At 35.8% G+C, this 143,915-nt stretch overlaps 1 protein-coding gene across 1 annotated transcript; it reads left to right on the top strand.

Moving 5' to 3' along the window:
• Positions 1-32,446: 32,446 nt before the first annotated feature.
• Arl8 (ADP-ribosylation factor-like protein 8) lies at positions 32,447-103,176 on the top strand. Its single transcript, XM_090411773.1, has 6 exons — positions 32,447-32,875; positions 62,687-62,767; positions 78,288-78,361; positions 81,934-82,095; positions 91,991-92,061; positions 102,036-103,176. The coding sequence occupies exons 1-6, from the start codon at positions 32,753-32,755 to the stop codon at positions 102,083-102,085; spliced, it is 561 nt and encodes a 186-aa protein (XP_090267899.1). The 5' UTR covers positions 32,447-32,752; the 3' UTR covers positions 102,086-103,176.
• Positions 103,177-143,915: the final 40,739 nt, after the last annotated feature.

Genomic DNA, 143,915 nt, shown 5'->3' with positions numbered 1-143,915 from the left:
TTTCTTTATTTAATTATACAATATCACCATAATATGTTATAAATACTCTGAAAACATGAAAATATACTATATACTAAAAACACCAATTTTCCAAGAAAAAACAGGGTTATTAGTAATAGTGCAGATGTGGCAGCCCTGCAAGAGGATTTGAATAAACTAGACAGATGGGCAAGTGAATGGGGGGAAATCGGTGTAATGCAGAAAATGTAAAGTCTTGAAGGTTGGGATACATCAATGTGAAGTTGCATACTCGATTGGAAGAGCTGTCCTGGAGGAAATAGGGGAGACAAGAGATCTGGGAGTGATGATTGATAGAAAAATGAAATTCAGGGAACATATTGCAAAGGTAGTGAAGAAAACCCAGAGGATTGCTGCAATACTGAGAAGACCTGCAGAGATAAAAGAGTTCGTTCCATTGTATAAGACTCTGATCAGACCAAACTTAGACTATTGTTCTCAAATTTGATCCTCAGGATTTGAAGGGGATAAATTAACTGTGGAGAGGGTGCAGAGGCAGATAGCCACCAGGTCATTTGTGGAAGTTGAGAATGAATGCTCTCAAGAAGGGAGTGAGGGATAGATTTTTGTCTCATAGAGTGGTGCATGATTTGAATGAATTGCTGTTGGATGTTGTGTTTGCAAGTAGCATATATGAATTTAAGAATTGATTTGATAGCTAGTGTGAATAGTCTGACGTTCTTCACTGTGCTCCTGACTCTCTGGAAGTCTCTTATAACACAAGGTTAGAAAAATAACAACACCACAAGAAGTGTACACAAGAAGTTAAAGATTCTGTCCTGGTAAAGAAGAAAGCATACCAAAAGTTCGTAGCAAATAAGTCAGCAGATTCCCTAAAAGAATACACCAAAAAATGTAAAAGCAGATATGCTATTAGTAAAAGTATCTAAATAGCAGTGATGGGAATACTTTGTAAGAATATAGAAGATAATAAATATCAGAAGGCAGCAACATATTCTGAATGCTATTGAAAAAGCTTAGAAATGGAGGAAAAAGTACTATAAAAGGAATCAAAGATGACATGAAAACGGAATATAAGGATATCTTAGATGTCTGGAATAATTACTTCGAAAGACCTTTAAATGAAACAAGCAGTGACAGAACAGTAGTAGAAAATTTTCCAGAGGAATGCAAACAGGATTACGTATCAATACTTGAGGTAGAAAAGCCATCAAAAACTTCAAATGTGGAAAGGCAATTGGAGTAGATGATATTTGACCAGAAATGTTGAAGTATGGGGGTATGAAAGTTCTCCAGTGGCTATGCTACATAATTCTAAAGGCCTTTGGAAGGTCAAATTCCTGATGATTGGAGCGATCTTGCTCTTTTGGGATACTATTCCTCCATATACACAACCTGCTGATATTTAGCATTGATACAAGCATACTTGAACAGAGCCTGAGAAAAATTGTGGAAGAGAAACTTGGAGATGAACAATATTGGTTCAGGTCAAGTAGAAGTTGGCATGATCAGATTTTTACTTTACTACATATAATTGAAAAATCATCAGAATATAACAAGGATCTGTACTTAAGTTTTATAAATCTGGAAAAGGCATACAACAAGGTGTCCTGAGAAAAGCTTTTCAAAACACTAGAATTATATGGAGTAAATGGATCATTATACAGAGCAATATTTCAGTTGCAAATCAGCAGTTAGAATTGAAAGAAATACAGGAAGATGGTTTGATATAAGATAGGATGTGAGATGGGTGCACATTATCCTTGTTCTTATTCAGCATCTATATGGATTGCATTATAAAGTAGCATTAAGCTTGATTTTAGAATTGGAGATATCAAACTTAGCTCTTTGCTTGCAGATAATGTTGTATCACTAACCATGTGCAAGTCTACAGGATTTTTTTACTAAATTGAATAGCAGCTGTGACAAATTTGGCATGAAAATCAGTAATAAAAAGACCAAGACTGTGGATATAGACTGCAACATAGCTTCAGCTACACTCTCTCAGTGGAAAACCTATAGAACAGGTAAATTATTTCACCCATTTAGGTGCATTTTATGGTTAAGATGGCAAATTAAATTGGAAAAAGATAACAGAATAATCAAAGCTGTTATGGTGGGAAGCCAGTTAAATAAATTTATATGGAATAAGAGAGAAATTAGTCAAAACCCTAAAGTGACAGTATTCAGGACAGTGTTCAAACTTGTTTTAAATTATTGATCTGAGAGTTAGGTTAGAAATAATATAAAATTAATCAGAATGGAAGAAAAAATGTCAGTAAAAGATTTTTGTTGCCAAGATGGCAGGAAAAAGATCCCAGAGGAAGACCACGGTCTAGGTGGAGTGAGTCAGAAGTGCCTTAAAAGAACAAAATTTAGATACAACAGTATCAGGATGCAGACAAAGTAATGGACTAATTTTGAAATAAAATTGTTGATAAGAGATTAATCTAAACTTAATTATGTAGTTCTGTCATAGTAGCCTGAACACCTCTTGAGGGTATATATATATATATCAGGAAGTTGATGATTACAAATTTATTTAATGCAGTTAAGGATAACAGTTTCCCATACTTTAGGAATGATAAGATAATCATTGTAATTTGAGATTAGGTCAATGAAGTAGATCTTCACTTTCTTTGAATAAATGCTCGTGTTTATACCTGGATCTGTCTAATAGTTCAATGTTTTCCAATTGGATCCCGTGGTTAGTGTTTTCAATCCCTTGTACTAGACCAGATATGTGAGGTATGATGAGCTGGATATAACCTTTCTATTTATCTGTAGCAAGATAAGTTGCATGAATGTAGTACTTGTATATTCTAAGCAGTAGCATCTTTGGTGAGAATTTGTCTTATAAGATAACAGATTATGAATTTGGTTGCGGGGTTTGTAGGTAGTGATGAGTTTATATTTTCTAATAATTTTTCCACATGTTTGGAAATGTTTTTAATAAATGTATGGTATAAGGCTACTTGTTTTCGTTACTGCATATGTTAATTATATTCTGTGTTATTCTTGGGTTGTATTGTCCATTTAGTAAAGCTGTTTATTTGACAGTAAGAGTTTCCAATTCTTGATTAAGAAATCCTTCGGAGGAACAAATTATTTCTGCTCTAGACACTAAGGATTTTGAAATATCGTATTTTTGAGATGGATGGTGGGCTGATGAATTGTGGATTTAGTGTCTTGTAAAAGTTGGTTTTCAGTAGACAGAAGTAGAAATTGATCCATCATGTTTCTTTTGTGGAATAAAATCAAAAGGATTTTATTCCTAGATGGAATGATTCTTTTTCTTTCTTTCTTTCATGATTCTTTTTCTAGCATGAATTTAATACAAGGATGTAGGTTGTTGATTTTATGGAAATATTGGAATTCTGGTACTATGTGGTATAATGAGATCTATGAAGTATCCATAATTAGAGAATCAAACATGTACCCCCAGTAAAAATTTCAGTATACAAGGAAGAATAAGGAATGCTGTTATGGTAGGAAGTCAACTGAATATATTTTTATGGAATATGTGAGAAATTAGTTTAAACCAAACTAGCAGCACTATACATGACAGTATTCAAACCAATTTTGATTTATAGATTTGAAGTTGAGATAGAAAAAAAGCATTTTATCCAAGACTGAAGACCACAGATATATATGGGTTTTGTGAAAAATTAGAGAAATGAATAATTCTATTAAAATTAAAGATTCTAGATGGATTGGTGCAGTTAAAAGTGCCTTAGAAAACTGAAATGTAAGGTCAAGCAGATAGCTTACTAATTGGGGGGGGGGGGGGGAATTGTCAATAGAAGTTAATAATGTAAACTTAATCATGTGATACTGACATAGGTCCCATACACCTTTTGAAGGTACATCTCAGTAATTTGATTTTGACGATTGTTTCCAACCCCAAAGGTTGCAAACTTATTGTACATCATTAGGTGCCTGAGGAATTTTTTTATCCTTTTATTTATTTATTTATACTTCTTATTTTTACATATTCCAGAAATCCTACTCTCAAGATCAAACATTGAATTTTTTCAGGCCTCCAATAAACGGGGCATTGAAATAATGAAAACAATACAGCTGTTGTTTTCATTAACCTTGGAGATTAGATGAGTAAATGCAAATGCCAAAAGTGGTCTCAGTATCCAAGGTTGTAGTCTTCCTTGAAAAGAACATGAACTTACTTTGTATTTTATAGGAAGTAAAGTACAAAGTAAGTTCATGTTCTTTTCAAGGAAGACTACAATTTAAGTTCCTCTGACTGGAGGAACTTTTTCTAAGCCTTTCTTCGACCATTTCCCGAGTTAGTCGATCTCTGGCACAGGCAAGTGGGTTTTTCATCCCGTAAACTCAAGAAAATCAACTGTAGAATCCATATTATTTCAGACAGTAATACATCCTGTTAGGGTTAGGTACCAAGAGATGCCAGCACTTGTTTGCCTGTCTCTTCATCAGTTGCCGCCAATAATTAGTGATAGTCGTGGGCCAACTATCTCTGATTGGTAGTGATTGAACTGTCCGCTCTGTCTCCAAAAGCAAGATAGGGGTAAAAGGTCTCGGCTTCTCCCTATAAGGGAATGAAAGGAGTTAGCTGATTAATAAAAAGCTAGCATCAGATCAAAAAGTACAATTTCTATCATATAATTTAGAATTTTGTTATAATAAAACTTAAGCTGTGATTATTTGGGATATACTGTATTGGCCAAGAAAGAAAAAAATAAAATTCAAAAATAGAATTTTTGTGTATAAAGAATAAACAAATTTCTGGTATATACTGAGCTATTGATTGGAGCTTTTTACTGTATCCTTCCGAGATTCTTTTGCTTCTCAGTAAAGGTTGAGTCATCTCAGTTAACTTTTAGACTGGCAGTTGCTAGGGTAGTAACGCTTGTTAGCTAGAATATCCAAGATGTAGTTGATTTCAGAATTAGAAACCATTAGCAGTTTCAATAATAATAATAATCAGCAGCAGCAGCCATTGTTTACATATATTTGTCAATCATAGGATTTAGGCCTAGAGTGGCCTTCCAGCCTTAGAAGTCATCATCAAATCTCTTAGGACGTCCTGGTTTTCTTTTCCCTAATGGTTTGTAATTTAAGGCTTGTTTTGGTAATGTTTCTGGTTACATTCTTTCAACATGTTCCTTCCATTTATGTTTATATATATATAGATTTTTTTTTTCTATCACTGATTCCTGGTTTAAATCTTTCGTAATTTCTTCGAAATATTTCCTTTGTGATCGAATAGAGTATACTTTGCGGTTTTCCTCATAAACTTCATTTCAGCTGTTATTAATCTTTGTCTTTTTGTTTCATTGTCCTGATTTCATTTCCATACAATAGGACTGGTAGGGCTAATTTATTGCATACTTTTAGTCTAGTTTATTTTTGAACTAGGTTAGGTTTAAATATAGAGTTGATTACACATGTTATTTTTAATTAGTTTGCAATTTTTAGGTTTATATCTTTTTCATTTTCAGATGTAATCATACATCCTAGGTAGTTAAATGAATTCACCTGTTTTAAAATCTTATCTATTTCTATTTTAGTTCTTATTGGATCTTGTCCTTTAAAGGCCATGATTTTTGATGTTTCTGTTGATATTATCATTCCATAATCCTTGGCTATTTCATTTAAATGTGAAATATCTTTCTGTAAGTTATCTTGAAGATTTCTAGTTATTATTTGATCGTCAGCAAAAATCAGAGGGTTTACGTTCACAGTAGGAGAAAGTTTAATACCTTGATGGAAATTTTTATTACATTTCATTATTATTATTATTATATTATAACGGTGTCTCCTATAACGGAGTCAAAAGACTCATCGCAGGAGACCCCACATTGACACACTAACCATTATTTACACAATACCTATTATACTTCTTAAATTCATTCACAGACGAAGCAGTCACAACCACCTCTGGCAATTCATTCCACCCCTTCACAATCCTATTTATTTCGTTTAGATAAATATTAAAAAGAGTTCCTGAAAAGGGACATCCCTGTCTCTCTTACTCCTTCGTTTATCTCTTGGATATGATAATTCATAATTTAATATTATTTGTATTTGATTATTTTCATATATATTTATGATAGCTTTTAGAATATTATTTGGAATTTGGTTATCTTTTAATATGTTGAATAAAATATTTATTTTATCATTTTTTTCAATAATATTCAGGAATATTTTAAGGAAAAAAAGTAACACACTCAATTGAACTTTTTATATAGGGAAATGTATTTGTAAAAATTATAATAATTTGAACTGTTCGCTATCTCTTAAACTAACTTCGCTAAGCCATGAAGGAAAATAAGGTAATGTCTGGAATAATCTAATTGCGAACAGATTATTCAGTTTTTGATGCACCAGCTTCAGCAGACATGGTAGTATTTATTGTTTCATTTCTTTTCAAGAAAGGGTGAAATGAAATAGATTTCAGGTACTGAAATATTACATATGCCCTGCGAAAAATTGTGTTAAACGAATAGAGAATTAGATCAAATATAAGTATAACTCAGTTCCTGCCGCAGAGAGAGGAATGAGAATGTAATAGATTTCAAAATAAAAATAAAAAATTTCAATTAATCCGAATGTGATGTGCTTCAGATGTTTTCATCACATATATTTGCGCAGTTAAGAATTGGATACTATCATTGAAAGGGACATTTTGTTGCATATGCCAAAAGCCAATAATACATTTAACATCTTTTGCTGAGCGCCCCCTGGCTATTTTATGGGTGCTTAAGGGTCAAAGCTGTATAACTGAGAGGAGACCACCACATAGCCTTTAAAGGAATGCGAAGAATCGACCAGAGCTTCTTACCTAATGTCCAATCCTCGCCTTCTCGTGGTGTACCCGGTTTGGTATCTTCCTGGATACTGAACGAACGAGGATGGACTGGCAATTTGGGATTTAGCTGACCAAATTGTATTCTTATTGGCTTAAACTGGTATAGAAAAATGATGGTACAACATCACAAAATTTCATGCCGGATGGAGCATCGCCCAGTTAAACAAGCCCCCCCCCCCCCGTTGTTTTTGCCAGGGAACTAGGGCGAACAGCGAAAAGTCAGCTACTTGAACAAATCTGAAATCACACCCCAACTCAACATCACCAGAGTTAAAGATCGGTACTCTCAACATAAGAAGTCTGAATGCAAAGAAATGGAACTAGCTGAGGAATTAGATAAGTACCAGATCGACATAATAGGGATGACTGAAACAAAAAAGACAAAAACTGGTGAGATCTTTCTGAGCAATAAATACAAAATGTTATATTCAGGAAATGACAATCAAGGAAAAGAAGGAGTAGCCATAATATTCAACACAAAATACGAGGCTAATCTGAATGGCAGGCAGTCTCAAGTAAAGTGATGTGGGCAAATATCAGAATGGGGAATTGGATGAGATTTATTTGTGCCTATGGTTTTACTAAGAAATGGAGGAATTTTTTGATGCTTTAGAAAAAGCAACTGACACAATGAAAAAAGAAAAAATTTACATCCTCAACAAGGATCTAAATAGCAGAGTAGTAAATGATTGTCAGACATACGAAAATATTTTGGGAAAATTTAGAGAAAAGAGCAAAGCTAATAATAATGGCAAATACCTGTTGGATTTCTGCTCAGGACATGGACTGGTTATTATTACTAACACCATGTTCCAACATAAAAATGTGCACAAATTCACATGGAGAGAACAGGCAAGGAATAAGAAAAGTCTCATTGACTATGTTATTATTGATAGTGATGTTTTCTCCCTGGTGCAGGACACCAGAGTGTACAGAGGATTTAAACTTGGAAGTGATCACAATTTAGTCTTGAGCAGGATAAAATTGAATTTCATATTGAAAAGAATAACATGTAAGAAAGCTTTGAAGTGAATAAAAGTTGAATAAAAAGTGCAGCTCTCAGATGTGAACTGTAGACTAAAATACACAAAATTATTGAAGAAAAAACGAAAGTGTTTCAGAACAGGAACCAAACTTTGGAGATTTAGTGGCAAGCCTTGAAGGAAATCTTGATTGATTCAGCCAGAGAGGCATATGGTGAGGTTGTCTGCAAGGATAGAAAAATCAGAACTCCATGGTGGACACAGGAAGTTAGAGACAGTGGATGGAAAGAAGAAAGCATATCAATTGTTCTGGCAAATAAGTCAGCTTGTGCTCTTAGAGAATACAGAGACAAATGTAAGAAGCTAAACACTGTAAAACTAGCTAAACAAAAGTCATGGGAGGACTTTGGCAAGTACATAGAAAATAAATATCAAGGTGACAAAATATTCTGGAGGTCGTTGAAGAAGCTTAGAAATGGAGGAATGAGTGCTGTAGAAGGAATTAGAGATGATAAAGGTGACATGAAAACAGAAGAAAAAGATATCCTTGAAGTATGGAGTAATTACTTCAAAAAATTGCTAAATTAAACATGCAGTGGTAAAAAAACACTCAAGAGTAAATATCCATACTTGAAGTAGAAAAAGTTCAACCAGAAATGCTGAAGCATGGTGGTATAAAAGTCTTACAGTGGCTGCACTGCATAGTTCAGAAACCTGGACAGAGGGACGAATTCCCAGTGATTGGAATAGAGCTCTCATAGTACCCATATGTAAAAAGGGAAATAAAACTGAATGTGAGAATTACAGAGGTATTTCCCTACTGAGTGTTCCTGGCAAGATCTATGCAAGTATACTTGAGAAACGGTTGAGAAGAATTGTGGAAGAAAAGCTTGGTGAAGAACAAGCTGGATTCAGACCAAATAGAGGCTGTCAGGATCAGATCTTCACTTTACGACAGATAGTTGAGAAAGCATGGGAATATAACAAAGATCTGTATTTAAGTTTTGTTGATCTGTAAACAGCATAAGACAAGGTGCCAAGAGAGAAGCTATTCAATACCCTACAGTTATATGGTGTCAATGAGGCATTATATCAAGCAAATATTTGAGTTGTAAGTCAGCAATTAGAATTGAAGGAAGATAGTTTAATGTTAAATCTGGTGTTAGACAAGGATGTACATTATCCCCTCTGTTATTCATTATCTATATGGATCACATTATGATGGAAAGTGGTATTAAACATGATATCAGAATTGGAGATGTTAATGTCAGCTCTTTGCTTTATGCGGACGATGTTATACTTCTGAATAAATCTGCTACAAGTCTGCAAGATTCCCTGATTAAATTGAATAACTGTTGTAATAGATATGGTATGAAGGTCAGCATTAAAAAGACAAAGACAATGAAAATAGGTAGAATTGTTGAAAATGTCAACTGTGTTGTGAACTGGGGAACATGTGGAACAAGTAAAACGTTTCAGCTACTTAGGCACGATTTTTACTGAAGATGGTAAATTAAATATGGAAATACACAACATAATCAACAAAGCTGGTATGGTGGGAAGTCAATTGAATAAATCCATATGGAATAAGAGAGAAATTAGTTGGAACACTAAATTAGCTGTATACAAGACAGTGTTCAAACCAGTTTTAACTTATGGATCTGAGAGCCGGTCAGAAGTAAAACACTTGACCAAAGACTAGAGGCTGCAGATATGATGCAGAATTTTTCATGTAGTACTATAATGAATCTAAAATATAATATTAAAGATATAACCATATTTCGAATTTTGGATGGAAACAAATAATAAAAAAAGATTTCTGCAACCGCATTTATTTCAATAAATCTTATTTTAAAACGTCGTTTTTTTTTTACAATATTTAACAAAATAACGTTAAATATTGTAAAAAAAAATAATAATAATGAAAATTCAGTGAAAAAAACTGCTGCAATATTTTCATAGAAAGAAAGAAACCTAAATAAAAGTAACGTTCCACTGCACTGATCTGAAAAATAAGATCGCATTTGCTATCGTATCTTGGAATCAAATAAAATATTATTTAAATAAATTACTAGATGTAATTTATTTAAATAATTTTGTTTACACACATATGAAATTCATTTTCTATGTCTGTTGCGAACAAACTAAATGAAAATGTAAAGAAACATCAAAATATTGAATTGAGAGGCAATTTAATAGTAGAAATTCCGAGTAGAACCGTTGACCTTAAATCAAGTGGTCTCAAAGGTCAAAAATCTTGCAGTTAATCTATTAATAGTTCTAACAATAAGGGATTAACGACCCAAGTAGAGTAATTACAAGATGAAAAAGAAAATCCCCCCCCCCCGTGTTTTCATTCTTGAAAATTCTTAAGGTGGTTCACGTGTGTGATCTACTTTGGCCAGTATGAAGTTTAAAGATATGCTGGCCTACACTTGATGGTGGTCATGTGATCAATGCTTGCCGAGATATTGATCTGCATCATATCGTGACAAGTTCTTAGTCACGCATTCAACCATGTGATGTGCTCTATTTATTATGCAATTATATATATATATATATATGCGTTCAGGAACATTGACTCGGTTGTTTTGATACATTATTATAAAGAGATTTAGTGACTAAAACCGAGAAAGGCTTTAATGATATAAAATACTACCAGTTTCGGCTTTTGACAGCCTTCTTCAGGTGGCTTCTAAAAATAGGAAACAGCAATAGCAACATGAAAAAAAAAACGTTTTTCATGTCGATTATGTACTGCAATTTTCCTGTGCTTCTCAGTTTTAATCTTCAGTGTTTTTATTGCTGTTTCCTAGAAGGCTGTCAAAAGCCGAAACTGGTAGTGTTTTATATCATTCAAGTCTTACAATTATTCTCGCTTTTAGTCATTAAATCTCTTTATAATAATAATAATTATATATATATATATATATATATATATATATATATATATACACACACACACACACACACACACACACAAGAAAGGAGTCAAATAAGGATCACTCGTTTTCGATGATAAAAAACTGAACACATAAATGTTCTGCATACAGAGAATTTAAATAATCCTTATGATAATTCTCGTCCGATGGAAGTGAAAACAGAAATGAATTTAATTCAGAAATTTCCAAGTCAGTTAGCTCAAAGAATTTGCATGGTTAAAATATGGCAGTGAATCTGGGTTCGCATCGTGTAATTTTTGTTCCGCGTTGTATCATTCGACTGAAAGCGTTCAGTATAAAAAAAAAAAAAAAGACAAAATTTAATTGCATCATTTAGAAATTAAAACATTGAAATTTCAAACAATTAGGAATGACATCACTAAAGTAAAAAGTAGTCCTTTCTTTAGTATACTACTTGGTGGTTGACGTGAACTGTAGGAGGGCGCTGGTGTGTAATGGCGGTTGCCAAGTGTTTATATATATGTGATCAGTGATTTAAATAGTTATGAATAATACGGAGTGTTGATTCAGATTTTTGATATAAGCGGAAAGCGAAGGTAAACAAGTAGCTGATGATTGTGTTGTTGTTGTGATTGCGGTCTCGCGATAGTCCTTTAGTATGTTATATTTTGTGTTTATACGCTATACGGAAATCCTTGAGATCCAGCTCAGGTAAGCATATATTTGAATATTTCAAACATGACCAATTTAAGTCCCGATGACTTTATCCAATCGTTGTATAAGAAGCTAGCGTTCGACCTCCTCAAAAAAACTTGAAGAAATATGAGGTAGAGTGGCCAGGGTTTCTAAACCTATATTCAGCGACAGACGACTCCACAGAAGGAGACAACTCAACATCAGGGGAAGAAAGGAAGATGAACCTGATAATCTCTGCTCCCATTTCAAAACATGATAGAGAAACCTATGCACGTAAAACAGCGGAGACTCAGATAAACGAGGGGATGGAAGAAGATACCCCCAGCACTGACCTCCCCACACCCAATAACGAAAAACCTCCCCCAATTGTTCTGCGGGGAAAAGAACATTGGACGGCCCTTAGGCCTATTATGCAAAACCACCAAATGCCTGTTCATGGGCAAAAAAACGTAGACGACGAATTAAAATCCAGCCTACCACAGTAGGCGACTACAGACTCCTCACAAAAACCATGGACGAGTCAAATATTAAATATACTTACTCACTGAAGTCGGAGAAAAACCTAAAAGTTGTACTCAGGGGAGTAACAGAAAACATCTGCACAGATGAAATTACTGAAGACCTCTGCCTCCACGATCTCCCACCTGTCAAAGTTAGAATGCTACCGGCTGACAAGAGTCCAATGCCCCTAGTACTCGTTGAGATACCTAACACACAACAACATATACAACTTAACAATGATCTGTGGTCTGAAAATCACAACAAACCACTAAGAAAATGCCTCGTCAGGCCAGTGCTACAGATGTCAGAAGCACGGACACGCACAGAAACTCTGCAGAGCAGACTACAAATGCCTCAAATGTGGGCAAAACCACCCCACAGCAACCTGCTCAAAACCCAGGACCTCACCAGCCAAATGCCCGAACTGCGGGGCCCCCACCCGGCAAACTACAGAGGCTGCAGTCACTACCCTAAGAATAAAACGGACAACAAAAGGAAACATCTCTGAACCCTGCCCGCAGGTACCTGAGTTGACGGCTCCCCAGTTGCCTGACACCCAACAAAATACCAGCTCTCACAAGTGGAAAATACCAACAGTCTGGAAAGCCACCGTCGAAGCAGGACATACGCCGAAGTAGCCCGCTCATCCAAATATATCCAGCAGGACCAAATTCTTCCAAACATGACAACAGTCATCACAGCCTCATTGGCAAACATGCTTCAAGACTTTAGTAAGTCAAACCCTTCACCAAACTCCACAAAAAGATTTCTAAAAGAAACTCAAACCATATTATCAATGCTTGTTAATGAATAAAACTAGATTACTGCCAGACTCACTACAGATCGCCGCTTGGAACGCCAATGGCCTGAAAAACAAGACTGGAACTTCAAGAATTCTCTCACAGATACAACCCTGACATCCTAATTAATCAAACTCATCTAAGACCTGCAGGCAATCCAAAACTGAGAGGCTACACACTATATAGAAACGACCGACTGGACTACAGAGGTGGTGGTACAGCCATATTTATCAGGAACTGCATCAGGCACAATGGAATACTCGCCCTCCAACCTAGAATTCACCGGTGTCGAAGCCCACACAAATTCAACTGGAAGACTTAAAATCTATGCCGCCTACAACTCCCCTGCTATTTTCTGACTTGGATGCTGTACTAGGCACAAATGAATCCATCATCGTCGCTGGGGACTTAAACTCCAAACATCCCTCCTGGAATAGCAGAACCAAAAATAAAAATGGCCGTATCCTCTTCAGCTACACAGGATTAAACAACGCTGTCGTAACAGGACCCACTGAACCAACCCACCACAGCCCAACTGGCACAGCCGACATCCTAGACATCGCCATTCTACACAATATCAAATACCAGCACAGCATTCAAGCACTGAACGAATTATCATCAGACCACAACCCAGTCCTACTTCACTTAGGGAACAAAGATCAGTCACCTCTTATATGGGGAACTGGACCAAGAACACATTGGTCCAGTTCCCCATATAAAAGCCAAGGAAGAAATAGACACGGCAATAAAGAACCTCACCAATCAAATCAATAAAGCCATAACAGCAGCCACAGTATCCACGATTACCCACAAACAAAATCGTCTCCCAGAAGAAATCATGGACTTAATAAGGGAAAAAAACAGACGAAGAAAAAGATATCACAACACTCGTGCTCCCCAGGACAAAACAGCCCTCAACAGATTAAACAAATCTGTCCGAGAAGCTCTCCAGAACCACAGGAACCAACAATGGGACAACAAGCTCACCTCCATCTCCACAGCAGATCATTCTATATGGAAATTCCTAAACAACCTCAGGATCAAGCACAAATCCCCCCCCCCTCTGCAAGCAGAACAGCACCTTGCATACACAGATGCTGACAAAGCCGAAGCCATAGCAAGAAACCTAGAGAAACAATGCAGTCCTGCATATGATACCCTAAACATCAGCCATGTATACAAGATCCATTGTAAAGTCAGGTTCACAGTAAATCGTCCCGATATCAATCCAAGTCCTATAATGCCTACCTCACCTACCGAAATAATCGGCATCATCAACCATCTCAAGATCAAAAAAGCCCCAGGTCCTGACAGCATCACTAACCAAGTCATCAAGGCACTACCACGCAAAGCCATAGCACATCTGGCAAACATCATAAACTCCATCCTCAAATGGCAGCACTTCCCCCAGTCATGGAAAATAGCTGACATCATCCCAATTCACAAACCAGGCAAAGACCCACGCCTACTTGAAAATTACCGTTCCATCAGCCTGCTATGCAATTTAGGGAAAATAGCTGAGAAAATCATCCTCATCTGACTCCAAGATCATGTCAACCAATTAAATATCATTCCAGAAGAACAATTCGGCTTCCATCAAAATCACAGCACCACCCATCAAATCCATAGACTGGTAGAATACATCACCACAGGATTCATTTGGAATCAACACACAGGATCTGTCTTCCTAGACATTTCAAAGGCCTTCGATAAGATCTAGCACCAAGGCCTCCTCTACAAACTTATCATCGCTAACCTTCCACTAAACATGATACACCTAATCAAATCATACCTCTCCAACAGGAGGATGCAAGTCAAAATCAGTGAAACGGTCTCAATCCAACGGAAAATCCTCGCTGGAGTTCCTCAAGGATCACTGCTAGCCCTGATCCTATTCAACATCTATATGGCAGACATCCCTCAAAATCCTCTCACATCCACCATCGCCCTTTATGCTGATGACACGGCTATTCTAGCCAGATCTCGTCAACCACTTTTCGTCACCAAAAAACTACAAGACACCATCCTGAATCTAGAAAAATGGTTTAAAGACTGGCGACTACAATTAAACCCCCAGAAAAAGTACAACGATACTCTTCACAAGAAGACGAGCATTCCCCAAAGGAGACATCACCCTGTTCAACTCTAAAATTCCCTGGAAAACTGAAGCAAAATACCTAGGAATACTTCTCGATAAGCGATTATGCTTCAACAGCCACATCAAGAGCATATGCACCAAAGCTTCAAAAGTTATCACCCAGCTATACCCCTTGATCAACAGACACAGCAAACTACGCTCAACAAATAAAATACTACTGTACAAGACAGTGATCCGTCCCAAAGTCATATACGCCTCCCTAGCCTGGAGCAATACCTCCAAGACAAACATCCTCAAGCTACAGAACAAATGCCTGCGAAGAACAAAAGACTACAGAACAAATGCCTGCGAATGATTCTGGACGCCCCGTGGTTCATCAGGAACGCCCAGATCCACTGGGACATAAATATCCCCTACATCTCTCCACTACTACGCTCCCTAGCAGAAAAATTCTTTATGAAGACATCTACGCATCCAAACCAACTGATACAACAAGCCGGAAACTATGACGGTAATGACTACTGGAAACATAAAAGACCGAAAGCCATCCTAACACCCAACGACGAATAACCACTTCTGCCCACTCAGGGTGAGCTAAAATAGCTCACAGATCTCTCCCATCACTGCTCACGAAATAGACAACAGGGAATATGAAAAGCGTCAAGCTTCACCCTCTGCGCCATATATGTCCTGCGTCCTACTTGGTGGTTCTGCTGACAAATCTACAACCGAGCAATTGGTAATGTATACAAAATATTGTAAGGGAACGTAAATAATACTTTGTTAACATACTTAAGTAATGCTTGCTACTGGATCGGGATATTTTGATGCAATTCAAGAAATTTACTTAAATTTGGATTTCACTGGAGAGACAGAGTCGATAGAACTGAACACAGATGAAGCTACAAATATGTTACAGTCTTAGTGGACTTGCAGCAAAAATCAAAATTGAAGTCAGGCATTTGATTTAACTACATTATGTAGCCCATAATTTACAACTATGTGTGCTCAGAGCCTGTGGATGTGGCGTTTGCATACCACGGCGCTTGGCCGCACGAAGGAAGACTTGGTTTCGAGTCTAGTCGGCGATTAGAGGAAATTTTTCTAAGCCTTTTTTCGACCGGTTCCCGAGTTAGTCGATCTCTGCCACGGGCAAGCAGGTTTTTCCTCCCGGAAACTCGGGTTTTTCGTCCTGTAAACTCAAGAAAATCGACCGTAGAACCCACATTATTTCAGACATTAAATATATTGTGTTAGGGTTAGGGACCACGAGATGGCGGCACATTTGAGCCGTCTCTCTTCACTGAGTACCGCTTAATTAGTGATAGCCTTGGGCCATCTATCTCTGATTGGTACCAGTGGAGATTGAACTGCCCACTCAGTCTCCAAAAGTTAGATAGGGCTAAATACTCCCCGTATACGGGAATAATAAAAAAAAAAAAAAGGCGTTAGCTGTGCCCAAATCCGTGAAAGATGTTCTTTACATTTCGAAAGTAGATCATATTCATATCGGCCTTTTCAAATGTATAGTTCTCCAAAGCAAGGCAACAGAACTTGAGTTTTTTTTTTTGTTCGTGAAAATTTTAAAAATCAATCGTACTCATTCAGTTCGATCGGTGCCAGTAAATCTGGAGCTCTATGTGTTCTTGTTGACTAGAAGTCATACTTGCAATCGATCTTGCAAACAGTTGATTCTAATCACTGAAGAAGATTTCTAAGATGCTTAAGAATTTCAGATTCTTACCGACAATATATTTCTTACTGGATTTCCTTCCAATTTTCAAAAAGTCGGCTCATTTTTCAGAGAGAAAATCTTATATTAAGGCATGTCAAATTGTATGCAGAAGATGTATTGTGTTCTTATAATACAAGGCAATTTTTGAAAAATTTCATTTATCTGGAATATCAACAGGATAGAATTAAATTATAGCACGTATAAAAATTTTAAATAAAAGATTTTTGCATAAACATAATACCGAAGTATCTGTTTCCTGCTCTTATATCTGATATTGTTTCTTGGCTGTCTGTTATTGACTTAAGAAATTATGATAATTCTGAAATGAGGAGGCTCATCAGCCATTTTCATAATGTAATATCTCGTTAAGATTTACTTGTGCGCATGTTACAGAAGCAATTTTATATATGAATAGTACGAAGTACCTATAACAATATCCTGCAATGGACCGTCATTTGATTTCTTTGAACCAGAATGTGCAATTGATAGGTTGGATTTTGCTGGAAATATGCGTCATATAAAGGGCCATTAAATAAAAAAAAAATAAAAGTAAAAAAAAATAATAATAATAATAACATAAACAACAATTAAAAAAAAAAGTTTTTTTATTGTTTTTCTTATTCTTGTTATTTCCTTTATATTTGCATATCATTAAAAATGGGGGAGGTCGGTCTTGAGCGAGTGCATTTTTGTTTTGCGATTAAGGTGTTATATTTTGTCGAGCACTGTCTAAATTTGTACATACATATTGAAAAATGAGAAACTAGCTATCAACTCTTACCGGATTAGAAAACCAGAAACAGGAAAGAAAAGAAAAAAAAAACCGGAGCATCTCCAGGAAACAGCGAACATATCAAGCACAAAAGAAGGACATCTGCCTACATCATCTTAAAGCAGTCTTAGAGAAAGAGAAGTAGGAAGCAGGCAGACGAACAACAAAATCGCATGAGGAAAATAACGTATAGGTGCAAGAAAAGAATACAACAAATGCAGGAAAAGAGCTACCCAAACAGCCAAATATGAACTACAGCATTGTCACTAGGGAATCCCTGCCTCCAAACATTCTGGTACTTTCTCAACAGTCTGCAGGGGTGGGGGAGCTTCCTGACTCCCCAGATAACGAAGAGGAAACAGAAAACGCAGTTCTTTCTCACACGGAAGTCCCAATAACAACTGGTCAGCTTTGGTGTTTCCTTAAGAAAGTTCGAAGTTCATAAAAGTTGCTCACAGGATACGCCTACGCTGTCGTCATCGGTTGTATAATTATTCAATTGAAAGAATTACGAAACCTTCAGACAGGAAAAAAATGGATTAATATATTACCTCATAAATGGGATTGAATTCCAGAGACAGCACACAAAGTATATCAAGCTAGCCAAATAACTCAGCCTATTATGACCCTCCAGGTAACATTTCTAACATTATTCGTCGACCACCGCCCAGATTTGTTATGCTACAGGAAACTAATTTCCACTCCACACAAAAGCCTTCAAACCAGTGTAATGTAATAACTGGCCACATACTGTCCGACTGCAGATGCGAGAACTCTGGTTGGCTCAGTGCCAAGAAGAGTCAATTCATGTTGAAGGGAAAGAAAAGAAATAAAGTGATGCACAAATTCGTCACTAACACGGAAACTACATGATTATACGTGTAATTTTCCAACTGTTGTACTAACAAAATAGTTACCACTTTAAATACTAAAATTTCCATAAAAAGAAAAGCTAATTTTCCGACGTATAATCTTCTTCTTCTTCTTCTACGCGTTATTCCCGCTTCCTATGCAGGGTCCGCGTGTTACTTTTAGATGCGACTTCTTGTTAGTACTACTCCCAACCGACCCGTCGCTTGGTCTGCCGCTGGGGGGATATATTTTGACTGTAGAGGCGTATGTTCAGGGGGGCCGGTTTGCCTGTTTGCGGGATGAAAAACGTCAGATAAACTGGCGGAAAAAACCCTACTGACCGCGCCCAAGACCGGCTAACTTGGCTATGCCTGAGGAAGATCCTCAAATTCCTCACGTCTACAACGGGAATCGAACCTGGGACACTTCTTCCCCAGGCATATGGTTGCGAAGCTCAAAGCCACTAGGCTAACCGCGCGGTAATTTTCCGACGTATAATAATAAACACAAATCCCACGAAACGCATTGATTACCCTATTATCAGAATGGATTCGACTTCTCCCAAGCACAGAAGTGTTGAGGAATCTTGCATCTGTGGTCGGACAGTACCACACACCACTCTCCTGTCTTAAGTTCATGGATGAGGAGTGACCATTCCCATCAACCTAACGAGCTCCCTAAACATATATATATATATATATATATATATATATATATATATATATATATATCTTCAGTATCGATTGTGCAATTTATGTATACTCATTAACTCCAACTGGGAAGAAGATACAGATAATTAATGTATACTTCCCACAGCAGCTTGCAGTGTATGTATGTTCACACAAAGTTACATCAGCAATGATAATGAGAACCGCCTCATGCTGACAGGTGATTTCAACTGAACTCTGAACCCTACAATGGAAAGATACTAATGCCAGGAACATCGTTTCGCCTTAGCTCAACTCCTCCAGGATGTAATTATGAGTTGCTTTCAGACACCTATATCACATCAAACCTTTTCTTCTACAGAGGCCCTTTAACAGACATGACTAGAGAGATAAGGTACTATACATCCAGACATACAATGAATGCATACAATGAATGAATACATAAAACCGCGATGCCCCTTCATAAGGGGCATCGCGGTTTTTCTATCTCACCTCAATTTATACAAATCATTCAAGAAACTACATAATCTGCAACTATCTATTCATCACTTCGAAAGCAGCGATATACAATTTTACCTTCGGCACACAAGAACAGATAACAACAGTTTCGCCGAACTGTAATCAAGTAATCGATTGGCTGAACAGAGCAGCAACACCAACGTTTCAATCTACCAGCAGCATTGTCCTCCCTCCAAAAAAAAGTGAGGGGAAGGAATTTCATAATAATATATGATGGATTAAAGTCATGTGAACAATCATCCACTATTGATCTTATCATTTTACTAAGTCTTGTGAATTTAATATTTTAACAATCATTGTGTACATAAACTCTGTCTGAATGCAGAGAAATCCAATATAATTAATTCCAAGTGGTTTTTGCACATAAGATTGTAATTTTACAATTAAGAAATCTTTATATCTCAAAGACCCAGTGATTTTGTTTGTTTTCCCTTCAGGTGTTTCAGTAGCTGTTCCATTTAACAGAGTTCCATCAGCTTACATTTTTTGGCTATGCTTATAATATAATAGCTAGTGAACATCCGATTGCTGTGTTCAACTCTTAACACATCTGAACTGCCTTTATTTCCTCCACCTCTCTTTCGTTCTACTCATCTCTGTTTGCCAGAACAGCCTTCCTCATCAAATGCACTTCAATGATTACAATTTCCATTTCTTTAAAAACGACACTGATTGATTTCTTTTGTCGTATTCTCTTTATTCAGCAACAATTTGCTATAGGTTTCACAAGTCTCGTATGATGTGAGTACTGAGTTACAAAGTTATAATATTTTTTTGTAACTCAGTACAGTCATCCCTCTACTTACGTCGAGGTTCCGTTCCATCAGGCATGACGTAAGTCCATTCATTAAATCAACTTACGTCCTGTTTGATGGAACGGAACTCTGGATTATATAGGGATTAGGACTTAACTGAAAGTCTGGTCGTTTCCTTCATTAGCAGAAATAGCTTGTGAAAAAGTTCTCCATAGATAATAAACCTTAAACACTACTAGAACTCCCTAATCCTTCGGTTGGATCAATGAAATAGAGTTTGGAGGAAGAAACATGACCTTGAACTTGGTGAAGATCACCGATATAAGACGGATGACCTAGAGCATTATCTAGAATTAATAAAATTTTAAATTCTACATTTTCTTTCACTCAATAGCTTTCCATTTCACTCGCATAACAGTTGATTAAGGCATCCTCAAACAATTTTTGAGTCATCTACGACTTTTTATTCCTTCGATAATGAACTAGAAGAGTATGCTTCCTAATGGTTTTGAAGGCTCGTGGATTCTCACTGTGCCATATCACAAATGGTTTCAGTTTATATCCAGCCACAACAGCATAGATTTTAACTTTTTGTGGATAAATTGTCCGCTCAGGTATTTTTTTTTTTTTTTCGAAACAAGGAGGTCTCATCCATATTAAATATTTTCGGCGGCAAATAATTTTCCTTCGTAATAATTTTATCCAATTTCTCCACAAACTCTTTGTCAGCATTCTCATCGGAATTTGCAGATTTACCATATATTTTCACATTATACAGTGCAAAACGCTGCTTGAATCTCATGAACCAACCAGAAGAAGCGTTGAATTTGTAGCCGTAATCGGGTCCTGCTTTCTCCTTCAACATGTTGAAGAGACTTCGTGCCTTAGCGGTTATGCTCATAGTGCTAAGAGGTATGCGCTTTTGGTTCAGGTCCTCTATGCATGATGGAAGTAGCTTCTCCAATCACTGATAGGACCTTGTCGTTGCTTCGTCACTATAGTTGAACTTGCAACTTCGTTTCAAGATCAATTGCTCCCCTCTTTCTGTGATTCTTCACTAAGTTTCTTAATTGGGCGTGTAGGGGGCCATGTTGCACAAAATATCACGAAATGTTTAACGATAAATACACAAATGACATATTTTTCAAACACAAGATCAACAGAGGAACTGTCGAAGCCATGTGCCGACTGCCGAGGGAGGTTGCCACTGAATGCGCTGTTGCCACTATATTGCTCCATGATGCATCATTGCTAAATAAAAACCTTTTTTACTTAACGCTAGCATGCGTCTTCTTCGAAAGTACAGTCGAAAATGTTATTTATTCCATTATGGGATCACGGACGTAAGTCGAGGGATGACTGTAATGTAATAGCCCAACACACGAATTTATAACGCCGTATGAAGAATGGTGCCACAAGTGCGCTTTCCTTGAAAAAAAAAACCTTTATAATCTTGACACAACCTCCATTTTTCCTATGGAGGCGATGTCAGGATTTTTCCTCATATAAAGCAGGCAACCCAGTCTGTGCTGCAAACATTTATCAGAATATTTTGCATTCTGATAGCATGACCGAATCTTAGGAGACTTTTATTAAACATACTGTGCAACGAGGTGACGACCATTCCTCCGACGTATTTCATCATTAACTATGAAGTCAAATCACACTTCCAAAATACGCTTTAAACACAATTGATCGAAAGTATCACCTCTCTAATTATCACTCTTAGACAATGTCTAAATTTCGGCTCCAAAACGCAAAACCACAAACGAAATCTAATAAGAAATAAGAAATAGAAGAACCACATGGGACAGTTCGCCATTTTATTTATTTTATTTTATTGATTATTCTACTACCTTCGTAAACATTCTTGTGTTTCACGTCTTCCGGAGAAACACGTGAATAAATTTAAAAAATAATAATAATAACAGGTAACTTACATAATGAAAATATTAAATATTTAAACTTGAATAACAATGAAAAAAAGAGCCTCTGAAGCTCAGTCAGTATAGATGAAGACCTGGGTTCGATTCCCTTCAGCAGTGGTGTCTCGTGGCTTGAAATCGTGGGGATGCTGCAACTTTCGAAATATTCATACGCATTGTAAGTACAGTACATGTTTGGATAAAATATCAAAATTATGGTAAAAATTAAACATGAAAAAATATTGTTTACTAGGGAGGCCTAGTCTCCCTGACGCCCCCCCCCCCCGAGTTTCGGACTGGTAGGCCGGTTCTCCTTGAATTCTGATGACTCGAATTTTGAAGACTCGACACTCAGGGGTAGCCCCTGAGTTTCAAAACGTTTCAAATAACTTGACAAAAAACGTGACACAAAAACGTTACAAAAAAAGCTTATCGTTTTATATTATAGGGTAGATTATCGATTAATTATACAGTTTAGTATAATTGAAAATTACTTAAAAATAAAATATATTCTTGTTTTGTTTCATTAAAACATATTGTTTATCATCGGTAAAATTAACAGTTTAGTTTATTCAAAATCACTTAAAAATAAAATCCATTCGTCTTGTTTTGTTTCGAGCGAAAAGGTCAATAACTTTTCCTTGATCTTTGTGTGACTGTTGAAGAATTTTTTTCTCCGTTGAAATCATCGCAAGTGCATTTAACCTATCCTAATTCATAGTGCTCCTCAGAAATGTTATTATTCTCTTTAATGTTGAAAAACAGCGTTTTTATGCTCTGATGTAGTCATAGGAATTGTCAAGAGAATTTTTATCGATACAGTAATTTCACTAAGAACACAATCTAAATTATTTTCTGTTATATTTTGACAAGTCAATTAATTTACAATAATCATGCATGTCGGGGCTATTGTAGAATACTCGAAGTTCAGTTTCAAGTTTTTCTTTGTTGATCACTGGCATATGCTTCAGGGGTCAATTTTATTTCTTCTGTACGCAATTTATTCTTAAAATTAGCTAATTTATCCTTGTTAAATAAGTAAATAAAAAATAAAATAAGTAAGACGGAGTAAACACGATAAGCACTACGAACACCCTGCTACTGGCGTAAACTGCATATAAACAACAGCGGAACTGCGCGACGGACAGTGCCGCATTACACTAATAGCTCGCATCTCACTATGACATGCATATGCTTGCGCGCGTAGCATATGCATGTCATAGTGAGATGCGAGCTATTAGTGTAATGCGGCACTGTCCGTCACAAGATGGATTTTTATAATATTTATACAAAATAAGAGAATTGTATAGGATTGTTGATGATAAAATTAAATATTACAAACAAATATAAATAAATATATTTATATATCGAGAAAAATTGGGGATGCTGCAGTTCCGCAGTGCCTAAGCACGAGCCGCCCCTGCCCGTCAGTGACGTGATGAACCTTTACCTGGTCTCTTTCGACTAAAGGTGAGTTAGCCGATCTCATACAGAGGTATAGGGATTGTTTCACCCGGAAGCTTGGGTTTTTCGACCCCCAGAACAGGCAAACCTGTCCCATGAACATACATGGATTACAGTCATGAATACGTCCCAGCCATATGCCAGTCCTGAGCCCGGATTAAATTGTGAAGTTGCGGAAAGCAATGGTGAACTACCTTGTAAAAATCTCACCAGGAATACTTTGTGGGCAATGCCTACAAAGTCACCTCCAGTCGGAAAAGACTGAAAGGAAAAATCAGATCAGATCAACAATGAAAAGCAAGCATTTAACTTATAGATTATTTTCAAGAGCATTCAAAGAATTAATTGAAATAATGAAACAGCCTCAGCTGTGCAACAAGAAAAAAACCAAGGGATCATTTTATATCAACTTTTGGTCTCAGCAGTCCAAGGAAGCTGAACAACATCATGACAAATACACGTTTCCATTTTTATTCGTATTCAAATATTTTCATTATATACTTTACCTGTTATTAGCTTCTTTTTTTTTTTTTTTTACTTTACATGTTCCTCCTAATAATATGAAACAAGAATTTTCACGGAACTAGTAGACTTATCAATAAAGAAAATAGCATTTCTTCCCATGTAGTTCTTACATGTGGAGTAATACCAAAAAAAAAAAAAAAAAACATTTCTACAGAATCACAAGGTTTTGTTCCTTTGCTGTTTCTCTGTCTTTCCAGAAATTTTTGAACACTCTAGAATCGATTTCTAATCTTCTACCCAGTTCATTCCTCATAAATATCAATTACAAGATAACTGAAGTGCTTGCTTCACTTGCTCTACAGTGTTCCTTTGACAGAAGACTTATCTTTATCATCCGTTTCCGTTACCATTGTTTTCTCCATAATGATGATCAAACTTTACGATTTTGATTTAAAAAAATGTTCTGGATGCCAGTCATCCAAGTCTCTATACTCGCACACATCCTTTTAGCATTTATTATTATTATTACGTGTACCTGCAAGGAGTCTAAGGAATCATCTGAAGTAATTTCTGAAGCAATACCACCACATTATGGTGATTTATGAAGGTTAACTTTACCTGGTGAAATAAAATAAATAAATAAATAAATAGAATTTCATTTATGTAATTTTAGATTATCAAAATGATCTGCCCACTTATCATGACGACATCTTGCCCTTCCGTTATTCTTATTTTCATCTTTCGCCTTCATTTCTCTCTCTCTCTCTCCTACATAATAAGAATTTCATATATTCTTTCGTGATTATTCTTTTTAGCTATATTTTGCGCATTTTTATGTAACCATGTTAAACTATATGTTTTTTAACTATTTTTATTTTGATCTGTGATTTTGCTTGTTCATTAATTTCCCTATTTCTCTGTGTATTTTCTTAATTTGGATACTGATTCAGCCTTCTTTTGCATTCTCTTCTTCTTCCAACAATTAACTGAATTATCTCACCACTCAAATGATTCTCTCTTTTTGCTTCGTTATAATCCTTAAAACTAATTGACTCCTTCCATTCACTACTTTTTTGAAGCCATCCAATACACTTTATATATTATGATCTTGTAGACGATGTTTTTCATAACGTATGAACAATCAATCCTGGAAAATTGCTCAATGAATCAGTGTTAATAGTAACAGTAGAAGACCTTGCAGTGCATGTTTTTAAGTTGCAATACTCTTCAGAAGATAATGGTCAAATTCTCTTTCTCTACACATATTTATATCGTAATGTTTTGCCCATTTACTCGTAATTAGGACAAAAGTATTCACGTTTTTTTTTTCTTTTTCTGGACACCATCAGGTAAAACCCAAGTATACTTGTAAATAATTTCATGACTGACATAGGTGTTTGGTTATTCCCAGGCCACTTAGCTTATTTTACTGGAGGAGTCTTCCACTAATGACACTGAAATTACTAATACAAAATTGAGCAATTAGTCCTGCTCAGTAATGGGAATCAGTGCTAACCTTGACATTCAAAAATCTAAAAGTACCTGTCATATCATCTTACGACCACCTGCTATATCATCAGTAGGAGCATGGCAACAAATCACATTCAGAGCTTTAATCATAATTTTAAATTTAGCCGTTATGAGATTTTCAGTATTGCACTTATATCCAAAAAAAGCATTAGTTATTTTTCAAAGTAACTGTCTTATATACCTTGCTAATGTTTGCCGTTCTCACATTAAGGTGCGTGAATCGAGCGCTAGCTTTCCAAATATCATTGCTTCCTGTAGTACAAGAATCTCTAAAATGAACAAGTGATATGCTTGAATGAGCATATTAAGCAAAATATTCTTGCTTCAGTGTCCCTATGTTTCAGATCGCTTAGGAGTAGAATCTGACGTCGATTGTAGGCACAGAGCATTCACTTATCTTGTAATTCCTTTCAGCGTTAGCCACTTAAACCAGTTCTCAATGATACGTCAGTTAAAGACTGACAATTCCCGAAGCAGTGCAGTGCAGTGAAAGTACCTGCAATGACGTCTGCAACTAATTAGCCACCAGTTGGTATTATTACTGCTATTAACTGTCCCTCAGTGCCCAAAAGTTAAATAAGGCTGAAACGACCTCTATATGGAATAAATGGCATTCTAATCATGCAGTGGAATTTTCATTTTCTCCTGCTACTAGTGATGTTATGTGTATAATAATTATACTCGGTCATTATGGTCCCGTTTGTGACAAGTCAATACTGGAAGGAAGAATTGACATTTGGCCGAGAGACTATATGATCGTCGATCCTTATGACCTTGAGTATATTCTGTTTAGCTTTTTGGAAATAGTTATCTATATGTGCTACCAGAAGCGAAACCGTTATTGATTCGATTCTCAAAAAAAAATTTTATTGTTCTATTTCTCGAATTAGCCAAGGAAGTAGGTTTTTCCCTTTCTGCAAACATGATTTTTAGTCCTGCAGCTGAAAAATCAACTGTGGAACTGAAACTTTTGCAGGCATAATGTATACCTGTTAGTACACAAATTGGAGTCATTTTCTCTCATAATCTCATCCCTGAAAGTCTAAATTCACGAGTAAACAGTAATTGATCGAAGAAGAGAAATCAGTTGCCCATCGATCTTCAAAAATAAGATAGAACTAAAGGATCTACACTAACTCACTAAACAAATAATCCTCCAATGCCTTATGTATTCCCAACAGGAAGTTACCGAAGCTGTTTCCGCTGTTTGGAGACTGGGGAAAAATTAGTCTGCATCGCAGTCAATTAAGGAGAGCTGGTCCAAGATTATCATTAATTTTAAACAGCATCTTGTGAAAGGAGGCAAACAAGTGCTGTAGACTCTCTCTCTCTCTCTGGGAATAAACACACACACACACACACACACACACACACACACACACCCACACACACACACACACACACACACACACATATATAACATTGCATCAGATTCGCGTTCATGCCCGGGTGTGCGTTCAAAATACATACACCTTTGAGCTCTTTGAAAAGATGTACAGATGGCAGCGAGTAAAATAGTTAGCATTTTAATAGTTTTAAGCCGCTCAGAAGGCGAGGCAGAGTGAACTATTGGCTGCGATTGCTATTGTGTCAACAAATCCAGTTGAACGTTGTCATGAGTTGCTGTTTTTGTTTTTTGAGTTTCAACTGCTTCATGAAGTGTGAACTGCCGTTGTAGACAAGTTTTCATATATAATATAGTCAAGTTTTTAATATATATAAATTTCTATAAATTTATAATTTTTTTTTTGCCCATATTTACAATGGCCAACAGTACGGTAGTCGAAGTAGGTAAGCCTTTTCCTCCTCTTCCAAATTTTACACCTTTCAGTAATTCAAATATACCAACCAAATATAGAATTCTCCTTCATTATTGTTTTCTAATATGTCATGAATTTTGTAGCGCCAGTTGCAAAAGCCAAGACAAAACACCCAACCGAAATGAACACGCGACGCCACTGATATATATAAAACTATTATCCATCACCACCACAAGCAGTATTTTTTGTCTGTAAATTTGTAGTGTTCTCATGGTCGATTTGCCTGTATGCTGGATGAAATACCCAAGTTTCAGGAAAGAGAACTGTACTACCTCTGTACGAGATCGGCTAACTAACCTTCAATTGAAAAAAAAACCGTATGAAGATTCCTCTTGTCAAGACGTGAATCAATCTCTGGTCTGATGGTGGAGTATACCTGTCCACTAGTCTTCAAAAGTTATTTAGGGATAAATGGCCTCACCTGTTTCCTTTGACTTATAGAAGACTAGCGGATGCCTTTTATTCCACCAAAGGTATAAAAAGATGCTGGAGAATTCATTTCTTGAAGACCTGCATTCTGGATTGGTATTAGGCCCATGCATTACGTGAATGTTTAAGATAATTATCAGTTCCTATAATCAAACTGATTAATAAATATCACTAATGGTAAGGTGCCAATGGAGTGGAAAGAGGGCAAAATAGTCGTATTGCATTAAGGAAACTCTAAGACAGAATTAGAAAAAACTATAGATTAATCAGTATTTCAGTAGTGGTAGTTAGGTTACTGGAGAAATTGGTGAAGGATTAGGCGGAGAGGAATATGCTGCTCTATAAGAAACAACATGATTTTGTGTGTCTTGCCTTAGTAATTTGCTTACTTTTTATATAATCAAGCGACAATGGATTTGGATAAGGGAAATGGATACTCAGTGATATTGCTAGAGTTGCAAAAAGCATTTGACAAGATTCGACTATCGCATGAATTGGAGCAAATAGGGATGGATATGAATCTAGTGGTTTGGATTATAGGGTAGCTAATGGAAAGATATCAAAGTGTGGTTTATGGAGGAGTTGGGTCCAGGAGAAGGCCATCGACCAGTGGTGCACCACAGGCCTCAGTACTTGGTCCTCTGCTGTTTAATTTGTGCATCAATGATATACGAAATGATTTGACAGAAAAACTTCAATTGTTTGCCAATGATACTAAACTGAGAAGATCTGTGGTAAATGAAGGTGATGCACTTATACCGTAGGAAGACTTAAACAGGCTAGCAATATGGGCAAAGGTAAATGGCTGCCATTTAAATGTGACCAAGTGTAAAGTGATGCACTTTGGGAAGAGATCACAAGCTGTGTACTATATTGATGGAAGAACTACTACTAACTGTACAGGTCAGGCACTTCTGTGAGATTGTGGACAGGGAGTTGAATCCTAAAGGACATTACCAAGGTTATCAGACTTCATGGTTGTTGAAGGACATGCTAACAAGCAGGGAGGGAGAGAGAGAGAGAGAGAGAGAGAGAGAGGAAAAGGTTAGTAATCCCCTACATAAGGCCATGTCGGGATTACTGCACACAGATCTGGACTCCCGATTTCCTTGGGCAGGAAGAAGTGGTGGAGAGGATTCAGAGGTGAGTGACAAAGATTGTGGCAGATTTATGGAATGCTTTCTATCTTATTAGATTGACGGTTTGTTGTCTTCAGAAATTAGCTGATAGGTGAAAAATAGGAGACACAATAGAAACATTTAAGTTATTAAATGGATTTTATAGAATTGACACTCATGACTTTTTCCATTACATGGCAGGAAGGGAGAGAACAAGGGATTACCCGTCAGAATACTCTAAGAGTGTAGTTAGCGAGAGGTGTTAAGGACTAGGTTTTTTCTCTCGGACAGTGGTAAATGGATTGCCAGAGGTAGCTGTGAGTGCTTCATTAGTGAATGAGTTTACAGAGAGGTTTAATAGGTATTGTGTGAATAATGGTTAGTGTTTGAATAATGGATCTCCTACGATGAGTCTTCTGACTCTATGGAGATACCTGTATAATAATAATAATAATAATAACAATAGTAATGTTTTCAACAGGATATCAAAAGAGAATTTGGTTTAGATGAATGTGCAACATATTAGACGATGAAAAATTAATGACACCAGTAATTTTAATTTTGATCAAGAGAAATATATAAAAGCAATTCCAACTAATGCACACTATAAATACCTAGGAATATTAGAACCTAGTGAGATTCTCCACTCGAAAGGTAAACAACATGCAGCAGCAGCAGAAAAAACCAAAAGAGATAGAAATATTCTGAAAAGATAACCAACTGAATTAAATACAATTAAAGCAATGAATTCTTGGGCTATACCAGTGATCTGATATGCAGCTGGCATAATAGATTCGACAAAAGAAGACCTGGACAAATTGGACTGCAAAACTAGGAAATTTATGACTTTGCATCATGCATTACATCCACGAAGTGATATTTACTGGTTGTACCTACCAAGGAGAATAGGTGGACAGGTGTGCTGCAAGTGAGAGAGACTGTGAAAAAAATAAGAAGAAATTAGTTTAAAAAGTTACATCGACAATAGCTCTGAGCAAATGCTTCACGTCGTTACACAAGTGGGCCTTATAAAAGTAACAGGAAACAAATCCGATTGCAAAAAGGAACAGCAAAATAACCGATATGTGCACTGGGTAAATAAACCCTTGCATGGCCAATTTATTCAAGATACTGAGGGAAAAATTAATGTGAACACGACCTGGCAATGGCTACAATATGGATATCTTAAAAAAGAAACAAAAGGATTTATTCTAACAGCTCAAGAACAGGCATTAGAAACTAATGCAATCAAAGCAAAAATTTTGAGCATCAATAATAAGAGCAAATGCAGATTATGTAATCAGAAAGATGAGACTTTGGAACATCAAATCAATGCCTGTGGCAAGATAGCCCAACTGATTATAGATACCATGGTGGTTCTATTATAGATACCACTTGATCATGGTGGTCCATGATCAAGTGGCCAAAATAATATGGCTTTCCTACTTATGATAACTGGTGGCAGCATAAATTTTAGAATACAAACTGATCGGCATTTGGAACACGATTGACCTAACATCAATTGTCGAACATCGAAAGGTTTGAATTGTTGATATCGCAGTACCACGTGATAATAACATTAACAACAAAGAATTGAGAACAACAAAGAAAAAATTACTTAATATCGGGATCTGGCAATCGAAGTTGGCCCCATATGATCTACAAAAAACGACAACAACAGCATTACTTGGATCAGGTTTGAATTATTGATCTCGCAGTACCCAGTGATAATAACATTAACAACAAAGAAAAAATTACTTAATATCGAGATCAGGCAATCGAAGTTGTCCCCATATGATCTACAAAAAAAAAAAAAAAAAAAAACATTACATGGAACAGTCCATGTTTTATGGTGCTACCCAACAGACTATTCTTAGATTCCTGGGCACAATCTGAATTGCTCTGTATCACCAGTCAAATTGTTGTTTAAATGATATCTTGTTTTGATTGTGTATCAGTTATGTGAATAAAGTAATAATAATAATAATAAGAGCCTGTGTAGCTCAGTGGATGTGGCGTTTGCACACCACCCCGCTAGGCCGCACGAAGGAAGTCTTGGTTTCGAGTCTAGTCGGCGACTAGAGGAAATTTTTCTAAGCCTTTTTTCGACCGGTTCCCGAGTTAGTCGATCTCTGGCACGGGCAAGCAGGTTTTTCCTCCCGGAAACTCGGGTTTTTCGTCCTGTAAACTCAAGAAAATCGACCGTAGAACCCACATTATTTCAGACATTAAATATATTGTGTTAGGGTTAGAGACCACGAGATGGCGGCACATTTGAGCCGTCTCTCTTCACTGCGTACCGCTTAATTAGTGATAGCCTTGGGCCATCTGTCTCTGATTGGGTACCAGTGGAGATTGAACTGTCCACTCAGTCTCCAAAAGTTAGATAGGGCTAAATGGCCTCGCCTACTCCCGTATATACGGGAATAAAAAGGCGTTAGCTGATTTTTTTTTGATTTTTATTTTAATAATAATAATAATAATAATAATAATATGGCCAATTAATCAAACAAGTGTTTACAAATAAAATTGTCCGATTGTTGAATGAGGTAATAAAAGAACTAAGACAGCGAGGTGAACGCTTTACTCCAGATACAGCATATAATAGAAACAGATAGAGAACCTGTTGATAGCAGCACTAGATGTAAATGGTCAATTAAACTCTTGAAGAAGAGAAAAGTGGGTAGCCAGTCTTCATCCTTAACACCAGGATTATTTTGTTCAGCATTGTGTGTGTTATGGTCGATTTTTTGGGGAATACAGAGTTAAATATTCGAGTTTTCTGAAGAGAGAATACCCCAACTGCCATGTTAAGTTTAAATATGGCTTTCCAACTCCTCATAACTAAACTAATCGGCATTTGGAACACAATAGATCTGACATCAATTATCGACCATCGAAAGGTTTGGATTATTGATATCGCAGTACTCAGTGATAACAACAAAGAACTGAAAAAAATTACTACATATCGAGATCTGGCAATCGAAGTTTGTAAAGTTCTTTTAGGCGTTCGGCGAATGGAACTAAATTTCTGAGGTCTTTCTTTGCATGGACTGACACTATCAATGCATATGTCATTTCTGCAGAGATACACAGCATCTCTCTCTCTCTGTGTGTGTGTGTGTGTGTGTGTGTGTGTGTGTGTGTGTGTGTGTGTGTGTGTGTGTGTGTGTGTGTGTGTGTGTGTGTGTGTGTGTGTGTGTGTGTGTGTGTGTGTGTGTGTGTGTGTGTGTGTGTGTGTGTATTTTCTGCTGTGGAGAGACACCATATACTCTTCAGTCATCTTCTTACATTTCATAATTATTCACCAAGAAGATAATCATACTTGAAATATAATTTCTGTTTTAGAAATGTCTATATATATTTTGATATAGATTTGGTTACTTCGTTAACATATTTCAAAGCTAAATTCAGAATATATCAGGGTATTCCGTTTCCTTCCCTTTCATTTCGTTTATTTATTTCATGGCCTTCCAAGATTCGGGGAAGAGAAACATTGTTATCTCTTCTTATACTAAGCTTGTCTTTATCTATGTCACTTTGTGTAGATCGCAAATCGTGTACTTTTGTTATTTGATTTCTGGGTTTGCTAACACGACTGTAGCACATGACTACCTGAGAGTGAGGTTATGCATACCCTCTGTTCAGTGGTTTTGGTTTGTCATTCGCTGGTGTTGTGCGGTTTCAGCTGTGGTCCAAAGTTATAAGATCAGACTGGTGTACTTGACATTGGTGATACAAAACTGTTGAATTTTTCTTCATTGTGAGGTGGATTAATTGTTCATTTTTGCTTAATGCACACACCAGTGTATAGTTAACAGATTTATTTTAAACATTATCAGTTGCAGAAATTAAAAATTCTATAGCTACTTTCAACATAGTAGTGCAAAATGTTAGCACTCATAAATAGGTTTCTAGATTGGATCAAAAGTCTATTTTGGAAAGAAGAAATGGAACTGACGTTAGTTGGTCTGCAGTATTCTGGAAAGACAACATTTGTGAACGTGATATCAGTAAGTAGTCACACTTCTTTAAGTTCGTAGAGTTCGCTTTCTCATTTCCCCTCTACTGTTCATTGACTACTTTAAAAAAAGTGATGGGCGGTGCCAGCTGCTGCGTTGTTTATTCACTGTATTAGAATTAAATAAGTTAAAGAAAGACTGACGTTTCTTTTCTTTCTTTCTTTCTTTTTTTTTTTTTTTTTGTACCTGTTTCTTTTACAATTTAGTATTTTCTTAAAAGTATCACTTTTGATGAACGTGTCTGTCATCATGTGGTTTGAGAAATATTTTTAACTGATCAAGCAATACGTTTGCTTGACCTGTATATTAATATGTACATTAATGTATCTTGATCCTTACCTGATGGAAGAAATAGAACAGGATATTAACATGGCACATCATATATACGACGTCGGATTCATCATTGAAGGAAAAAAAAAAAAGTCTTCCAGAACAGTAAAGGAATGATTTATTCTGAATAATCTGTAAATATGCGATATTACATTTCTTCTTAACCAAAACGTACAGCGACAATCATTTAATAAAATGAAACCACAGTTTTTTATTTCATTAAATGTCTTAAGAACGGAACTTAAAAGTTTTTGAGAACTTTTATATACAATGTAGTATAAATAAGCTTATTAGTATAAATACTAATAAGCAGCTGAGTGAAAAAAAAATTGACTGTGGTGTTTCACTCAGCTGTGAGTCAGTCCTATACAGAGGTCCAGTAAACCGCAGTTTGTCAACCTGCAGAACATACCAGTCCTGTACAGTTTATAGATGCAACACATCTGTGGTGATTATATTATTATATAGGCACCTTCATTCAGGGACTCATTAAGACTTGAGTGCTTTGATGTTTTCTGTAAAGAAAAAATATTTAAAATAAAACTTTTTTAAAAATTTGAATATCTTGCAAATCGTTGCTATTTAGATTTTACGCAGTAAAGTACCGTACCAACATGTTGAAATACTTTTTCTTTTTTTTTTTTTGTCTTTGAGAAATAACCTGCCTGACTGCTGTAGGTGTTAATGAGTGCTGGTATGTAATATTCTTGAAACATTAAGTACCTCATATGAGTCAAAGCTTTAACTACAGAAATACTTGAAGGCTTATGTAATATTTGTATATATTACAAATATTACTGTAACTGGTAGACAGATTACAGCAAGCATGCACAAAATGGTTCAAATCTATTTCGAGACTTCTGAAAATATCATGAAAATATACCATCTTTACAGCAACATAAGATTAATTCTTCAGTACTGGCAGCACCCTCTGAATGTTCAAACTTCTTGCCTTGTAGAACTCAGCGTGAATTTCTTCATTCATAAAACAGAACTGTAGTTGAGTTCTGTTCAGTAAGATGTCTCAACTGCCCTTTTGAGCAGAAACTTTTTTTTTGTGTGTCTGACACTGAGTTTTTTTTTTTTTTCCAGACACATTGTATTGTAGGCTGAATATGAAACCAGAGTTGGAATTGATGAACTTAAAATGCTGGATCTTGAAATGTTTTGGCACACTTGCTGGAAAACCAAGGCTTTAATAATGGTGTTTTGGATAGTATAGGAGATAAACTCATTTTGCCAAAGATTATCTCAGTTGTTTTTTCAGAGCAGGTGTTTGGTGTGTGAGAAGGGGGGGGGGAACAGTAATCTGACCATGCAAATGAGAGATAATGGGATGACCTCCAGGATTTCTTGGAGGTCATCCAATTTGACACCATATAGTGGCAAAGGATGTGAGATTGAGAATGACTGGGTGAATTTCCATAGAAAAGGAAATGGGAACAAGGTTATAATCTGAGTCATCAAGAGCACAACTGACATCTAAAATGCATTTGAAAGGAGAGTGGTGAGGATTATCTGGTATTCTGAGAGCAGTTTTTGATGATACAGATTCCTGATTTTAGTTAATAGTTATGCAGAGGTAAAGCAATACATAGCAAAAGTGGGGAATACTAATTTTTAGATGGCAGAGGTAATTTGATTTTTGCTACCAATAAATTGGAGATAATGCAGAAGAGAGAGGTCTGCCAAAGGATTTGGTATTGTTGAAAGTAATACTGAAAAAGGTGTTTTGTAGTCAGTAAAAGTGTATTGAGTTTTGCTAGTATTAACAAGTCTGTCAGAATCAGATTTAGTGATTAGTGTAGAGACAACTTGTGTTAGGTTGTGTTACTAACTGATTTCTCTAATTCAAGCTGATTTAGAGAAAGGAAATCAGCTTGAATTGTAAATATTGAAGTCCCCATGAATTACATCATTCAGTTATTACATTGCAGATCAAGCTGTATAGATAATTAAATGGATTAGACTAGTTACCAGAATTTGGAGTCAAAAAGACAATGAATGAATACAGTGAAGTATCACAAACATGTTTTGAGTGAGAACAGATCATAAAGTGGGATTTTATGTTTGTCATTGTCTGATGTGGAACGTGCAAAAGTTTTCTGCTATGCATATGCTTTATGCAACAGTTGTATCACAGGACAATAACTCTAAGCAGACTGATACTTACACTTTAAAATAAAAGGCAGTGAATGCAAGATTTACGTTCAGTGGGTGGCATATAATGCTCACTAGTGGGTAACTTTACTGGGCATATCTCATTTGCTGAATGATGTTATTGATCATATTAGACAGCATTATGTTGTTAGTCAGCTATAATAAAAGAAAAAAATAACAGCAGACGTTTGACATATGAGCAGGAAATTATTAATCTACTTCACCTGTAAGAATCGTTCAGTATAAAACTAAGTTTTCATACAATATGCTTCCATAAAGTATTCAATTTCTATACCTAATGAAAGCATATTTTTATCAGCATCAAATTCCTGATATTTACCTTCAAGGGGTGTACAGGATATGACAGTACTACATGAAAATTTTATATAATTACTTCCTATCTACAATTTTCCTACAAATCAATTTGTTACCTGTCAAGGCTCCAACATTGTCAGATCTTATATTTCTATCTTCTAAGGCATTTTTTACAGTATCAATCCACCTGTATCTTGGTCTTCCTTTGGGTCTTTTTTCCTGCCAACCTGGTAGAGAACACTTGTTTTGCTAATCTTTCCTCTTCTATTCTGTTTAAGTGACCATATACCACCTGAGATTAGCTCTGCTAACACACTCCTGGATGCTAACAATGTTAGCATCCAGGAGTGTGTTAGCAGAGCTAATAGCAAATAAATTTCTAACGCACTTTTTACGGTATTAATCCATCTGTATCTTGGTCTTACTCTGGGTCTTTTTTCCTGCCAACCTGGCAGAGAACACTTGTTTGCACTACATGAAAATTTTACATAAATACTTCCTGTCTACAATTTTCCTACAAATCAATTTGTTATCAAGGCTCCAGCATTGTCAGATCTTATATTCCTATCTTCTAAGGCACTTTTTAGGGTATCAATCCACCTGTATCTTGGTCTTCCTCTGGGTCTTTTTTCCTGCCAACCTGGCAGAGAACACTTGTTTTGCTAATCTTTCCTCTTCTATTCTGTTTAAGTGACCATATACCACCTGAGATTAGCTCTGCTAACAATGTCAGGTTCTTTCCTAATATCCTCATTTTTAATATGATATTGCCATTGATGCGATCTGTTCACTCTCTTAATCTTTCTCAGGACTCTCATATCTGCAATCTCTACTCTTTGATCAAGTGTTTTTACTTCTGACCCAGTGCTCAGATCGATAAGTGAATATTGGTCTGAACACTGTCTTGTATACAGCTAATTTAGTGCTTTCACTAATTTCTCTCTTATTCCATATAAATTTATTCAATTGATCCCCGACTATACCAGACTTTGTTGATTCTGTTGTCTATTTCCATATTTAATTTACATCTTCACTAAAAATTGTGTCTAAGTAGCTGAAATGTTTTACTTGTTCTATAGGTTCTTCATTCACAATGCAGTTGATATTTTCAATACTTCTGCCTATTTTTATTGTCTTTGTCTTATTATTATTTTTTTTATTATTATTACCTCACACCTCCAGGAGTCCAAAGACTCATCAATGGAGGGCATCTACTCTACAACTCCTTGTCTTACTACTCCAATCTTCATCATCCAACACCATCTACCGCCGACTACCACCATTGGTACTTTCACAGACAATCACAAACATCCATGCCCACAGCGGGATTCGAACCTGCAGCCTTTTGGCTGGAGAGCGGATATGCTAAGCACTCGGCCAACCAGTCCGGCATTATTGCTGACTTTTATATCATATCTATTACAACAGTTATTCAATTTAGTCATGGAATCTTGTAGCAGATTTATTTAGAAGTATAACATCTGCATAAAGCAAAGGGCTGAGATTAACATCTCCAAATTTGATATCAGGTTTAATACCACTTTCCTTCGTAATGTGATCCTGTACTTCAATTCTGTTGCTGACTTACAACTCAAATAAAGACTAAGTATTGCTAAATATAATACCCGATTGACACCATACAACTGTGGTGTTTTAAGTAGCTTTTCTCTTGGTACCTTGTCATATGCCTTTTTCAGATTTACAAAACTTAAATACAGATCTTTGTTATAATGATATAATTACGTAATCACAAGAAAGATATTTATTTAACCAAATATTTCGGTCTGGAAATAGCAGACCAAATATTTAACCAAATATTTGGTTAAATAAATATCTTTCTTGAGATTACGTGATTATATCATTCAGTCTTATGTCGCAAGTATCCTTGAAACAACAAGATCTTTGTTATATTCCCATGATTTCTCAACTATTTGTTGCAAAGTGAAAATCTGATCTTGACAGCCTCTGTTTGGCCTGAATCCATCTTGTTCTTCACCAAGCTTCTCTTCCACAATCCTTCTCAACCGTTTCTCAAGTATACTGTCATAAATCATACCAGGAACACTCAGTAGAGAAATACCTCTGTAATTCTCACATTCAGTTTTATTTCCCTTTTTTATATGGCACTATGAGAGCTCTACTCCAATCATCAATCAGTGCAGCTGCTGTAAGACTTTTATACTTCCATACTTGAGCATTTCTGGTTGAATATCATCTACTACAGCTGCCTTTCCACATTTGAAACTTTTGATGGCTTTTTCTACTTCAAGTATGGATATTGATTCTTGATTGCATGCTGTCACTGCTTTTTATCACTGTGCTATCATCACTGCTAGTTTCATTTAGCAATTTTACAAAGTAATTACTCCATACTTCAAGGATGTCTTTTTCTCCAGTTTTCATATCACCTTTTTCATCTCTAATTCTTTTTACAGCACTCTTAATTCCATTCCTGAGCTTCAACAACCTCCAGAATATCTTGCCACCTTCTTGATATTTATTTTCTATGTTCCTGCCAAAGTCCTCCCATGACTTTTGTTTAGCTAGTTTTACACAATGTTTAACTTTCTTACATTTGTCTCTGTATTCTCTAAGAGCACAAGCTGAATTATTTGCCAGGAACTTTTGATATGCTTTCTTCTTTCTCCTTCATGACCTCTTTAACTTCCTGTGTCCACCATGGAGTTCTGATTTTTCTATCTTTACAGACAACCTCACCACATGCTCTCTGGCAAAATCAATGAATGTTTTCTTCAGAGCTTGCCTCTGAATCTCCAAGGTTTAGTTCCTGTTCTCAAACTCTTTCATTTTTTCTTGAATGTTTGTGTATTTTAGTCTATTGTTCACATATGATAGCTGCTTAACTGTTATTTGCTTTAAAACTTTCTAACATGTTGTTCTTTTCAATATGAAATTCTTTTTTATTCTGCTCAAAACTAAATTGTGATCAATTCCAAATCCTCTGTACACTTTAGTATCCTGCACCAGAGAGAAAACATCACTATCAACAATAACGTAGTCAATGAGACTTTTCTTATTCCTTTCATCTTCTCTCCATGTGCATTTGTGCACATTTTTATGTTGGAACATTTTGTTACTAATAATAGTCCATGTCCTGAGCTGAAATCCAACAGGTATTTGCCATTATTATTAGCTTTGCTCTTTTCTCCAAATTTCCCAAAATATTTTTGTCTGACAATCATTTCCTACTCTGCTATGTAGATCCCACAACAAAAACCAACTTTTCATTTTTCATTGTGTCAGTTGCTTTCTCTAAAGCCTCAAAAAAATTCCTGCACTTCTACCTTAGCAGAACCTTCTGTGGGACCATAGACACAAATACATCTCATTGTCCAGTTTACCATTCTGATATTTACCCACATGACTCTACTTGAAATTGCTTGTCATTCAAGAAGATTAACATTGTATTTAGTGTTGAACACTATGGCTACCCCTTCTTTTCCTTGATTATCATTGCCTGAATATAACATTTTTTATTTATTGCTCAGAAAGATCAGACCAACTTTTGTCTTTTTTCTTTCAGTCACCCCTATTATGTCGATCTGGTACTTATCCAATTCCTCAGCTAGCTCCATTTCTTTACCTTCAACTTCAATCTTCAACTCTGATAATATTGAGTTGGGGTGTGTTTTAGGATTTGTTCCAGTAGCTGACTTTTTGCTGTTTGACCTGGTTCCATGGCAAAAACAACGGGGTCCTTGTTTAACCTGACGAAGCCCCAGCCGGCATGAAATTCTGTCGTGTTGTACCATCTTATTGTCTTAAACTATAATATTGTGGTTTAAGCCAATAAGAATACAATTTGGTCTGCTAAATTCCAAATTGCCAGCCCATCCTCAATCGTTCAGTATCCAGGTAGATCCTTTCAGGGTGCACCACCAGAAGGTGAGGATTAGACATTAGGTCAGAAGCCCTTGTCGGTTCTCCTCATTCCTTTAACGGTTATGTGGAGATCTCCTCTCAGTTATATAGCTTTGATCCTTAAGCACCCTGCATAATTTTATTGGAACTTAAATTTCAATTTTTTATTGTACATAATCCCTTTTTTTCTTCCATAAAGCTGTGTGCTTTTCACACTTTATGCATTTCTAGTTCTCAACTTGTTTCAACTATTTTTCTATTGTAATTCATAGGAGATAGTAATGGTTATTAGTGGAGAGGAGAGAATTACTGATGCCAGTTTGGATAAACATTGAGCATGGAAATGGCAATAGCAGAAACTGATATTGCCATCTGTGTGAAAGAAAGTCACTAATTAGCACTAGATCATTAATCACTGTACTGAATGAAAGATTTTTAGGGTACACATAAGGACACTACCCCGAATGTGCAAGCAGTACTTGGTGGTACAGATTCTGATTTGCATAGTTAATAGTTGTGCTCTTCTATGCAATGAAAGACCTTTTCCTAGACGAGAAAGAAGTTACTCAGAATGCCAAAATGGCAGTATACCATTCAGTGTTTGTACCTACATTAACATATAATTGCGAGTCTTGGTGTCTGATAACAAGCAAAGGCAAATGAACTACAAACAATCGAAATGAAATATCTTAGGAAAGTGGCACAAAAAACAAGATTAGATCGAATAAGAAACCAAGCTGTTAGAGACAATCTTCAAGTTGCATCTCTGAACCAATTCATAACAAAAGCCCAAATGAGGTGGTTTGGACAACTTACTTGAATAGAAGAAGGAAGAATAGTAAAAACTATATATGAGAGCCAGAAAATAGGAACAAGAAACAGAGGCAGGCCCAGGTAAGGTTGGCAAAAGGAAATTAAGGAAAAATTAGGAAAGAAGGAAATTAACTGGAAAGAAGCAAAAGAACAAGCCTTAAAAGTAAGAGATCATAGACAAAGAAGAGAAGAACAGTTGTGCTGAAGTAAGGCAACATAGTGGGGGGGGGGGATTAATTTCTTAGATGCTAGAGACAATTTGGTTTTTGCCACCAAAGATCTGAGGTTACCAAGAAGAAGTTTGTCTGAGGATTTAGATATTGTTAAAAGTAATACTGAAAAATAGGATTTTTTATTTATTTTTTATTTTTTAAAACAATAAGTAAAACTGGATGGAGTTTTGCTAACATTAAGTTCATAAGTCTGTTGGAATCAGTTTAACTGATTTGTATACATTATGCCAAATGAGAAAGCAAAGTCAGTCTGCTGCCATTAGCACAACATTTTTGTCAACTAGAAAATGTGATTCATATAATAAAACAGGAATCAGTGCTGAAGCACAACTCAATAGAACAGTATCTATTAGCCTAAAGATTTTATTAGTATCCATTTGTATAATATCAGGAAAGGGAAAAAAAAACAAAGGAGAAATTGAATGTTGTGTGTTTAGAATGGTAAGAAACGTGTAGAAATATCATTTTAAGCACTGAGGACCCAACATTTTCCTTTCTTAAATGAAGAGATATTGCTCAGAACCAGCCAGTAGCTATAGTAAAGGATAAAGCGCCTCCGTACCACAGAAGGTACTTTATTCCCTTCGATTGGAAAAGGCAAAAATTTGATTCTCATTGTGACTAGAGGAATCTTCATATGGATTTTTTCAGGTTGAAGGTGAGTTAGCCGATCTCATATGGTGGTAGCAGTGTTTTTCCTTCCCAAATAACTCTTGTTTTTCATTCTGCATACAGACATTTGGCCATGAGTACACACAATTTACAGACAAAAAATACTAGTGATGGTGGTGGGCAGTAGATGGCATTGGTATAGATGATGATTGTATTTGCGGTTCTGTATAGTTGGTGGATTAAATGGTGGAGACAGAGTTGTAGATTGCTCTTCCTCCACGAGTCTTTGGATTTCTTGGAGGTGCCATGTAATAATAATATAATAATAAAACAGGAATCAACACTGAAGCAGAGCTCATCAGAACAGTATCTATTAGCCTAGAGATTTTATTAGTATCCATTTGGATAATATCAGGAAGGGAAAAAAACAAAGGAGAAATTCAATGTTTAGAATGGTAAAAGAACATGTGCAGAAATCATTTTAAGCACTGAGGACCCAACATCCTCCTTTCTTACAATGAAAAGATATTGCTCAGAACAGCTAGTTGCTATAGTAAGGGATAAGCCTTACTGTTTTTTTTTTTTTTTTTTTTAATGTGAATTCCATTCCCAAAAAAAAGCAAATATAATACTGTGAGTGAGCTAAGGATTAAATTAGAAACCCTTTCTCTAAATGTGATACTTGTCAAGCTACCTCAGAACTACAACAGGAGAACAAAATTTTATAATAACACACACAACATATCTGCCACAGTGGAATTTAAATGGATGTCAGGCAGATGTAATGGCCTTACAAGAGGACTTGAATAGATTGCATGAATGGGCAGGTAAGCAGAACTGTCAGTTCAATGTTGCAATGTAAGGATTTGAGATTTGATAAGCAATGACTGGATGTAAAGTATACACTTGGTGGGGAAACCTTAAAAGAAGTAGAGGAGATGAGAGATCTAGGAGTGATGGCAGACAAGGACCTGAAATTCAGAGGCCACATTGCACAAGTTGTGAAGATGTCACATCGGATAATGGCAATAATGCGATGGACCTTAGCATGCAGAAATAGAGAGGTTATGATGCCATTATATAAGGCCTTGATCAAGCCTCATATGGATTATTATGCACAGATTTGGTGTCACTGCATTTTCATGGTGACATGGATATGTTAGAAAGGGTCCAGAGAAGATTCACAAAGGTGGGCAGTGGTCTTTGGAATGTGGAGTATGAGGACAGATTGAGAGAATGTAAGTTGCAGAGCCTAATGAATAGGAGGAAGAGATGATGGGATATGATTGTGACATATTAGCTAGTCAGGCATTGTTATTGGGTTGACATGGAAGAAATTCTTCTTAGAATGAGAGAGGGGGGGTAGAACAAGAGGCCATCACTGGAAACTGTAAGGTGGGTGTGAGCATAAGAGTGAGGAGTCTCTACATGGGGAGTGGCTGGTGAATGGAATGCATTGCCTGAGTGTGTTGTTGTGTGTAGACACATTGAATCAGTTTAAAGCATGATTAGATGAGTATTGTGTGCAATAGTGTACCTCCCATGATGAGTCTCAGGCTCCATAATAATAAACCTACAGCCCAGGCTAGCTAGATTTTAATGTGAAAATGTTTTGCTTTTGTCCTTTTCAAAATCAGTTTTAATAAGTTACTCGCAACCTGTGCTTTTTGTGGGAAAAAAAAAATAGGTGCTGGTGCTCAGTCTTTGCTAACAGAAAAAATTGAAAATTAAATAGGATATGAAAAGAAAAGTTAGTAATATGGATAATAAAGATATAGACTTGACTCTTAGTGGGGTATATATTGTTGGAGATGTAGGAAATAAGAGATCTTGAGGTGATGTTGGATGATCTATTAAATTCCAAAGGAGTGGAAGGAAGGCAAGATTGTACCACTTCATAAAGGAGATGACAGAAATCAGGCATCAAATTATAGGCCAGTCTGTGTGTCAGGTGTTGTGATTAAAGTGTTAGAAAGGCTGGTGAAAATCAGGATCCAGAATTGGGTTGATAACAATGGTATTATCTTTGATGAACTTCACGGATTTGCTAAAGGGAAGTGATGTTTTAGTAATCTACTTATTGCAATAAGGTGACAGCTTCATTAGACAAAGGAGATGGATACACAGTAGTATACTTAGATTTAGCAAAGACTTTTGATAGATTACTGCATGATAAGTTGATAATCAAACTAGAGTGGTGGGGTTGGATATTAGACTAATGCATTGGATTGGAGATTGGCTGTCTGATAGGTATCAACAGGTTGTGTATGGGGGAGCAATAAACCAGAAGAGGAAAGTCACTAGTGGTGTTCCTCAGGGGTCTGTTTTAGAGCCATTGCTGTTTAACCTGTTTGTTAATGATGTTGGGGAAGATTTGAATTGGGATATATAGTTGTTTGCAGATGATGCAAAGTTGGAATAAACTATGAGGAGTAGAGCAGATGTTGTGGCCCTACAAGACTGAATGAATGGGCAGAGGAGTGAGGCCAGTTCAATGTTGCAAAATGTAAGATTTTAAAATTTAGAAAACAAAGATGAGATGTAGAATTTACTCTTGTTGGGGGTATATTGTTGAAGTGGGAGGAAATAGATCTTGGGATGATGGCAGATAAGGATCTAAAATTTAGAAGACCTATTGCCAAAATTGTGAGGACAACACATCGAATTCTGGCAATTATGCAAAGGACACTGACTTGTAGAAGTGAATACTGGACACAGATTTCTCACCTGGTTTTCAAAAGGACGAAGAGATGTTGGAGAGGGTCCAGAGGTGTTTGACCACAATAGTTTATGATCTGTTGGTGATGCAACTTATATAAATTTGGAAGCCTTTCTTCTGCATTTCTTGAATGCAAAGAACCTTTAAAACTTTTCAGCTGAAGTTGAAGTCAGCTGATTTCATATAGGGTGGCTGGGTTTTTCCTCCTGTTAAATATTAAAATTAGCCAAACAATAAAATCAGCTTAAGCATTTGAGTTTTGTTTTTCTGATTACAGTTTTAATAAAAAATGACAGTTGAAATGCTACCGGACACATGATGAGAACTGCTTATCATAAATGTAGCAAAAGAAACAATGTTATCTAGAAGTTCATTAGATCCACTAGTTGACAGTGGCCACTCCATCTGTCAACACTGCTTTCTTGTGATGTGACATGCATTTCCACCAGAGGTGTTTTTGGAAAAATCAAGTATTGCTTTCCTGCTTCAGTGGGATACATTCTTAGTTGCTAACTAGCCTTCTTAGGTCTTCTAGAAGTAGCTCTTCATCACCTTAAACACTATTATCTGGCATATTAGTGACTGATAGTATGTTTGGTCTCAGAGCAGGGCTATAGCTTTCAGATTCTTCTCACCTTTCTTCCTCAGTGCATTCCAGACATACTCATGGAGACCAAAAGCTTTTTCCATTCAAGAATACAGCGGAAAAACAGGCTGGCTGCTAGATAGTACATGGCACAAAAGCTGACTGTAATTCATCAGGAAGCTTCCCAATCAGCTTTTGCATATTACTTTCTTTCTGCCAGACCATTCCTAGAGGAAGTCTTAGTAATATGTAGGGAGCATTGTCAAGACCATGGTAATAAGACTCAGTATTCTCTGTATGGGAGACATGTCCAATAGAATAATGCTCTTGTTATGTTTGTGCTGTTCACAACTTATCTAACCATGAAAAAACTTATTAAAACAAGTAGTGTTACTACCATTTTAAAAAAAGCATAAAGGAGAAATAATTCTAAATCTAGGGGTGGGTGGGAAGGATTGCTTTCAACATTTGTTGCATGAATGTGGTGTGCATCATCACTTAGACATTTTAACTGCCCTAATTATGCTTTGTAATAGGTTCTCTATCACAAGGAAAGAGACAAATAGCATTTGAATTTTTCAAATTAAAATGCTACTAAATCAGTAATTGAGTTGCAGTATGTTCTATTCCTTATTATTATCCTAAGCCCCTATGGAGTCAAAGACTCGACTAGGAGTTTCCTTTGTTATACACAGCTCATCATACCATTCCTTAACCACATTCAAATTATCTGCAGACACCACACTCTCAGGGAAGGCATTACAATCATTCCTAACTCTGCATGCAAAAATCTGCTTTTCACTCCCTTGTTCACACCCTCCTTATACAGCTTCTGGGGATGACCTCTTGTTCTTCTCCAATCTCCCACCATTTTATGAAAAACTTCAATAAAGGTTGAAACCAGTATGGGTAGTGGCCCTTGCCTTAATGCATAGCATTACACATATCTGCAAGAAGATGTGTTTTGCATTATGGGTAATACTGAGATAGGAGTGATGAGAGCTTTCTCCACCTTTGCAACGAGTTGCCTGGTGTAGCACTACCTTACCCCAGTCCTGAAGATACTTTGAGGCACAAACTTTGTTTGCTCACACTTGGATAAAGGATTAAACTAAACTTATTAATTTCCTCTTCTGGGTTATTGCTTCTCACACTTGTTCACACCTATCAGATAGCCAACCTCCACTCTAGTGACTATCAACTTATGTAGTAATCTATCAATAGACTTCGCAAAATCTAAGTATGCTGTGTATCCATCTCCTTTGTCCAATGAAGCCGTTACATTATTGTAATAAGTAAGTAATAAATAAGTAATAATGACTGAAACATGACCACCCTTTAGCAAATCCATGCTGTCCATCAAAGATATCATTGTTGTCAACCCAGTTCTGGATCCTGGTTCTCACCAGCCTCTCTAACACACAGATAGGCCTATTAATTTGATACTTGAGTTCTGTCACCTTCCTTATGAAGCGGCACAATCTTTCCTTCCTTCCACTCCTTTGAAACTTGACCCAGTGCAAGACCCCATATTAAACAAATATGTCAAGGCAGATGCCAACTCCATGGCATCTGGATAATATATCACCAAAATATGTGGTGATACATTATCAAGTTCCACAGCCTTATTAACATTCAGTTTACTCAATTCCACATATACCTCTTGCTCACAGTCGGTCTCTCCTCATCATCAACTGCTCTAATACTCTCCGTGAGTTACATTCACAAGAATGAGACACCTTTATGAACTGCTCATTAAATATCTCAACTATATCTTCTGCAGCAGTTCTTATACCATTTTCTCCAATCGTGGATCATACTTCCATAATCATTATTTAATTTTTCCTGGCTACATATCGAAAGAACTCCTAAATTCTTTTTGACTTCATTATCTAACTGCTACTCATACTGAACTTTTATTACCCTTCCCAACCAAGTCGCCCTCCTTGCCTGTTCTTTGTAATACTCTGGGAATTGATTATTACCACTCTTATGCTGCCTCCATAATGCCATTTTTCCTGTATCACATGCTTAATCTTTTCATTCATCCATTTCAAACCTATCTTATTTAATCTTCTGACCCTTGGAATACATTTAGTCATTGCTTCTACTAGACAGGTTTTGAATATCATCCAAACAGTAATCTTCTTTCTAGCCAAATCCTCATTCCCTGCTATACCTGCAAGCTGTCTCTAGCTTCTCATAATCACCAGCCTTTAGTTCTGCATATACCCTTTCCTCACAGAGGTCTTCACACTGCTGGCATCCATCCCGGTAATCAATTCATGGTCACTCTCACCAAACGGAGTGTGACCTGGCACCTCATTTATAATATCCTCTGATCAGATGGTCAAATCCAAGACCCTCAATCCTCGTGTTACATACTACCTGAGGTAGTTTTGTCACTCAAAAACTTAACTCATTTTCTTTACTTTCAGTTCATATCTCATCATCCCAGATGATTGGCTGGTTTGATTATACATTTCATGTTCACTGCCATCCACATTACCAGGTCTATAACAACATCCAACTAAGTATTTCATTCTATTCACCTCAATCTCTCACCATACTGCCTCGAAACCACTGGCACTATTTTTGTCTTGCATCTTTACCTTGTATGGACATAACTTTTTCTCCATCATCAATAGCACCCCTCTCCCTTTTTTACCCTTTCTAACTTCCCAAAACACATCATACCCTTCCATCTCTATTCCTCTCAGGAAGTCATACTCATCCAACCATGATGATATTCAGCCTGTTTTTCTACCTACTACAGGATGAAGGCCTCTCTCATTGTGGGAGGGTTGGGTCTACTACCCCCCCATTCATTCATACAAGTGAATAAACAATCTCGGGGATTGTTTATTCACTTGTATGAATGAATGTATGAAGATGAAAGAAAATCGCAAACATCTATGCCTAGGTGGGATTCGAACCTGCAGCCTCTTGACTGGAGGGCAGATATGCTAACCACTCGGCCAACCAGGCCAGCATCCAACGATGTCTCACTCATTCCAACAATTATCGGGTGAACCAATTCAATTAATGCAACCATTTCATTTGCTTCATTTCTTACACTTAGCATTTGTTCCTGGATCTATAACAAGTTTCACTGATACCACTTATTCGATGTGACTTCTCCATACTTTCCTGAAAGCTTTTCTTTTTCTCCTTACTTGTCCCAGAACCTTCTTCAAATCCAATGTTTTCCCTACATCCTAAGTCATCCCCATCCCTTTTTGTCTACACTACATTCACATCCTCTTCCAGCATTAACCTTTCTCAGGCCGTGTTCCCATGTCCACTCTGAACCTCCCTGTTTCTCCATTTGTCTTGCACACTTGTTCTCTCATCTCTATTCTCATTGTACTGAATTCTTCATTCATATCAACCACTTTAGACCTCAGTGGGCTAAATTGGGTTGTCTTGACTGTCGGGCTGATAATCATAAGGTGATGCTTCTCAAATTTGAGGTCTAATGTACTCAATCCTTATGTTCAGATATCCTGATATTGGCTGTCCTGCCTGTTTGGCCATAGTAGGACAGTTTGCAACTGCAAGGGACCTGGTATACACTTAGTAGGTCTAGGGGATGCAGCTGGGCTTTGGTGGAGAGGATAAGAGATGCCAATTTCCTATGTGGTCTGGTTGTAAGGTGAGGAGTTTCTTAATTTTTTGGATGTGCCCTGGATATATGGAATGATGATAGATTTTGAGTAATCTCTGCTTTGAAGGGGGAGTTGCGGTTACATGGTTTAATATTTTTTGGGGGTTGTAGCCATTGGCTAAGAAAGTGTTAAGGATATGGTCAAGTTCAGTAGTTAGGTTGCTATTATCCAAACTGATTAATTTTGCACTATTATATAGGGTTTTTATAATTCCATACTGTTGGTATGGGGGCAATTTTTACTGTATCAATCCACCTACATCTTGGTCTTCCTCTGGGTCTTAAAAACATCAGCTGCATCTTGAATGAAAAACATAGAATTTAGACACAATTTTTTGTGAAGATGGCAAATTAAATTTGGAAATACAGTAGAATTAGCAATGCTGATATGGTAGGAAGTCAACTGAATACATTTATATGCAATAAGAGAGAGAGATTAATCAAAATGCAAAAGTTTTTACTGTCTCAATCCACTTGATCTTCCTTTGTGTGTTTTTCTTGCCATCCTGGCAAAGAACACTTGTTTAGAAAATCTTTCCTCTCCCATTCTGTTTAAGTGTACCACCTGAGATTAGCTCTGCTTACAATGTCATGTTCTTTCATAATATCTTCGTTTTTAATATGATACTGCCATTGATACTATCTGTTCAATCTCCTAATCTTTCTTAGTACTCGTATGTGTGGTCTCCAGTCTTTGCTCAAGAGTTTTATTTCTATCCCAGCTCTCAGATCCATAAGTGAAAATTGGTTTGAACACTGTCTTGTATACATCTAGTTTAGTATTTTGATTGATCTCTCTCTTATTCCATATAAATTTATTTGGCAACTTCCTACCATGCCAGCATTGCTAATTCTGCTGTCTATTTCCAAATTTAATTTGCCATCTTCACTGAAAATTGTGCCTAAACAGTTGAAATGTTTTACTTGTTTTAAAAGTTCTTCATTCAGGATGCAGTTGATGTTTTGAATGTTTCTGTCTATTTTCATTGTCTTTGTCTTTTTAATGCTATTTTCATACTAAATTTATTACAGCAGTTATTTATTCCTGGACTTATTCACAAGTATAACATCTGCATAAAGTAAAGAACTAAGATTAACATGCCAATTTTGATATCAGATTATACTACTTTCTTTCATAATGTGATCCATGGAGACCAGGCATGTCAAACACACTTTCTGTGGACTGCATGAGGCCTGCCCACAAGTAACATGTGGCCTGCCAAACTTTGTAACCAGTATGGTTATTTAACTTTTGACAACACTGAATTAAATAAACATATTTAAAATATTAACATTTCCACTTAAGATTATTTTATACTCCAAACTACTCTGCAATTTCTAAAGGAAATAATGTTCTATTTGTCATTTCAAAAAATCTTGTTACACCAATGCATAAATATCGAATTTTAATGAGTAAGTCTACGTACACGGCTACATCCGCTGACTAAGCAATTGGAGGCTAGCCATTAGTAATTTTCAAGTCGTAAGAAAGTGTAGTGTTTTCTTTATAATTAATAACTCATTTATAAAAATAATGTTGAAACCTTCAACCAGTATGAGTAAAAAATGATTAATTGAAGAACATCGTAGTTTTCAAGAAAAAGCAGTTTTTTTTATCTTAAAAGAAATGTATTTAATTTTTATTTGTTTCTTTTTTGTTATCATTTTTTCTATTATTCAAGGAAAAAAAAAATTATGCCTGATATGTAGAAACTCTTGCTGTTTGCAAAGAATATAATATTAAAAGGCATTATGATATAAATCATAAAGAAAATGATGACAAATATGTTGCAAAACTTTGTGAATATAAATTGTCAGAATTAAAGTTAACACTTCAAAATCAACAAAGTGTATTTACCAAACCTATTGAAGATAACAGAGCTATGGAAAAAACCAGTTATTTGTTATCACATCTAATTGCAAGCAAGTTGAAACCATTCACTGAAGGGGAATTTATTCGCGAATGTATTATTAAAGCAGTTGAAGTGTTGTGTCCTGATCAATTAAAGAAGCTTAAAAATATAAGCTTATCTCAAAATGCCATTGCTAGCAGAATTGATGATATAGCCAGGAACTTAAGGAATCAACTAAAATTGATAATTCCAACATTTGAGACCTATTCCCTTGCAATTGACGAAAGTACAGATGTACAAGCTATCGCTCAGCTGGCTGTTTTTATTCGTGGATGTGATATGAATTTAAAAGTAAGTGAAGAACTAGAAATTTTTCCTATGTATGATACAGACATGGAATTGATATTTTTGATGCCCTTATGGAAGTTTTGAATGAATGCAATGAATGAATTTTACCATTAAAAAAGCTAGTTTGTCTTGCAACTGATGGCTCCTGCCATGATTGGTGTTGTTAAAGGAGTTGTTACAAATTTAAAAGAAAAATGCAAAGAACAAGGTAATAATTTTCAACATTTTCATTGCATTGTTCGTCAGCAAACACTATGCTCCGAAGTTTTAAATATTGGACATGTCTAATATTTAATCAATTTAGTAACTTTCTAGAACAGCACTTCCCAAACTGTGGGCTTTGTTGGGGGGGGGGTGCCGTGAAATAATGAAAACAAATTTAAAATGTTTTAAGACTAAGTAGATTTTTTTTTATCTTAAAAGAAACGTATTTAATTTTTATTTATTATTTTTTATATTTTAATGGAAAAAATCGCATATTATCACAAAATTCACAAATTTTGCTTCCTGCGTATTTCAGCGCTTATTGAATATTGGTAAATATATCATCAACAACAACAACCGTGGGTCCAATGCCCGTAGGTGTCTGCTGCCATCTTGATATGATTCTTCCATTGCATTCTGTTTTTTGCAAGATGACTCAATTTGTGTATAGAGTTTCCACACCATTTGACAATGTCATCGCCCCATTTTCTGTTTGGTCTTCATCTTTTGTTCTTTCCTTCAATCATTCCAAACAGCAACATTTTTAATTTTCTCTCATCATTCATTCTACATATATGGCCAAATAGACGTAGTTTCCTTTTGATTATTTTCTGGATCAGGTTTTATTTTGGTTGTATTCGTCTGTAGATTTCCTCATTGTTCACTTTCTGTATCCAGCTTATTCTCAAGATCTTTCTATAGCACTTCCTCCCAAATGCCAGTATCCTCCTTTCAGATTCTCAGTACTTTCAGTATCCAGGCCTCACATCCATAGAGCATGCTGCTGAAGATACAGGTTTCTACAATGCACAGTTGAGTTTGCATCTTTATTGCTCGGCTCTTCCATATTTTGTCCATGGCTTTTAAAATAGTTGTTGCTCTGGCTATTCTAATTTTATCTTTTTTGGGGTCCAAGTCATATGTCATGTGGCATCCAAGATATGTGAAGTGTTCCACATTTTCCAGTTGAAATCTGTCTATCGTAACTCTGTTCAGTAACTCCTGTTGTCCGAATATCATTGTTTTAGTTTTTTTCAAAGTTGACATTTAGTCCATATCTTTTTCCTTCTGTGTATAGTGTTTGCAATGTCTGTTCCAGCCTTGCTGCATCTTCTTCAATCAGGATGATGTCATCTGCAAAGCAGAGGTAGTTTATTCTCATGCCATTTATTGAAATGCCTCCACCTTCTTTAATCTTATCTAGTTTTCTTCCTGGATGTGTGATGAAGATGATTGGTGATATTGGGTCCCCTTGTCTTGTGCCTTGACTAGTGGCAAACCAATCTCCAGTCTTACCTGCTATTCTGATTTGTGCTTGTGCGTGACTGTTTATATCTTTCAGCAGGCAGATCAATTTATTGTCCACACCATAGAATTCCAAGACAGCCATGTTATATTTTGGTCAATATTATCAAATGCTTTTTGGAAGTTCACGAAACAGCAGTATATCTTTTTGTTCTTTCTTCGAGCTTTCTCTGTTATTAGTCTTAGTGCGAGTATTTGTTGCACTGTACTTCGATTCTGTCAAAATCCGGCTTGCTCATCCGGAAGATGTACCTCCATATGCCCCTTCAGGCACTCTGTTAGTATTTTCATCAGCACTTTGCCAAGATAACTCATTAATTCAATAGTTCTGTAATTGGTGCATTCTAAAGCACTGCCTTTCTTATAAAGAACAACCAAGACCGATTTTTTCCACTCTTCGGGGGCATACCCTGATCTCCATATTTCATTACATAGCTTATGTATTTCTTTTGCAACTGATTCTCCCCCATATTTTAGCATCTTGCCTATTATGTTGTCATTTCCAGGACTCTTGTTGTTCTTGAGATGTTTTATAGCCTTATTCACCTCCTCTTCCAAGATATCATTTTCAAAGATCTCTGCTGGTGGAGAGATTGCTTTTAGTTCTTTGATTATTTCTGTTTGCAGTATCATAAATGCTAATTCTTTCAACTTATACAGGAATAAAAATGTCTCTCATCGTAGACAATAGTACAGCCATATATATCTTGCTAATCAAAAATGTTTTTAATTCTTTCTTTATTACTAATCATTTTATGTTTCATGTGCTTCTACTGCAAATGTACAATAACAATACATCTATCTATATAAAAATATGAAATAATGTGCCATGTCAAATGTGTATGGAAGATGCTAAAAATGTAATATTTGCATTTGATTTTAACAATATTCACTGTGTATGTTTTTATTGATAAATGTAAATACAATAAATATTATAATAATATATGTCTATATTACGATTTTTTTCGAGAGGGGGCGAAATATTTTCATTTTTCCGAAGGGGTTCCTGGCATCCATAAGTTTGGGAAGTACTGTTCTAGAAGATATAGAAAGTGAATATAGCAATCTGCCTTATACAGAAATTAGATGGCTTTCCAGTCATAAAGTTTTTAAAGCGATTCTTTGAATTGCTGGACAAAATTACTATTTTTTTAGAATCAAAAAAATTATGAATGTGAAATAATAATTTTTTTTTTATATATTTACGGCTATTTTGCCTGCTTCTGTTTAGGAGTGTCCCTGTTTAAATGTCATTGACTTTTTAGCAAAAACAAATTCAAAAAGAAAATTTATCCCATTTTGAATGTTGTCAATCATTATTACAAAAATCACCAAAATTGAAATTTTCAGAATATGAAAATCAGTTTCATCTATTTACTTCTCCTCTATTGACTGATGTTGAAACTGTTGATGACAATTTACAGTTGGAATTAATCGAAATTCAGTGTGATTCTGTATTGAAACAAAAATATATGGATGTTGGAATTCCCGAGTTCTATTTATCAGTCAATCGATACCCCATGTGTTATGTGCAATTAGGCATATTTTATCTATGTTCGGTAGCACATATTTATGCAAACAACTATTTTCAACTTTAAAGAATAATAAAACTGCGGAAAGATCAAGATTAACAGACCATGCTGTCACTGCTGTTTTCATTTAGCAATCTTTCCAAGTAATTACTCCATACATTAAGAATATCTTCAGTTTTCATGTCTCCTTTATTATCTCAAATTCCTTTTATAGTACTCTTTCCTCCATTTCTGAGCCTTTTCACTAGCCTCCAGAATATTTTACAACTTTCCTGATATTTATTTTCTGTGTTCTTACCAAAATCTTCCCATGATGTTTGGTTAGCTTATTTTACACAATGCTTTGCTTTCTTACATTTTTCTCTGTATTTCCTAAGAGTGCAAGGTGACTTACTTGACAGGAACTTTTGGTATTATTTGTTCTCCTTGACTGCGTATTATTATTTGTTCTCCTTGTTCTCTTTTACTTCCTGAATCCATCATGGAATTCTGATTTTTCTATCCTTGCAGATTACCTCACCACATACCTCTCTTGTTGAATCAAAGTTTTCTTTGGGGTTTGTCACTGTATCTCCAAGTTTAAACTCTTTAAATTTTTCTTGAATAATGCTTGTATATCTGAGACTACAGTTCACATCTGATAGCTGTTCAACTTTAATTTCAAAACTTTCTTACACACCCTTCTTTTCAATATTAAGTTCAATTTTATCCAGCTCAACACTAAATGGGGATCACTTCCTATCTCAAATTCTCTGTATATTCGTGTGTCATGAACCAATGGGAAAACATCACTGTCGACAATAGCGTAGTCAGTGAGACTTTTTCTTGCATCTTCTTTCCATGTGAATTTGCACGTTTTTATGTTGGAACATGGTGTTTGTAATAATTAGTCCATGTCTTGAGCAGAAATCTAGCAAGTGCATGCCATTATTATTAGCTTTGCTCTTTTCTCCACATTTTTCCAAAAACATTCTTATATGTCTGGTAATTGTTTCCTACTCTGTTTACATCTCCAAAAGAACCGACTTTTCCTTTTTCGATACGTCAGCTTCTCTTTCGAGACTTCTCTAATGCCTCGAAAAATTCCTCCACTTCTTCCTTACTAGAACCTTCTGTGGGGCCATAAGCACAAATGAGTCTCATTGTCCATTCCCCATTCTGATATTAGTCCACTTCACTGTTCTTGATATTGCTTGCTATTGCCTGAACACATCTTGTATTTATTGCTTAGAAATATCTCACCTGTTTTTGTCTTCTTGTTTCGGTAACACCTATTATGTCGATCTGTTATATTCGATTTTTCTGCTAGTTCCTTTTCTTTTCTATTGATGCTTATGTCAGTGGTGTGAATCTTTAACTTCTGATGTTGAATGTGGGTTTGTTCCATTAGCTCACTTTTTGTTGTTCGTCCTGGTTCCCTGACAAACTACGGGGGCCTTTTTTAACCAGGTGACCCCCCAGCCTGCATCATGTTGTAACATTTTGAATTTTGGTTTAGGCCAATAAGAATACAGTTTGGTTGGCTAAATCCCAGCCTCGTTTTCTCAATATCATGGTGGTAATTGGACATCAGTTCAGAAGCCCTGGTTGGTTCTGCACATTCTTGAGAAGGCCATGTGGAGGTCTCCTTCCAGTTATCCAGCCCTGATCCTTAAGAACCCTGTAAACAAATATTGAGGCCAACAACATTGGAAATCGATGAAAACTCTTCAATCTTACCCGCATATCATGCAGGCAGTAGGGAGGGGGGGGTTGTACAACCAAAACAGTCTTATCTGTTTACTTGCAGAAATAAACTTAATTCAGTTCCACTTACAACTACACTATTCTGATTGACAGTATGATCCATCCCTCAATGTTTCAGAGTCAATGTCTTATCATAGCAGCAACTGAGAAAACATTTGCAAAAACATTTAGGTCATATTTGTAGAATCAGTCTAAAGAAATTATATTGGGAACACAGTAGTACTTCTCTCTCATCTTTACAGATTTTAGTATACACTATTAATGGTCCAAATTTTACATATTCCATCACTGGGTGCAAAATAAGCCTATTAGTTATATTGTTACTGGTCTCTTTAAATATTTGATCCCTGCATACTTATCCTGTTATTGATCGTATTTCATTACAACAACAGTGATAATTAATCAAAAATAATTGCACGAAACAGTTTTGTAATATCTTGCATGTCCCATTAGATGCAATGGTAAAATACAGAATATTAATTTCATGTTTAATTTCAATTAAAAGAAAGAATTAATTTCATATGCCACAGAATTGGTGATGGATAAATAAAAGTGATAGCTTTTTTGTGACAAGCAAAAAAAAATTTCACTTGTCATGAATAAGCAGATGAGTCCAACAATGCAGTTCAAAAGATTTTGCAAAAGAAAATCATGTCATTTCAAAAGCAGTGATCATAATAAATCAAAACTAATTCTAGAAAATAAAATAATAGAACAGGTCACAGTTTAATTATTTAGGTTAGGTTGATAACATCTAAAAGACAAAGATGTAGTTGAAAAAATAAATTTCAGAAAATCTGTAAAAGAATTGACTGTTAAAAAGAAAAATCAGAGTGGAATACAAGTAGTAAAAATGAAATTTTTAAGAATAATTAAAGGATGCACAAAATTAGACTATATAAAAAAATGAAGATATTAGGACAGAGCTAGATATTTATAGTTTAGAGATCAGTAACCAAATAAAGTGAAAATATTTTATTATTATTATTAACCTCCATGGAGTCTAGACTTATTGTAGGGGGACACACAGTTACAATGACCATCAAACTCATTCAATGTATATGCATTCACCACAATGCCAGGAAATGCATTCCATCTACCAACCCCACTCCATGCAAAGAACCTGCTCCTTATGCAGTTTGTAGAAATGTCCCCTTGTATTACCCCCATCCCCTCATTCTATGAAAAATTTCTTCCACATCAACCTGGTAACAACCCTTTACCAACTTAAATGTCTGTTGCATCCCCTCTCTTCCTTTTATTCACAAGAATTTGCAAACTGCATTTCCTCAATCTGTCTTCATATCCCAAAGACCAGTTACCACCTTAGTCTTTTCTGTACCGCTTCCAGTATATCATCACCATGAAACCATTGACCAAATCTGTGCACAATAATTCATACAAAACTTGGTCAAGGTATTATACAATGGAACCAGAACCTCTTTATTTCTGCATGTTTAGGTTCTCTGCATCATTGCTATTATCTGGTGTGAGAACTTTTATATGTGACCTCTGAACTTCAGATCCTTGTCCACCACCACTCCAAAGTCTCTTGTCTCTTTAACTTCAAAATTTCCCAACTAAGTGTATTCTTTACATCCCATTGTTTCCAACCAAATTTCAGAACCTTACATTTGCAACAATGAAATTAGTGTTCATTCTGTTTCCCACTCATACAATCTGTTCAAGTCTTCCTGTAAGGCCACAACATCTACTTGATTCTTCATTACTCTCCCCAGTTTTGTATCATCTGCAAACAATTGCACATTACTAGTTAAACCCATCCCAATATCACTAATATACAAATTGAACAACAATGGCCCCAATACAGACCCTCGTGGTACACAATTAGTGACCTTTCCTCTTTTGTAATACTGCACTTTCATATACAACTTTCTGATACCTATCTGGCAGCCAGTCACAGATCCAACTTGCTAGTCTGTTATCCAGTCCCATCTGTTTCAATTTATTTAACAATTTGTCATGTAGCAGTATATCAAAAGTTTTTGCAAAATCTGAGTATGCCTCTGTAAATGCATCACTCTTGTGCAATACATTTTTCATCTTTTTATAGCACATAAGTAAGTTGGTGAAGGACAACCTTCTTTTAACAAACCGATGCCAACTAGCACAGAGAATACCACTGTTATCAACCCACTTTCATATCTTATCTCTCGCCAACATCTTAACTACAACCCCAGGTATACAAATCTTCATATAATTTGTAGTCTTAGTCTTATCACCACCTTTGTGAAGTGGAACAGTTTTACCTTCTTTCCACTCCTTTGGTACTTGTACTGTTGGAAGACTTATTAAACATGTAGGCTAGAGCTGATGCTAACCCTTGGAACATTCATTTAAGACATGTCATCAAGTCCTGTTGCCTTATTGACATCTAGTTTACTTAACTCCTCATATACCTCTTGCTCACTCATCATTGTCTTCTCTCATTTTATTCTGTACACTTGAGCTTCTAATTTCACAGTGAGGATGAAATACCCTGATGAACTGCTTGCTGAATACCTCAAGTATGACCCTGGCAGCAGTTACCAATCTCCCAGTTTCATCCATTAACATCATCTTACTATAATCATTCTTATTTCTATTTGCTGCATTTAACAATCTTTTGAGAAACCTTTAAAAGGTTTCTCAAAAGATTGTTACCTCTTGACCTGCTTTTTATATACTTTCATGCAATTGATTATTATCATTATTTATCTTGTGCTGCTCCCAAAATGTCTTTTTCCAGATTCAGCTTTTTGACCTTCAGAATGCATTCATACATTGATGCTGTTAAGTATTTCTTTGTTAGTTTCCAAGCAGCATTTATTTCTTTTTTGCTTAACTCCTCATTCAATGCTATAGTTCCAAGCTGTATTCTAAGCTTGTCATAATTGCCAGCCTTGTACTTCCACATATATTCTTTTCTCACAGAAGTCTTCATGTAGTTACTTATAACAAAGGTGATGACTTCATGATCACACTCATCCACTGGAGGGAAGTGCCAAACCCCACTCACAATTACATCCTCTGGTGAAATGATCAGATCTAAAGAGGTTTTAAAAAGAGAGGAGGAACCACTTGTGAGATGGAAAGAACTGTGAAGCTGGAACAGGCAAATGCCTAATCCTTCTTGAAAAGAGAAGAAAATAAGTTAAATTTGTTATTGGATTTATGCATTCACTAAATGTTTATCTGAATTTTAATGTATATCAATGGGATAATTGAGCTTATTTTGTGCAGATCTTTGTGTACATTCCAAGAATGCAGCTGGAAAGTAAATCACAACCACACCATATATGATTATTTTATAAAAGTAGCAATGATTGGCTGTTTATTATATTTTCGATTAATGTAAAAAAGATAACAGAACTGTAATCCTCAATTTAACATTTGCATTCACAACCAATATATAAGTTCAATGAATTGTTTGATAATTAGAACATATACAAAAAATCTTTCCAAGGCATTTGCATTTCATATTGTTCTATTTCACAAAACAGCTTTAATGAATTAAAAAAAATAATAATAATAATTCAGTGGGAAATGTCAATAGCCATACTGATTAATAATACTAACATGAACATGAAATGCAACCTCTATATTGTTAGAACTAAGGTGTCAAGAAAAGTACTTATTGTTTTGATTTTCTTTGTTTAGGTACTAGTAGCAAGACTTATACGTTGGTTAGACATAACTGGTAATTAGTTTACGGAATTAACAACGCATATAAAGTATATTAATTAAAGGTAACTTTAATGAATAACTTCTATATTTCGGCAACGTCACATTGCCATCTTCAGGAACATAAAGATATGATATGTGCACTCAGGAACTAACACAAAGCAAATGAGGAAGAAAGCAAGAAACTAATATTGTTCCTAAAGTCCTAATGGTGCCCTCTTGCGGGCTAATTTGGTAGTCTGGGCAGTTGGGCTGAAGTTCTCATAATGAAAGTCTCCCAAATTTGGGGCAGTTTCATGCACCCAAATTTGTTGAGGTTAGGAACGTTTTTTAGAGCTGCTGAAGATTCTTTGAATAATCTTTCGTATTTAAACTTGCTGCAATGAATTATTTTTGTTTTCTTCCAACGAATTTTATGGTGGGTATCTAAGGCATGGTCTGCCAGCCCAGAGCGGCTGTGCTGATGAAACCGGATGTAGTCTTGGTGTTCTGAAATCCTGATATTTGTTGTTCTGCCTGTTTGGCCAAAGTAGGACAATTTGCAGCTGCAAGGGACCTGGTATACACCAGGTAGGTCTAGGGGAAGTGATTGGTCTTTGGTAGAGTGGATAAGGGATGCCAACTTTTTATATGGTCTGTAACAGGAAGTAAGGTCATATTTTTTGAGAATGTTGGTTATTTTCTCAGAGGTGCCCTGGATGTAGGGGATGGTGATAGACTTGGTGTAATCTTTATTGTGGAGAGGGGGATGGTGGTTGTGGTTTACAGGTTTTAGTATTTTTTGGATTTTTTTGGGGTTATAGCCATTGGCTAAGAAAGTGTTGAGGATGTGGTTTAGTTCATTAGTCAGGGCCTTGTCATCTGAGCAGATTAATTTTGCCCTGTTATATAGTGTTTTTATCACCCCATATTGTTGTGAGGGGGGGGGGGGTTGCTGGTGAATGTATCTGCCAGTGTGGGTGGGTTTTCTGTAAACAGAAAACCAAAGATCCATCAAGCTGGCGGGTGATTAAAGTGTCTAGGAAGGGTGTTGGTTGTTTAAGTGTGTTAGCAAACACATCATCCACATAACGAAGGATGGATGAGTATATAACGAATTTGGATGATGTGTTTGCTATCTGGCCACATGGCTCAGACACACTCCACTCCTTCCTAACACACTTAAACAACCAACACCCCAAAGTCCAGTTTACCTTAGAAAAAGAGGAAAACAACACCCTCCCCTTCCTAGACACTTTAATCACCTGCCAGCTTGATGGATCTTTGGTTTTCTCTGTTTACAGAAAACCCACCCACACTGGTAGATACATTCACCAGCAATCCCCCCCCCCCCCACAACAATATGAGGTGATAAAAACACTATATAACAGGGCAAAATTAATCTGCTCAGATAACAAGACCCTGACTAATGAACTAAACCACATCCTCAACACTTTCTTAGCCAATGGCTATAACTCCAAAAAATACTAAAACCTGTAAACCACAACCCCCTTCCACAATAAAGATTACACCAAGTCTATCACCATCCCCTACATCCTGGGCACCTCTGAGAAAATAACCAACATTCTCAAAAAATATGACCTTACTTCCTCTTACAGACCATATAAAAAGTTGGCATCCCTTATCTGCTCTACCAAAGACCAACCACTTCCCCTAGACCTACCTGGTGTATACCAGGTCCCTTGCAGCTGCAAATTGTCCTACTTTGGCCAAACAGGCAGAACAACAAGTATCAGGATTTCAGAACACCAAGACTACATCCGGTTTCACCAGTACAGCCGCTCTGGGCTGGCAGACCATGCCTTAGATACCCACCATAAAATTCGTTGGAAGAAAACAAAAATAATTCATCGCAGCAAGTTTAAATACGAAAGATTATTCAAAGAATCTTCAGCAGCTCTAAAAAACGTTCCTAACCTCAACAAATTTGGGTGCATGAAACTGCCCCAAATTTGGGAGACTTTCATTATGAGAACTTCAGCCCAACTGCCAAGACTACCAAATTAGCCCAAGAGGGCACCATTAGGACTTTAGGAACAATATTAGATTCTTGCTTTCTTCCTCATTTGCTTTGTGTTAGTTCCTGAGTGCACATACCATATCTTTATGTTCCTGAAGATGGCAATGTGACGTTGCCGGAATATAGAAGTTATTCATTAAAGTTACCTTTAATTAATATACTTTATATGCGTTGTTAATTCCATAAACTAATTACCAGTTTTGTTTAGGTAATTTGGATGATATCATGAAATCTGAATATTATTAGGCATTCAAGTATATTTCACTACACTCAGAATTCAATTTATGTAATTCATAATATTTTTAAAAGCAAAGAATTTTTTTATACTTAAAATAAGTGATTTTATATGACAGTTATCCCAAAGAAAATGGCATATCATTATAAGATATGAAGGCAAATGTAAAAATTTGCCTTCCTGCTTGGTGCACATCACTACTAGACTCTGCATGGATGTGTTGAAACTTGACATAATCAAATCATGTTTAATTGCATACAGGATAGAATTCTGCTAAAGTGAATTCATTAATTCAGTTTGTGAACTACAGTAATTTAAATTTTATTTTGTATGTACTAATATACGCATGGAATTGTTAATTCATGATGAACAGAAGTGAAATTTAATATTATTGTTATATTGTTTTAATCCTGTACCCAAGTGCAAGCTTAAGTGTGAAATAACTTTATGACTGGTGAATAGAGGCTGATGACTTCATATCATTTGTCTGACAGATACTGGCCACTGAATTAGAAATCTTTATGCACATGTACATAAACATAAATGCAGAATACTTTGTCACATACATCACCACATGTTCTATGCTATTTAAGAATGCTGCTGGTCAGTAGTGTTGATAGCAGTGGGAAAACAAAGGATCTTTCAGAGTTAAATAAAGGGCTTATTGTTGGTGCCGGTCTGGCTGCGACCATAATTTTGAAAACAGCAGAGCTGGTTTCTCAAAAAGTGAGATCTACCAGGTATTTAATCAGTGGGAAAATATCTTGCATTGCTTGTCTAAGCGGTGTAAAGAGTCTATCAGGAATGAGATTGCCATTGTTTGAGAAGGCTTGCACAGACAAACAGAACTTTCTGTATGCAGTAGTTGATCGAAGCATTTAATGAAGTTTGTTCCTGATCCATATTTCATCGAAGTAAGTGCAGAAAAATCGAAGACAATCGGTATTGGCAGTTAAATGCCTATATGTAAAATAAGTTTCTCGTTCAGTGGCCAGTATGTGTAGTATCTCATAATGCAAAAACATGTGAAAAGTTCACTATCCAGGCCAGTTTCAACCTTTAACGAGGTGTCATCAAAGAAAATCCGAAGGTTGAATCACTGCAGAGGTCATATATTTTCCTTAAAAAAATAGAAAAAGGTGTATCATCTTATTATTATTGTAACTATATGGAAAATTTTTCCACAGGTTACAACATATATTATATGTAACAAGAATTTCTATTCTTGTTTTAATTTTATACCTAAGCTTCAGCATAATTATCATATACCTTCACAACTAGTCTACATGTCATTTTCCATATAGCTTTATGAAAAATCACTTCTGCAGTGATTTAACCTTGATGTCTTGCGTTTAGTTCCCACTGATGAAACAGTAAAGGTTAAAATTGGTTTGGATAGTGATTCCAAGGCAACTCATATGAAGTCAGTAGTCAGTTATAGAATTAAAAAAGAAATATAATTTGTCAGTTAATATATGTTGTAACCAAGTGGGAAATCTTTCCACAACTAACATGGTTATTGTTGATTTTTTTCCCCCTTCTCTTCCAATTTGCATAGTCTGGCCAGTTCTGCGAAGATATGATACCTACTGTTGGATTTAACATGCGTAAAGTTACAAAAGGAAATGTAACTATTAAAGTAAGTTTTTTTATGTGAACAGTTTTGCTAATGACAAGAATTTTATAACTGGAATCAAAACAGATGAATTCTATGTCTTTAGGATTAAAATGAAAATCAGTTATCACCACCACATTAGGATGTTTTTGTTGCAGTTAAGTTAAAATATTAGCTTGCATGAGTATTGCTCAGTAAAATAAATCAGCAAAAATGGTATTTTGCAAAATGTGCTAGAATTTTGGTTGAATATATAATATATGTTACCAAATAGCAATGTATATTAACATCTTTACAGTATAATTATTTAAAAAAATATTAAAAACATAAATTTAAATGCTTGTAAGTACCAGGTAACTTTGTCTGGAGCTCCTGTTGGGAATAACCTCCATGGAGTCGTCATATTCATCATGGAGATTTTCTTAACCAACAACATATCACGATATTGAATCTTAAAATCCTTAATAATCCCAATACTCACATTCTGTAATGTATTCTGCTCACAATTTGTCATGTAAAAAAATCTGTGCCATAAAATCAAATTCTATTCGAAGAATAAAATAAAATCAAGAATTTTATTTTATTCTTCGCTACACCTTTATGCAATTTCCAGGGATGGCCTCTTGTTCTTATCTTTTATTTTCTAATTCTCTCTGTATTAATCTCATAAAATCTCTTTACTAACTTAAAATGTCAATCTTATCACTTCTTTTCTGTCTAGTCACCAAACTCTACATTTTCATATACCTTTAACCTTTTTCCATAACCAACATTCCGGAGTGCCTTGGTCACTTGTCTCCGAATCTTCATCATTTCTACATCTTAGTGAAAACTAGGTGATCTTTTCCGATCATAATAGCATATGTGGCTTGATCAATGTTTCATATAGTTGCACAACTTTGTTATTCCTACTTGTTGATATACTCCTTAACATAGCAGCAGTGTGATGTACAGTCTTTGCTCCACTTGCAGTATGCTCTCTAAACTTCAGTTCACTCTCAGCCATCACTCAAATCTCATTTGCTTCCTGAACCACAATTTCATCAGTACAGTACGCAGCCTTATATCTTTGCACACCATAGCACAACATCTTGCACTTATTAGGGAATCAGGGACTCATCAAGGGAGGCTACATACACCATCTGTTATACTTATTCTTGAATTCATTCACACTGCTTGCACTCGCAACATCCAATGCAATCTATTCCAGTCATCACGTACAACCTTATGAGAGAAAAATCTAGCCCTCACCCCCATCTTAGCAGCATTCATTCTCAGCTTCCAAGAATGTCCTTTTTCCATGCTCCATAAATTGAAAAATTCCATCAACTGAAATCCTGTATGACCCTTTCAGAATTTTTATTATTATTATTATTACGGGCGACTCCAGGGAGTCCTTAGACTCATCGAGGGAGGCCCTAACCATCATGTCCACACAACTATACGACATTCTCACAGTATCTATCATACCTTGCCTTGAACTCACTCACCGTTATAGCACCCACAACAGACTCTGGCAGCTTATTCCACTCATTTACCACTCTAAAAGTAAAGAACCCAGCTCTAACACCCTTGCTAACCACACTCTTTCCCAGCTTCCATAAGTGTCCCCTAGTTCTCCCACCCCCAAGTTTGTGTCAATCATATCACCCCTCTTTCTCCTGTTTACTAGTGTCTGCAGTCTACAAATTCTCAGTCTGTCGTCATAATCCGTATTTCACAATCTTGATATCATTTTTAACACACTCGTTTGCACTCTCTTCGGTATATCAGAATCACAGTGGAAACCAGGAGACCAGACTTGCACACAGTAGTCCAAGTGAGGTCTTATCAAGGCCTTGTAAAGAAGCAAAATAACATCCTTATCTTTAAATGTGAATGTTTGTTTCAGCATTGCAATTATCTTTTGAGTTGAATTTGCAATTTTTGCTGCGTAACCCCTGAACCTCAACTTCCTCTCTACTAACTCTCCAAGACCCGTAGCATCATTAGTTTCTTCAAGCATAATCCCACCAATATAATACAACATTGGATATCTAATCACATCGAAGAGCATGACTTTACATTTACTGACATTAAACTGACATCCATTTTCCCATCCCCACAATTCCCGCTTATTCAAATCATTCTTCAAATACTGCATATCAGCAGCATTCCTGATTACTCTACCTATCTTTGCATCATCAGCAAATAGCTGTGTGTTGCTTGTCTAATCCTTCCAATTCCTTCCCAATATCATTAATGTACAGATTGAATAACAGTGGAACAAGCACTGATCCTTGTGGTACACTACTGGTTACCTTAAATCTTGCACACTCACATACCACTTTCTGATATCTGTCAGTCAGCCATTCTCTTATCCACACTAATATTCTATAACCGAAACCCATATTCTCCAATTTATGTAACAGTCTACCATGCTGTATTCTGTCAAAAGCCTTAGCAAAATTCAAAAGTATCATGGTGTATCTATTCCCCTTATATAAGTCAGTGATAACATTATAGAATGTGAGCCAGTTGCTAAAACACGACCTTTCCTTAGTAAACCCATGCTGTTTGTTGCAAAGTAGAAATTCACTGTCAACCCATTTCTGAATGCAAGCCCTAACCAATTTTTCCATAATCTTCACCACCATTCCTGAGATACTAATTAGTCGATAGTTGGATACATTAGTCTTTGCATCATCACCTTTGTGCAATGGAATTGCCATACATTCTTTCCATTCTGCAGAATCTTCTCTAAGACTCATATTAAACAGCCTGGTCGAAGGAATAGCCAATTCAATTGAACACTTTTTTAGCACACGTGCTGATATTCCATCAGTCCCTATTGCTGAATTCTTATTCAGTTTGTGAACAGCTCTAATACCTTGTCCTCATACACTTTAGTTTCATCATCCAGTGAAGAGATAGCAGTAAACTCAATGTTGCATACACCAGGTTGATAGCTTTTAACAAAATGGGCACTCATTAATTGAACAACCTTTGCTGCATCTGTAATTCTCTCACGAGCTGCATTTAGAGGAGTTATTCTTTCCAATTCATTCTTTCTTTTACATGCGGTATATCAATAGAATTCTTGCACTTGGTGGTGCAAGAATTCTATTAATATGCCAGGCCAGTTTCTTTTTAAACTCAGACTTTGCTTTCAATACAACAATTGCGACAATTCTAGCCTTCTGCTTATAATTTGCATAATCATCCTTATGCACATGGTATTACATCATCATCCTTTTCTTATGAATCTCTTGCTTAATGAGATTACACATCCATTTGACTCCTACCCTATTTTTTTTTCAAACTCTTGTGACATATTTTGATATCGCATCATTTAAGTATTGTTTAAATGTTTCCCATGCACTGTCAATATTCTTCCCATTCCACTGAACTCAGTATCTCAGTTGGTCATAATTTCCTGTTTTGTAGTTCATCATGTAAGTTTTCTGAATGTAACATTCATAAACTTAGTCTTTAACTGAAACATGTAATAAACATGTCTTTAACTGAATCACCCTCTGACACTATAATTAAATCTAACACTTTGACCTAGAGTTCCTTCTTTTACATGCTGATTGAGGAAGTTGTTCTGCAGCAGCTAAATAAATGCATTTTCATTTTCGTCATAAGATTCTACTGTTGTCCAGTCAGTATTTGAATAATTAAAGTCTCCCATTATAATTACTCTTTTCGTACTCATCTTTTCTATTTGGTGATACATTTCTTCATCACTAGCAACCGATCAGTCAGGTCTGTAATAACTCCCCAGCTATGTAATTGATCTTGTTAGATTCCACCTCACACCAGATGGCTTTATATTCACTGCCACATGAAATACTGTTACTACAATCATAAGTCTCTGCACTAAGTGGATTCAACTCATTCGATATCATTTGCAGCACACCCCTCCTCTCCTATCCTGTCCATTCTTCCTATAAAATACTGTACCCTTTGCACTTGATACCAATTAGTATGTCTGATTCTGATAGCCAGGTCTCACTAATGCCTACAATCTGAGGTCCCAACAAATTGACTAAGGCAACAAACCCTACCCCCCCCTCCCTTGTTTTTGTTACTAATATTAAAACTATTGCCACTCATCTGCTCAAGCTAAAAGTCTGTTCAGATCTTCCTGAAGAGAATTAACATCAATGCTCCTTATTTTTCTTCCCTTATAATTCTTCCCACCTTTGCATCATCAGCAAACAACTGAAGATCCCTAGTCAGTCCATGCGAACTATTAACATTATAGCTATAGTTAATGTGTTTACCAGTGAAGTTCATTTTACTATATACACAGTTGGGTAGAGTAATTTTATATATAAATATATAAATTTATCACACAATCATAATTCATGAAAATGGAAATATTGATACAATAGTTGAAAATTTATGTTAACATTTTGAGAATTAAAAATTCAGTGTATGTTTGTCCTTGAATACATCTTAAGTCCTTATGTATGTATTAAAAAAAATAGTTCTATGTGGTAATTATCTAATGTATACAATCATGATATTGGATTCAAGATCTACAACAAGAGTAACTCCATGGTATAGAGTAACTACTCTATATGAGGTATTTTGTAAAAGGTCAGTTTTTTCATCTTGCAAAACAGATGAATCACTGGAGAAATGTGAAACTTGTAGTCTTACTGGTTTCATGGCTCTCACAGCCTCATTTGATTCCATTCAAATCAAAATTCACCATAGATAATTCTCTTTTTTCTCAAATTTATACTTTGTCAGTTAAACCACATTCTAAACTTTTATAATTTCTCAGAAGGAGACTAAAATTCAAATTTCAGCTTATCAGTGCTTTGTCTATGCCAAAGGAGATAATAAACCTCATACAGGAAGGATATAACAAATTCCAATACCTGGTGCTGCATGATGGATACCCTTTCAAACTGTATCTGGAGTGTGACAAGGATGTCTGCTATCTTCCTTATTATTTATATTGTGCTAGATAGATAGATACTGGTTCTAGATCAGACTAATGAAATTCATGCCCAAGAAATAAATTTGAATGGAAAATAAATTTGGGTGATCTAGACCAGTGCTTCCCAAACTTCTGGATGTCGGGGCCCCCTTTGGAAAAATTAAAATATTTCATGGCCCACCTCGGAAAAAAATTCGTAATATAGACGTATATTATCATAATATTTATTGTATTTATATTCAATACAAAACATACACAGCGAATATTGCAAAAATCAAATGCAAATATTACATTTTTAGCATCTTACATACACATTTGACATAGCACATTATATCATATTTTTATAGAGATAGATATATTGTACATTTGCAGTACAAGCACATGAAATGTAAAACTATTAGTAATAAAGAAAGAATTAAAAACATAAAGGAAGTTTAATAATTTAATGTGATGGATGTGTTTCAATACTGCTACACAAAAAGTAATATCAGGTGAAATATTTGAAGCTGCAATTCTCAGATTTCTGCTTTGAAATAAAACTTTAATGAATGAGCATACATTTACTAATATTCATTAAGTGCCGAAATATGCAGGAAGCAAAATTTTTGAATCCGCACCAATGTGTGATTTTTTTTCCATTAAAATATAAAAAATAACAAAAAAGAAATAATAAAAATTAAATACATTTCTTTTAAGATAAAAAAAAATCTTAGTCTTAAAACATTTTAAATTTGTTTTCATTATTTCATGCCCCCCCCCTCAAAACCTATGGCCCCCAAGGGGGTCGCAGCCCACAGTTTGGGAAGCACTGATCTAGATTATGTAGATGATGTATGTCTAATTGCTCACAGACATGCAGATATCCAAAACAAACTAACCACATTACAAGAAGAATCACTGAAAGTTGGTTTGAAAATAAATACAAACAAAACAAAAATGAGAATCAATGTGAACAAGGCCCCAAGTCCAATTGAAAATGGAAAAATTGAAACTGTTTCACATTTTACCTATCTCGGCAGTGTTTCATCTGCAGATGGAGGAGTAGCTAGAGATATAGACAAAAGGATTGAAAAGGCAAGAAGTGCATATGCTAAACTCAGAATATGGAAAATGAAAAATATTCACACAGATAACATTGAAAATATTTAATGTATGTCATGTTGGAAGTTTAATGGAATATTTACAACACTAGATAAGGATTAAAACTAATTTTAATGATTCCAATATTTCATCTCGTTCACTGAGACATCTTCAGGGATTACAAATAATTTGTAACACACTTAAATACAAAACGATACTAAGTGAAACACATGGGCGACTCTAAAATTCTATCTAGGTCAGGGGTCTTCAACGCATGGCCCACCAGCCATTTTGAAAAAATAACTACTTAACATTGAAACCCCCGATTAAATACCATATAATTTCAATGAAGCCCGTAGGTCACTAAGCTATACTGTGGTATTTAGAATTGTAAGATGCTTTCCAGATTCACAAGGAATGCTGTGCATTTCATACTTTACATAAAATCCTATAAAAATAAATATTAAATAGACATGTTTCTTCAGCCATCTACCAGCACCAAGCGGTACTTAAGTGCTAGTACTAACATCACAGGTAGATGGCTGAAGCAGTAGTTTGTTCGAGTGCGCTGTCTAGTGCCTTCCAGATATATCTCGATACTTCGTTATTTTCATATAAATTATTCTTATTCTTATTAGACTCATCGAGGGAGGGCACCTGCTCTACTACTGTCTCTGTCACTCAATCCACCAACTGACTGCAGCTACACCAATGCCATCTTCCGCCGACCACCACCACTAGTATTTCCAAAGACAATCGCAGACATCCATGCCCACGGTGGGATTCGAACCCACAGCCTTTTGGCTGGTGAGCAGATACACTAACCACTCAGCCAGCCCGGCTGGCAAGAGGATCTCATCCATAGTCAATCATGAATAGGGTGATATTTGTGTATGAGTGCACGCAGGCTCGTCGTGTCAGCCATAGCCTATTGTGGTTCTATATTGCCAGACTTTTTTCATTAGTGTGAGACATATTCAGTGAATAATAACCATTACACTGCCATTTTGGATCATTTTTTGGGTTCATCTTCCATCACTATGGCGTCTACAAGTAAAAAGCATAAATCAAGTGATTCTTGTCGGGTTTTTAATGACTATATAAATGAGAATACAATATAAAACAACACTATGAGACACAGCATGTCCAATTTCGTTACTTTCAAGGGCAGCTTCATATGGAGAAAGTGAACAGTCTCCAAATTGATTTAAAATGCCAGCACGGTACGTTTAAAAGGCAGAGGGAAGAGAGCAAAGCTTGTATCAAAGTAAGTTATGTAATAGCTGAAAAAGTTGCTAAAAAATCAAAAATCTTCTTGGACCACGAGTTTGTGAAAGAGTGTCTCATCGCTGCTGGGGATATTCTGTGCCCAAATAATAAGTGTTAAAAAAAAAAACTGATTTTGTCTGGGGTAACTATAGCATGACATGTCGAAGAACTTGCCAATGACATTGAAGGAACTTTAAGAAAACGGTCGTCCAAATTTACGTTCACTTGCTTTAGATGGGAGCACAGATGTGAAGGATACAGCTATCTTTGTCCGTGGCATTGATCAACAATTCAATGTGATAGAAGAACTGCTAGCACTCGTACCTGTGAAGGGAATGACAAAAGGTGCTGATATTCTTGAAGCTGCCAAGAAAACGCTCCAGCGTTTCAGCCTCAGCTTAACCAACTTCGAGGGTGTGGTAACTGATGGTGACCGTGCTATGGTGGGAAAGAATGAAGGGTTTGTTGCGCTGCTACGGAAAGAACCGGAACTAGAAGGGAAAGATTTCGTCCATTACCACCGTTTAATCCACCAGGAGAATTTGTGCGCCAAAACTATTGGATTTGAGAATGTCATGAAAGTTATTGTGACTGTCGTCAACATTATTAGGGCAAGAGGATTGAATCATTGTCAATTCCAAGAGTTTTTGACCCAAGAGTGCGAAGTGGATCACAGTGATGTGGTTTATTATAGTGATGTGCATTGGTTGAGCAGAGGGAAGGTTCTTAAAAGAGTCTTTGACCTAAGGAGCGAAATACAGCAGTTCATGCAAACCAAGGGAAATCCGATTGCAGAATTTAATGATCTGAAGTGGATGACAAACTTTGTCTTTGTGACCGACATCTCATTACATACGAATGACCCAAATGCGTGACTACAATCCAAAAATCAACTGGTGCACACTCTGTTTGATCACATCAAAGCTTTTGTGGCCAAGCTCAAAGTTTGGCAGGCACAACTCGTGAAAAAAGACTTAACTCATTTTCAGCTTCTCGTTGAGTCAAACTGTTCATCTCTTGATGAATAGGCTACAAAATTAGCCTTGCTGCAAAGTGAGTTTGAAGAAAGATTTAGTGATTTTCTTAACCAACAGTCTTCTTTAGATTTATTTTCAATGCCATTCAGTGTCAATGCTGCGAAATGCCAGGCTTAGTACAAATGGAGCTGCTTGAACTCCAAAACACCTCTTCTTTGAGAGAAAAATTATTTATTGGGCCCTTGCTTACATTTTACAAAGACTACATTTCTGAGGATGCATTCCCTAATCTTTGCCGGCATGCTTTGAAGATGTGCACTTTGTTAGGAAGCACATACTTATGTGAGCAGTTCTTCTCCAGAATGAAGCATTGAAGTCGAAGACAAGTCAGATTATGGACCAACATCTCGAGAATGCTCTGCACATAGCGACTTCTAACATTGATGCCAAGTTGCCCATTGACATTGTAAAAAATGTTTTCTTCATTAAATTATCTTTTTTTAAGTATTGATTGTATTTACTTATCATGAACCCGACTCCTACCTACACTCCTAAAGCTGAGTTTGTTTATTTTTATAAGATTCAAATGCACAGTGTTCCTTGTGAATCTGGAAAGCATCTTACAATTCTAAATACCACAGTATAGATTAGTGGCCTGTGGGCTTCATTGAAATTTTTAATGCAGCTCACACTGTCTGAAAGGTTGAAGACCCTTGATCTAGGTTGTGCATCCTCTATGGGCATTTGTAGGTGGCCTAAGATGTAAAGTGGGATCTATGATAATTAATGTCTCCCAAATTTTGGAAAGTTTTATGCAATTGTATTTATTTAAATTCAGTTGATTTCTGAGTGCTGCTGCAGATTCTAAAAACGGTCTTTTTTTGAATTTACTGTGGAGGAGCATTCAAAAAAAAAAAAAAAAAAAAAAAAGAATGTTTTTAGAATCTGCAGCAGCACTCGGAAATCAACCAAATTTAAATAAATACGGCTGCATAAAACTTCTCAATTTCAGGAACATTAATTATCAGCGATTCCACTTTATATCCTAAGCCACCTACAAACACCCATAGTGGCACACCACCTAGATGGGACTAGTCACCCACGTGTTTTACTTAGTATTGTGTTGTATTTGAGAGTCTGTTACAACAATTATTTGACTTAGATGAAATATTGGAAGCATTAAAATTAGTTTTAATCCTTTCCTAGTGCTATAAATATTCCATTAAACCTCCAACATGATGTCCTCATAGCACTTTAGCCTCAAATATGGATTTAATGAATGTATTAAATCAGTTTTTTTTATATGGATGTGAAACATGACTGATTTCAAAGAAAACTACAAACATTCATAAACCAGTGTCTGCAGAGCATACTTTGAATTTGGTGGCCACAAATTATTCCTAATGAAGACCTCTGGAACAAATCAGAAAACAAAAATTTAGATGGATTGAACATACACTTAGGAAAGATCATGAAGAAATCTGTCATGCAGCCCTGGAATGGAATCCACAAGGAAAAAGAAAGCATGACCATACTAAAAATAGATGGAGGAGATTGACTTTAATAGAATGTGAGCACGAGAGTTTTGCTGAACTAAGACCAGTAGCAGGGAACAGATGGAAAGCATTTACAGACTCACAGTATTCCTGATGGAATCTGGGGAAGAAGAAGAAGAATGCCTTGTCTAACAGTGATATATTATCAGATGTGCTTGAGAACAATTTTTATGTTAAATAAAATGCATGAGAAGGTGGATAAAAATTAATGTGAAAATCCTAAACTGCAGAAGTCTCCTAAAACATAGAAATAGGATATTTGACTGTAAGCACAGACTTAAGACATTGTCCATTTATTCCCTCGATATTACAGTGCTAATTATTCTTCAGATGTTCTTGATCTTTTCCTAATTAGTCCTTTCATATGCTCTTCCCCACATAACCCAGATCATAAAATGACTCAGTTTTTCTCTCCTTTTCACTACTATCCCCATTTTATGTCCTACAGTAATAGTACCAAGTATGATAATCCCAATAATTTTTATTCATTTCCTAATCTAGACATTTGCTCTGTTCATGAAGCAAATAATTCCTGTTTGAATCTAAGGACTTCATTCCACTTTCCATCTGTCAACTGACATAGGAATTGAGTATTGAGAATTTTAATATGCTAGAGCCATGTTAAAAATTTAGCAGAAAACATTATTGGTATTCAAGAATACGAAGCTAAGGTTATCTAAGATTAAATCCTCAAACAGAATAGTACATGAAATATTGGCAAAACAAGTGTGTGAGGTATAAATGGTAGGAAGAAGACTGGGAGGATGATTCATATGGAGGTAGCAGGGTTTTTCCCTGTTGAAAACTTGGGTTTTTCATCTTGCATCCAGGAAACTCAGCCATGAGAGCACACAGTTTGCAAATAAAAAAAATACTATTGGTTCTAGTGGTGGTAGATGGCATTATGTGTAGTTGTAGAATTAATTAGCTGAGACAGTGAATTGTGTGTAGTTAAAGGAATGAGTAGTATGCCAAAGACAGTGATATGTGTGTAGTGGAGTAGTAGTTCCCTCCCTCAGTGAGTTCTTTGATTCCTTGAAAGTGTCACATAATAATAAAGACCTTGTATGTTGATTTCGTTATAATCCCTTTAATGATAGGATACTTTCTGTTAGACTTAAGGCTCAGCCTACCAATGCATCAATTATGCACCCCCACACGGATAGGCCTGATGAAGAGAGTGAGAAATTCTATGAAAACTTTGACTCTTTTGGGCTACTGAGGAGAGACATACCATCTTAGGGGACTTAAAGGCAAAAGTGGGAAAGAGTATAAGAGTTAGGCTGGAGTGTGGCATGTTTGGTCTTGGTGAATATAACAACCATGGTGAAAGACTGTTCAAATTTGCCCATGCTAACAGATTAGTTATTACCAATACGTGCTTCCAGAAACACCTACGACAGACCTATGCTTGGATATTTAACATTGATAAGTCAAGGCATCAGATTGATTACATCCTGGCTCTCTACCTGTGGAAGACATGCATCTCATATACATACTTGTCTTGGAGTGGATTGTGGTACAGACCATTATCTAGTAAGACAAATATGCACATCAGAGAAGCTTGTTTTCCACTGCTGGAGAGCCAGGATGTAATCGATCTGGATGATTTTTGGATACCAGTGAGGAGAACTCACAAGAAAGCTTTGGGAAGGAGTCAAGGTGATAATACAGGATACAGCCAAGAAGTATCTTGGCTCAATAAGAAGATTAAGAGACCCATAATTTTTTTTTTTTTTTTTTTAGTTTGTGACCTAAAGCACAAGTTTTAGCCCAAATTGAATATCGTCAACTAACAGAAGAATTGGAAATCAACAACTGATGGAAAGAATACTGAGAAACTGTACAATAGAGTGGATAAAGAAAATTTGGAGAAGCCTTCTCACAAGGAAAATTCTGATTTGGAACCTCCACTTAGGCATGAAGTTGAAAGGGTAGTTAAGCAGCCTTAACAGCAATAAGGCCCCAGGTGCAGATGGAATCCCAGCAGAGTTAAAGTCAGAGGGGGATGTAGAGATAAGAGTGTTTCATATATTGATTACAAGGATATGAGAAACAGGATCATGGCTTAGTTTCTTGTTTCTAGCAGCTAGAAGAAGTCGGTTTTCATACTGCTACATAAGTAGGGAGATATGAAGGCTTGCAAGAACTATAGAAATTAATATCTCATGCAAACAAAATTTTATCGAAGATCATGCTAAATAGTATTGAGGCTAAAGGTGAGACAGATGCCTGAGGAACAAACAAGTTTTAGGAAAGGTAAGGGCTAGGATCAGATCCGATCCTTTGCTTTAGACAGATCATAGAAAAATATAAAGAATTTAAACTCCCTGTGGTAATGTGTTTCTTAGACTATTCTAAAGCTTTTGACTGTGTTCAGAATGTGAAACTGTGGGAAGTAATGAAAAGAATGGGTTTTTCCTCAACACACCATCAGGTTGATAGCCAACTTGTACAGGGAGCAAGAAGCCACAGTATGAATGTGTGTCGGATTAACTGATTGGCTTCAGGTTGGAAAGGGAGTTAGGCAAAGGATGTTTACTTTCTCCTCATTTGTATAGTACATATGCTAAGGACATCATGCATGAAGCATTGAATGAGCTTAAGACAGAAATTAGGGTAGTGGTAGATTGATCAGTAATCTGAGGTATGCTGATGATACCATACTCCTCTGTAATGACAAGAACTAGGGCAAATTCTTAGTACAGCTAAAAAGATGAGTAATAACAAAGGACTGCAACTCAATCCTAGCAAAACAAAGAACATGGTTCTCAAAGGAAATACAAACAGGGAAGCGCTTGAGAAACAAGTGTACCTTAATGGAGAAAGAATTGAGGAAATCGGCAAGTTTGAGTACCTGAGATCCATTATTAATGTGAAGAATTGCTGTTCAGAAGACATCAGAAGAAGATTTGGAATTGCTAAAACAAGTCAGAGACTTGTCTCAAATCTGGATAAATGGATTTATGGGAACTTAGTTGATGATTTTGGATGCAGTTGTTTTTCCAACAGCGACTTATGGATGTGAGACTTGGAACCTAAAAAAGTCAGATAAGAAAAGGATAGCTGCTTTTGAGATGTGGTGTTACAGAAGACTGTTGAGAATATCATATACTGAAAGACGTATAAATGAATGGGTGTTAGAAAGGATCAGTAGAACTGATCTTAAAATATTTTGGACACATTGAAAGGATGGTAGGAGGACTTCTCAGAACAGTAATAGAAGGTAAAGTTCCTCGAAAAAGAGGAAGGGGTAAACACTCAATGAGATGGATGGTGTGTGCAGAGTGACTGATCTTCAGAGAGGTGAAGTCTCCAGAAAAGCATACAATAGGACTGCATGGTGTGGCACATACCAAGCATCGAAGTGACCTTGTGGCATCTGTGGGTGCCCAGTGAACAGATGTATGTATGTTGATGCTTCTAATACATGCTTTAGGACAGGAGTATCAAACTCAGTTGGTACCGTGGGCCATTCACTATAAAAGTGTGTCTCAAGTGGGCCGCAAAAAATTTCTAAAAAAAACCTTCACTAATTAGAATCAAAAGGAAGTGAAAGAATGAGTATAAATAAATTGGAAAATTAATAACAAAAAATTTTATTTATTCTAAGTTATTACAAGACATAAAATAATAGCATAATGATTATGACAACTAAAAATAATAGCATAATGATTATGACAACTAAAAATAATATTTTTATTATATTTATATTATGGGAATAAAAGGCAGCTAAATTAAAAAAAAAAAAAATTTTATTAATATTTACAATAGATGGCATTTAAACCAAATTAAACCAAAATTAATTTTATTGTTGCTTTGCGTTTGAGTTAGTGGGCGCACTCACACGCATCTAACTGAAAACAATAGTTTTTAGTTAGATACTGTGTTTGCTGGTGCAACATATGGTTTTCCTCGAGTCTAAACAGCATGGTTAATGTGGAAGGAGACGTGATTCATTCATTAGTGCAGTGCTTATCCCAGTTGTCTCTAATTGTACTAAAGAAATATATTACACAGACACCAAATGTCTCTGTACTTTATTCAGTGGTACAATAAAATACTTGTTTTCCTTACATCTGCAATATAGTGGCAGTTGGGGGAGGGCATGTTGTTTACCGCAGGGAAGCGAGCTATCGGCCCAACTTGAAAGTGGTTTAACTTTATTTTCGTGTGATATATATGCAAAACTTTTAAATTTATTTTTTCATAAAGTAAAATCAGTGGTGCCAGGGCGAGTTATATTCGAGTAAATACAGTATTTCTGTTTTATATAAAAAGCAACCATCCTTTTTTTCCCCCATCTTTCCTTGAGGTGCCTTGGGCCGGCAGTTTGACACTCCTGCTTTAGAAGATCAAAATAAAAGAACTGATCATATTAGAAACCTGACAAATAATAGACAAATATGGAAAAGTTGAAGGAGAAACTAGCAATAAAATATTGTTACTATCATAATGATATACATTAGAAAATGATAGTACGTAAAGAAAGGCTTAAGTGTCATTCATTATTTATAATAATGCTTTACAGTATAATCAACACTAAGAGGAAAAAATACATTTATTAAACCACTATATTTCGCTGGTTTTCTACCCAGCATCATCTGAGCACAATGATAACTGACAGGTACACAGCACAAAACTAAGTAATTGTAGAAACCATTTAAATTGGAGCTGACACCTAATGTCCTTACATGGTGCCCTCTATGAGTCAGATAGCTACAAAGTTAATTTAGAGAAGTCCAGCTATTATGATAGTCTCCCAGAACTTTGGTAAATTAATGCACCCATACTTGATGAGGTTGGGAGAGTGCTTCATAGCTGATTCTTAGAATAACCTCTCAGTCCTGTAACAACTTCTGTGTCATATAGATGTTTTCTCCTTCTGATTGTATGTGAAGGAGTATGCTTTGCATGGTCTGCCAGTTTTGACTTGCCATATAGATCATCTCAGATGTAGTTTTCATGCTCTGGATATTCCTTCACAAAGATCAGATGAAGAAAAACTTCTATATTACATAGAACTCCTTACAGGTCTGAGAGACTATTCTCAGAATTAGTATCACCTATGAAGCACTTTTACCAAAGATCTGGGAGACTATCATTTTTAAGACAATAGCTGTACTTCTCTAAATTAACTTTGTAGTTATCTGACCATTAGAGGTTCCATGTAAGGATATTAGGTGTCAGTTGCAATTTAAATGGTTTCTACAATTACTTAGTTTTGTTCTGTGTACCTGTCACAATTATCATTGTGCTCTAATGATACTGGGTAGAAAACCAGTGAAATATTAGTGGTTTAATAAATATTTTTTCCCCCTCTTGGTGTTGGTTATGCTATTAAGAATCATTATGAATGAGGAAATGATGGTGATTAATCAATCACATAAGATATACATCAATATAATACTCAAAATAAAATTGTTGTGTAATCCTACTTTCCACAGTATGTATTTGCTCTCAGTTCTGCCACAAAGGCCTGTGAGATGAGCTTGAATCCCACTCTGCATAGATGTTTGTGATAGTCTTTAGATGCTAGAAGATTTTAAACATCCACTATGAGATCTTCCCCTAGCTTATTTTGAGGCCAGGAGCAACTTGAGCACATTTTACATGTTACTAATTTCCTTTCGTTCAGGGTGATTGTATGTTGCTTTTCATTCTTTTTTACTAAATGAAAAATTTGTATAAATCATTCTATGTGATAATGACATGTTTTATTTTAGATATGGGATATTGGTGGACAGCCAAGATTTCGAAGCATGTGGGAAAGGTATTGCAGAGGTGTTAATGCCATAGTGTAAGTCACTTTTATTTACTTTATCTTATAAATAATCACCATCATAGTTTATTCACAGCTAACAGGTATAGGGAAATATACAGAAATCTGGATATAACTCCTCTTGGGAATAGTCTGTTAAATGAAAGCAAGTCGTATTGCTCTCGTTTTATGTTGGGTATAAAGTAGACTTGCCTCCTTCTGAAGCACTCTGTCTAATGCAAAATAGCCTGTGGCAATAATGGCACCATACACCCTTTACAGGACTCATGGCTATAGGCTACGTGATAGTGATATTGCCAGTGAACACTAATGTCAAGAATTTTAGCATTCCAGAAGCAGCACTCACTGGAGAAGGTATTTCCAGATCCAGATATGACTTCCTAACAAGTATTTTATGTTGCCTTCAAATTGATTTTCTAATGCTGCATGTAGAGGCTGATGATCAGTTTTCCAGAGAACAAATCTATGGATATATATTGATCTCTAACATTAACCTCCATAAATATGGAAGGACTACTTACATTACCATGTTTACACCAGTAGCTTTCTGAACTAGCTTTCTATATATGTGTTCCTTCTACATCGAGTGGGCATATTTTCGCAAAGATCATACAGCATGTTAATTCCAACTTTTGTGGTAGAATTTTATTTGTGAAATTCGCATTGGGGAAATGTCTTAATGATATTGAAAATATCAAATACAATTTGAAACGCCCTGTATGTATGTATGTGTTTCAAATTGCATTTGATATTTTGCCAACTGGCAAGTATCCGCTGGCTACAAAATCTACTCGCCATATGTGATTGTATATGTGTAACAACTCCCCAGATAGTTGCACAGTACATGTCGTACCATCCACAATTCAGAGGTCATCACTCCTGCATCAGTGATGGTTTGGTGGGGATAAGGTATTAGTGGGTATCCAAGTTGCATTTCTTCCAGAAATGCAACCACCAGAAAGGGGTCGAAACCTCTGCCAAAGTGCATCAAGACACTGTGGTATGATCCCTGAAGAACACATTGTTTCACAGTAGGCAGTATACCTTCCAACAGGATTTAGCCCCTATATACAAGGTGAAGTCCACATAACAGTGCTTGGAGGCAAATGTGCCCAACCACATATCACATCTGATTGACCATCTGGAAGTTCTGATCTTATTAATCCATTGGACTTCAAATTGTGGTCAGAGCTTGCAAGAGTAGCCTGCAAGAAATGACACCACAGTGTTGCCAGCCTGAAGGTGGATTTGGAGCAAGCAGTGGCAACTTTTCCATTGGATTTTGTGCATGCTGCCATCAATATGTGGCCTCACAGACTTCGGGCATGTGTGAAGGCAAAAGAGGGGATGCTTTGAACATTGAGTGCTGTTATATATGTACATTTTACATGTGGTTTGTATGTCCTGAAAGCTGTAAGTGATTTACTGATAGATTAAAGGTTTATCTGTTGTTCAAGTTGTAACAGTATTATGACTGACTAGGTATGAATGACATTCTTATCCATATAATCTCCATTGAGAAATCTCTGTATGAGAAAAATTGCAAAGTATATTCTATTTGATCACTTAAGAAATTATGAAAAATTAAACCAGGAATCAGTAATAGAAAAAATTAAAAAATATAAACATAAATGGATGGAACATGTTGAAAGAATGAAAACAGGAAGATCACCAAAACAAGCCTTAAATTACAAACCAGTAGGAAAAAGAAAATGAGGACATCCTGTAAAGGGATTCAACGATGATTTCTAAGGTCGGAACAGGACACTGTAGGCCTAAATCCTTGAAAAGCATTATGATGATGATCTCCATTGCCTAGAAATACCAACTAATTTTGTGACATTCCTGGATCAGCAACATCCCTAAATAAAATTTCTCTCTCATACACGATGCCATTTAGATTTTCTTCATCCCATACCACAAACACTTACATACCAAAAATAAACATTTATCACAATGTTGAAACATAAGAGCACTGATCTTATTACAAGAGGAAGAGAAATAAAGGGAAGAATTGGTTTTCTCTTCAGTAAGTCAAAGGATACAGATTTAGAAGTGATTTTTTTTTCATCTATCAATCTTTACGCTATGTTCAAAAACATCAGCAATACATTGGATTGAAACACAGTCTTAGTGATTAATCTAGATGGGGACATACTAGGCTAGAAATTTTCTGGCAAAACTGAGTTTTAGTTGTCATGAGTTTCAACTCAAACCTATCAACAGACTTTGTAAATGTTCTTACCAAGAGCAAGCTTGCTTATCTCTTGAGAATACTAATATTGTCCAGAGATGACTAGTATGATATTCCTGTAAGTTCTCATATTTCACTCAAACTAGCAGATCTGTGCAGAAGATCAAGAAATATCAAGTCTCCATCAAATTAATCAAGCTATATCAGTTGGGTTGTTATTAAGTAGAATTATTAGAATTGTCAAGCATAAGCATTGTTTATATTTGTACTTCATAAATACCAAGAAGTTGTCATTTTTAACTGCAGTGATGCTAAGTGTTAAAATAATTTCCCAAGGAAATTATTTTAATTGTGTGAAGTGAGTGAGGAATGAGAGAACATTCAGTTATATAATGCACCTTTTGATTGTCTCTAAATGTTTGTGATGGCTGTGTTACGTCATTCTGGTATGCAATATTTAACTAGAACTGACAGCTAAATTATGTACATAGTTTTTGTTTATTTTAAACTATTTGTCCTATCCTTATGCTGAGTATGTGATCTAGTTTTTCATAAAATTTTAGAAGCTTTGATTAATAAACTAGAATATTTTTTTTATTGTGCTAAATGTGTTTCACCATAATAGTGGATATGTGGAACATGTCACTGATTACTCAGAACATAAACAATCACATTATTTTTCATGCATGTTTTTGATGCTGTTAAATAGATAGGTTCATTTAAAAATTGTTCTAATTAATGGTTCCGTACCAATGTCTGAATTTATAGAATAATGAAATAACTTCTAGTGAAAAAATACTTTGACTCTGTATATCAAGTGACAGAATATAAAATGTCACGTGACAAATTCCCATGATGATATTCTCAGTTGGCATGCTTATATCAACTGTTTTCTAGCATAGAGAGAAATGCACTCTTGCTGATTCCCTGTCATAGTGGTAAATCACTAGTATGTCTCGAACTGTTTCTTTCTTGAGGCACTCAAAAACTGAAATGAGTAACACTGGTCATATGCTTTGTGAACTGCATTATTAACTGAGAAAAGATTCATTATTTTCTCACTTTCTGTTCAAAAGAAAGCAACATTGTGATAATGGCAGGGTAGCTCATAGGATGTTACTGTTTGCTGCAAAATAATGAACAGCAACCCTATGAACTACCCTGTCAAGGAATAAGTAAGAATGTGCTTTTGAATGAAGAATGGAAGGAGTTGAGCTTCTGAATTTTAACTTTATTAAGTACAGTATATAGAATATTTTGGTTATCTTATAAGAATGTGGCAGTTGCTGGAAATATGTAATGACTAATTATTTTTACATTAAAAAAAAATAATCATTAATTTATTATGCCTTGATTTGCTTTCTCTTCATAATTGTTAAATATCATTCATGTTTAGATATATGGTAGATGCTGCTGACCATGAAAAAATTGAAGCTTCATGCAATGAACTTCATAATCTTTTGGATAAGCCGCAGCTAGCTGGTATACCCGTCTTAGTTCTGGGTAACAAAAGAGATTTACCTAATGCTCTGGAAGAAAAAGAACTTATTGAACAGATGTAAGTGAAAATTAATTTCTCTGCATTATCTGTATGTAATATATTTATAACTGTGTCACACGTGCTGTGCATAACACAATTTTGTTCTTTCCCTGCAGCAAGCTTTTAAGGTTCTCCTTAGTGCTTTTGTTCAATTCTTTTAAGCTACCTTTCCTCTCTGTTCACTTCAGTTAGATGTTAATGACATCATAATGATTCCCTCTTTTCTCAGAGCTCTGTATAATTCTATAAATCATGAGTTTGTTACTAGTCATATATTTGAGATTACCTCAAATATGTCTATTCAGTTATTTTGATGTGCATTTAGAATTGTGATTATTAGTATTTTTGATTTCTCTATTCTAGATCTATGGCATCAAGAAAGAAATGAGGTGGGGGGGGGGACATTAATGGATAGCAGTTTGAAACGTGAAAAATGTTCATCTAATATAATGACATTGAACTTTTCAAAAATGGTTCAATGTGAGGGCAACATGATTAAGTTATCAGTGAATGTGAAAAAGACCGAAGAAATGAAAATTAGCATAAATGTGGATGCAAAAGACTGAATAATGGAGTGAAAGAATGTGAGAATGAAGAAAAAACAGAAGTGATATGCAAAAGAAGTAAGAATGAGGAAATAGAAGAAAGGCATGGCAGAACAAGAGGGAGCATGACTACAGGAGTGACAGAGTGAAATTGCTGGAATGCAAGATTTGAAGAAAGTTGTTCAAAATAAAATAGATGTTTAGTGACAAGTGACTCAAGAATAGTAGTTTGTAGAGATTCCATTATTAGAGGTTTGGTTAGTGAGAGAATGCATATGGTCTGCTTTCCAGGAGGGTGAATGAAATGATTTAGTTATAGGGAGAATGTAAGGATGGATATTAGCAGATTATGGACAGGAGCAAAAGAAAACAGTATAGTGGGAAAGGTTGTCAGTGTGTTGCCAGAGTATGACGATGATGGGCTGAGATGGAGAGTGAGAACCATGAATGGTATGTTGGTAGAGTTGTGTGAGGAGACGAGTGCAGTTTATAGATATGTGGCTTGCATTTGAAGGAAGAATGCATTTATACAAAAGTGACAGATTGCATTGGAATGGCTTTGGAGTGAGTGAACTGGAGAAACTGTTGAAAATTTATTTATCACTAGGTTAGACTATAATAGATTTAGTTTAATCCTTTATCCCAGTGAGAGCAAACAAAGTTTGCGCCTGAAAATATCTTCAGGACTAAATATAGTGTTGTACTATCTTATCCAGTAAGTAGTGCAACACCAAGGCAACTCCTTTAATGGGGAGTTTAATTGGCCACCAAGGCCAATCCCTTTAATGCATAACAGTATACATATCCACATAGGAAATGTGTTTTGCATTATGGGAGATACTGGGTTAGAAGTGCCTGGTAGCTTGCTCCACCTTTGCCACGAGTTGCCTTGGTGTTGCACTACTTACTGGATAAGATAGTACAACACTATATTTAGTCCTGAAGATATTTTCAGGCGCAAACTTTGTTTGCTCTCACTGGGATAAAGGATTAAACTAAATCTATTATAGTCTAACCTAGTGATAAATAAATTTTCAACATCTTTCTCTAAATCCAGAGTAATTTTTAAAAAAGGTGATAAACCTTTTGGCAACTCCCATAGGCACAGATGACTTGCTACTGCTTCTGCCTGGTATCTCCAGCTCTGGGCCTGGCTCCCACTGAAGAGACCTCAATAAAGGTCGAAACTAGTCTGGGTAGATGGCCAATCCCTTTAATGCATAACAGTATACATATCCACATAGGAAATGTGTTTTGCATTATGGGAGATACTGGGTTAGAAGTGCCTGGTAGCTTGCTCCACCTTTGCCACGAGTTGCCTTGGTGTTGCACTACTTACTGGATAAGATAGTACAACACTATATTTAGTCCTGAAGATATTTTCAGGCGCAAACTTTGTTTGCTCTCACTGGGATAAAGGATTAAACTAAATCTATTATAGTCTAACCTAGTGATAAATAAATTTTCAACATCTTTCTCTAAATCCAGAGTAATTTTTAAAAAAGGTGATAAACCTTTTGGCAACTCCCATAGGCACAGATGACTTGCTACTGCTTCTGCCTGGTATCTCCAGCTCTGGGCCTGGCTCCCACTGAAGAGACCTCAATAAAGGTCGAAACTAGTCTGGGTAGATGGCCAATCCCTTTAATGCATAACAGTATACATATCCACATAGGAAATGTGTTTTGCATTATGGGAGATACTGGGTTAGAAGTGCCTGGTAGCTTGCTCCACCTTTGCCACGAGTTGCCTTGGTGTTGCACTACTTACTGGATAAGATAGTACAACACTATATTTAGTCCTGAAGATATTTTCAGGCGCAAACTTTGTTTGCTCTCACTGGGATAAAGGATTAAACTAAATCTATTATGGAGAAACTGTTGCTAGAAGGAAGTGCAGTACTGTATGATACAAGCAAGAGATCGGAGGAAGTAAGGTGAAGTGAAATTACAGGAGAGTGGAACGGATGATACCAAAATGTGAGGTATTGAAAATAGTAGTGAGAGAGATGAAGAGAGGATGCAAGAGAATTTAATCACGTAATTTAATAATTATGTGAATACAGGTAACCCTCGTATGATGCGGTACTTATACAACGCTGTTTCGATATAACGCAGTCTACAAATTGTAGTAACCCTCGTTGAACGTGGTACTTATACAACGCTGTTTCGATATAAGATTGTCTACAAATTGTAGTAACTCTTTATCTTTTCATATATTTTTCAAAGCCGACTTAAAAATCAAATTTTATCTTTGTTAAATTTGCTTTTGCCCATGTAGTTATAAGTAGTGAATTTATATTAGGGGAAATACCCTTTAGCATGCATGTATGCCAATTGTTTATCGTATAAAGTATTAATTGTGAAAATTGTGTTCGTTTTCTGCCAGGAAAGCGCATTAAAAATCATAAGTGTGTTAATCTCAAGCTGGGCACTTTATTTTTTGGTGAGTTACATACAATATGTAATGCTTTTTTTATGTAAAAAAAATATTTTTATAGTAATGGCCACTGAGTGCTTTTGCAATATACATGTTTGTTAAATAGGGATAAACCCACCCACTGTAAACTGCCAAGGTATCAATTGAACAAGACTGAAGATACATTTGGCTTCAATCAGCACACAAGACTCAACGTTCGCGAACTTCTTCATAAGTGCTCCAATCTCTTCAATAGTGAATTAATTGATGGGGAAATAGATTTAAATGAGAAGAAAGTGGTACAGTTAATAGATGACATCGAATCAAATGGCGGGGAAAGTTCTGCTGAAGATTCGGATTGTGATGAATCCGTTAAAGAATTCAGTTTGAAGAAATTAGCAGATTTGGACTTGGCAAGAAAGTTATTTTATGGATAACGATCTCTCAATGGAGCTCCGGAAAATTCAGAAGACAATTGGATAATTGTTTAGATCCATGTTATGAACTTAATAAAAAAAATTGCAGCATAGTGGTAAGCAAGGTCTTATTACCGACTTCTTGATATTTAAACCATCCCAAGTATGCAATGAGAATTATAGAAATGATGTCCAAGAGATTTTCAAATGATGATGAGGTCCAGTCACTCATAAATAAAGAGCATCTACGAAATGTTAGTTTTGAAGAGTGATGATGATTAAAATATACACTTCATTTTATTTTGCCTAAAACATTTATGCATTATTACAATGAAGTTTATGCACAATTTATAATTTTTTATAATTTTATACCATGTATTTGTTTCATAGTTTGTTTTCTTAACTTACATGAATTACCTGAATTAAATAAAAAAAAATATTTTTGTTGGATATGTCATTGTTTATATAATCTTAGGTTCCAAAATATAAAACGATTTCAGAACCTAACCCTACTTTTTCTATGTGATCTGAGTCTCGCATAACGCGATTTATATAACACAGCATTTTTGTGGAACCTGACATCTGCGTTATACGAGGGTTACCTGTACTACAAGCCATGGGAATATAAATTAAAAAAAAAAAAAAAAAAACAGAATTGCTTGTCATTAAGGTGAATCAATTCAATGAATATAGTGATAGGCCTAAAATTGAAAATATTCAAAAATTTTATTGAGTATGATACACTAACATTTGTTGAATAAAACTTAATTAGATGATTACTGGGTATTTTTAGATAATTGTTCAAAATTTGATTAAAAAATTGTACTAATTTTCATTATGGATTGAAGATGCTTGTCTGTTCTGTTTCTTTTTAAATAATTATTTGATTTCAGGTGTGACAAAATTTGATCACAAACATAGGTTGATTGAGCAAAGAAACCATTTTAATGGCTCATTATTATTATTTTAGTGGAGTCTTCAGTTGGGAGAGCCCTGTAGAATTTAAGCAGTGTATTTTTGCAGTCCATGTATTTATTTTTGAACCATGTTTTGGCTTGAAGGTCAATTCCACATTACAAGCTGAATTTATAATTTACATCCATAGATGTAAATGAATTAAATGAATTCTCAAACAAGCTTATGCCTTTTTTCATAGGATCTTTATCAGCAAATTGGCATTCAAATTCTTCAAAAAGTAATTGATAACAAGCTGCAATAATTCTTTAGAAATGCGTTTCTCTTTTAGCTCTGTATAAAATTCCAAGTGAACTAAATCGTCTTACTCAATTTAGGATTTAAATAACTTACTCTGAAGTGATTTGCTATCATCATCAAATTCCTGACATGTACCCTCGAGGGGTGTACAGGATATGATAGTACTAGATGAAAAATTTACATCATTACTAACTTCCTATCTACAATTTTCCTCCAAATCAGTCTGTTACTTGTCAAGACTCCAACATTATCAGATCTTATATTTCTTTCGTCTTAGGCACTTTGTATAAGATATAATCCACTTATATCTTGGTCTTCCTCTGGGTTGTTTTCCTGCCAACCTGGCAGAGAACACTCGTTTTGCTAATCTTTCTTCGCCCATTATGTTTAAGTGACCATACCTGAGATTAGCTCTGCTAACGCATTCCTGGATGCTGACAATTTCAAGATCTTTCCTAATATCCTCATTTTTAATATGGTATTGACATCGATGCCACCTGTTCAGGACTCTCATATCTGCGGTCTCTAGTCTTTGGTCAAGTTTTTTACTTCTGATCCAGCTCTCAGATCCATAAGTTAAAAATAGTTTGAACACTGTCTTGTATACAGCTAATTTAGTGTTCTGACTAATTTCTCTCTTATTCCATATGAATTTATTCAATTGACTTCCTACCATACCAGCTTTATTGATTCTGTTGTCTATTTCCATATTTAATTTACCATCTTCACTAAAAATCGTGCCTAAGTAGCTAAAATGTTTTACTTGTTCCACAGGTTCCCCATTCACAATACAGTTGACATTTTCAACAATTCTACCTATTTTCATTGTCTTTCTCTTTTTAATGCTGACCTTCATACCATATCTATTACAACAGTTATTCAATTTAGTCAGGGAATCTTGCAAACTTGTAACGGATTTATTTAGAAGTATAACATCGTCTGCATAAAGCAAAGAGCTGAGATCGACATCTCCAATTCTGATATCATGTTTAATACCACTTTCCTTCATAATGTGATCCATATAGATAATGAATAACAGAGTGGATAATGTACATCCTTGTGTTTTGCATTATGGGAGATACTGAGATAGGAGTGATGTTAGCTTGGTCCACCTTTGCTGCGAGTTGCCCGGTGTTGTACTACCTTACCCCAGTCCTGAAGATATTTTCAGGTGCAAACGTTGTTTGCTCACACTTCGATAAAGGATTAAACTAAATTTATTATCGTCTAACCAAGTGAAAAATAAACTTTCAAAAAAAAAGTTTTTTTTTTCTATATTCTTCCCAAAGTCCTCCTATGACTTTTGTTTAGCTAGTTTTACACAGTGTTTAGCATTCTTGCATTTGTCTCTGTATTCTCTAAGAGCTAAAACTGACTTATTTGCTAGGAACTTTTGATATGCTTTCTTCTTTTCCTTCACTGCCTCTTTAACTTCCTGTGTCCACCAAAGAGTTCTGATTTTTCTATCCTTGCAGACTACCTCACCACATGCTTCTCTGGCTGAATCAATCAGGGTTTTCTTTAAGGCTTGCCACTGAATCTCGAAGGTTTGGTTCCTGTTCTCAAACTCTTTCATTTTTTCTTCAATAATCTTTGTGTATTTTAGTCTACAGTTCACATCTGAGAGCTGCTCAACTTTTATTCACTTTAAAACTTTCTTACATGTTATTCTTTTCAATATGAAATTCAATTTTATCTTGCTCAAGACTAAATTGTGATCACTTCCAAGTTTAAATCCTCTGTACACTCTGGTGTCCTGCACCAGGGAGAAAACATCACTATCAATAATAACATAGTCAATGAGACTTTTCTTATTCCTTGCCTGTTCTCACCATGTGAATTTGTGCATATTTTTATTTTGGAACATGGTGTTAGTAATAACCAGTCCATATCCTGAGCAGAAATCCAACAGGTATTTGCCATTATTATTAGCTTTGCTCCAAATTTATCAAAAAATGTTTGTATGTCTGACAATCATTTCCTACTCTGCTGTTTAGATCCTCAACAAGGACCAACTTTTTCTTTTCATTGTGTCAGTTGCTTTTTCTAAAGCATCAAAAAATTCCTCCACTTCTACCTTAGTAGAACCTTCTATGTGACCATAGGCACAAATAAGTCTCATTGTCCAATTCCCCATTCTGATATTAGCCCATTGAGACTGCCTGCCATTCAAGAAAGCCTCGTATTTTGTGTTGAATACTATTGGCTACTCCTTCTTTTCCTTGATTGTCATTTCCTGAATATAACATTTTGTGTTTATTGCTCAGAAAGATCTCACCAGTTTTTATCTTTTTTGTTTCGGTCACCCCTATTATGTCGATCTGATACTTATCCAATTCCTCAGCTAGCTCCATTTCTTTGCCATTCAGGCTTCTTATGTTGATAGTACCGATCTTTAACTCTGGTGATGTTGAGATGGGGTGTTGCTTTCAGATTTGTTTCAGTAACTGACTTTTCGCTATTCGCCCTGGTTCCCTGGCGAAAACAACGGGGGCCTTGTTTAACTGGGCAATGCCCCAGCCGGCATAAAATTCTATGATGCTGTAACATCATTTTGTATATTGGTTTAAGCCAATAAGAATACAATTTGGTCAGATAAATCCCAAATTGCCAGCCCATCCTTGTTCGTTCAGTATTCAGGTAGATACCCAACAGGGTATACCACGAGAAGGTGAGGATTGGACATAAGTTAGAAGCCCTAGTCAGTTCTCCGCATTCCTTTAAAGGCTATGTGGAGGTCTCCTCTCAGTTATATAGCTTTGACCCTTAAGCACCCCGTGATTTGGTATTACTATACAAATTAGAGACCAATTTTCCTTTACCTTGCAACTTTTAAATTAAATGCAGCAAGAATTGCAACACTGAACATCTACTCCATATTTGTTAGTTGTTGATTGGTTTCCTTTTTTTTTTTTTATGGTCATAAAATATCTATTTCATTATGCAGTTCAAAGAAAGGATATAACACCAGACCACAACTAAGCCATATCTCCGCTGTGTAAAATTACGTTTTCATATTCAGCTTTAATTTATGAAAGACACTGTTAAAATGCATAGTGATTAAGGCCATGTGATCTTAGAAAATTTACAGATGAAATAACTTCATGTTGGAGATTAATTATTTTCCTGCAGAGAGCTTAATACATGAAGGAAAGTCATGAATACAATGCAGTGAATTCCAGTGTGGGTTCAGCTGATATCATAAGCTCAATGTTTTAATCATCATATTTTTTCAGTGCAACACTAAAATGTTTTGCATGTTTCATGTTTTCCAAAAGTTCAAATTTTTTTCAGTATCTTCTGCTCGTCAAACTGTCTTGTATCATTGATTCTCTAGGTAGATTTCTTCCACAATAAATGTTTAACAAATTCACCATCACTGAACAGCTTACTTTCGATTGTGATCAAATGCACAATTTGATAACTTAATAGTCTGTGCGGTTAGCCAAGTGGCTATGAGCTTTGCAACCATATGCCTGAGGAAGGAATATCCTGGGTTCAGTTCTCATCGCCGATGTGAGGAGCTTAAGGATCTTTCTCAGACATAGCCAAGTTTAGCCGGTCTTGGGCGTGGAGAGCAGGGTTTTTCTTCCCAGTTTATCTGCAATTTTTCCTCTCGCAAGCAGGCAAACTGGCCCATGAACGCACACGGATTACAGTCAGGAATACTTAAGTCCCAGCTATAGGCCTGATTTGTCAGCTATGCTGGTCTCGAGCCTGGATAAAATTTGGGGGGATTGAGATGATGCAGTACTTCCCTGTAAAGGGGCTTCATGGCCGTTGTATCATCATACGCTATAAATAAATAACTTAATACAGTGGAAAAATTTATTAACTGATATCTTTTCAGTGTATTTTGTTGTTTTAATTTGTTTTGTAACTTTAATCACTTTTCTTTTCATATCATTCCTTATATTGACAATTGATGTTGAAAATTTTTTAACTTGGTTACACTATAAATTAGAGATGCCAGGAAATTATATTCTTGATTTTATCCTTTATCCAAGTGTAAGCAAAGTTCATGAAGTAACTTCATGACTGAGCTACTTGTATATATAGAGGCTAATGACTTTATCAATTGCCTTCATATTCCATAATGCAAGGCACATGTTGTTATGGGCAAGTGTAATGCCTTTTGACTACCTTTCTTCCAGTACAATACCTTTTGACTACTTGTATATAGGAAATATATGACATCTGCATCACTTCAATCTTGGTATCTCTTCTGGCTCCCACTGATTAGACCTCAATAAAGGTCAAAACCGGTCTTGGATAGTGGCCCTTCCCATCATGCATAGCATTATACTTGTAAGAATATGTGACTTACATTATGGGATACTAAAGCAATTGATGCAAAGTCGTTAGCCTCTATATACAAGTAGCTCAGTCGTGAAGTTACTTCAAGTGCAAAATTTGTTTGCTTACACTTGGGTAAAGGATGAATCCAAGAATATAATTTCTTAGCATATTTATTTTGATAATCAGATTTATTCTTGTGATCAATGTCATTTTAAATCATAGTGTTTAAAAACTGACAATCTTCATATGCGCCAAATTCAGTGAAGAAATAGTTTTCAGTCTACTTTTTATTAAACACTACAACCCCAATTTGATTTTTTTTTTTTTTTTTTTTTTTTTGGAACATTTTTAAAGATTCAGTCATGAAATGACCTCTGATCTTGTAGGTCATAGATTTCATTATGTGGAATAGTTGATCATGTCTAGTTCATTTTTGGTACCTTGATAATGCCAACCTAAAGCTAGTAAAACGTAGCTTAATAATTTATCATATGATGCTATCAGCATGGTTTTAATCTGTAAATTATGTAATAATATATAATTCTACAGTGCAAAAATGCCAAGTGTCACCTAAATACATGCCACTCCATGAAACCTTGCTGATACTAGGATTTCCTGTTTCCAAGAGGCCCATTGGAAGCTTACTGGACAGGAGGAAGAAAAAAAAAAAATCGTTATTCAACTATATACTGATATTCTCAGGAATCGGACAATCCAGGGAGATATTTCTCCCAGATCACAAATTCTTTGAGAAGTTGGCAGTTGCCAAAAAAAACCTAACTTACCTTAAACTTCACTGACTTCCAGCACATTTTTTTTTAAGATATGGATAACTTTCCTCAGGATAATACCAAGAGTCTGGTATAACTGATCAGCAGTGTTGATCAAATCAATGGGAACACATTTTTTTACTCTTTATATAGACTAAAAGTTGATAAATGAATATTTTTAATTGGTTATACTCTTGATCTATAATAAAATGCAAAAATATTCATCTCTAATTCATAAAATTTTTTAAAGGAAACTTTCAAGCATTCAAGACAGAGAAATTTGCTGCTATTCCGTTTCTTGCAAGGAGAGAGATAATATTGGTATGTATTTCACTAAAAATGTTACATCAGTAATTTGTATATGCATAGAATAATAGTATAAAGTGGAACCTTATGTATTTGTCACTTGTCCATGTGATAGAGCTCATGCTTATATAAAAGAAGTGCTTGCAAAACAAATTGAATGTACTAGTTTTTCAGTTTATAAATGTTTTACATGTATTTGTTTCAGTAACAAGCAGTTTCTTAAAATAATTATGATAAATATTATTATTATTATTATCTGAGACCTCCAGGGAGTCAAAGACTCATCAAGGGAGGCTGTAAATTACCTAACCCAGCTATCATAACCTTCCTTTAAATTCATTTACACTAGATGCACTCATTACCCCTAAGGGCAAATTATTTCACTCACTCACTGCTCTCTGGGAGAAAAACCTGGCTATTGCCCCTTTCTTGATTAAGAACAACCTTAACTACCATGGATGCCCCTGTGTTCTCTCCCCGCCTTCCATATAATGAAAAATTTCATCATTTGAAATGCTATAACACCCATTCAAAAGTTTATAGACCTCTGTCATATCATCCCTCTTTCTCCTGTTAACCAGAATCTGTAATCCACATACTTGCAATCTGTCCTTATAATCTAAATCCCATAATCCAGATATAATCTTTGTAACTCTTCTTTGCATCCTTTCCACAGATTCTTTATTCCAAATCTTCCGGGTTCCAGGCAAAAGGATAAGGAAGGCAAAATTACTTCTTTATGGTTCGCTTCAACATAGCAATTATCCTCTGAGTTGTATTTGCAACATTGACAAAGTAATGAGTTTGGAATTTGATGTGTGCATCATGAAGAGTCAATACTGTTCTATTTCAGTTATTTGTTCTTTCTAATTGGATCTGCAGACTGGCTGCTAGATAAAATTTGGACCAAGCTTACTCATAACAGGTTACACATGGATTGTCACCTTGTTGCTTTATTATCTTGCTGCCACCATTACTCTCATGTATGCAGATGGTGTTCTAAGCAGTAGTATATTTTAGTTTCATCATTGAGTGCTCCATCCCAAATGTAGGAAAATTACATCAAAGTTGGACAGATCTAAGACATGCAATGTTAGGAGTTGATAGGAAGAGAAGTAATGTTTAAAATTGAAAAAGAACAAGATTTTTAGAGGCTAAGGAGGTTATATGAGTGATATCTTTGTGCCAGGATAAACTGGATGTGATAGTCAATTCAAGAAGAGAGAGTTAATCTTGAAAGGAAACTGGAGCATTATCAAAAATGAGAGGGGATTTTTTTTAAGTAATCAGGCAGGCTTGAGTTTTTTGGCATTTAAATCTACTAAGTTGTCCACTCCATTTCAGGATGTTGAGACAGTCAGTGTTCAAGATTCATAGAATCCTCCAGTGAGGATTATTTCAGTTCAGTGCAGGTGTTTGAATCTTGAGAGCGAAACCAGTAATCTGATTATGGAAAAGCAGCATTAATTCTGCAGGTCATCCCAGTTGACACAGTTATAGTGCCATAGGGTATGAAGCTGAAATTGGCTGGGCAGATGATGAACTGTAGAGAAGGAGATTTGAATAAAATTGTGGTCAGGGGGGGGAGAGCAGACATCCATGGTATATTTGGAGGGAGAATTGCTTAAGAAAAAAGGTCAAGAAAATTGGTAGAATGATGAGCATTGTCTGGTATTCTGGTTGGTAGATTGACTATTTGTCTTGGGTCATAACTTAGTGCTGTACCAGAAGTCATTTATTAAACTAATCATTTATGGATCAGATAACTGAAGGTTCATTAATTTGCAAGTTGGATAATTGAGAGATCTGTGTGTGTGTGTGCTTTTTTTCTAACATCAACCCCACACAGATGAGGTTATGAAACCTATGGTACATCAGTGTGCTGTATGATATCCAAAGGGATTAAGAAGAAAGGCATCTACTACAGTTTTTGAATAGCTAAAAGTTATGTCTTGAGAAAACTAGTATGAGATGAACTACTTCAAAGCATTAGAGGTAGATGATGTGAAAGAGGGGATGAGCAGTTGATGTATTTGGTTTGAAGCCTGTTAATTTCCTTGTGTGGATCTGTCTTTTCTCTTGTTCTGTTCATATGTTCTCCATTCCCTGTCGGAATGGATGTTGGCCAGTAGTTGCTTTTGTGTGCATAAAGGTCTAAGAGAAATTGAAGGAACGGATAACCAATGCAGCTGAATAGCAACCATAAAAATATCTATTGGAGAGACATAACCCAGAAACAGGATATCTATGAACTTTATGAGTGGAGTCATCAAGACATCAAAAATTATCCTCTTCTGGATACCATAAAGCATTTTTAGGGACATATTGTGCAAATTTCAATATCAAATTAATGGAGTCCATTTATGATATAAACAAATAATTCAAACAAAATTCAACTATTGGTTTTGCCAACTACTGCCCATTCATCTTTTACTTATGTACAAATTGCATTCCATCTCATTGATTGCAATTGTGTTTATTCCTCTATTCAGTAATATGGCATGCAAAATGCTTTGTGTGAATCTATCTTTTCTCTTGTTCTGTTCATATGTTCTCCATTCCCTGTTGGAATTGTTTTAATTCCAACAGGGAATGGAGGGGAGAAGCCTGACCACACCTCCCCAGATCCTTGAAGCTCTTGACCAAATTTCTTATGGTCCGATTCAAGGTGACTAACGTGGCTACGGCATCCAATTTTCTAATGAAGAGTCAACTGCCCCAGTACTGAACTGACACCCACTCGCATCTTTGCCTGTCCAGCAATTGCAGCGGCTTTGCAAGAAATGGATCCTAATCCTGAACAACAGCTCTATACAAGCAGAATCATAGACATGGCCAGGGAAGTGCAGGGAGTAGATGGCGGCATCTAGGACTCTTCAAAGGACAAGTCAACAACATTGTTTTAATACTCAGACTGGCTCTCCTTTACCAGTTATATTGATCCAGTAAGTAAAAATGACAGACACATGCTATAACAATTTAACAAACTATTTTGCTAACTTGCTCAGCTGATCTCGCCAGTCAGTACCAACTTACTAGGCAATTATTGGTTCCATTTACTTATTATTATTATGTGACACCTCCAAGGAGTCTCATATTAACACAGAACAGGATGTTTCTATAATTTTTATTTTTCTTGGTTTAGAGCATCGGTTGGGAACGTCCCCCCGGGGGGGGGGGGTATTTTTAGTGTACCCCTGAATGGGGTACACGAAAAATAATCATTAATGGCGAAAAAACAAGTAAAGTAAACAAAATGCAAAACGTAAGTTATGGAACAATAAATGTTAAGTTTGAATCACCGTTAATGGAGACACTTTAAAACTAGCTCACACTAATGAATGATGATTGGTGAGGCATGGATAAGAACTCCTCCCCCAAACCACTCTTCTACCAATCATTATGCACAGTTTTCATGCATCACTTTTGTCACCCATCCTCCTTCCCAGAACAATTGCGTGTTACTAAGAAACGAACCTTCCACTGACTTCCATTTGCGACGTTTCTAGAACTTCTCCAAAAATATAAATACATCCATAGCCAGGTTGTTTGATCAGTTCAGTTATTGAGTGAGTATAAGTAAGTGTGTTGTCTTTAATTGTGATTCTTTTCAAGTAGATTTTTTTATTTAATGTTTAACGTAGTTTCAGTTATTATTGTCAGTGATTTTTTTTTTAAGCATCTCAGTTATAGATCAGTGGTTGAAAACAGGAACGGTTAAAAAACCAAAACTTGATGTGCATTATAACCACTGCCAAGTACACAAATAATTATTATTAATAATAATAAAGTAAAAATTTGTTAAATACTTGTTCATCATTATCGATATTTAACATGAAGCTATACTTATTTCTGTGTTACGAATATTGTAAAATTAAATCTGTGGTTTGTACTTTTTTAGTGTAGTAATTTTCCTCATCATCATCATCAAATTCCTGCCATGTACCCTCAAGGGGTGTACAGGATATGATAGTACTACATGAAAAAAATTACATCATTACTAACTTCCTATCTATAATTTTCCTCCAAATCAGTCTGTTACTTGTCAAGACTCCAACCTTATCAGATCTTATATTTATATCGTCTAAGGCACTTTGTACCGTATCAATCCACCTATATCTTGGTCTTCTTCTGGGTCGCTTGGCTGCCAACCTGGCAGAGAACACTTGTTTTGCTAATCTTTCTTTACTCATTCTGTTTAAGTGACCATACCACCTGAGATTAGCTCTGCTAACGCATTCCTGGATGCTGACAATTTCAAGATCTTTCCTAATATCCTCATTTTTAATATGGTATTGACATCGATGCCATCTGTTCACGCCTCTAATCTTTCTCAGGACTCTCATATCTGCGGTCTCTAGTCTTTGGTCAAGTGTTTTACTTCTGACCCAGCTCTCAGATCCATAAGTTAAAACTGGTTTGAACACTGTCTTGTATACAGCTAATTTAGTGTTCTCTCTAATTTCTCTCTTATTCCATATGAATTTATTCAATCGACTTCCTACCATACCAGCTTTGCTGATTCTGTTGTCTATTTCTATATTTAATTTACCATCTACAGTAAAAATCATGCCTAAGTAGCTGAAATGTTTCATTTGTTCCGCAGGTTCCATTCACAACACAGTTGACATTTTCAATGATTCTGCCTATTTTCATCATCTTTGTCTTTTTATTGCTGACCTTCATACCATATCTATTACAACAGCTATTCAATTTAGTTAGAGAATCTTGCAGACTTGTAGCGGATTTATTTAGAAGTATAACATCATCCGCATAAAGCAAAGAGCTGACATTAACATCTCCAATTTTGATACCATGTTTAATACCACTTTTCTTCGTAATGTGATCCATATAGATAATGAATAACAGTCCTTGTCTCACACCAGATTTAACATTAAACATCTTCCTGTACTTCCTTCAATTCTAACTGCTGACTTACAACTCAAATAAAGACTAAGTATTGCTTGATATAATGTTCCATTGACACCATATAACTGTAGTGTATTGAATAGCTTCTCTCTTGGCACCTTGTCATATGCCTTTTCCAAATCGACAAAACTTAAATTCAGATCTCTGTTATGTTCCCATGCTTTCTCGACTATTTGTCATAAAGTGAAGTCTGATCCTGACAGCCTCTATTTGGCCTGAATCCAGCTTGTTCTTCACCAAGCTTTTCTTCCACAATTCTTCTCAACCGTTTCTCAAGTATACTTGCATAGATCTTGCCAGGAACACTCAATAGGGAAATACCTCTGTAATTCTCACATTCAGTTTTATTTCCCTTTTTTATATATGGATACTATGAGAGCTCTACTGCAATCATCGGGAATTCGTCCCTCTGTCCAGGCTTTCTGAACTATGCAGTGCAGCCACTGTAAGACTCTTATACCACCATACTTCAGCATTTCTGGTCGAATATCATCTACTCCTGCTGCCTTTCCACATTTCAAGCCTTTGATGGCTTTTTCTACTTCAGGAATGGGTATGTATTCCTGACTGCATGCCTGGTCAGTGTTTTTTACCACTGTGCTGTCATCACTGCTTGTTTCATTTAGCAGTTTTTCAAAGTAATTATTCCATACTTCAAGGATATCTTTTTCTCCCATTTTCATGTCACCGTTATCATCTCTAACTCCTTTTACAGCACTCTTTCCTCCATTCCTAAGCTTCTTCAACAACCTCCAGAATATTTTGCCACCTTCTTGATATTTATTTTCTATATTCTTGCCAAAGTCCTCCCATGACTTTTGTTTAGCTAGTTTTACACAGTGTTTAAACCATAAGAGCACATGCTAACTTATTTGATAGGAACTTTTGATATGCTTTCTTCTTTTCCTTCACTGCCTCTTTAACTTCCTGTGTCCAACAGGGAGTTCTGATTTTTTTATCCTTGCAGACAACCTCACCACATTCCTCTCTGGCGGAATCAATCAATGTTTTCTTCAGAGTTTGCTACTGAATCTCTAAGGTCTCATTCCTGTTCTCAAACTCTTTCATTTTTTCTTCAATAATCTTTGTGTATTTTAGTCTACAGTTCACATCTGAGAGCTGTTCAACTTTTATTCGCTTTAAAACTTTCTTACATGTTATTCTTTTCATTATGAAATTCAATTTTATCCTGCTCAAGACTAAATAGTGATCACTTCCAATTTCAAATCCTCTGTACACTCTGGTGTCCTGCACCAGAGAGAAAACATCACTATCAACAATAACATAGTCGATGAGACTTTCTTATTCCTTGCCTCTTCTCTCCATGTGAATTTGTGCACATTTTTATGTTGGAACATGGTGTTAGTAATAACCAGTCCATGTCCTGAGCAGAAATCCAACAGATATTTGCCATTATTATTAGCTTTGCTCTTTTCTCCAAATTTTCCCAAAATATTTTTGTATGTCTCACAATCATTTCCTACTCTGCTATTTAGATCCCCACAAGGACCAACTTTTCATTTTTCATTGTGTCAGTTGCTTTTTCTAAAGCCTCAAAAAAAAATTCCTCCACTTCTACCTTAGTAGAACCTTCTGTGGGACCATAGGCACAAATAAGTCTCATTGTCCAGTTCCCCATTCTCATATTTGCCCACATTACTCTACTTGAGACTGACTGCCATTCAAGAAGATTAGCATCGTATTTTGTGTTGAATACTATTGGCTACTCCTTCTTTTCCTTGATTGTCATATCCTGAATATAACATTTTGTGCTTATTGCTCAGAAAGATCGTGCCAGTTTTTATCTTTTTTGTTTCAGTCACCCCTATTATGTCGATCTGGTACTTATCTAATTCCTCAGTTAGCTCCATTTCTTTGCCATTCAGGCTTCTTATGTTGATAGTATCGATCTTTAACTCTGGTGATGTTGAGTTGGGGTTTGTTTTCAGATTTGTTCCAGTAGCTGACTTTTCGCTGTTCACCCTGGTGAAAACAACAGGGGCCTTGTTTAACCGGGCGACGCCCCAGCCATTATGAAATTTTATGAGAATTAATAAAAACCTTATGATCACTCTCACCAGATGGTGGCAACGTGCTCGTATTCGTTATAGTCAAATTCTCAGATGCAATTACTAGATCGAGCACTCTTGAACCCTTAGTATATTCCATTACATGCTGTCTCAGGTAGTTATCCCTTAGTAACTTCATAAAATCCATTTCCTTCCTCCTGTGTGTTCTCTCCTCCTTCCAATCAATGTTACCATAGTTGAAATCCCCCATAATAATTACCTGTCCTCCATTCATTGCTAATTGAGTCTATTTCCCTATGCATACTATCTCCATCATCTATTCCATCACCTGGTCTATAGCAGCACCCAACTATATTTTGTTCTGCTGGCCTCAGTCTCACACCCTCAAATGTGCTATTTTCACTATCCTGCAGTTGAACTTCTATTCTCTTTGGCTGCAGTTCATCGGCTATCATCAGTAACACTCCACCCCAATTCTTTTCTCTCTGCTTTCCTGATCACACTGTACCCTTCACATTCTATCCCACTAACCATATCATCTTCTGTTAGCTATGTCTCACTAATGCCAATTATCTGTGCCCAGAAAGAGCCATCCAAGGCCAAAAATTCCTCCTCCTCATTCCTAATACTCCTGGCATTTTAGTGTGCATGAAGTGCAAAAGTCCCCTAGTTCCACCCCTATCTTGATACCTTATACTAACCATCCTATAATAATCTGGTTTGTTATCCTTCGTACTAACTCAGGCATATTATACACATTCTTACACTCAGCTGCCTCATTGATGTCTGCATATCCACTCAATAGCTCCCCACACACACACATACACAAAAAAAAGCTCTAGTTTCCATGATTCTGCACATCCATTTTCATTTCATTCAGCAACAATTTTTCCAGTCTCCGAACACCAAATCCATTCAGATGCAAACCTTCCTTCCTTGTATAAGTTCTTTTGCCTGTCAAACTCACTCCACACCAACTCCTACTGCATAACCTATGCATAGTCATTCACAATTATTGCCCTCCTTCTCAACTCTACTATACTCTGTCATACCATTTCAACAGATTCACTATCTTAACTCTCTCACACTTTTCTTTTGCTACTTCTAATAACCCTTTCAAGTCCTCTCTCATAGCAAACTTTTCACCTTTTAAATCATTCGTTCTGGCTACTACAATCATTTTTTTCACCCTATGCTTCTGTGCTCTAATAGTCTTACATCATTAATTTTCGCACCAGGAAAGTACAATTTTCTCAAACTCTCATCAATTACACCTTTTACTACTGAATCGCTGTATAACACTCACTCCTTAATTTTTCTTTCACTCCTAATCATGTTCTCATTTTTCTTATCTCGCATTCTTTTTGTTAGCTGATCCACTCCATAGACATTTTTCTAATAGCTCCAGCTGCTGCTTTGCCCTATATATCACTCTGCGCAACTGAGCTATCTCCCTCATTGCAGCTAATTCTTCATTTTTTATATCGATCAAACCATTCTCTCGTTCTGTATTTTTATTCTCACTTTCGACTGTATCACTTTAAACTCTCTCTCAATGCTATCTGGCATTACATCACAATTTTCTATTGCATTCTGACTCATCCATTACGTCAATCTCACAACCTGAGACACACTTTAGACTCTCGCTTTCATGACACTTTCCCACCACTATCACTCTTAAACCAAACTCCAGCAGCTCCTGGCAAAGCTCAGACCTAACACTGGACGAACTCCCTTTGATTAAATTCATTTAAAGTGCTTTTGATTCTTGATAATGCACCTGGTCATCTTGCCATAGAACACCCAAATGTGCAATTTTTTTTCTGCAGCCCAATACCACATAATTGCTACAACCTCTAGATCAGGGTATAATTGCAACTTTTAAAACATATTATGTTAGATGAACATTTCAGTACGTTTTGAACAAGCTAAATGATGATGAAACACTGTCAGTTATGGATGTGTGGAAAAAATTTTCAGTTATGGATTGTATTGATCAGGTTTGGTTATCGTTATCTGAATTGAGACCAGAAACTATGAATGCATGCTGGAAAGCTATTTGGCTCGCATGTGCTAAAGAGAATGCTCCTGTTCCCTTCAACCATACTGCAGAATTCCCCAATATAATAAGTTTGGCATGTGAAATTGGCAGAGAAGGATTCGGTGATTTTACGTCGGCAGATATCGAAGAATTGTTAATTGATAAACCTTTTAGCGAAGACGAAATAGTAGAGATTGTTTCTGAGACTCCTGAAAGCAAAGATGTTAATGATAATGATCAAGATAATCCCACTTTTACTGTTTATAATTAAAGAAGGTCTTAAACTGGCCAGTAATTTAGGCAATTATTTTGCCCGACATGATCCAAATGAAGAACATGCTGGGAAGTTTTCACGTGAGCTTAAGTTGTTAATGTCTTCATACAGAGAATATATCACGACTTTTCTAAAGCATCAACACAGCGATTAATAACTGAGTTCATGCCTAAAACTACCGAAATAACCAGTGGTACTTTTGTTCAAGACATGACAAGAAGAATTCCACAAGTTGAGGCAGAAGTCAATGACGATAATACCATATCAAGTAGTTCTAGTGATATTACAGTCTCACGAAAACAAAAGCTTTCGCGTTTATTGTCAGAAACTGATAGCGCATAACATATTTTTATAGAATCCTTAGCAAACAATTGAAATATGTTTTTTTGTTAAGTTATTAAAATTCATTATTTGTATGTGTGTTCTCCATGAAATGTAAATAAAAATTTATGATCCTAACGAATTTAATGTTTGTTTGTTTTTTTCATTATTTTGTTATATTTCAATTTTGGAACCAATCATCACTTTTTCTATGGAGTCAGTAGTTCTTTTTACGCATCATTTTTAGGAAAGTATCTATTGAGTAAAAAGAGGTTTAGGTATATATAAAAACGTATCAGTTAACAGATTGTGTGTGAGAATTCAAATTTTATCAAGTAAATGTTCATTATATAACAAGGTAGCTTAACTATGGCAATGATAATTTCTTTTACAGATATTACTCTTCAGTGGCTCATCTCCCATTCCAAGAGTGGAAGTCACTGAAGTTTCTGGATTTCCTAGTCCTCTGAAGTCTGTGCTCAGACCTAGCATTCTGAAGGAAGGGCACTGCTGGACAGGTGGCACTGGCCTCGGATAAACTGTCATGGCCATTCACTTGACATTGTGGGATCACCTATGGCAATGGACAAGGCTGGACTTTGTTTAACATGACTCTCATCAGTGTTCACTTTCATATTAAGACATCAGCCAAGGCCAGACACTTCTGGAAACTGTCCCAGCTTCATTTGTTTCTTTCTTTGTATTTCAGATTATTTGGAGTTTGTGGCATTTGCTCCATTATCTGGTAACTCAGTCATTCCCTATCTTCATCTTTGCCTATTATTTCTTACATTGTCCCTTTGTGATGTATATTTTTCTTTCAGTTTCTCAATGTTATAATCATGAATGTAATAGCACATTGGATGTATTTATTGATTGGTTAGTATTACAGAGAAAGTAGTTATAGGGAAAAAAAATTCTACAGTGAAGTTTACTGATCTGTATAGGTCTTTTTTAAAAACAAGTTGTAACAAACAGATATTTATATTAAACATTTAACATTATAATATTGTTATTGTACTTATTGTACCAAGCTGTGTGGTTAAAAAAAAAAAAAATGGAAATGCAGGGTAAATAATTGTGTCCTGCTTAAATAGTAAAAAGGGAGTGGGGGGCAGTGATATCCCTTGCTTTTTTTTTTATTATTATTATAGAGTTTAAAGGTTTGTTATTTTCTTGTGTCCAGCTTCAACTTGTAATTACAAATAGCTCTTTCAATTTAAGTGACAGGATGTTCTTAGTATATTCTTGTAATTTTCTATTATGTCTGTGTATAAACAATTAGTGATGAAATATTGCATTAAGTTCATTCTTGTTACTTTGAAAATAGTTTTAAGAAAGGTTTTTTCAACTCAGCTCTTCTTTGTTCTCTTCATTTGTAGACCTAATCTTTAACTTGATTTAACATTAATATGAAACATTATTGTTTTCCAGAAGATTTGTTAATTGCCCTACATTAAATATAAATATGTTGGCCTGTTCTAATGGTCACTTTGTGATTTTGGAGATGAATAAAGACTTTTTTTTTAAATGGATGAACCAGATGCAATGCATTTCAAATCAGAATCACACATTTTACTTGTTTCTGAATGGATGGAGAAAAGCAGATAAGCTACCTGATTAGTGAGTGCTCACTCAAATGTTTTTTTTTTTTTAAAAAATAAAACAGTATACACATCGACTTACTGGAGAGAGAAGTTGTAATGTAATGAATGTTAGAAATTAAAATCACATGGTTAATAAAATATGATCACTGAAACTTTTAAGATTATTTGTATTTAAAAGTATAAAATGTTTTTCAAATAGAGGGGACTCTAATGTGATCATTTAACTGATTAAGAATACTGAATTTTATGTAATGTTTGTAGCTGTAAGTATAACATTTAGAGTAACAAACCCGTTTTTGTTATATCTCCATTTTAATAGGGTGATAAATTAATTACCATACTTGAGATATTTAAGATCCTCCAATCTTCTATTGAATATATCCATTTTTTTTTGAACTGTTAAATCATAAAGTATATATAACACTTATGTAGCCCTATAAAAATAGTGTTTGTTCCCATAGTTGCTATACTACCTAAAGCAAAACCATTATGGGTTCAATTCTAGTCACTGAAGCTCTTACCCTTTTAGGAGTATTACTAGACTTAGTTCTTCATTAAAATAGTCTATTTTTTTATCTGTTAAAGTATTTTTTTCTTTTATATCTCATCTACCTAAATGCTTTTTCAACCCAAATGCAGTGCAAACATAAGTAGAATTAACAAATTCTACTTCGTTTGCAGATTCTACATGAACAAAATTCTGATATGTACAAAATACGTGAACTCCTCAAAAATGCTAAATTGAGATTAATTTTAATTTGTTACTACAGTTAGAAAAGCTTTCGTAATCACAGTAAATCTCCCTTAGTTACATAAGGGAGATTTACTGTACAGGTAACCCTCGTATAACGCGGATGTTAGGTTCCGTAGAAATGCTGCGTTATATAAAAAACGTTATACGAGACATAGATCACAGAAAAGGTAGGGTTAGGTTCCGAAATCGTTTTTTTATTTAATTCAGGTAATTCATGCAAGTTAAGAAAACATAAACTATGACAAATATGTAGTATGAAATTCTAAAAATTACAAATTGTACATAAATTTTATTGCACATAATGCATAAATGTTTTAGACACAATAAAATAAAGCGCATATTTTAATCGTCATCACAGTCTTCAGAAATAACATTTCGTAGATGTTCTTTAAGTGGCCGGAGGTCGTCACCACTTGAAATCTCTTGGACATCATTTGCATAATTCTCATTGCATACTTCGGCTGGTTTAGTCATCAAGAAGTCAGTAATAAGACTTTGCTTTCCACTATGATGCAATTTTTTACTAAGTTCATAATATGGCGCTAAACAAATATCCAATTGTCTCGTGAATTTCCCCAAGCGCTCCTTTGAGGGATCATTATCCATAAAATAACTTCCTAACTTTCTTGCCAAGTCCAATCCTTCTGCTAATTTCTTTAAACTGAATTCTTTAACGGAGTCATCACAATCAGAATCTTCGGCAGAACTTTCCCTGCCATTTGGTTCGACGCCATCTATTAATTGTACCAGTTCCTCCTCTTTTAAATCTGTTTCTCCATCAATTAATTCACTAATTTCGTTTTCAACCATATCGCAAAAGCCCTCTCCACCAAAAATGTGTGCGACGTTTATTATACAACGTAGCTCGGCATCCACTGGAGGTACGAAATTTTGTTCCATTATGATTTCAGGCCATATTTTTTTCCAGCAAGCATTCAGCGTAGAGGGTTGTAATTCCTTAATGGACAGAGAAATAATTTTTACACAATTCAATATTGAAAACTCTTTCCACTCTTGAGGCAGTGTCATGTTTGGATTAGATTCCATTTTTTCCAAAATTAATTGAAATGTTTGCCGAATATAATATGACTTAAATGTTGATATTATTCCTTGGTTGAGTGGTTTGAATAAGTGAAGTAGTATTAGGTGGCAAAAAAGTTATTTTAATGTTCGGATGGCTTAAATTTGTTGAGTGGCCTGGTGCATTATCTAAAATTAGTAGAATTTTGAAGTCCATATTCTTTTTCTCTGTGTAACTTTCTACGTCGGGTACAAAACACTTGAAAAACCAATTTTCAAACATGCTAGCTGTAACCCATGCCTTTTTGTTGGCCCACCAATGAACAGGTAGGATGGACTTGTCCAGCCCTTTCATCATATGACGATTTGCAGATCGGTTAATAAACATTGGTTTTGTCATGTAATCACCTGATGCATTACTACAAAACAGAGTAATTCTATCTTTGGAAACTTTGAATCCGGGAGCTGATCTTTCATTTTTCGAAATGTAGGTGCGTTTTGGCATTTTTTCCCAATATAATCCAGATTTATCTGCATTGTAACCTCCTTCTTTAATGATTTTTAAAAGTTCTGCTGGGTATTTCCAGGCAGCTTCAACATCTGCTGATGCTGATTCTTCCTGAATTTTAAGATTATACAAAGAAAACCGCTTTTTAAAGTTTTCGAACCAACCCTTACTGGCAGAAAATTCATGCTTGAGAAATTTCTTGTGAAGAATCATGATTCTTTTAATTATATTTCTTTTAAATATAAATAAAAAATAAAAATAATAGTTCTTTTAAATGTTTATAAACTTTGAGAGCTTTTTGCTTAATAAGGTGTCCATCCAAAGGAATTTTCTTTTGAGTGCAATCTTCTATCCAAATCATTAGAGATTTCTCCATTTTTTCTATTAGAATATTGCAAACACGAGCAATGCGCTTTGCACTGCTCGTGTTCGTGTTGACCCAGTAATAACACTTTCTCGGATTTTATGTTAATTTTGTTTGATTGTTCGAATTGTTGATTCATTTAAATTCAGAGTCCTTGCAACAACTCCTGGTTTTTCTTCAATTTTCACCCAATCCAAGATTTTAATTTTTTCTTAGAGAGAAATGAATTTCCTCTTCAATGTTGGTTTTTCCCTTTCATTGCAGTTTTAGTGGCCATTACGATAAAAATAAACTTTTACATTAAAAAAAAAGCATTACATATGTATGTAACTCACCAGAAAATAAACTGCTCTGCTTGAGAATAACACACTTATGATTTTAAATGCGCTTTCCTGCAGAAAACGAAGACAATTTTCAACAATAAACACTTTATACAGTAAATCTTTGATGGCGAACCTATGGCACTCATGCCAGAGGTGGCATGTCAACGATTTACAGGTGATATCCTTTTATATGCTTATAAATTATTCAAGTTTTTTTTTTAATTGTTACAATACGTACAAGCTGAATTTTGTTTTACACAAGACAGCAGCTATAAAGACGTTTTGGTGCAGTATTAACAAAAGATTGCGCAACCCAAAGGCATAAGCAACTGACAAGTGTTGAGTTGAAATGCTAATTCTCTTCAATTGAATTCCATAACATCTGAAACTGTCATAACAACATTCACTATTAGTTTTAACACATTCACAGCAGGGTGTCATTTATCATTCCGATGGAACTTCTCATTACTGACTGGCTCAAATCACACAAACGTTCCAACCCTTGGTTGAATTTTATGGCTTCTTGTTTGCATTTGAGGTGGCAGGTGAACTCGCACATTCATTATATGGCATGTTTCAATTCTTGGTAGTCTTTTATTTTAAGTTAGCCTTTGTGATCTGTCATAATGACATCGAGAATTTCAAATGCAATAAAAAAAAAAACACTTCATAATTGAAAAATTGGACAATAGTTTTTAGTTACTGTGTTTCGGCGCAACATATGGTTTTGCTCAAGTCTATACAGCGTAGTTTCTGTGAGAGGGGGAGATGTGATTTATTAGTTAGCACCGTTTTTATTCTGTCTCTAATTGCACTATTTGTTGAGAATGACACAGACTGCAAAAGACCTCTGTACAGTACCTTATTCAGTGATACAATAAAACTAAATTCGATACTTATAACTACTTGCGCGCTACGGGCAGACACAAATTTAACAAAGATAAAATTTGATTTTTAAATCCCTGGGTGAAAAATATGAAAAAATTAAAAAAAAAATAAAGGGTTACTAGAAATTGTAGACCGCGTTGAACATGGGATACCACAATTTGTAGACTGCATTATATCGAAACCGTGTTGTATAAGTACCGCATTATACGAGGGTTACCTGTATTTATTCTTAAATTACTGAACCTTCTTTTAACCAACCTCTAAATGGATTACCATGTTAAATGATTGGTGATTAAATTGATATATTAAACCTTAAACAAATTTAATGTTCAGTATGTTGAGTGAGAGACCCCATGCATTGAGTTACTCAATCGAGGGTTGTTAGTAATTATTGTATTTGACCTACACGTGTAAAGGCATTACTTATGTGGGTTTAATAGGTAATTTACTATAGACAGGATTTGTTATATTGCAACTTCCGTCTTAACTGCAGCAAATGTCTCTTAAAGATTTAATTTGAAAGATTATAATAAGAATATATTTTATCAGCTATAATTTTTCTGTCTTAATAATCACTTTTTTTGTTATACAAGGCCTCCTGGAGTCACTTGCTTTGTGGATTGATCCTAACTGTCATAATGATTCATATTGCACGTCATTCATTCACTGGTTGCAATACAGGAGGACAGTCTTCCTGATACAAAAAAAATATTCAAGTTTGAGATTCTGATTTTCCAGTATGGAAACTGAAATCAGAGGTTTATTTTTTATTTTAGGTCCATAGGCTTACTCAAACATATTTAATGCCATTTTATTTGTGAACTAATAGCACTATAATTGTGTATATTTTTCATGCTTATAATAGCAGCCAGTATAGAATATACCATGTTTTACAGAAAACAAAATAGAAATTTTCAAAAAATTTAAATTTTTACTCTTTGCTGAAGTAATAGTGAGATGGGTAATAAAGGGGAGAGGAATAAATCACTTCTCAGGCTTATTTGTTTTTCTCTCTCTCATTCCTCTGTTGCATTCCATTTGAGATTCTATTGTGCTATAAATATAAACATATCCAGCAATTTTTAAAAGCAAAAGAATATGACAATTTAGCATGCATGGTCATCATACTGAATCAGTTGTATAACGTGCCATTTATTGGTTAATTTTTAAAGACATAAGCAGAAAGATATTAGCAACTTGCAAGTCTTAAGACATAAGCAAGTTAATAAAAAGATTATGCTTGCAAAGTGCATTGTATTTCTGTTCGGGCAAGAACCACTGGAGGGGGAGATGCCAAACCAAGTTGGCAAAGTTTGTATTTAAGACAGGCTTTCTTAGCATGCAATGAATAGAACTCCCCTGATTTGAAAATTAAATGCACATCTCATCATTTGGACTGCCAGATGGTGAAGTGTGATTCATCACTTCACATAATGCATTTCCACTGCTTGAAATTCCAGTGGCAACAATGCTTGACATTGCCCATGCTGATGTCAGGATTATGTGTGGCTTATATGGCCATGGAAACCCATGTCTTCCACTCTCAACAAATAGTTGTGATGTTAGTGTTGCTTGCAGATGCTTTTTCAGAACCTGTAGAGTTTTTTTTTATATATATATGTATTTTCACTTCACAATAACATCACTTACAGTCTATCAGGGCAGCTGCAGTATTTCCCTGAGTTGCTGCAATGGTGCCATTCTATGATAGTGCTATGTTGAAAGTCGATGAGCTTTTCAGTACAGTTAATTTTACGGTTAGTTTGTCTATGAAGATTGCAAGATGCCATGCTTTTATACCCTGTATAAGGCTTGACTGTTATGTGTATAGTCATACGCTACTATGCAAGGTTGTACTAATATTTTTGTTCAGATAGTTTATATTGTAAATATCTATTTTCAATGATATTATTAATGTTATTTATTTTTAATTACGTCAGACTGTGCAACTGTAAATATCTTATTTTATTTTTACTTAAGGTACTACTGCACTATTTGTAAAATTTTTCTTGCGTCGTAATATCTCAGTTTTATTGTAGTTGCTTGAGGTAGTTCACACTGTCTATATACTTCACATAAATTTTCAGACACTTGGATAGAATTTAAGACACTTTAAGTTCACTCATATTATAAACAGAAAAAGGCAAAACTTAAACCACATTCAATTTTTGCATTACACAACATTAGCAAATCTTTAGAACTCTATATACTACTATTCACATTCGAACAGAGGCATGGCTTTCCGACTTCTCTAGTACTTTCTATGCTAATAGACAACAGAACCAACATTTGTCATTTGAACTTCACAATCTAGGATAATACATAAAACATTCTACTTACAATCTTGCCAGTCCTAGATCCTGAAGGCTTATGGGCATGTTCTGCTTCTTGAGAAGACCGTCCCTGCTGCTATCGAACTTCCCATCTTCGTCGAAACTACTTGCTAGCAGGAACGTGACTCTCCCCATTCTCAGAAAGGCCTGGCACATGAATAAAACTTCGAAACGAGATCCCCCTTTGGCCCCTCAATCTCTGCCTTTTATATCACTCTCCTGACCTTGGCCCTTCTTCAAATTAAGCCCCCCAGATTTACTGGAGGGTTTTATCGTTACCCCACGCTATTGTTGGGTTTTGGTGGGAAAACTCATAATCCGGTGACCTTCGCAATTATTGCTAGCCTTAGGTCTATTTGCCTAATCCTGTCTGAGCTTAATTTTTGTTACAATTTTAGTGGTTCATATTTAAATATTCTAGCAATTTGATACCAGATTTAATACAGTAAAGTGAGTTATACATTATTTTAATTACAAGTATTTTATGTAAATTTTATTGCCCATGTAAAATCAACATAGAAAAAAAAAATTTCAATTTTTTTTCCTATATGAGATTTTACAATATTTTTGTTTTAATCCTTCATCCAAGTGTGAGGAAACAAAAGTTGCATATGAAATATCTTCATAACTTGGCTATATGTATATGGAAGCAGATAACTTCACATTATTTTAGTAGCAAAGCATACATCTTGGATGTGTATGTTGCTGTGCCTTATAGGAAGAGTTCCTACTCTTATCAGTTTTTTTACCTTTATTGAGGTCATCAGTAAGAGCTAGATTCATGGGGATACTGAGAGTTAAGAGCCTGTGTAGCTCAGTGGATGTGGCATTTGCACACAACGGTGCTTGACCGCACGAAGGAAGACTTTGTTTCGAATCTAGTCATCGACTAGAGGAAATTTTTCTAAGCTTTTTTCGACCGGTTCCCGAGTTAGTCGATCTCTGACACAGGCAAACGGATTTTTTCTCCCGGAGACTGGTTTTTCGTCCCGTAAACTCAAGAAAATCGACTGTAGAACCCACATTATTTCAGACATTAAAAATAAATAGGGACCACGAGATGTCAGGACTTGTTGAGCCATCTCTCTTCACTGCATGCTGCTTAATTAGTGAGCCTTGGGCCAGCTATCTCTGATTGGCTGCCAGTGGAGATAGAACTGCCCACTCAGTCTCCAAAAAAACGTTAGGTAGGGCTAAATGGCCTCGCCTACTCCCTATACAGGAATAAAAAAGGCGTCAGCTGATTTTTTATCTAATTTACTGAGAGTTAAATACGAATGTAAGTCATATTTTACATATACAAGTAGGAAAATGTATTTCACCATATTATTAAAATTCTCTCAATGATTATAGAAACTTGTAGGAAGTTTTTTTTGCTTGATTACAAAGTAAATGACATTAAGACAAGATATAATAATCTTATTTTAATCTTATAAAACAATATAATTGCTTGTCTGATATAATTTACTTTACTTTATGATAATAAAAAGAAAAAACTTTGTAAAACTATCTTATAAGATAGTTGCAAGACCAATCAAGTCTTGCAGACCATTCTTTGGATGCACCTCGCAGAATCAATTGGAAAAAGACCGTTATTCTCCATCACAAAAAAATTTAGAAGAGAGAGACTTTTTAGAATCTGCTGCTGCTCTTACAAATCAGTCTAATTTAAATAAATATGGTTACATGACACTTCTCAAAAATATGGGAAACTAATACTTTGAGATCCCAGTTTACATCCTAGGCTGTCGATAGGTATCCATTACTAATTAGAACTTTAGTCTTTCATCCACATGTTTGTTAGTTTTGTGCTGTGTGTGTGTGCGTGTGTTAGTCTCATTTTGTACTCCTGACGATGTCTCTGTAACTGAGACAAAATATTGAAAGCATTGAATATTACTTTTAATCATTTCCTAGTGCTGTTTCACTCCATTAAACTTTTATCCTGAGTTTTTCTCATCACTTAATAAGCCTTAAAACATGGATAATCGGTTCTCTCAAGACTCCAATGTTATTAGATCATATATTTCTGTCTTTTTACTATATCAACCATCAAATCTTGGGTCTTTTTCCTGCCATCCTGGCAGAGAACTCTTGTTTTGTTAATCTTTCCTCTCCCATTATGTTTAAGTGACCATACCAGCTGAGATGAGCTCTACTGACACATTCCTAAATGCTAACAATGGTAAGTTCTTTCCTAATATCCTCATTTATAATATGATACTGCCATTGATGCCATCTGTTCAGTCTCCTAATCTTTCTCAGAACTCATATCTGTGGTCTCCAGTCTTTGATCAAATGTTTTTATTTCGGACCTAGCTCTCATATCCATGAGTTAAAATTGGTTTGATCGCTGTCTTGTGTATAGCTAATTTAGTGTTTGACTAATTTCTTTTCCTTATAAATTAATTTATTCAGTTGGCTTCCTACCATACCAGCTTTACTGATTCAGTTGTCTATTACCATGTTTAATTTGCCATCTTCACTAAAACTTGTGCCTAAATAGCCGAAACGTGTTATTTGTTCTATAGGTTCTTCATTCAGGATGCAGTTGTTTTCAGTGTTTCTGCCTATTTTCATTGTCTTTCTCTTTTGTTCTTTGCTGATTTTCATATCAAATTTACTACAACAGTTATTTAATTTAGTCAGGCAATCTTGTAAACTTGTAGTTGATTCATTTAGAAGTATAACATCGCTTAAAGAGCTGAGATTAATACTAGTTTTGATATCAGGTTCAATACGACTTTCTTTCATAATGTGATCCATATTCATAATGAATATCAGTGGATTTAATGTGCACGCTTGATTTATCATCAACTCGTCTTCCTGTATACCTTCAATTTTCATTGCTGACTTACAGCTTGGAGACTGTGTATTACTCGATATAATGTCCCATTTACACCATATAATTGTAGAATGTTGAAGATCTTTGCACTGTTTTATATACCTTTTCCAGATTTACAATCCTTAAATAGAGATTCAGTATTTGTCTTAAAGTAAAAATCTGATTCTGGCTGCTATTATTTGGTCTAAATCAAGCTTGTTTTTAGGCATCCCTTTATACAATTTTTCTTTACTAATGTTTCTCAAGAGTAGTTGCATAAATCTTACCAGAAACACACATTAAGGAAATATCTGTAATCATTGCATTCAGTTTTCCCTTTTGTATAGATGAGTATTATGATAGCTGTAATCTGAAATTTGACCCTCTGACCAGAGCTACTGAATTATGCAGTGCAGCCACTGTTAAACTTTTATACGTCCATATTTGAGCATTACTGATCTAATATCATCTACTCTAGTTGCCTTTTCACATATCAGGTTTTGGATGACTTTTTCTATTTCAAGTATGGATGTGTATTTCTGATTGCATTCCTCTTGGGTGTTCACTGTGCTACCACTGCTTGTTTCATTTAGCAATCTTTTCAAAGTAATTACTCCAGACTAGAATATCCTTGTCTTCAGTTTTCATGTCACCTTTATCATCTTTGATTCCTTTTATAGTATGCTCCTCTATTTTTAAGCTTTTTCAGTAGCCTCCCAAATATTTTACAACCTTCCTGATATTTATATTTTCTATGTTCTTACCAGTCTTCCCATGACTTCTTTTTAGCTAGTTTTACACAATGCTTCACTTCTTTAGTTTTCTCTGTATTCTCTAAGAGCTCAAGTTCGCTTTTTAGGAGCTTTCAATATGCTTTTTTTTGTTGACTGACTTTTTAACTTCTTGGGTCCATGGAGTTCTGAATTTTTTATCCTTGCACACAATCTTACCACATGCGTCTCTGGCTGAATCATTGTTTTCTTGAAATTTTGCCACTGCATCACCAAAATCATTCAAGAAAAAGTGGAGTTGAACACTTCTTGTGTTCAACTCCACTTTTTCTTGAATGATTTTTTTTTTTTTTTTATTCGAGTTTACCTCTGAAAACTGCTCAACTTTGATTTGTTTTAAAACTCTCATATTCTTTTCAGTATAAAAAGAAATTTTATAGTGCTCAAAACTATGATCACTTTCAATTTCATATCTTTATATATTCCTGTGTCTTGAACGTTAGAGAACATTGCTATCAGCAATAACATGGTGTGAGACTATTTTTTGCGTCTTTTACATAAGGACATGAATAAATATATGCAGCGGATTCATAAATCCATGGGCGGATTCAAACTTGCAGGAGGACATAAGTAGTGAACTTCTCAGATAACTTCCAATCACTTTCTCATAGATGCCCTGTTTCTATATTGTCTTTGAGGTATTTTCATGTCTAATTCCCCAAATGATTTGACTACCATCATTTCTCTACTTATCTATCCTCTAACTTTTAAAAATAAGCTGCTTCTGATCAGCATACATACATACATGAACATGGAGCTTGAAATTTATTTTGTCATTCATCTGTTTCCTCCTATCTCTGTTCTTTGCAACCCATCCTGCTTTTTTTTTTTTTCTCTTCCAAGGAGCGAACTCCAGCTGTACAAGAAATAGTGGAAGATTCCTCTTTCTCCCATATCAGTGATCCATACGCAGCACTTATACAGGGTGTCCACATTTTATCTCCCTAGTTTCAACATGTTACTATTGAAGTGTATGGACCATGGTGTCGAAATTGCACAAATGAGAAGGAGCACTTAAGTTTTTGTAAAAGAAAAAAATCTGGTTGAAATTAGATACAGGTATTGACCACTTGTAGTCTTTGGAACATTTGAACAACCCAAACCTTACATATTTATGCATTTTGATTTTTTTACTGTTTGAAACTAGGGAGGTCCAATGTGGACACCCTCTATTATGTTTTGCAACTTCTTAAGTTTGGAGTTGATATTTACTTTAAAAAAAAAAAAAAAAAAGTTTAGCTGGTTTTAGTTTTATACCATACTAATGGAAAATTTGTTGGAGTTGAATTTTTTTGATTGTCAACATTCTGTCTTCATGAGGGCTTTCACGGTGTCTGTGACAGAATTATAATACTTGAGAGTTCCATGAAATGGCAATGTGCTACTCAAAATCTGGCAAATGTTTGACTTGTGGGTGCTAGACATAAATTTACTTTGCTTAATTTTGCCTGAAACCAAAATTGAAATCATTCAACAAATTTAATGGATATCCTAAAAACTAATTTCTTTAAATTTCGTCTAACCAATACAGAATTATTCATATAATTGTTATATCAAAAGTGATCCAGTTAAACAATGGATATTTTCTTATATACATCCAATTTTTAAATTCTAGTTAACCAAAGCAGAATTATTGCATTATCTGATTTTAATGGAAAACAAAAATGATGATGGTATAAAAATTTTTTGTAATCATAATACCAAATTTTAGTAAACAGGTGGATAGAACTTTTTTTTTCCTCTTTTATATAGCCTTACGCACAAGTCTCAAGGCCTATCATATAACTTTGTATGACAAGTGGCCAGAAAGAATAATTTGTTTGGGGAAAACGTTATGGGAAAGATCTTAAAAAAAAAAAAAAAAAAAATAGGTGTACGGAATGAAGGAGAATGATGAAAAGTTAGTTCGATAAGTTTGAATCTGAATTGCATATGGGTATTGACCAGCAGCTGCTCATGTTCGTATATGATTAGAGAGAAGTGGAAGAATGATTTTTCATAGTGCAGCAATAGACCATCTATTGGAACGCAACTGAAACAAGTCTATTTTGAGAGAGGGGAGTGGGTCTGTTAGACAAATCTCTCTCTCTCGAATAGTCAAGCATTCTGAGGGCAGTTTTAAATTCACCACCCCAAATGAGAAGATGGTGATGAGCATTTGCAGAAAACAGGCAACATATTTATCTTTTGTGCCAAAGCAGATCAAATACTTTAGAGTTATTGAAAAAACATTTGATATTCCCAAACTTTTACATGGCATTTTTCCAAATCTGAGTAAGAGAAGATCCCCTAGTGATTGACTGTGGTGCATCGTTTATTAGTTGAGAGGCTTTGAGATAGCCTAGGAGTTGTGTTAAATGATTTCTGAAATTTTAGTGAAATTGGATTACAAGATTTGTCATCTTTTAGGAATGGATTGGATATTGGCTTCAAGGCTTTGAAATAGATACCAGTGGAAAAGGAGAGAATAAAAAGGCTATAGAGAATGAGATAGTTAATGGAGTAGTGCAAACCCTGAGAACAAATAGAAGTGTCAGCTCTAGGGGTCCTGGTGCCCCAATGCAAATTTCAGTTGAGTGCTCCTTTTTAAAAAAAAAAATGCAGTTAAAAACTCAAAACACATATTTTTATGTAAAATTGTACACTTTGAAAAATACATATACAGTATTAACAACAGCAAAAATCGCAAAACATACAAAAATGCACAGACTAGGATTACAGATAAGTTGCTGATTCTGATTACTGGCTATGAGCTATTATTATAACTAGAGATGTACAAACTAGAAAAATTGCAAAATGACTAGAATCATTTAATTTTTAATGGAAAAAAACAATGGATGAGAAAATTAAATGATTTAAAAGTTTACTTTTCTTGGTTTTATGGAAGCAAATTCATCCAAAATTTCACTTGTTTCTAGTTTCTCGCAGATATCACCTATTGCGATCATTGACAGTCCAACAATCACCAGTGAAATGCTAGATGTTTTAAATGATCATTCGCAATTTGCTACTGAAACTGGGAGTGTCAAAAATATTCGAAGCAAAATTGTTAAATTAATAAAGACTATCTAAATCATCTGCGTGTGTGTTGCATACATATATATTGCAATATTTTCAGTGGATCTAAGCTGTAACTATCCTGTATGATGTTCATTAGAATTTGTATTTCATTATATAATTTGGTATCACAAATATCCTTTTCTTTGCCATCAGTCAACACAACTTGTAAATTATCACAGTGTTTTCATAAAATGTCCTCATCCATATTATAAATTTCCTTGAAACTGGATAAAAATTGAAATATGTTAAAGTGACTTGTCAAGAGATCAATCCTTTCAGAAAAGGAATTAATAATAGTCACCACAATTGGAAGAAACAATGTAACTTTAAAGTTAGATTGCGGATCAACTGACACTTCCTCCGAACATTCATAACAGATCAATCTTTTCTTACGTCTGTGTAACATACTGCTTTTGAACCCAGGAGAAATTTCTAAATCTAATGCTCTTTTGCCGATTCAAGTATATTAAGATTTTCATCCAATCTAAATTCTTCAGTAATTAGTGATAGACATGGGCCAGCTATTAGTTACCAGTGGAGATTGAACTACCCACTCAGGCTCCAAAAAGCTAGTTAGGGTTTAAAGGCCTCTCCTACTTCCTATATAAGGAAATAAAAGATGTTAACTTATTATAAATTCTTCAGTAAAGTCGATTACATTATTTAACACATTTATAGATTTGCTTAAAGTTGTGTTTGGATTTAACAGCACTCTCTCACTGGAAAGAGGGTAAAATTGTTCCAATTCAGAAGGGAGGTGATAAGGGTAGGGCTTTGAATTATAGACCAGTCTGTGTGTTTGTAGTGGTGGTTAAGGTATTATAGAAGTTAGGACTAAGATTCAGAATTGGATTGATAACAGAAAAATACTCTTTGGCGGCCAGCATGGATGGATTTACTAAAGGAAGATCGTGCTTTAGCAATCTGCTTATTTTTTTATAATGTGACAAATGCATTGGATAAGGGTGTTGCATATGTAGTGGTATATATAGATATATATAGATTTTGCAAAGGCATTTGGAAAATTACCACATGGCAAGCTGGTAATTAAATTGGAACGAATGGGGCTGAACAGTAGATTAGTTCGCTGGATTGGAGATTGGCTGTCTGATAGGTATCAATGTGTTGTCTATGGAGGAGCGATATCCCAGAAGAGGAAAGTTACCAGTGGTGTATCCCAAGGGTCTGTTTTGGGTCTATTGCTGTTTAATTTGTATGGAAATGGTATTTGGAGAAGTCTGAATGGTGATATCAGTTGTTTGCAGATGATGCAAAGTAGGGGAGAGCTATCAAGAGTAGAGCGGTTGCTGTAGCTTTACAAGAGGACTTGAATACACTGACTGAATGGGTAAATGAGTGGGGATGTCAATTCAATGTTGCAAAGTGTAAGGTTTTGAAATATGGGATGTAAAGTACACAATCGGTGGAAATATCTTGGAAGTGGTAGAGGAGATTGAGAGATTTGGGAATGATTGTAGACAAGGACCTAAAATTTCGGAGACATGCTACTAAAATTGTGAGGAAAATACAGCTAATGGGAATGATGCGGAAGACACTGACTTGTAGAAGTAAGGATGTTATGGTTCCTTTATACAAGGCTTTGATCAGGCCACATATTGATTACTGTGCACAGATTGGGTCACCTGGTTTTCAAAAAGATGTATTAGAAAAAGTTCAGAGGCGATTGACAGAGATAAGGTGTTTTCTGGTCTCTGGAATGTTGAGTATGGAAACATTGATAAAATGCAATTTGCAGAAATTGATGGATAGGAGGAGAGGGGATATGATTAGACTTAAGCTGTTAATAGGTTATTACCAGATTAATGTCGGGGAGGGTTTTGCACAGAATGGGTGAAGATAGGAAGAGAACAAGAGGTCATCCCTAGAAGCTGAATAAGGAGAGTATGAGCAAGGGAGTGAGGAGCAGGTTTTTTGCATGGGGAGCGGTGAGTGAGTGGAATGCGTTGCCTGAGAGTGTGGTGAGTGCAGAGACAAATATATTTAAGGCGCTTTATGATTTATGATATGATAAATTGTGTGTATAATAGTGGACCTCCCACGATGAGTCTTTGACTCAATGGAGGTTTTATAATAATTTTTTTTTCATCTCTATTAGGCATAAATTTATTCTGAAGTAAAAAAAAAATTATTGAACAAAAAATAAATGAAAATTAAAACTTAAAGAAATGCATACATGTTTCGCTGATTTGTTAAGGCTTAAGTTAAATTTTGAATCTACTTTCCTCAGTGTGAACAGTGTGAATTAACTACACATTCACTGTGTTAAGCAATCAACAGTTCGATGATTTAGTTACAAACAACGCGTGAGGTCTGTTCCACAAACAATTCCGAAATGTCGCTTTGTACACGTATCACGTCCTAACTGACAAATGCGCGCTGCATGTAAAAAAGAAACTTAACAGAGCGCCTGCTCGTTTAGTGCTTCTGCCATCTCTATATACCACACAAATACACAACTTGCAGTTTTTGCCAACTGTTATTAAAAGTTGGTATTTATTACAATATATTTAGTGTATGTATATCCACATTTAATAAACGCTAATATCAAAACGTTTTTATTTTATTTTTTCTACTGACATCAGCGACGCAGAGCCTGTTTACCGTGTTAAGTCGGCCCCGAATGCCAGCACCAGAGGACTATTCCAGTTTGGACAAGCTTCTTCTGATCTACTAATGGCAAAAAATTTGTTTACCTTGTGTTTTGACAAGATCACATTTCTAAAGATTTATGTGCAACAATTATAGGAATAGTTAGAAGCTAAAAGTTTTATTTTTGGGTAATAACAGTCATTTGAACTTATACAAGTTTTCTGCTTTGAACCCATACAAAATAGTGTTGATGCCTTTTTGCTGCGACTTTTTTCTCCTTTACTTTTGTATAAACCAGGAATATATACAAAATCGATTAGGATAAACTTGATTTTTGTACACCCTTAGCGAACCAAAGCTTAATAGATGAAATTTTAAACTAACAAGAATTGTTTAAATGCAAATGTTTGGATCGGACGACAATAAACCAAGGAAATGGAGGCCAACAGTCTTGAGTGGTCTTGTGGTCTGAATTGTCTAGAGGACAAATAACCACAACATATTTAGGACCACTAGTGCGGAAGGAGTGGTCAGTAGTATTCTGGTAGGCATGTGCACAATTTATATGTATCACTGGCAATAGCAAATGTTTCATTTCTACCTGCATGCGCTGCGCATTTGGGAAAGGAAAGCCATTTGGAACTGCGAATATTAAAATCTCCCAGGAAGATGACTTCACTACTAAGTTGAACTGGAAAAAAATGAACTGAAAGAAAGAATTCAAAAACTTAAGGAGGGTTGGTGGTAGTAGGAGAGCAACAAAGTTAAATGAATTTAATAGAATGGGACAGATTTTTAGCCAAAGAACATCAAAAATCAAACTTGCATAAATGACACTTTTGAGATGGAAAGGAGGTGTATTTGGGAAAATTGTGATTGAAGAAGCTGAAACTGGAGCTTCTGTTAGAAAACGAAATATGGTTTTGCAGATTGCAGGTGAAAATGAACAGCATGGAGGTCGGAACTAAGGTTACAAAATATTTGTAACCCTTCACAAATTTAGATGGCTTTTATTAGATGTTTGACTTTTTTTGTGCTGGATTTCTCAACATTACTGGTGCATGAATTGAAATTGGAAGGAACATGAAATATACAATAACAGATTCCTTACTAACTCATACGCACGGAGAATTTGAATTGACTCCTCTGCAAGTCATGTATTTGGCAGTGTTCCTTCCTCCCATGTATACAATTCTGCAGACTTCACCCAGACACATCTGGAAACATGGTAATAGCCAGATTTATTCACTAACTGATTTGGAAGCTTTTTAATTGGACTGAACCTAATGTTTAGTCCACATTGTAGCGACTGGTCTGCAAAATGATCGTTTAACTCTGTACCTTAAAAAGAGACGTTGGGTCTCTGCATGATGCTTGACGTTATTCGGAAACATCACTCATATTGTATGCTAGGAGAAAATGAAAAAGTAAAGTATTTTCTCTAGAATCTAAGCATGGTTTTTGGCTACTTCATGCATCAAAAGTGGTGTTAAACTTTAAACTGGACGATGACACATCTGCCTAATACCGCAGATGTTTGGCCTTTCCACCAATGATTGTGGGCTCCACGCTTCGATCCCTGCCTACATACTATTACAGATTACAACGGATAAATTGCTACAGTTTGCTTTTAAGTAAAAACAGCTGTAGATTCAGTTGCTCTGGTAATTAACAATTTTACCATACACGAAAGCCCTTGAGAAAAGGCACGTTTTATTTTTTATGACCGTCGTAGATGATAATATACTTATTTAGTATCTGTTACATTTTTGACAAACCTATCCTATTTCCTTATTGGTATCACTTGAAGTACTCGGTAAACTCTTTATCTTAAGGTATACCGCGTATAAATAAACAGTTGCAACTGTATAATAAATGCGTTGGTAGCTTTAAATATGAAGGTATAGCTATAACAAAGACTTCCAAGTTTGGAGAACTAACCTTGGGAGTAGGAGATATGCTTAGAGTTGATAATTATGAATACAAATATGTTTGATATTAATTTTAATTTACAGTTTAATTGTACAAATAGTTTGCTTAAATTAATTATTTTTTTCCATAATTTATTAAAAGGTTTCTCGAGAACTTATTCACAGAGAGTGCCAGTTGAATAGTCTAGGAGTTATAAGATGGACCTATAAGGTACTTTGAAAAAAATATAGCTAACAAGCCTCATGATTCCACAATTGCGTAATTATTGCAAGCATTTATCGAAGTTCTTATGACTCTCGGCATTTAAAATCCACATCGAAATGTTTAGCTATTTCAGCTTCTTTCTGCCTTTATTACAGACTTTACAGGTTTTTAGAATTCATCACTTACCAGTAGTCAAAAGCGTATTGTTTGCAGCTCAAATCCTTCCCTTCCTTTCCCCTACCTCCTAAATCTTCGAGTGAAAATGCTGCATTCGTTCACACTCGAAAATATAACACAAGGTATTCAAAATGTAAAAATAAGCCCGTTTTATCATTTCTGCCAGCCACCCAGTACTTTAGTGTTTATTATATGTATTAGAATGACAAGTGCTGTTTGATCTATACCAGAACGTTATATATACTAATCGGATTAGTTTAAAAACACTTGGTGCCTCATCCATGTTTTCAAAATATTAACTCCTTTATCTGTGTGTTTCAAAATCAAGTTTGGCATAGAGCACTCGCGCGCGTCCACACAATACACACACACATACACGTTTCGGCTTTTTCTGCATTTCGATGTAGAACAATTAATAACACCATTGAAGAATTTTACATACTCATTTAATACGATTTCCGAGTTTGTTTTTTTTTAAGAATTAATTTAAAGTTGGATAATGAACGTTTACAGCTTGCATTCTGCCATTCATGACGTTATGTTGACGAACGAATGTGTCTGTGTAGCCTACGGCAATTTCTGATTCCAGAGTTAGTCGGTCATTAGCGAAGGTAAGTTTTTATTTGCTTCCTTGCAAAATGAGGTTTTAAACACTCGGAAAAATCCTTACTAGAGCTGAAACAGACAATAATACAAGTTAGAATGAACGTCACCAGATGGCCGCAGTTATCTGTTTTGATGATGCCTGTTTAGCTCAGTGGATGTGCCGTTTGCACACCATGGCGCTTGACCGCACGAAGGAAGACTTTGTTTCGAATCTAGTCGTCGACAAGAGGAAATTTTTCTAAGCCTTTTTTCGACCGGTTCCCGATTTAGTCGATCTCTGGCACGGGCAAGCGGGTTTTTTCTCCCTGAAACTGGTATTTCGTCCCGTAAAACTCGAGAAAATCGACCGTGGAACCCACATTATTTCAGACATTAAATATATTGTGTTAGGGACCACGAGATGGCGGCACTTGTTGAGCCTTCTGTCTTCACTGCGTGCCGCTTAATTAGTGATAGTCTTGGGCCAGCTAACTCTGATTGGCTGCCAGTGGAGATTGAAGTGCCCACTCAGTCTCCAAAAGTTGGATAGGGCTAAACGGCCTCACCTATTCCCTATACGGGAATAAAAAGGTGTTAGCTGATTTTTTTTATGATCATCTTGATGTCTAAAGTTATTGGTAGCCATGAACTCATTTATTCTTGGATATAAGCTGCCCACTGATTTCCAAAAATATGTTCAGATTTAAAGTTTCACACACTTCCTTTGATGGAATAAAAAAGCGCTGCAGAATCTATTTATTTTATGAATAAGAATATGCATTTCCTGCAGCGCAAGAGCTTATATGGAACCGACTCTCAAAAAGTTGGAATACATTCATATTTACCACATATTTGTAGTAATTATTATTTGCAAAACATACACTGCTCCACAAAATTAACAAAACAGAAAAATGTATTTACCAGATTACGATGAAACGCAGTAGGGCACTTTTGCTCAACAGCTTTGACAAGAGACCAGAATGCTCAACTGCCATTTTAGTAGGAATCGGGATTAGTGCCTTTGGCTTTTAACAATCTGCTTTACATTTCTTGATTTATTTTATTTATTTATTCGTAGTTGTTACGGGCTTTTTTTTTATGAGCATTATTTTACAATGAATGAGAAGTTTTTCAGTTGAGAAATTCGCTATCTGCTGCATTTTTAAATTGGACTGCTTTGGCACATTTGTTGGAAAGTCAAGGGTTGTCAGTTTTGAGTGGAATGTAGAATAAAGACACTCATCCCAGCAAGAATAATGTAAATTATTAGATGGAAGCAAGTGCAAGTATCAGAAGAGTGGATGCAATAATCTGACAGTGGAAGAGAGGCATAGAAATCCTGATGTCACTCTAATTGGCAACAATGTAGATCATTCTTCTCCCAACCAATTCAGCCTTGAATTCTGCTGCTGAGACCGGCTAGGAGAAGGATAATCTATAGAAAAAGAAACACGGACAAGGTTATGGTCAGAGTTGACAAAAAGAGATGGTGTATTTACAGAGAGAGCTGGTAAAGAAATGGTGTAGGTGATGTAAGAATGATAATGGATTATTTGAAATTCTAGTAGATTGGTTAACAATATGCGTTGGATCATTATTGACAGCAAATAGTACAGCTTCACTTCTGGCTAGGTCTGTGAAGTTAGAGGGGAGACCGTACAGAAAAGCGTCTTTGAGTAACACGGAAGAATATTGTGAGAGGAGTAATGTATTATTATTACCACCCCAAGACCTCATGGAGTCAAAGACTCATCTGGGAAGTCCTTTTATCATACACGCACAGCTCATCATACCGTGTTTTAAACACATTCAAACTCTTTGCAGACACCACATTCCCAGGCAAGGCATTCCAATCATTCACAACTCTGCATGGAAAAAACCTGCCTCTCACTCCCCTACTCACACCCTCTTTATACAGTTTCCAGGGATGACCTCTGGTTCTTCCCTGATCTCCCACTATTCGCTGTAGTGGGAGATCAGGGGAGAACTTCTCCAGCATTGATCCTATAACAATCCCTTACCAACTTGTAGGTCTCTATCATATCTCCCCTCTTCCTCCTGTCCACCAGACTCTGCAAATTACATCTTCTCAATCTTTCCTCCTACTTGACATTCCAGAGGTCAGAAACTACCTTAGCCAGTGTCCTTTGGACCCTTTCCAACATCTCTTCATCCTTTTGAAAACCCGGTGACCAAATCTGGGCACAATAGTCCATGTGTGGCCTAATCAAAACAGACAGCGGAACAAGAATCTCCCTACTTCTACACGTCAGTGTCCTCCGCAATTATATTAAGCAGATTGTTCTCTTCTAGAATAGCATCAAGCATTTGAATGGAGGATTTTGGTGCACTGTCCCAGATCTGAAAACACTATTCTAAGGGTGTTAGTTATTTTGAAGTTAGTTATTTAGAATTTATATTGTGTTAGTTGCTGTATAAGAGGAAAGAAGATAGCTGTATAAACTTGAATGGAAGGTAATATATATTTTTTAAGCTTTGACTAGAGCAAATGTTATTGAATAAAAAATGAAAGTGCAGAATCAGAAAATTAGAGCTATCATGGTGGGATGGGGGGAGTGTGTTTGTGTGCAGACTTTTATCATTCCTATGAAAATGCGAATGATAAAAAAAAAAAAAATGCTGAATGTTATTTCTCGGATTTCAAATACGAATGGCATGTCCATTAAAACACATAGGTATCTGTGTTTTTAAGGGAAGGTTGCTGAGTATGTATGCTATACTATGCCAGAAGCATTAGAAATAGTTGCGATTTTTTTTTTCCTTAGTTAATTTAACTTGGCCAAAAATTATAGGCATTTCATTAGATCTGACTGACAGAGGAAGTATAATTACAGAAATAAAAGGTAAAGGATAAAGGATATATTATGTTTTCAGGAGGATAAAAAGTGTACATGGAGCCTGTGCGCTTTTAGACCGTCTGAAGAAAGAGCGTCGTGAGATCGATTCTAGTCGGCGATAGAGGAACTTTTCCTAAGTATTTTTCCGACCGGTTCCCCGAGTTAGTCTATCTCTGGTACTGGCAAGCGGATTTTTTCTTCCGGAATCTCGGATTTTTTCGTCCCGTAAACTCAAGAAAATCGACCATCGAACCCGCACCATTTCAGATATTAAAATATTGTTTTAAGGCTAGGAATGACGACAAGATAGCGAAAATTGTTGGCCACCTCTTCACTGCTTGCAGCTTAAATTAGTAATAGTTGGGTCAAGTATCTCTGACTGGCTGCCAATGGAGATTGAACTGCCCACTCAGTCTCCAAAAAAGTTAGATAGGGCTATAAGGCTTCCCTACTCCCTGTAAGGGGATAAAAGGCATTAGCTGTAAAAAGCACTGGATGGGGAAGGATTATGATGGCAGGAGAATTGCAACCAACAAGTGCACTCTCTCCTATACCCCTGCATTCCTTCTGAACAAGAAAGTCCAGAAGTCGAGACACTTGAGATATGCAAAATTTTATCGTAAACTACCTTAACATATTAGTATAAGAATCAAAACTTGTTGCGAGGGCCTAATTCAAGTCAGGATTTTTCATTTATTTGGTCTGAACAGGTACACTAACTACCAATAATTGCTCTGACACTTTAGCAATTTACAATTGATACCAGCAGGTGTCCCTAATATCAGGTATGTCCACCTTCGGCTTTGACCACCTTCTGCACCCTTTGAGGGAGGCTTTCCACCAATGTGTGGAAGACATCAGGTGAATTTGTCTCCATTCCTCTGTCAAAGCAGTATTGAGTTCAGCGACAGATCGAGGACGTGCTGCTCTGGACCTCAATTGCCACTCCAATTCTTCCCACAGGTCTTCGATGGGAGTTGAGGTCAGGACTCTGTGCAGGCTAGGACAATCGTTTTACACTGATTGGCTATCAGCGTCGATTGAACTCCCACTCTGTCTCCAAAAGTTATATAGGGCTAAAACGGCCTCGCCTACTCCCTGTAAGGCAGTGTTTTTCAACATGGGGCGTATGCCCCACAGGGGGGACAATTAGAAAATGTACATATGCATATTTATATTATATACTTTTTTCAGAACTTGGCTAACTATTATGCTAGAGGGGGGGCATCAAAATCTTTGAGACGTTGAAGTGGGGCATGATCCAAAAAACATTGAGAAACTGCTGTAAGAGAATAAAAGTCGTTAGCTGTAAAAAAGCACCATCTCTTCATACCATTCCATAACAGCTGCATAGGTGTGATTACAGCAGTCTTCAACATATTGGGTATTTGTCCGGTTGATTAGATGCCAGGTTTGTTTCACATCATTTGTGCGGAGGTTAATTTGTATAATAATAATTTGTTATTGTATAACATTATTGGTATTTTATCATTAGCGCAATTGGAAGAATAGCGGAACATTGCGCCCCTCGATTGGAAAAGACCTGGGTTCGATTCTAGTCGTGACGAGGGGAATCCTTATATGGGCTTTTTAAGTTGAAAGTGAGTTAGCCGATCTCATACGGTGGTAGCAGGGTTTTTTTCTCCCGGAAACTAGGATTTTTCATCCCACGTACAGACAAATCGGCCTTCAGAACACACGCAATTTACAGACCAAAAATACTGTTGTTGGTGATGATGGGCGATATATGGCGTTGATGGTAATAGTGTCGTAGTTGGAGAATTAAGTAGTAGTGGAGAGGATGAAATGTTTAGCAAAGTAGAGTAGTATGCCCTCCCACGATGAGTCCTTTGACTCCCTGGAGGTGTCACGTAGTAATAATAATAATAATAATCTTAGCGTTATGTCTCGCTTGGTACGGGGTCTGCTGATGCATGATACATGATGATGCGACTTTGGAAGACCCCAGCCGGCTTGTCACAGAGCCTGAAGTTTGAGACACACACACACACACACATCAGTGTTTGTGTGTGTTTCCCAAACAACAAAAACCGATTCGCGGGTTCGAATCACGCCCTAGGCGGGATTCGAATCCGTTGCTTCTTGGTTGGAGAGCAGATACGCTAACTAACCAGGCCGACAATAATAATAATAATAATTTGAGTTTCAAATTTAATGTTGAGGTGTACAGCTTAAAAGCAGTATTTAGGATACTTACTGTATAATTTCATAGTTCCATTCTTTGTCTATAGTTGAATGATAATGGCCTTCTTGTAGCTTTCCAGTATTTTACGTCATTTGATAATCAGAATGCGTGCGGTTTTAATAAGTTCTTTATTATTCCATCCTCTCTAAGGGATTTGCATCATTTTTGATGCTTTTTGAATTTTTTCTAATGTTATTTTTTTTTTTGTGTGTGCGTTCTTGGTATTCTGCATTATATCAGTTTTAGTTTCTTTACAATTTTGTAATAAATTTTGGAAGAAGTTAGCCAAGTTTTCTGGCTTAACAGCATGTTGAAATTTGATTATTTCAAGATGAACCTTTTCCCTTTATTCATATTTCCTAATATTTTTTATGCGTTTGATTTCTTCAATGTAAGAGCTCTTTTCGTATTTGCTGTAAAATGATCCTGTGTTTCTATTTAAATATTTCAAAACCGAATAAGAAACTCAAAGATCGGAATCAAAGAGTTTCATGTGGGATTTAATATCCCCTTTATTTAAATAATGTTACATCGCCGAAATTAAGCCTATTGGCTCTTTATTTAAGTAACTATATTTCTATATTATTTTCCTGAATGTTTTGTTACTATTGTTCTTTCGTGTGCTTATTAATTAACATCTGCCTCTAGTGAGTTTGTATTCTTTCTTATATTTGATTATCGCTTCAATATTCTTATCTCAGTTTTTATTCCCTTTTAGTATTTACATTTTGTTCCAAAATAATAATATGGTGCTTATCAATGTGGTGAGTAAATTATTCTATTTGTCATAATTTTCATTCTTTTATTTGTTTAATTTTTCATTTATTCTTTGAAAATAAAGATAATCAGTACTTTTGTCACCAGAAAGTAAAACTGTAAAATATTCCCAGGAATCTTTTGTTTTACTTTGATTTGGTTAATTTTAAGCCATCTTAGGAGTATTCTCAGTTTTCCTTCTAAGGAATAATGCTGTGATTCTATTTCTTCTCCTCTGTAATGTCTGCTGTCTGGATTCATGCTACTTGCTTTCCTATTAGTTATTTCCCAAATGAATCAGTGGCAATCTTTCTTGAAAAAGTGTTAGTAATTTTTAAGTGACTGCACGTGAAGGAAAAAAAATCTTTAAGTGTGTATTCATTTCTACGAAGAAATAGACTATTCAAATACTTTCTTCTCCTATTCAAATCTTCCGCCATCCAAGACGAACGATACGTTTTCATATACGATTTGTGATTAATTTATTTAAGCATCATATAAGGAAAGCATTACTCTGGATTCTCATAAATCGAGTGTTTTAGTTTCGGTATACCGAAATCGAGCTGAATCGCTATCGAATATCGTTATATAAACATAAAAATTTCTTCTTTTTTTTTTTTTTTATTGGTTACCTGAATACGACCCTTGTCTTACATTTCTTATAAATTTACGTTTATGTTAAATTTGCGGCGTAAAAATATTTGTAGTTGCTTATGTTTATTCACCGAAATTCGACCCAGAACAATTTGTTATTTGAATCTGTCAAGCAGTAAGCCGTGGGAAACTTGTTTGCAGTCAGTTCCTCAAATGGTCCTGCTGGCCCTTATATTTGTCCTAGTTTTGAAGTGAACTTTTCCTCTTCGACCTAACCCGGATTGCGTATTTATAATTAACATTTGTTTAAATGGTGAAAAATATCTTTATAACATGAGCTATTTAAGGATTCGACCAATCATAAATAAGACACATTCTCATTTGAAAATTAACATGCCAGGATAAGAAAAAATCCGAATAAGCATTAACTTTGAAATAATTGTTTACTGTAGGAAGTAAAAATAAATGTCGTTTTTAATGATGTAAGTTTTAAAACTTCTTTCAGCTATACGATTATTTCGCCATGATCGGTTAAAAAAAACAAAAAAAGTGGTTATGTGACACATCCCCCCCCCCCACACACACACCCTACATTAGTGTTATCGTCATACTAGTCATTAGGATTCCCTCCTCGTTTAACATTAAAAACGCATTAGGAAAAGCGCTTTGATGCGAATTTCTGATATTTAAGATGGCGAATAAAAACTGTCGAGAAGAAACTAGATTTTAAACAGCAACAATCATTGCTGCACGGTGATCGACAGCAGCAACTATTCTTACCAATGTAGTTTTCTAGCAACTGACAGCAGCTTTTTTGTCATCCCCTCAATGCATTAGAAAACAGAATGTGTAAAGATTTAGAATGAAAGGAATTGGAAATTATTTTTAAAAAAATTATCAGCTTAAAAGAGCTAGTAGACTGCCATTTTATTTATTTATTTATTTTGATTTGTTCTGTTAAGTAATTTCATTCTAGTTGAGAATTTTATTTAAAAAATTTCTTCGATTCGTCCACATTCCTTCTCTTCTATTCTCTTTTCTTTCTTTTTTTTTAATGCGTTATTTAAATAGTTAAAAAATACTCTCATGACACAAAAGCAATAAACTCACAAGAACAATAAATACTTATTACTAAAGAAAAATAACTTTTTAAATAGAATTTTCGTTCAAAGCTTCGTGGACACAAGCTGATTTAACGTGACCGAAGGATTAACTCTAGAGACATGGAATCGTTCTTTGGAGAAGTGTAGCATAGTCTACTTACTGAAGTCCTAGCTATATTTATTTAAAATGTATGGGAGGAAAAAAGAAAACAGTGATCAGAAGTGATGAGTAGGGCAATTTTCTACAACAGGGATACACATAAATTATCAGATATACTGAGATTAGGCTGACGTTGTATTACTTCACAAGTTTCCTTAGATGGTTTTTCTCTAGGGAACCTGCTCTTGTGCAGGACGTTTCCCATATGTTCTGCAAATCCAGACTGTTCTGGTTAACGGACATGAAAGGTTTGTAAGACCTATAGCCCATCAGTGTGGTGAGTGTAGGCAAGAGAGAGAGAGAGATGCGTTTTCGAACACCTGAATAGAGCTTGGGGGGGGATAAGTGAGGAAATCTCTGTTCCAAAGAGCACAGCAAGATGGAAGGGAAGTTGGGTCAGTAAGTTTGAAGCGAGATAGTAAATGGATGTTGACTATTTGCTATCTTTCATTCCCCAAAGGGATTAGGGTGAACTACACTAGACTTCTCTTTACTTTTATTTGTAAGCGTAATTTAAATGTGAAATTTTCTGTTTGGCAGTAAATAAACAAGCGGAATGGAATGCTTTATTCCCTAAATTATAGGTGTTTGGCTGTGAATCCTTGTGCTAATGTTTTCTCTTCCATAATGATAGAATAGCAGAAGAAACTACAGGAACTTTCTTTTCATTTTATATTTTATCACCAGGTTCCTGTGTTAGTTGGCTCTTGGCGCTGTTTTGCAGTTTTGCCCTCCTGGAACTAAGTTTTTAATCCTGCAACGCAGGACACTGCTGTAAAACTCACAGAGATTAACATACCAATCTGTATTTAGGAATATCGGACGGCAGCAGTTACCTGTCATAGGCTCTCCGCAAAGACTTGGCATCGTCAGTGGGCTGGAAATAACTACCGGTGACAACTAGTGATAGAGATCATTTGCCGACCGATTTCAAGACGTTGGAAACGAGTTAAATTACTTCCAAGAAGAGCTATTTGGTATTTATTTAATTGCGAGTTGTAACTATGTATTTCTTTGGCCGCAGTTTTTCTACAACAATATTAATGCAAATCACTGTATTGTAAAGTTTAACTGCCTGCGCCTTGATGGATAACACTTTATATTTTAGGTTGATGAAAAAACATGTTGCAGTTTCTATTTTAAAAGTAAATTTACTAACCTTACCAATCCGGTTTTGTACATTAATCACAACTCTCTCTCTCTCTCTCTCTCTCTCTCTCTCTCTCTCTCTCTCTCTCTGTGTGTGTGTGTGTGTGTGTGTGTGTGTGTGTGTGTGTGTGTGTGTGTGTGTGTGTGTGTGTGTGTGTGTGTGAGAGAGAGAGAGAGAGAGAGAGAGAGAGAGAACAACTTGGAGAGAAAGATCATTGAACCTTGGAATAGTGTGATAATGGGCAAGCTGAAATCGATCAAAGACGCAAATTGAAAGTTGAAGTCTTGGGTTATTACTGATGCATTTTTATTTATGAAAGAAATCCCAATGCTGACAGCCCAGATAAGCTCATATTTACATGTTACTCAAAAGTGATATATCATGAGTGGTAAGCGGACAATGGTTGACATATTAAAAACTAATTTTAACAATCTCTATTATAAAAATACCTAGGACATTTTTCATTTGTACAATATACACCACTGATATTAATGCCATTGCCTATATTATTATTATCACGTGACACCTACAATGAGTCGAAGGGCGAACTGGAGATATATGTTGTTTGGACAAATGCAATCTATTGTAAGTGGAAGGCGATTTTCGTTGCCTGGTGTACAGTGGCGGCTCGCGGCTTGAAATCGTGGGGGTGCTGCAACTTTCGAAATATGCATACACACTGTAAGTACAGTGAGTAAAAATTATAGTAAAAAATTTTTAAAAAATTAAACATGAAAAAATATTGTTTATTATCGATAAAATTATACAGTTTAGTATAATTCAAAATTACTTGAAATTACTATAACAAATGTTATGTCTTTAATTGTAATGTCCAAATATTTAAAGAGAAGGAGTAAACACGATAAGCACTACGAACACTCTACTACTGGCGCAAACTGCATATAAACAACAGTGGAACTGTGCGACGGACAGTGCCGCATTGCGCTAATAGCTCGCATCGCACTATGACGTGCATATGCTTGCGCGCGTAGCAATACGACACTGTGGAAAACATAGTGCCGCTAGCTTCCTTCTCCCTCTTAAATGCTACAACACGGATTTTTATTATATTTTTTAGAAAATAAGAGAATTGTATAGGATTGTTGATGATAAAATTAAATATTAGAAGGAAATATAAATAAATTAATTAATATATCTATATATATTATATAATAATAATATAATAATAAATCTACCCTATATATATAAAATGATAAGCCTTTTTATGTAACGTTTTTGTGTCAAGTTATTTGAAACGTTTTGAAACTCAGGAGCTACTCTCAGTGTCGAGTCATCAGAATTCAAGGAGAACCGGCCTACCAGTCCAGAACTTGGGGGGGGGGGGGTGCTGTAGGCGCCAGGGGAGTCGGAACCTCCTTGCAACTTTTAAAAATTCAAGTCATCAGAATTCAAATAGAACCAGCCTGCCAGTCCGGAACTTGGGGGTTGGGTGCTGTAAGCGCCAGGGGGGCGTTCTTCCTTTCGAGTTTTCCAAATTCGAGTCATCAGAATTCAAGGAGAGCCAGCCTACCAGTCCAGAACTTGGGGTTGGGCGTCGTAGGCGCCACGGGGAGGATTCCCCCTGTTTTCAAAATTCGAGTCATCAGAATTCAAGGAGAACCGGCCTACCAGTCTGGAACTCGGGGGATTGTATCCCCCCTTTCGAGTTTTCAAATTCGAGTCATCAGAATTCAAGGAGAACCAGCCTACCAGTCCAGAACTTGGGGTTGGGCGTCCTAGGCGCCACAGGGAGGATTCCCCCTGTTTTCAAAATTCGAGTCATCAGAATTCAAGGAGAACCGGCCTACCAGTCTGGAACTCGGGGGGTTGTATCCCCCTTTCGAGTTTTCAAATTTGAGTCATCAGAATTCAAGGAGAACCAACCTACCAGTCCGGAACTTGGGGGTTGGGTGCTGTAAGCGCCAGGGTGGCGTTCTCCCTTTCGAGTTTTTCAAATTCGAGTCATCAGAATTCAAGGAGAGCCAGCCTACCAATCCAGAACTTGGGGTTGTGCGCTGCAGGCACCATGGAGAGGAACCTCCTTTCGAATTTTCAAAATTCGAGTCATCAGAATTCAAGGAGAACCGGCCTACCAGTCCGGAACTCGGGGGAGGGGTGCCGTAGGCGACAAGGGGGACAGAACCCCCTCCTTTTCAACGTTTCAAAATTCAGGTCATCAGAATTCAAGGAGAACCGGCCTACAGGTCCGGAACTCGGGGGGTTATGCGCCAGGGTGAGGAAATCCCTTTCGAGTTTTCAAAATTCGAGTCGTCAGAATTTAAGGAGAACCGGACTACGAGTCCGGAACTCGAGGGGAAGTTGGGTGCTGTAAGCGCCAGGGGGCGTAACCCCCTTTCGAGTTTTCAAAATTCCAGTCATCGGAATTCAAGGAGAACCGGCCTACCAGTCCGGAACTCGGGGGGTTTGGGCACTCTAGACGCCAGGGGATGGGGGCCCTTTTGAAGATTCGACAATCAGGGGCTACTCTGAGTGTTGAGTCTCGAAATTCGAGTCATCAGAATTCAAGGAGAACTGGCCTACCAGTCCGGAACACGGGGGGGAGGAGCCCTAGTATAAATATATTTATATATCGAGAAAAATTTGGGGTGCCACAGTTCCACAGTGCCTATGCACAAGCCGCCTCTGCTAGGTAGGACTCCCACCACTTTCGTTATTGGAGACCTGAAGTGACATGAAAAAGTGTTTGGTCTTTGGCGTGTGGTTTCTCGATTTTGTTATCCTTAACAGTTCATGGCACTAACGTCTATAGATTTAGAAATTTTCCTAGGTGGGATTTTTTTTTTATTTAAAAATGTTTAAAAATATTTAAACATGATATTAAATATGTTAATTTTTGAGAGAAGCGGAGTCAAAAAAAAAAACACTTTCTGGGAGGGGAAAAAACTATGCCTGCCATCCATTAAAAAAAAAAATAAACCGTAGAACTCGTACTTTTTCGGACATCATATAACATACATCTATTAGGATTTATGACCTCGAGATGGCGTCAGCTGTCTGTTGTAATTTCTCTCCTTAAAGCCTTGGTTCAAGAAAGAGAGATTGTGACAGAGAGGGCTTCTCCCATCTCGAGGCCATTAATCCTAATAGGTATATACACTGGTGTCCAAAAGCTAAGGACGAACTACATTTTTCCCTGTATAAAAAAATTTCATGACTACAACCAAATGTGGACATATATTTATTGCCAGCATACTAATAAATTATATTACACAAACGTGTTATAAATTTCGTACCAATTAAACTGCAATACGTTTTTGGCAAAAGCTACAAATTTCCTAAGGACGTAAAAAAACTATGCGGAGAGACATTTCAATATGGAATATGTCCACTCCGAACTGCGATGCAGCTCTCACAACGTCGTGGCATGTTTAGCACCAAGTGGTTCAGGAGTTCTTGAGGCAAACTGGCCCACTCCTCCTCCTTCAGAGCAAGGAGGGTTTGTTTTCTGGAGGGGAATTTCGAGCAGCAATGCTCTCTCTATTGCATGGCAAACGTGTTCTATACTGTTGAGTTCTGGAGAGCGTGCCGGCCACCCGATTAGTAAATAATAATATCCTCTATCTCCAGAAGTATCTTCTCTGCTCGTGTACCATGTGATGTGGCATTTTTTTCAATATCGGAAAGTGATATTGAAAAATATCGTTCACCAGTCATAGTTCCTTTTTCCAGCATTTGTAGCTTGGTGCGTCCTTTAAACATAATGCCTTCCCACATCATGACCCCCAGCACTGCCGTATTTGTCCCTTTTAAGAACATTCTCGCAGTACCACTCTTACACCAGATCAAGCATCGTCTAGAATCACAAGAAAGACGATAATGACTCTCATATGTAAAGAGTACATTAGTCCATTTGTGTCTTGTCCAGTATTTATGGATACAACACCACTGAAAACGTGTTCTACGATGAGCTGTGGATAAAGGGATGCAGTTATACAAATTACCACATGCTTATTCGTCTGAATCTGCGTTTGTGATCTTCAGGCCTTTTGCGTATAGGCCTACATGTCGCAGACGTTTTATCACAGTTTGTCGAGATATCCGCGTACCTGTGCTTGAATGACCGAAAATGTGTTTCCATTTGTTTCTAAATATAAGCAAATAGAAAATTACAAGCTCACCTGCCGTGGTGCGTCGATTATGTTTTGCTGTTATTACCAAAAATCTGTTTTCATGCTCCGTGGTAGAGCGAGGTCGACCTCTTAGTAAACACGTGGAACACATTCCGTTGGTTTGAAACGATGCCCAGAGCCTGGATACAACGCTATGTGAGATTCCGAACTCTCTGGCAATATCAGTAATTCTGCGGCCTTCTTCAAGCTTCCAATAATTCTTCCGGGAAATCATCTAGATGCTGCTTTTGAGACATTGCAAGACATCCAAGTTCGCAACTTTATTCCTTCGAAGGGCTTCTTTCAAATACAATTCGCTTAGCGCAGCCTTTTATCCTGTTGGTTGCTACCAAGTCACCTCTTTGCGCGCGATTCGAAATTTTGAATGTGCATCCGCGTTCTACTCGCAATCGTCAGTTATACAAATTACTACATGCGTATTTGTCTGAATTTGCGATTGTGAACTTCAGAAATACAGTTGTCCTTAGGTTTTTGGACACTAGTTTATTATACATGTCTGAAATGGTGCGAGTTCTAGCGATAGGCAGCCGGTCTTCAAACGCAGACAGACTGCCAATCTGTCCTCAAAAGGTTAGGGCTAAACCATATTTACCTACTCCCTTTGGGGATAAAATGCATTACATGATTTTTATTTATTAAATAAGGAAACAAGAATTATTTCATATATGTCAATATACTGATGCTTATATTTCATTTATTAGCTTAAATTAATCCGTCTTTAGAAAATATCCCACCAAGCTAAAGTAATCCAAATATTGTATTAAAATGTGTTTTCATTTGTTTCTAAATATAAGAAAATGGAAAATTGTCGCTAAATTTATATTTTGAAAATTAGAGATTGATTATTTTTTCCGCTTGGCGAAGTTATCTTCATTTTTAAAATTAAAAGAAACACACGTATTAACTACAGGGAAAGGTATTTAATTGTAAATATTTCATCCTAAGTATCTTAGGACATCATCAGTACAGTAGTTTTAAATAATAATAGAAATAACATACAGTTAGGGCGCATGATTACAATAGAATCTCATTAAACGTGCGTAACGTGTTACAGAAAAAAAAATTAATTAATTATTTAACACAATTTTGTATGACAATTTCCCATACTTTAGGAATAGTAAGAACGTCGTTACAGTTTAAATTTGGTCTATGTAGTAGGGCTTCAGAACTTTCTTTGTATAAACGTTCATGTTTATATAAAGATCTATGTAAATTTATATGTTTATATAAAAGTCTAAACTTTACATAGATCTTTATATAAACATGGAAGTTTATATAAAGTCTGTGAAGTCTGTGAAGGTCTGTGAAGCCCTACACAGACCAAACTTAAACTGTAACGACGTTCTTACTATTCCTAAAGTATGGGAAATTGTCATACAAAATTGTGTTAAATAATAATAATTATTATTATTATTTATTTTTTTTATTTTATTTATTTTTTTATTTTTTTTTGTACTACTGTAGCACGTTATGCACGTTTAATGAGATTCTATTGTAATCATGCGCCCTAACTGTATGTTATTCCTATTATTGTTTAAAACTACTGTACTGATGATGTCCTAAGATACTTAGGATGAAATATTTACAATTAAATACTTTTCACTGTGGTTAATACGTGTGTTTCTTTTAATTATAATCGCACCACAGGTTTCGTTATTTAAAAAAGTTATCTTCATTTATCTTCTCTGTGTGTTCCTTTTCTAAACTTGCTGCGAGGATTCGAAATTAAACACTATTCTAGGTGCAGATAGCTCGACCGATTACAACTGCTTATCTGTTTGCTCGTCGTGTTTGGGTTTTGCAAGTCTGATGTCTCAAAAGTTGTAATATCGTTGCTAGCTATCCAGAAGCTCCGCTCCCCATGGAAATAACTATTTTATTTATAGATAGATAACTAGCATATCAACGAGCAAACGTTAGTAAAAATAACAAATTAGCGGATTATGAGACGTGGGCTTGCTTTTAAACCTTGATAAGAAATGCTGCAATAACTTGTGATAACGTCAACTGTGAAGAGCCTCACTCTTCAAGAACGCTCTGAGAGGTGAAATTGGATGTTAAAGCATATCAAAGTCTACGTCGAGAATTATATGACACTCCTGAACTTATCGAACTACTAACATATAAATTCAGCCCTTCCTTCTCAAAGAAAGGTGTAATATTTGCAAAGAATAGAAGGATCTGAGCGCTAAAATAGATGAAGTGGGATGAAAAATCAAGATATTCTGTAAGCTAGAAGTAGTTGTTGGAGCCGTCCGTTAAGTACCACTTAATTAATACTGAGTCAGCCGCATGTTTATTCAGTGATGGTGCTTCCCGATTTTACCTTTACACGCACATATTGACGCATTTCCTAACTGATGTTAGGAACATCAGTAGGAACGTAGCAACATTCGTTTTGTCTTTCAACCTATAAGCCGAAAGTTTTGCTTTTGGTATGTTCGAAGTTGCGCTGCCATTGGCGCACCCAGGGAGGGGCCCAAGGGGCCCTTCCACCCCGGGTGCGAAAAGAAAAAGGACAAAAAGACTAGAAAATTTTCAAAAAATCTTTTCCAAATTAAAATTCTTTTTTTTTAATTATTCTTTATGTTGTGTCTTGTCTTCTATTTCTATTACTTATGAATTCGCGGTCACATAAGGTGGAAATACCCTCTGGCTCTCGGGAATCACGGCCGTTGTGAACGCAAGGCGAACGAAGTAGTGCTCGTGCGATACTTTGTTTGCCTGGCCCGGGCCAGAGATCACTGGTATCATGTATTGACGATCACTGCAGATGCTCAGTCGTAGGTCGTATGCAATGCGTAGTGTGTATTCTCAAATAGGGAGAACTAGGGACCATGGATGGACCCTAGTTCTCCCATCACCAAACCTGTTCTGAAAAATTTCCTGTGAATTAATCTTGTAAAAACCCCTCAGTAATTTGAATGTCTCAATCATGTCACCCCCTTTTCCGTCTATCAGCCAATTTCTGTAACCCACAGATCTTCAACCTGTTCTTGTAAGGTTCATTCCATAGACCAGCTACCATCTTGGTCACCCGCCTCTGGATCCTCTCTGCCTCCTCCCATAAAGAAGAAACTCAGGGGCCCAGATCTGGGCACAGTAGTCAAGATGGGGTCTTATCAAGGCTTGATAAAGAGGAACAGTAACTTGCTTATCTCTGCTCGTCGGTTAGTGAAGTATTCTTCACTAATCAAGTGATCTGATGAGCTGATTTAGCCACTTTTGCTATGTGCCCCCTAAACTTCAACTCCCTATCCACCAACACACCCAAATCTCTGTCTTCGCCACCTCCTGGAGTAAAGTTAGACTAGACTGCCAAACTATCCAAATCATCCTCCAAAATGTTGATATCATGTGCACTCACTATTGCTCTACCCAACTTTGCATCATCAGCAAATAAATGAGCAGTTCCTCTCAGATCCTTTCATATATCATTAATGAACACATTAAATAGCAGTGGTCCAAGAACAGAACCGTACGGCATGCCACTGGTCACAGGCCTTCTTTTCTACTCCACTCCTGAATAAACTACTCTGATATCTCTCCATCAATCACCCTCCTATCCATCTCACCCTCCTATATCCATCCCCATGTGCTGCAGTTTACTGATTAGAATTCCATGTGGTATCCTGTCAAAGGCCTTAGCAAAGCCCACAGTATCACTGTTAATCCATTACTCTTATCGAGTTCAGCCGTCACTATATTATAAAACGTGAGCAAGTTACTGAGGCATGATCCACCCTTCACAAAACCATGCTGGCTTCCATACAGTATCCCTTCATCTATCCATTCCCGTATTTTTCTCTTGATTAATATCTCCAAAACCTTGACAACGATTTCTGATATGCTGATCTGTCGGTAATTTGCAACAGCAGTCTTGGAACCTCCTTTATGCAATGGAACTATTTTCTCCTCTTTCCACCCCCTCGGGACTAACCCAGAGCTAAGACTTAAATTAAACAATAGTTCATATGCTATGCTCCTCTCATTGAAATATGTTAAAATTTGCATATAAACAGACTGTCTTCAAATCATAATATTATATCACATAAATTTCAAGTTTTTATTTCAGGAAAAGTCCAGTTTTCGAAATAAATTCACAATATATATATATATGCGTGCACCTTCTTATTTGAATATCCTGGCAGTTGCATTTCGTTGCTTTAGGGCCACTACCCCAGACCGGTCTGGGTAGTGGCCCCTTGCCTTTAATGCATAGCATCATACATCTCCTCAAGGAGATGTGCTTTGCATTAAGGGCAAATATCAAGAATAGTGATCAGAGCTTATTCCACCTTTACCACGAGTTACCTAAGACTTGCACTACGTGCGAGTGTGGATCACCCAGACTTGCACTACTTGCAGGCGCAAACTTGACTTCTCTGTTTGCTTACTTGGGAAATGGATTAAAACCAGGTTTAAAATAGCTTGGTATCTTTAATGTTGAGAAACAGCGTTCAGGCTCTGATGTAGTCATAGGAATTGTCAAGAGAATTTTTATTAATACAGTAATTTCACTAAGAACACAATCTAAATTATTTTCTGTTATAAATTTTGACAAGTCAATTAATTTACAATAATCATGCATGTCGCGGTTGTTGTAGAATACTCGAAGTTCAGTTTCTTCAAGTTTTTCTTTGTTGATCATGGGATATGCTTCAGTGGTCAATTTTATTTCTTCTGTGGGCAATTTATTCTTAAAATTAGCTAATTTATTTGTTAAATAAGTAAATAAAAAATAAATAAAATATGTAAGACGGAGTAAACACGATAAGCACTACGAACACTCTACTACTGCCGCAAACTGCATATAAACAACAGTGGAACTGCGCGACGGACAGTGCCGCATTACACTAATATGACACTGTGGCAAATTTTAATATGACACTGTGGCAAACACAGTGCTACTATATATCGAGAAAGATTGGGGGTGCTGCAGTTTCGCAGTGCCTATGCACGAGCCGCCCCTGGTTGTAGATATATTTCGTCGGGTGCAGTTTTCATGCAATAAAATTAGTGCATATCACATAAATAATTTCATAAATTTTCTATATTAGTAAAACAAAGATACTGAATTTGCTATTCGAAAAGTAATGTAGTTGATAGTTAACAAAATCACGACTAGGTTTTGGGGTCAATATTCTTTCCAAAAAATAAATTTTAATCAATATTTTAATAATTTACGTGGTAGCAGCTCCATTCCCATCAAAGTTTGATATATTAGCATATCAGTTTTAAAAAGAGAAGCTATATGAAGCGTTCAGAAACTGTAATTATTCTCTCTCTCTCTCTCTGAAGTGCGTTTCGAAAATGAGTAAGCACATATCAAATTCCGTCGCCTCAAATTTCGTTTCAGTTGGACTTGCGTGTGCAGAATTTCCATTTTCATTTTCGAAATTATATAAAGCAATATTTCTCGCTTGCTGGATGCATTTAATAAAATCTGGTATTCATAATGTCAACTGAATTAAAGATTTGGTTTCAACTGAACCATTTTTATTGGCAATATTTGGCAAAATGATTCGGAATGAGAGTGATAATTCCATTCCAGCTCTAATTTTAAATACATAATTACAAAATTTCCTATTTAGAATCTGTACTGTGCTAAAATTTATCCATTCATCTTAGATTTAAAGTCAATTAGTTAGTAAACTTAATGCTAAATTATCTAACCGATTGAATTTAAATTGGTTGGTTAATTTAAAAGTTGAAACTACAGTTTATTTTTTTATGTATTTATTTTACCGCTGTTTTTAGTGGCAAATTCCGAAAATGTAAATTCATCTACTAAAGAATGATGTTCAACTGTTATGATAAAGAATGATGTCACTATACAAAAATATTACTATGAAATGCACTTTTTATTATTTTCTCAGATTATTTCCTTCCTTATTTTACTTTCTAATAAGTCACCTGGTCTCGTACGGCAGCGGAACGGTTTTTCAGTCCGCAAAACAGACAAACTGATAGTTTTATTTGCTTCGGCCGTAATTAGAAACATCCCAACCCACCCCACACACCTGATAACTAGTCGTTCGGTCCTCGTTAAAAGTCGGAATGCGTTGCAATTACAAAAACGTTTTGCCAAATGCTGAATTGATAAAAATAACTTGATTGCATTGGGTGTGTACTCATTTTATGTTTACTGAAGTACAATTGTACTCGTACTCTATTTTTCGCTTTTGTTAGGTGCATTAATTTGATGAAACATAACTGACGTGACGTGATCGCAAAGGAACATTACTACATTTACTAAAGCGTATCAGGTGCATACAACAAGTGAAAATGAATCAAAAAAGTATCACATCAATCTACTAATAACAGTGTATGAAATGCGTTATTTTGTAGCATATGCTGATTCTGTCAACCCATTCCACACCAATTTAGTAATAAAAGTGGCTACAGCTTAAGCTGTATTATATATAAAAAAAAATGTAGACTTAGTTTTGTAGCTTCAGGTTTTAGCAAGCTGTTGTATCTCGATCCAGTGCAAACTCGACTAAAAAATATCTGGAACTTTTGAAGTGCGTCGAAGGTTAGAGATCGGTATGAAGATGACAAAGGATTGCGTAGTTCTGATATGTTTCGCATAATCAATGCAAATTCCTTATACCCTCTTAGAATGATTATTTCGAACCACTTCTACGACGATAAGAATCATTATAAAGGGTATTCAATTGAGGTAGACGGTGTCATACCTGGAAAGGATTTTTCTCTGGGAAACTTGTGTTTTCAACCCGTAAAACAAGCAAACGGACAGAAGAATATCCTTTCCAGGTAATGACACCTGGAAAGGATTTTTCTGTCATGACATCAATTCAAATACTTTTTTTGGTAATTCAAAAAAAAAAAAAAAAAGATAAAAAAGTTAATAAAATGAGCTTAAAGATGAGAAAGCTACTTAAACAATTTATAGCTCTGACTAAACTACTTTTTTTTTTAAGAAACTTGTCTAGTTTTGCTTTGAATGACATCACTGTTAATCCCAGAATTCCTTATCGTTTGATCTTAATCCTGTTCACATCATGTCCTCTCGAACTATCCATTTTCTGAAGAAAAAAAAAAAAGAAATGAAAAGAAAAAACACCTTTGATTTCTGTTTTCATCACTGGATGAATGAATGAGAAACTCGATGAATAGTAGCATTCGAATGCGATCCGATGCGAGGAAGCAAAGCTCATAATAACGTCATCAGAAAAGGAACGAAATACTCAAGAGTATAACCATTAAATAAAAGCAGACATTAATGATAAATGTGTCGCATCAAAGTAAACAGAAGAGTTATTAATAATAAAAGTGTTGCACTTAAGTACAAACTACGAGAGACCAAGTACATGAAATTTTCTCTGGATTGTGTGGAGGCTCAGTGAATCTGTTTAAGGTATCTTTCGCTATACTTTTCAGAATTTTTTTTTCTAATGATTAACTTTTGAAAGAATAAATCCTTAAGTTCTATCGAAATCTTTTATTACTTTAAAACTATGTCCATTCATATGCGATTTCTGATAAAATATGAAAATATTCCTCGAATTCAGTTTCTTCATTCCTTCAACAGTTATACAACTTTAATCAAATCCCTTCATGTTCCATTTGTTTTTCGTAAGCGTTGCCACTCACTTCAGATATCAATTTTGTTCGCTCTCCTTCGTCCTTGGTATTCCAGCAGGTAAATATTCATTCTTAGGAACTCCAAACTTGAATGCAATACTCTAAACGAAATGTAACCGTTGTTGCATGCAAAGGTTAATTATATTGCATACCTGGATGAGAGAATGGATAGAGTTTCTGCTCTCCAACCAACGGACTTTGAGTTTGATTCCTATTGTAGCGTAGCTGCCTATGAAAGTCTGTAGGTGGCAGGATATTTTCCTCTCCCGTGTGTTAGCACCATCTTGCTAGAGGCCTGAAGTAGCTCTAAAAAGTTCCATGTTTGGTTTTTAAAGGAAGAAGAGTTGTTTAATCCTTTCGTGTGTTGGATTCGCATTAAAACTATATTTACTTGCCATTGTAGTTTCTTTATTTGAAAATTTCAGATGAATTTCATTACTATTTACGTCCTGAGTTCTTTTGTTATTTCGCTGTTTTGAATTTATTGTTATTCAAATGACATCCTAACTTTAAATGTTTGCTACCCATTGAAGAAATTTACGTTTTCTGATGTTAAATTCCATTTCTCAGACCAACGGAAAAACTCCTTTAAATCCTTCCGAATAATTGCTCTTGCTCAAGGAGACGATTTAATGCCTAAATTTGCAGAAATTATTAAAGCGGGGAGATACTCTCTGCATATTAAGACATTAAACCTTTAATTCCATGGTCAATGTCATCTTAATTTTTTATCATTGAGAAAAAAAAATAACTTCAATTGACCAACAATGAACCCTTTGGAATCCTACTCCGAAGCATGCCCTTTCAAGCTTTCTGATCATTCTCTGAGTTCTCTCCCTTAAGAATCCCTCTGTCTACTTCGGTCACTTCCCCTTATATTTAATTATTATATAATAATAACGTTATAATAATAAATGTCTTCGGCATCATTTTCAATAAGTGTTAGGCTGATGAAAAACCCATTTCTAGGAGGCCAAACCGTGTCACTTCCATATTATACCGGATAAATCCCTTTTAGTTGAAAAGCCTATATAATGGTTCTTCACTTTCTAAACGGAATTCGAACCCATGTCTTGTACAACCAGCGGGTATTGTTGATGACGACTGAGCTGCGGACGCTAGTAATAAAGTATAGTAGTTATTGGAAATACAATTTTATTAATACAGACCAGTTTACAATAAAACTTATATTAAAACCTACCAGTTTCGCCAGCAAACTGTCTGGCTTTTTCAAGGCGCCTACCAGTTTCGCCAGCAAACTGTCTGGCTTTTTCAACGCCTTGAAAAAGCCAGACAGTTTGCTGGCGAAACTGGTAGGTTTTAATATAAGTTTTATTGTAAACTGGTCTGTATTAATAAAATTGTATTTCTATTATAAAACGACCAAATATGTATAATTTATATAGTAGTTATTATTACTATTATATAATTAAGTTTTTAATTAATTTTAAGTAATAAATTTTATTTATTTTAATTTAATTTTAATTACTTTTAAGTTATATTTATTAATTAGTACCATATCAAACAGAAATATTAATGGGATTAGAGTTATCATTAAGTGGAATCTCCACGGTTCAAAATTTTTATTAATTAGTAACATCACTCACTCCCTTTCACTTATTCTCTGAACACTGAGAGTAAGTGAAAGGGGATGAATGGTGATCTGTGGTTCCTCTGGAGTCCAGCCTATAAACAGCATAAGCAC

The sequence above is a fragment of the Typopeltis vanoorti genome, chromosome 22 (genome assembly GCF_054136105.1).
Source record: "Typopeltis vanoorti isolate ZY-2024b chromosome 22, IOZ_Tvanoo_1.0, whole genome shotgun sequence".
In the NCBI taxonomy this organism is placed as follows: Eukaryota; Metazoa; Arthropoda; class Arachnida; order Uropygi; family Thelyphonidae; genus Typopeltis; species Typopeltis vanoorti.
Note: the sequence above shows the minus strand (reverse complement) of the source record. Positions and strands in the feature narration are given on the sequence as shown.

Bases quoted from the DNA above. Each gene is read 5' to 3' on its own strand.
- Arl8 (XM_090411773.1), top strand. From the start codon at position 32,753: ATGTTAGCACTCATAAATAGGTTTCTAGATTGGATCAAAAGTCTATTT. The intron at 32,876-62,686 runs GTAAGTAGTCAC...CAATTTGCATAG, and splicing joins CATTTGTGAACGTGATATCA to TCTGGCCAGTTCTGCGAAGA. The intron at 78,362-81,933 runs GTAAGTCACTTT...ATTCATGTTTAG, and splicing joins AGAGGTGTTAATGCCATAGT to ATATATGGTAGATGCTGCTG.